General features: G+C 32.6%; 4 protein-coding genes and 1 pseudogene across 4 annotated transcripts; 4 read left to right on the forward strand and 1 right to left on the reverse strand.

The window, feature by feature from the left end:
* The first annotated feature begins 6,908 nt into the window (after positions 1–6,908).
* LOC136276143 (plasminogen-like) lies at positions 6,909–25,630 on the forward strand. The gene is made up of 5 exons (XM_066087241.1): positions 6,909–7,048; positions 23,109–23,360; positions 23,948–24,199; positions 24,320–24,577; positions 25,299–25,630. Exons 1-5 carry the CDS (start codon positions 6,973–6,975, stop codon positions 25,628–25,630), a joined length of 1,170 nt encoding a protein of 389 aa, XP_065943313.1. The 5' UTR covers positions 6,909–6,972.
* A 13,120-nt stretch (positions 25,631–38,750) lies between these two features.
* Positions 38,751–44,798, forward strand: LOC136276144 (plasminogen-like). The gene is made up of 4 exons (XM_066087243.1): positions 38,751–38,992; positions 39,667–39,918; positions 40,045–40,302; positions 44,524–44,798. The coding sequence occupies exons 1-4, from the start codon at positions 38,764–38,766 to the stop codon at positions 44,796–44,798; spliced, it is 1,014 nt and encodes a 337-aa protein (XP_065943315.1). The 5' UTR covers positions 38,751–38,763.
* Positions 44,799–45,059: 261 nt separating this feature from the next.
* Positions 45,060–81,609, forward strand: LOC105324304 (relaxin receptor 2). Its single transcript, XM_020065530.3, has 10 exons — positions 45,060–45,141; positions 45,256–45,494; positions 47,457–47,538; positions 47,632–47,730; positions 54,348–54,515; positions 70,438–70,536; positions 75,860–76,134; positions 76,288–76,372; positions 76,523–78,760; positions 79,061–81,609. Exons 2-10 carry the CDS (start codon positions 45,333–45,335, stop codon positions 79,213–79,215), a joined length of 3,363 nt encoding a protein of 1,120 aa, XP_019921089.3. The 5' UTR covers positions 45,060–45,141; positions 45,256–45,332; the 3' UTR covers positions 79,216–81,609.
* A 6,269-nt stretch (positions 81,610–87,878) lies between these two features.
* On the forward strand, positions 87,879–88,565 carry LOC136276145 (uncharacterized protein DDB_G0280579-like). The gene has a single exon (XM_066087244.1). The coding sequence runs from the start codon at positions 87,879–87,881 to the stop codon at positions 88,563–88,565; it is 687 nt and encodes a 228-aa protein (XP_065943316.1).
* Positions 88,566–94,142: 5,577 nt separating this feature from the next.
* On the reverse strand, positions 94,143–95,637 carry LOC136276571 (uncharacterized; annotated as a pseudogene).
* Between the last annotated feature and the right edge of the window lie 19,300 nt (positions 95,638–114,937).

Below are 114,937 nucleotides of genomic sequence, written 5' to 3' on the forward strand. Positions count from 1 at the left end.
GGCATATGTATCACACCCAAGTTGAGTGTCTCTGTAGTTTCCTACCCCCCCCCCCCCTCAACGCATCAAAATTGACAATAATTGCATATAAATCATACAAAAGTTTACTATGTATGTAAGTAACTCTCTAAAGATGTAAATAAGCACTGCAAAGATGTGTGTACTTAATATACTACTACATTACACTTAGCCAGATAAAATGTTATCAGGGTGATAGCTACAAGGGGCGAGAAGTGCAAATTTACCAATTTGTCGCAATACACACAGAACACCAAATAAAGAAACTGTGTGTGGTGTGGGGAATGCATAGAAGATGGCGGCAAATTATCTCAAATAACCAGTGCGAAAATCAACAAATAGGCTGTTATTTGTTACCTATCCTGCAAATACATTGATAAAAAATGTTATCGTCACATAACATAGCCGATTAAGTTAATGTTTACATATTATGGTCAACGTACATGTAATTCTAATGTATATGGAGGCGGACGTATCAGGCGGGGATCCAGAATTTTTTTTCTCCAAAAATGATCGGTTGAATTACATTAAATGCTTTGAAAATTGTCTTAAAGTATCGCGCGGGTCAAAATGCATGATAGAAGCTATGTACAGTGTAATTGGAAACTTTCATTTTATATCAATATGTAGTAATACCTATTATAACAAATGAGAGTGTAGCCCAACTGCCACAAACAATACATGTCTTTTACCGGCACCACCCCCTCCCCATAAAAAAATGAAACAATTGTCGTTTTATTTGCTAAACATGTGTGTGGTTCAAGATTTTTCTAAAGGACATACCCGATTAGAATTGAAAAATGAGTCGTTTAAAACTAATTTTGTCAAATTTTTTAGATTCATTTAGTTATATTTTGGTCCATTTGGGTAAAAAGATGCACCAGCGCAGCTCTAATTTATATATAATCAGGCCATAAATTCGAAATATTTTCAAAAATTAATAGCTTTAAAACCAGTGGATAAAGAAATGAAAGTCGAACTCGATGAGTGCTAATACCTGTGTTGAATGAATGGTACAGTAGGATATGCGCAAAAAAGTCCCGTCTACTCTTTCCTACCCTATATTTATTGGAACATTAAATCCGATTATAAGAGTCAAATTTAATTAAGTACGGATATATTTTGCCGAGCCAAATAAAAAAAAAGCCTGGAAAACGAAGAAAGAATGAAGTGGGGACAGAATAACTGACAGACTATATAGCCCCCCCCCCCCGAAATTTATATACTGAAAACAGATTATTGAGTACAACATCCGCACACAATTTAAAGAAAATTCCATGGTTTTTTTTTATCATTTTTGCTAGCTAATGTAAGAAATCACAATTACCCCAAACCCCTCCACGGAAAAGGAAATGTTAGGTGATGAGAGAGAGAGAAAGAGAGAGAGAGAGAGAGAGAGAGTCGATGTAAATCACACGTGCGTTAACACCGTTCAAATTAAAGCTTGCTAGTTGGTCTGTCCTATCCTAGCTACCTCCTCTCTTTCTCCTTTGAGTGGCTTAACTGTCTGTGTATGCTTGTATCAAATCAAACAATTTCAAATTCTAAATCAAAATTGAATATGACACTACAAAACTCTCTCTCTCTCTCTCTCTCTCTCTCTCTCTCTCTCTCTCTCTCTCTCTCTCTCTCTCTCTCATATCGACAATGACATTGATACCCTACAATACACTATTCCTATCTGGATTGTTGTCGTTGAGGTTGTAAATCATTATATCTCCTATGGTTTAAAACTTTATCATAACCTATATTTTGACATGTCGATTATTTCATTGAATTTCGTTTCATAGCTAAAACCACACTCAGTTTTAATTATTTACACAGTTGGGGCGAATACACTACGGGTTAAAATGGTTCGGGGGAAAAATACATACAGGACAAACAAAATCACATAGATTCGCAAAGCCAACAGTGTTATCACTCATTTAATTGTTTATATTGTGTGGGGTTAATTCATTAATGTTAATTTAACCATTTTATAACCATTACATAAGAGCTATTAAGACATTTATTTGTAGGAATGATCTTTATTTAGAACAGTTTGATGTTGCTAGGATACAGGTTTCAGATCCATGATTTGATTGGTTAATTTAGATATTGAATCTCGAATTTCGAATCTCGAATCTCGTATTTCGAATCTCGTATTTTGAATCTCGAATCTCGAATGATCCTTCTCGGCTTTCGTACATAACTGCAGCGGTGTGTGCATACAAATTGAGTAACGCGCTAGCATGCGTTACTCAATTTGTATGCACACACCGCTGCAGTTATGAGACTATATCGTTCAAAAAATAATGATTCAATGCTTAAATAAGAACCACTGTGTTAGCAACTGAGTAAATTCAACAATAATTTTAACAATAGTAGATGGGAATAAATTTTATTATACAAATCACTTTTATTTTTATTTTTTCCAACAGGTTGTGGATGTATTTCAATTTGCGAATGATAATTCAACAATAGCGAGCGCAGCTCGCCGGCGCGAAGTGCCGGGCCGTAGCGAGCTTTACCGGCAAGCCGTGTGTGAATAGAAAATTCGGATTAGTTGCATATTAATTCAACATAATTTTTTGGCTTCAGTAAATCGGACCACTAATGCATTGTTTTAATCGCCCAGTAGTTCCCTGTAACCATGGTAATTCCGATCACTTCACACTCTCGCGAGAATTAGCAAGGCAATCAAAATAATACTGTAACGATTTATACGACAAACATCAATGTTACCTCTAAAGTTTACCTCAGTACACTCTCAATCAAAAATAATCTAGTGACGTCACAAAGGATTACACATTGATCAGATAGATTTTTTCGGCGTCAGTAAATTTTGACCCACAATTCATAGTACCAATGGTTTCTAACCTCACGTTCTCGCGTAAAACTTTGAGAAGCATATAAGGTGTGTTATTTTAAGAACATCATTCTTTTTAAGTAATTTAAACAGTATACTTTGCGAACTTTTATTTCTCAGGGGTTTTAAAGAGTTAGACGACACTTACCCAACGTAAACTTTGACATCACAATAAGGGGAAATTACTCTAACTGAAGTCATTTTAAATCTGCTGAAATTACCAAAATCCTCTCAAAATCTTGTAAAGCTAAAAAATGAGAACATTTCTTCAGACACAGGAAACAGTTGTAACTTGCACTCATTTGGACAAATGCTCACATTTATTTTATTCACTATAATTACGGTAATTTACTGGAACGTACATGTAGCATAGCCTTTTTTAAAAAGGGGGTGGGAGGGTGAATGGCAGTGTCAACCAAAAAAATTTACCAGCAAAGAGAAAAGAAAATCATGAAAATTCTAATCCTTCACTTCTTTAGCAGTTCAATGGTTTCTTAATTTTTACTTCCATTTATTACAAGCTCCAAATCCGGGTTGGGGTGGGGGCACCCCATGTTCTTTTAATGTGATAAGCAAATATTTTTAAGCGTAAATTACCAAAGAAAAAATTTTTTTTCTAAAAAAGTGGAGGGGGCATATCCATGATATGTCGATTTTCTATTTGTAAATTAACACAAATTTAAATATTTTTTTTTAACATGGGGGAGCTCTATGATGAGTCATTTGTTATATGCACGTTTAAGAAAAAATGTCTACTGCAAAAAAGGGGATGAAATGACGTTACAATCACTTTAAAGGAGGAGATACAGTGCAATAAACATTTATATTAAAATCTTTATTATTCAACAACATTGTATCTGAGATTAAACTATTGTTCTACTTATAAATAAATAAATTATAACAAATCTTATAAACTATGAATAATGAGAATTTACTGAAAAATATGTATGTTTAATTTTTTTTTTTTATTTATCATAATTCATTGATTGATCACATTATGTGCTCGCCCCAACGGTCGCACCGTAAAACATTTTTTATCCAAAAATTCTATTATAAATATCAGTATTGCAATTAATTTTTTCCTGGCGCTTAAGGACGTATTTCATTATTAGAATTACTTCGCAAAAAATTATTTCAATAGGAGTTGTATTTCAAAACTAGTGCAAAGTGTTTCTTGTAATGAATAATTGCTCTACTATATATTGAAATGATGTGTCTTAATTAATAGTGGTAAAAGAAGTGTTACACACAGACAGAATTATAGAGAGACTAACAGTCAGATGGACTGACAGACCCATTCAATACCTACCACTTACCTACCATTGAAATTGGAAATTTAGCGGATATCTAACACTTTTGACTATTTTTTTTTCACTTGGTTGTATCATCATTTTGTTAATATAATAAATATATTGCAAGTAGAGAAAAAATTCGCTAAGATAGATGAAAGAGTAAAATTCTGCATCAGATACCTCAACTACCATAATTTGATTTCATTCTTCATTCACAACACCTTTCCCGAGGGACATGAAATTTACATTTATACTAGAGGGCTTTATAGTCATACAAACACATACATTAATTATATGCATCCAATTTTTTTCCTAATATTTATCACTGCTAATGTATTGCAACAATTGGTAGCCGAAGTCTTCAACAAATATACCCGGTGTACAAATGTATTTACAAATGATGGTGACGATGGTTTTTTGTTTTAAATGTAAATGATAAACATGGTTTAAAAAATATGAATCTATAAAGTTGCATTTTCAGAGAATTGAAATACCTTTTGACTTAAGATAGAAAAAAAATGATTTTTAGTGGGATTTTGCAAATATTGGATTAATATATTAACTGATGCTTAAGGTAGTCCTATACTCGGCACTTAATGGGCTCAATCATTAAAAGCTTAGCTTTAAATGATAAATATACATTATAGCAATACATATACAAAAGAAAATATGTATGTTTACATGCTAGTTTGTTTGTTATCACCTCTCAGACGGGTGTACCCCCTTGCGAAAATTATTGACAATTATGAAATTTGCCAGACGTCCGTTTTTCATAAAAATAATTACAAATTTTGGGAAAATTAGAACTGAACATACAAAATAGAGTATAAATATTTATTTAAGCCATATCTCATCAATAATTTTGCGCAAATTTTTGTAAGTAAGTACGCTTTATAGACCTGATGTATCAATATAGAATACAAAAAATGCAATGCTAGTATCACGTTTGGTAATTGTTTTACTATTTTATGGACTCAAACTTAAATTTATGGTGTTTATTCTATAGATTGACATCTTAGAAAAAAGATATGGTAAAATAAATTATATGTTGACGGATTACTTTTCACGCTATAAGCTCTAAACCAAGAAGATCCTGACGAAAAAATCCGTAAAAGTCACATTTTGCTACAGTTTTCTGCCTAGATCTGTCAACAATGTTAGATATCATTTAAACATTAATTAATTGACGATTGATTAAATTCGAAATAGCTTCTGTCTCTAAATTTAAACCGGTTTTAGTAAAAGAAAAAGAAAAATTCGGGGGGGGGGGGGGTCAAAACAAAGAAGATATAAGTATACCTGAGATTCTGGTTAATCAGAAACTTCGTTTTTCATTTTACTTTCACAGAATAGAGTTTTTCAACATTAATCATTTCTATCTCTCATAGAATACATATATTACCGTTCTAATTGCTGATTATTGCCATTGTTTACAACAGCGATGTACAGCAAAATCAATACCGGGTATCAAAAACGCTGTGTAAAAGTCGAACCAATATTGTAAAATCCGTATTATGACGTAGTGCGATACTAGGACTACTTTTTAAATTGAATATAAATGGAATGTGTACCAGAATGTGCAACAGAGTTTGATGTTAATATATTTTCCTTACAAACGATGCAATAAGTACATATCTCACAATCGTTTAGTTAATATTACTTGCTTTTTATAAACCTAATAAGTGTTTTGTTTTGTCAATGACCTACAGTTTGATGTATAAACAAACAAAAGATAATATATAACGATTAAATTCATAGCTTAATTCTCTAATTCTTTACCTTCCTCGTCAGTTGTTTGTGCAAACCTCGATGCTATCATAATATTAAAAATTAAAGGTATGGTTGAACGTTTGTGTAAAAAATCAGCTCAAATAACGTTACGTCCGCCATGTTGCCGTATCACTTTCGACGCTTGCCCTGTAAAGAAATTTATGAGGCAACCACGTGACGCGATTCATCCAATGACGTCGAGACATTCTAGTCCGAGGCAAAACAAACTCACTTAACCCCCTTCCCCCCAAAAAGCTAGCGCAGACACCAACGTCATGAGTTATTTCATGAACTACAGTGTGTGTAATTTACACCTACAAAAGGGTAATGCAAACTTACAGGGTTACAGATAAGTAAAAAAATGTTGCTAATACGTTGGATATCTACGTAACTTCTACGAAGGTCAGGAATATCTACCTACGATAGAGGAAAGCCTGTGGACTACTTAAACTCGTGATCTGTCCGAGGCTACCGTTTCCGTTACTTCTTAATAAATATACATACCTATCAGCAAACAACAGTTGAAACTGATATGTGGCAAAAATTTCACTTGTTTCTAATTTATATCTCAAGTTCAATTCACAGGAAGGAAAAAAACTTACAGCGATTTATAAAAAAGATTGTCTGACATCGGAAGTTTTCGAAACATCTCGCACAACATTTCAAAATTTGTTATCAAAATACATTCATGTCGTTCACAAAGCTAAATGTTTAGTTTTAGTCCTGTTTTGTAACATTAAGCAAAATAGCCCTTAAACATAACTCGCACTTTAACCTTTGAATGAAATAAATACATTTATGGGTATCATGATTTTAAGCAAAAGTTGTAGAAACAGTAATTCATTTGGGAACCAACTATTTAATCATGTATTCTGAACCTCAGACAGTACGTTAACAAGAATCGATAGAAACACCCCATTAGATGAATATGCGAAAACCCCGATCATTTTGTGAGATACGGATAAACATTAAGAAGACTACTACTCGAACAGATCACGAAGATAGGAAGAACGTGAGCGCCTCTAAAAAGATTTACTCCTCAGAATGAGTGATCACAGCATGTGGAAAACGTTATTCACCATTCTACTTATGTACCTTCTAAAGAAGACAGGTGCTTCAAGTAAGTCAAGACTATATTATATTCATAAACGATCAAATTACATTAATATTTCCTTGCTCACGTTTTTATATACGATTTTCACAAGTTGCCTAAAGTGTTTATTCAAATACAATTTATTTAAAGGGTAAAGAAACTGCAATCGCAGTAAAAGTACATAAATAAAAAAATATAAAGATATCTCACTGTTTTGATTTCATTGCGCAGATGGTCATTATTTTAAATATAAATACTGTGAAATAATTCAAATTCGTGAGGACCAATTTTCGTTGATTGATGGGTTTTATTTTTTTGCTTATTTGTAAGGATGTAAATTCGCAGATGCGTCGGTTTTCAGTTTTAGTCATAAAAATAACTCTATGAAATTATTTTTGTGGAGTAAGTAAAGGGCTACCCATAAATAATTTAAAAATTGAGCCACCATAAATAATAATGATTCCACAACATTCTTAAAGACCAAAATGACAAGCAATTTATGATTTTCAATATACTTGTCTTTTTATTATACTTTATTCATAAATAACATATTTAACATTTAATAATTTTGTACAATACTGTATATAGGGAAATATTCGCCCCGATTTATTTTCGTCCCTTTCACCCTTGTTGTCAGCAGGTGAATTTAAGACTGGGCAAATTCCAATGTTCCACTTTACCTCTTTAGTACACAAGCGTGTCTAGGCGAAATTAAGACGGGACAAAACAATTTGCAAGTGTTGAAGGGCAATAATAACACGGTGCAAAAATAAACCTGTATACAGTATTCGGTAGGTTTTGTGTGACATGTACAGAAGCAAATCTTGAGAGTAATAACTATTTAGCATAAACTATTATAATATAAAAAATGTCTGAATTTTTTCAGCCAAATTTTGCGAGAATTTAACCGTTAAAGCCCTTTATCTAAAATTTGACATAACTAAACCCCATGTTTTATTATGACAAAATGATACTGAATACCTATCTAGACAAACTGGATTAATCTAACTGATAAAATTCTTGATTGTAACTTTTATGGGAATTGTCATATTAAAATCAATATTAAGCAGCTTCATGCATAATATTTTTGTATTCCCTCTATTCAATGTGACCATTGTGCATAATTAAAAACAAAATTTGAAAAAATAAGTTTGCCTAATCACAAACACTGACAACAAATCCTTATCAGGTTGAAATTGCATTTTAGGTGCAAAAAGGTCAAATTAAATGCTCTTCGTATAAACAGTTTCTGAGGCGAAGCAAGCTACTGACAAACAAGTTGATAAAACAGGACTGTCAACAGTTGCATTTTAGGTGCAAAAAGGTCAAATTAAATGCTCTTCGTATAAACAGTTTCTAAGGCGAAGCAAGCTACTGACAAACAAGTTGATAAAACAGGACTGTCAACAGTCTCGTATGAAGTCATCTTTTCGTAAGTTCTATGGTCGATACAACGACCTTGTCAGCAAATTCAATCTTTCACTGGGTAGCATGCTTACTGACGTTTTTCATACTAATTGATAAACAATAATTAATCACCTAATTGTCCATAGGCGTCGGAACCGGGGGGGGGGGGGCTAGGGGGGCTTAGCCCCCCCCCCCCCCCCACTTTTTTTGCAAAGTTATACCTAACTATTAGAAACATAGCATGATAGAGGGATCAGCCCCCCACTTTTTGTCGCAGGAAAGAATATTGTTCCGAAATTTACCTTGAAAGATTGAGAACTTGGATTCAAAAGCCTACTAGCCCCCCACCCCACCTCACGGATTAGGAATTTCATGATTTTGGGAAAGTATAGGTATACTCCCCCCCCCCCCCCCCCCCCCTGGTTAGGATTTCCATGATTTTGGGAATTACTTTTTTCTCAATATTTCTGAGGATTTGTCTAGCCTCCCCCCACTTTCAATTTGCTTCCGACGCCAGTGTTGTCTACTGACTTTTCCGTCTTTTCCCGATTACGACAAAGAGCACATGGCGGGTGAGACCGGTCAGCAGAGGATGCTCACTCCTCCTAGGCACCTGATCCTACATCTATCTTTTTAGAGTTCCGTGTTGCTCTGCTTTGAGTTTGTATTACGTTTTGTAGATGGTTGGTGTAAAATTGGCGTTTTAGGTGCAGAGGTTCTTGATAAAAAAGAAATTTGAACTTTTTTCCTACATTTTCCTTAGTTAAACTTTTAACCCCGCCGTGGGTCATATTTTTTATGTGTTGGTCACGAATTTTAAGAATAATGACTTTATAAACAAGCTTTGGTGTAAATATTGGCATTTCTGGTGCAGTGGTTCTCGAGAAGATTTTAAAAAAAAACTTCCTACGTATTTCTATGTTTAACTTTGAACACCACCATGGGCCCTTAGTTTAGACCCATTGTCACGAATTTTACAAATAAGAATAGTCACTATATTATATTAGCAAGCTTTTGTGTATATATTGGCATTTCTGGTGCAGTGGTTTTTGAGAAAAAGATTTTTAAAGACACGCATCTTATACTTACTATTTCGCAATTATCCCCCTTTCAAAAAAAGGTAACGCCCTTTATTTTTACAATTTAGAATCCTCTTCCAATGAGGATGCTGTGTACTCAAGTTTAGTTGAATATGGCCCTGTGGTTTTAGATAAGAAGTGTAAAAAATGTGAAACGTTTACAGACGGACAGACGCCGGACAACAGGTAACCAGAAAAGTTCACTTGAACCTCCGATTCAGGTGAGCTTAAAACCAATTAATTAGAATAATATCTACATCTGTAGTAGCATTCACATGATTGAAAAGGGTACATGCATTGCCAATTGTACATATCTGTGAAATGTGGAGATTTTATTCGCATGAACTTTATCAATTTCTTCATTCAGTTGACTTAACTTTTGCATTTGAGTATACATATATGCGGAGCACGCGCACTCAAATGGTGTTTTTTCTTAAACAAATATTGAACTTTTTTCTGTTTGCGTTGTCTATATTTTGTCTAATCAGCGCTATTACTTCTTTCGCAAAATAAGCGTAGAACGGAAAATGCAAAATAAATGAATGAAGTACAACACGTAGAAGATCTACATGTTTACAATTTTTAAATCTTCTATTACTTTTAACTAGATAAAAGCGCGTATATCACAAAGTTACGTGATGACTAGGGCATGGAAATCACGACGCCACCCGCTGTTTCAGAATTATCCATCCGAGAGGTCAAGGTGTGAATGTAGGGAGGGGGTCCGAGGTATACTAATAATGGCGTTTGTCAAAATGGGTGTCCAATGCCAGTTATTTAACTAGATCATTTTTATGATTTTGTTTGAATTTTCTAGTCATCTACCAATCCTGCTCCCTGTAAATAAACCAGTTCTATAAACATCGCAGAAAATTTGAAAATGTTTAAGTAGGTCCAGAATCAGTTTACAAATCCAGAGTTACTCATGCTGGCCAGATGTCAGTTTCAAAGTCAAAACAGGAGTTCGTCAAGGGTGTTTGCTGTCACCATTTCTCTTTCTCCTTCTTATCGATTGGATTCTGAAGACTGCCACATCAGACAGAGTAAATGGAATACAGTGGACACAACTTGACTATCTAGATTTTGCTGATGACCTGGCTCTCCTTTCACGCAACCGCAATCAGATACAGGACAAGACACCTCGCCTGGCAACTACATTATAATTAGCAGCAATTAAAAAAACAGAACTGATGAAGATAAACACCACTGTCCAGATACCAGTTACAGTTGGTCCAAGTTCATCAAAGGAGTCCTTCATCTATCTTGGAAGTATTGTAGACAAACTGGGTGGCACAGACCCTGACATCAAGTCAAAAATTGGCAAGGCAAGAACTGCATTGTTTATGCTTAAAAACATATGGACCTCTAAAAACATACGCATTACTACCAAGCTGTGGATCGTTTACTCCAACGTTAAGTCCTGCCTATTGTATGGAGCAGAGACCTGGATGACAATAAAAACATCCCTGCAGAGTATCCAGACCTTTTACAACAAAGGCGCATCTTCAACATCAGATAGCCTGAGAAGATCTCAAATGAAGACCTGTGGAGGAAAGCAGGACGTACAAGAATTAATTGAAATCCAAATAAGACATCGGAAATGGGGCTGGATAGGACACACCTTGACAAAACCACCATCCAGCATTACACGTCAAGCCCTTATCCAGCACACACTGGGATAGGGGAAAAGGGATCGCCCAAGGGGTCGTCCAAGAAACTCCTGGAGGCGGGATGCAAAGGCAGAGCTTTAGGCATTAGATATGACCTCTGTAACAGTGCCGCCAGAGCAGCCCAGAACCGTATTCGATGGAAGACTGTTGTTGATGGCCATGTTTCTCACGGAACGACAGGTCTAAGTAAGTAAGTAGAATCAGTCTGCAAACTATGTTTATGGATAACTCATCAATGAACACAAGGTTTTGGTAATGCCGCACGAGTGTTGCTAATTAAGACGCGGAACGGAACATAGCGAAAATGGAAATTCTTATATATTGTTATTAAATAAAGGAGTTGAACAAGCCGGAAAGGATACGCAGTGTATTAAATGAAACGAGTTTATATCTTTCATAAAAGATTATCAATAGAAGTTAATATATTCAGAAATTGTATGATTAAATAATTACCTAAAACTAAACTTCACATACAAAAATCACATGCGGAAAATGAAACTAGACGACGTTCAAAAATATTTATTCACATTGTATACATTTAGTATACATATTCTTTTATAAAAGTGAACAAAAAAAATTATATTCTAAAACTAAGTGTGGAGATGATGGGGTTAAATATTAGACAAGGAATGGCGATATTACCAAAAAAAAATAAGAAAACAACAACGGTGGTGAAGATCCAATCAATGCTGCTTTCAAAATAAAAAAAAGTGTACAGATATGTCTATAATAACATAACATTTTGATAGTATACATCTATCAATTACCTGAATTACAAACATCACGATGTCAATTGTAGTTCACAAACACATCATCATGAAACAAACGTATATAAAAAGTTGTCTCAAGGCGAGGTTAAATGTTTAATAGAGAAATACTTAGAAAAAATGTTAATAATTTTTTGATCAAGAACTACTGCACTTAAGAAGTCAATATTTACACCAAAACTTGTTTCTCTAGTGAACATTCTTAAATGTTAAAAGCGTGACTATAAGACCAAAACTGGGGCATAAGGCGGAATTCAAAGTTTAACAATGCAACATGTATGAAAAATATTCAAAAGCTTCATCTTTTGAAAAGAACTACTCCATATTTATATAAAAGCTTGTTTATATTGTGAATATTCTTAATTGTCAAGATCGTGACTCTCGGACCAAAACTAAGGCCCCAGGCAGGGCTTAAAGTTATACATAGAAATACATAGGAACATGTTTTTTTTTAAGTTTTCTTCTCAAAAACAATTGCATCAGAAATGACAATATTTACACAAAAGTTTTTTTTATCAAGTAAAAACTTTAAATTGTAAAAACGGGGTTCAGAGTTTAACATAGAAATACGTATGAAAATGTTTAAAAAATCTTCTTCTCCATAACCACTGCACCAGAAATGCCAATATATATATACAAAAGTTTTTTTATATAGCGAATATTCTTAACAGTGAAAATTGTGACCCTCGGACCAAACCTGGGTCCCCAGGCTGCACTCTAAGTTAAACAAAGAAATACGTAGGAAAAATGTTTTAAAAATTTCTACTCAAGAACTACTGCATCAGGAATGCCTATATGTACAAAAAAGCTTGCTTAATTAGTACAAAAATTGTGGCCTTAGGTTGAATGTAAAGTTTTCTAGATAAAAATGTTTAAAAATCTTCTTTTCAAGAACATCCAAACTTCAGTTTGTGAGATTACTAATCAATAATTGCGTGACGACTAGACTAATGCCGGGGCCCCAAGACAGGTTCAACGTTTAACATACTAGAAATATATATTATGAAAAATGTTTTAAAAGTTTTCGTTTTAAGAGCTACAAAGCTACAGTTTTTTACTAAGCAAGCATCTTACAAAATGTATGATATGTTAGATTCTAAATTGTTAAAGCCAACCCAAAACAACGGAACAATCCTGGGGCTTTAGAAGGTGTTCAAAGTTTAAAATAGAAATGACATATGATACGAAATAGAATGTGACAATGAATTTTTGTGCAGGTGAGCGATATGGCCCATGGGCATCTTGTTTTAACAATTTTCTACTCTTTGAACAGAAACAAAACATGTTAAAACTTCACATGTATTGCTATAGAACAACAAAAAGCAGAGATGAATTACCTTTTACAATGATTCAACGACCATAAGGAAGAACTATTAAAGCGAGTATGTGACCGCTTTTGAAATCCAAACAAAAATTGTAAAAAAAAATTCACGTAGGTATTCCTAGCTGCAGGTCTGTAGCACCCATTCTGTAAAAACGTTTTTTTTCAGACCAAAAGGTAAAGCCCTGCAGCTAGATACTCTTAAAAATAATCACTGAATCATCTCATTATCAGCGTCATTTTTTTAAATTTTACTGTGCCAGCACTTACAGCCTGTATGTAATTATATTGTATACTTTCGAAATAGTATTACCGTGTGAAATGTTCCCCTTGGACATGACACCTTTTCCCCTGTCACTAACGTTGAGTGACTTCGATCGGACACTTTAAATTGACACTCAATTTATCTAAATAATCCATTTATTGTGAAATAACTGATGAAGCTCAAAGTTGCCGATTTCAATGGGAATTGTAGTTTGACCATTTATTTTGAAATAAGTGCCAGTTACACCTCGTGCAAAAGTAACTGAATTTGAAGTGGATAATTTCTCTGCAATTTCACCTTTTTGTACAGTTTTTCAAATATGATAGAAATGCCTGTCCTAATGTCAACTAAAGCCGAAACATCATGGCCGGTGTAATGAAGAATAATGACTCCCGTAGAATAATGACCGGGGGTCATTTTTCGACGTAGAATAATGACCCCCCGGTCATTATTCTACGCCGAAAAATGACCCCCCGGTCATTATTCTACGTAGAAAAATGACCCCTTTGCCTGAAGAATAAGTGTCATTTTCATAAAAATGAGCACACTCCACATGAAGAAAAGTGACCCCTGTAGAATACTGACCCCCCTTGTAGATTAAAGTTTTTTCAGTATATTTTTTTATTATTTGTGAAATAGTCTGCACACTATTGTAATTCAACGCTGCAGTTTACAGAAAGTGACAGAAATTATAATTCATATTTAAATAAACTTAAAGTAAAAAAAAAAGGGGTATATCTTAGAAAATAAAAATCCTTCCGTTATAACAAGACATTGACGTGTTGCATCGGGGTATGGTTGTCATCTTAAACGGGCATGGTCACGATTTTAGTCAAAACTTATTTTTCCGATTTTAATGTTCACAATACTGCAGTAAGGCATTTTTAATAGGCAACCAAAATTTGAGTGTCATTCGTTGAGTTATAAGCAAGTTACAGAGCTTGCCATTCTTTGCTATGTAAATGAAGCTTTTGTTTACTTTTTGAATATTGAAGTAAACATTCCAATTTTAGACCTAATGAATGTGTTAAACATAAGGAAATGTTTATTTATGCTTAAAATGAATAAGAAGATAGACAAATCAGCTTGAAAAAGATTTTTTACTGGTATATTGAACCTATGTAAACAAAAGCAGGGCACAAACCTTGTTTACATGACACAGATTTGTGAGCCCTGTATCTTGCCTATAACTTTACAACTGACCCTCAAATTCCATTTGATCAGTAGAAATGCTTTCCTTAAGCATTGTAAATAATGAAAACAGAAAAATAGAATTTGACCAAAATCGTGACCATGCCCCTTTAACAATTACATTTACATATATATCGATAGGGCCACTTCGACCTTAGGGCGAAGATGCGAAGTTGCAAAGGCGATTGTGTGAAGGCGAAGGAGCAAAAGTGCGAAGATGCGACGACGAAGCGCGAATATGTGATGCCTAAAGTGCAAAGGTGCGAAGGCGAAGGAGCGATACTAGCTACTATCACTCCTTCCCAACTTCGCAGTTTGGCCTTCGCATCTTCGCACTTTCGCCTTCGCCTTTTTTTATTGCATTCAGCAAGTATCGGTCGATTACATAGAATTTAATGCAGACACCGTACTTGCCAAGGTTTTACGATCAATCCAGGCTATTATTGGTACGCATCCGCTAGGCCATCGCGCTTAAAATGAATGTTTATAAATATTTTGATGTGTACATGTGACATATACATGTATGTTTACCAGTGCTGGCTATGCCTAATCATTATATAGTCCACATAAAATTTAATGTTCACAATAATGTGTACATTTGCACTTCCAGACTCATGTCACTTACCAGCTGTCTGTTTACCGTGGACCAAACACAGTAACATTCTAATTTCATTATGCGACACTCCTTGCTCATGCATGGATCTAGAGGGGGAGTGGGGGTCCGCGGAAAATTTAATATTAATAATTTCACGCAGTAAAAGGGGAGAGGGGGTCCTGACCCTTTCCCCCTGGATAATTTAAGTTTATCAATTTTATAAAATTCAAATTTCTAAAATATGCCTCTGAACCCGAAAACGATAGAGAGCTCCGCAATTATAAAACATAGGTAATCACAGATTACAAAGCTCACCAAGACGAGGCATTATCTTTATGAGGCATCAACTAAATGAGACCACATTTATCATATTATATGAAAACCATCCTTTATAATCTTGGATATTCATGGATTCTTCGCCTCGCCATCTATGAGATTGATCAACCCAATATATTTCCGTAGTAAGTCAGTAACTAACCTAATAAGTAATAATATTGTATAATATAGTATGATATTGTATTGTATGATATTGTATCATGTTTTATAAATAATATGACATTGTATTATACATGTATGATACAATATAATTTGATACAATATTGTATCATATCGAATGATACAATATCATGGGATAAAATAGAATATTATATAATATCATATCAAATGATGCAATATCATGGGATAAAATAAAATATATATAATACAATTATATTATACATATTGTATCATATGATACAATAATTTATATAACAACATCATAAAATACAATTTCATGTGATATGATAACATATCATATAAACCAATATCATATTATACAATATCGTAGGATACAATATTTTATAATACTACAATATCATATATACAATTTCATTTTATATAATTCTATATTACAGAAACCAATATCATATTATACAATACTGTATGATACAATATCATAGAATATACAATATTATATCATAGGATGCAATATTATATATTGCAATATCATATATAATAGTATCATGTGATTAAATAATTAATTAATAATACAATATAATATTATACATTATTATGTCATAATATACAAAACTATACATAACAATATCATGATACAATATCATATCATAAAATATAAAAAAGTAATACAATATAATACCGTATCATATAACGTTTTACAATATAACATATGGTATTATATTTTCTCCTATGAAACAATAGTGTTTCATGTCATACAATACTATATCATAGGAATCATGTTATATCATTTAACAACAACCTCATCAATCTATCAAGCAGGTTTGACTGAGGTAGGAGATTTCTATAGCATCCTTGATAATGGAGATCAGACTCTGCATCTGAAGCAACCTCTGCCTTTCATTTATAATATAGTTAAATCAACTATGCAAGCTATCATCTATAAAACATGTGACCTGTTCCAAAAAATAAAACCTAATCAAGCATCATCAACCTATGGTTCAGATTCAGCATTCAAGCCTGTCAGGTGCATCAGTATCATAAGACGCACCATCCATGCAAATTTGGTGAGGTTAGGACCAGTAATAACTACGATATCATCATCAGAGGACACCAGGAATTAAAACCTTTACCTCCTCCAGCATCCCCAACCTATTGCTCTGATTCAGCTTCAATGCCTGTCAGGTGCATCAGTATCATAAGACACACCATCCATTCAGGTTAGGTGAATTTAGCAAGTTTGATGAAGATGAGACAAGTAATAGCTTGGATACAGGAGCTGCAACAAAAACTTTAACCAGCTCCAGACGCCGACGCCGGGGGTATAGCATTAGCTCCTCTTGATTTCGTCTCTGTGAGCTAAAAAGGCGAAAGCGCGAAGATTCGAACGCGAGAGTGCGAAATTCCAAAGGCGTAGCGGTAGTAGTATCACTTCTTCGCCTTCGCAACTTAGCTGTTTCATCTTCGCGCTTCGCCGTCGCATCTTCTATATTCTTCATAATTTATTGTTCATGAATTATACTTGCATTGAGGATTTTCACTATTACTTTGGACACAATAAAGATCGTGTGATCAAAATCAAGGGGGATATAAACCCCTAACATGGGCCCTAACCTCTTATCAACGTTTTTAGAAACAATCTTTTCTTATTATAATCGATCAGTGTTTATCATCTATTAAGATTTACTATAGTCAAGTACTCTTCACACATTTGCTATAAAAGAATAAAGTCTATTCATGATCACAAATACAACATTACAACAAATGTTTAGAATATTGATGTCCATGTATTATGTAGAAGAAAACAAAACTAACGCAAAATGATTTTTTAAAAATCACTTTCCTCAAGAAATGTAAATAAGAAGTATTCATATTCATACGTTACATGTATCTGCCCCCTTAGTTTTTTTTCCATAAAGATATATACATGTATCATTCTAAGATTGACAATGAATATTGCTTAATATATTATTACAACAATTATTCTTTCATGATTATTGTTCGTAAATTATCACACAATACCCTCATTGTGTATGAATCTTTCTTTATTTGTGTCATTTCGTGTGCTTGCTACGGATATGAAAAACTATATACAGCGATTTATTTACGGGACAGCCTATTTCTTTTCATGTTTACAGGGGGGTCATTTTTCTATGGGGGTCATTTTTCTTCATGTTTAACATGAAGAAAAATAACCCCTGGGTCTTTTTTCTTCAGAAAAATCCAATTATTCTTCAGCTAGGGGGGTCATTATTCTACGTTGAAAAATGACCCCCGGTCATTATTTTACGGGGGTCATTATTCTTCATTACACCGGCAACCGTAGCGTTGATCTTGTTTTGATGCTCATAGTTAGAAACGAACCCAACAATGTTTTGTGGCTTCAAACGTTTGAATTTGGATGGGAACATAATTGCAATATGCCCGATTTTCTTGCATTATCTATACATTCTAGTAATACTGCGACATTGTGAAGGAAAATGGTCACACTACCCACAACGAAAGCAGGGGGTTCTCTAATGTTTCAATGGTTTTCTCTTTTGATTTGCACAATGGGGCACATTTGTGTAAGAAGACACAGATTTGCAATTTTGATAAGGAAGCTCATTTTGAAGGGCTTGATTAACACACACATTTTCAATACATTCATAGGATGGCACTATTTGATTTTCTTGATCACAAACTCAATTCACACACTTTGTATCACAAAGCACTTTATTTGAAATTTTGTCGACCTTTTCCTGTAGATTTTCAAATACTGAATTGATCGCTTCCACTTCATTCGCCTCCGCTCTCTTCTTTATTCTCTTTGCAACCTTAGCAACTCGGAGACGCTTCTCTATTTCCTGTGATGTCTTCCCGTCGTCTTGTCCAACAGCGTGCAGGATGTACTCTGGACTGTAAAGAAACATGAATTACTGTAAATTCCTAATTAAACGCGAGGAATTAATATCCGCGTAAAATCGCGAGAAGCCCGTCTCGCGAATTCTAGAATCTCGCTTTTAATTTTGGGACACATGAAAACTACATGAAACTACGATAAAATTTCGGCATTCGCGATTTTATGTTCTCGCGATTTGTTGGTAAATTATTGAATCGCAGAAATTAAGTACTCGCGTAAAATAAGGAATCTACAGTAATCCATCATGAATCGGTCGGGCAATTGGCTTCTTCTTGCTATTTCTTGACGTCATTTATGTAGTTTGTAACATTTTCGTACTTACGTTGCTTGCGTTCATTGTAGGCTAGTAATCAGTCCGCATTTGTAGTTCCATAATTTTAAATAATGTACTTGTTAAAGTGTCCTTATTCGCTTTCATTTCTTCGGGTAGGTACTGGTACCATACTAACGCATGTTCATCGAATAATAATAAAGGTTCTTCCTCGTTAAGTTGTGTCGCTTTTGCAAACAAGTTAAACTGAAAAATCCATTTCTTTAAAGTTTCCTTTAAACTTGGTTGGCGTGAATTTCAAAACATCCATACTAAACTTCGTCTTCACTGCGTTTCAGGCATTGTCCGCTCAGCTGTCCGTAACTTCTCGTCATACCGTTCTGACACGTTTCCCCATGTCTAGGTTAAATGTCTATTTTTCCTGTGAGATATACATCTTTGGAAAAACAGGATACTACACCAGTTATAACTGCCTGGTTTGTACCGTATGTGGTATTTTTCCGTATCGGGCGACTACTAGGGATTTAGCTCAACACCCGATTTATTTTCCACATTCCACATTTACTCCGGTTAATTACACAATTATACAAACAGTTACTCTCCACTCCGTACACATTAAAAGGGGAAACTCGCTTATTTTCAATAATTCTAACTTGATGTTAACCATCATATGACAAGGAGAGAAAACGTAACGGATTAGACGGACGACTTTTATCTTGACTCTTAACCTCTAACTATCGGACTCTGACCCTTACTAACTTAGACTCATATAATTATATAAAGCATATAATAATATTTTACTGGCATGACCCTCTTAATAATTGACATGTATAAATCATCTAATCAGAGAATATTTCTGTATCCCTAAACTGACCATCGTTCTGATCATATAATTACATCTACCGAGTATGATACCCTCTATTTCTTACAGAAACTCATGGTTCATTCATAGCTCTATAGAAACCGCCATACTGAAATCTACACGCCCCGTTTATCGATTGGTCGAAATCTACAGCGGCTAAAACTGGCTAGATACTGACAGGACTAAAATCTACACACCCATTTTATCGATTTGTGGAAACCCACAGCAACCTAATAACAAGTATTCCTTTTAAAGGAATGATCAATACTAAGATATATTGATAGCTAGAAGCAATCAACATGATCAGTTTGATGTAAAATAATTTAAAAGGAACTGTATTTTTACAAAATATAGAATATTTTGATTCTGTACACCATATTCATCATTATAAACCGTCAACAAATATAATTTTGAGATAAAATTTGGAGAAAGCCGTTCGTAAACTCCTTGTCTAGTTTTATATTTTTAACGTAATTATTAAATGTTGATGTATCTTCTTCTTCTTCAGAATACTGAGTAGGGCTCTTCAAAGAGCATTAACACGTATACAAAGAAACTTCAAAGAGTTGTATTAAAATAATTTTAATGTTATGACGGCATTCAATGTTTTTCAGTAATCTCTAGGGTACATTTTCTCCAGGAGAAAACGTACCCTATGAAAATCATAATTATACTACTTAATAGTTTTTAATACTTTTAAATACTATTTTGCATAATAAATATACAGAAATGTAAGAATTTCATAGATAAATGAATTTAATACTTTATAATTTGGACATTTTCAATAATTTTCAAATGCTACTTTAATGCGTATTTCAATGCATAGATGTATAGAAATATATTCATGTTATGAATGATATCATTATAATAATTGTAGCAACTTTTTTTTTAGTACAAAATAATGACCTGTCATAAAGTGTTATCAGTCTACTTCTTCTAATTATCTATTTATCGGTAGCCTTATCGATTTGAGTTTCTCTATGCGAGATCCCCTGATTTTAATTATAGTGATGATAAATTAAATACCTGAGGAGTTAATATTATGTAATATTATGTACTGCCTCCCCGCGCAGGAGGTAGAAATATTCACTCTCCACACATTATACATGTCAATGGCGTCGGAAGCAAATTCACTGTTCAATGTTACATCTCGTAGTAGTTTCCATATATATGAATCAAACAAATATTTAAAAGACTTTGACTTGGTTTTATTAAGCAACTTTGTTTTATAGATAATTTTCAAAAAAATGTTTTAAAAAACGCGATATCGACTTCTTGACATACTCATCATTTAGTTCTCCAAATGAGATTGCAATAAAAACTAATTATTTAACGGTTTCGTTAATGGTGGATTAATTGTCGACTAATTAAACTGCTCAGGCCACGTTCGTGTATGTGTATGTTACAAATTATTGTCTTAATAATTTAAGCACGTGACCAAGGTGACTATGCATTTTAAAACTACAGCAACAAATGATACAAATGTTCATTGTATATTTTATTTTATTTCATTTAAGAATATCTATGAAAACCATTATTGGAGAAAACGTACCCTTTAAATTAGGTTTGTTTTCTCCTGGGTACGTTTTCTCCTGGGTACGTTTTCTCCAGCATTCATCATAACTTGCTATTGAGGTCGCATAATATAACGTAACCTTGTTTATAAATCAAGCCGTCTTCCTAGCTACTATTATGCAACATCAATAGATCGAGGACAGTTCATGGAGCATCTTCTTATGATTGAGGTCAGTTCATCGAGGTCATCATTACATTACTGAATGAATCTTTCGATTGAAATTCTTACGCGTGAGACAAATTGTGCATTCTTGAATTAACAGGTCGAACTGTTTTTTATGTATGTTTGCATCGCTTAAGGTAAATGAATTGAAATAAAACTGAGTAAAATGTTATATAAATACTAAACCAAACTTCAAGTTTTTATAAGAACTACTTATGCAAGCGGAATGTGTGCGCACGTGGGAGCATTTGCCGGATGCCTCATATGGACACAACAGTGATCGGCCGAAGCCGATCACAAAAATCATTGGCAGCACGAAATAATCATGATGATGTCGGACTCAAATTTCGATTGGAGACGATTTGCCTGTTACGTTTAGCTAGCGTACTGATGTACATTAAAGGGGCATGGTCACGATTTTGGTCAAATTCCATTGTGCCATTTGTTATTATTTACAATGCTTTATGAATGTATTTCTAATGATCAAGTGAATTTTGAGAGGCAGTCGTAGAGTTATAAACAAGGTATAAAGCTGACAACTTTTTGACACGTAAACAAGGCCCGTGCCTTGTTTTTGTTTACAGAGGTTCATTATACCAGGACAAAAAAATCAAGCTGATTTATCTATCTTCTCATTCATTTTAAGCATAAATAAACAGTTTCTAACGTTTAACACATTTATATTAGGTCTAAAAATAAAATGGAATTTTCACTTCAACATTCAAAATGCAAACAAAAGCTTTGTGTACATAGCAAAGAATTGTAAGCTCTGTAACACGCTTAAAACTCAACAAATGATACCCACAATTTGGTTGCCTATTAAAAATGCCTTACAGAAGCATTGTAAACATTAAAATCGGAAAAATAATTTTTGACCAAAATCGTGACCATGCCCCTTTATCAATTTAGCAAATTTTATTAACTTTTTATAATCATTTTAATACTATAGTTAAAAGAAAGATATAAGTATATAAGCAATAAAATATTTTCTATATTGATTCATGCGGTTTATGAAGGTGGCGGCCATTGCTGAAATATTTTTACATAACCCGCGCCTTTAATTTTATTTAAAACAACAAAACTATTTCATGACTTAGGCAAAATCACAAAGAATACTAAATCTAATGCGTTAAAAGATAAATTGTTTCGATTTCGAGTAATCGATCAAGAAAATTTAATCGATGGTCATCCCTAGTTTATTCCTAAATACTAGTAAACGATAGTAAACGAAGGCATTTTAAAATATCTCTAAAACCACACCGTGAAGGGTTTTAAAATCTTGCTAATTTTTGGAAAGTTGTGAACTTAAAAAAAATCCGTCGGGGGATAATTCATAATTTTGTTTGATAGGAGAGGGGAGGTCATGTGCGTATTTTAAGTAATTTTACTGTGTAAATTCCATTTTTTTCTAGGGCGGAGGGATGTCTGGATCCCAACCCCTCTAGACCCGCGTTAACATTATATTCATTATTATATTACTTTTGCTATTTCATTCAAAATAACAAAGTATAAAAATATAGATATCAAATATCCATTTTTTTTTATGATAAACACATTTTTTTTTAGCTGTCGACTTTTCAAAATGTAAAATGACCACAAAGGGATTGGACTACAATGGAAACGTTTCAACAACAGCTTCCGGATATACATGTCAACGCTGGGAGAGTCAGTACCCGCGTCCGCATTTTTACTATCCAGTGCAAGAACAAGCTCGTTTACACGAAAACCACTGTAGAAATCCGGATAACGATGATGACTTATGGTGTTACACAACAGATAGTTACAGAGAATGGGAATTTTGTAATGTTCCAATCTGTGGTAAACGGATACTACATGTAGTTTTTTTTAATGTTTTTATCACATTCAATTAGAGACACTTGGTTATACAGAAAGAAAAGAAAAATTTAGAATGTTATTCAAAATATACTTTAAAATTGAATTTACCATAGATAGAATCACATTTAAACTTTAGAACTACAGGCCTATTTCATATTTTCAAAAATATCATGATTATTCATTTATGTCGGATTTATTGTTGATACATATGAATCATTAAAGATTTCAATTAAATATCATTGTTTGAAAATCAACGGTAATCAACGGTAAACAAACTATTATTTGTAAAAACAAAAGACGCAGTACATAGTACATATAAGAGTGTTGACATGCCGTAGAACTACAGTTTCTCCCATACAAAAAACGTGCAACTTTCGGCTCACAAAATCTTGTTGGGTAAAATTAGGGATAAGTCAAAGAGGATATTATGGCATTTGCCTTTCATTGATTTCAAGTTAAATTTCCATTAGCTGCTTATTGGTCTCCTGAATAATACTAGTACTGCATTATGATAATATCATATATGAGATATTTAATACCTTAATTAAAGACATTATTTCTGCCATCAGAATGTAGAGACACTCCAAAAGGAGAAGCATACATCGGATTAATCTCACACACAGTCAATGGACGTCAATGTGTGAGATGGGATAGCGTAAACATTTCAAAACACGAATATTTCAACAACAGCGATTTTACAGAGAAACTAAGTGTTCAAGAAAATTATTGCAGAAATCCCGACCAACGCCAATCGCCATGGTGCTTTACGGAAACATCTGGCGGTTTATGGGATTATTGTAACATTCCATTTTGTATACGTAGTGAGTAAAATTTGTTCTAATTAATTAATAGGTTTTTGTGATATCAAAAAATGTCAATTTATTATACATAATATTATATCTAACGCGTTAGGTGGGTGTTTTAAAATACTTGTTTTGCAGATACTGCAGAATGCCTTAATAGTCCCAAAGGCTTAGATTATTTTGGAACCGAGAATAAAACGGTGGACAAAGAAGAATGTCAACGCTGGGATTCACTGGAACCACATCAGCATAATTTCTCTGTAGGATTCATGGGACTCTCTGCCTCTGAACACGAAAATTATTGTAGAAACCCTAATGATGACATAATGCCGTGGTGTTTTACCGTAAATAGCAGAGTTAGGTTTCAGTATTGCAACATTCAAGAATGTAAAAAAGGTAAGTGTGATATATAAACACATAATGTATTTTTGAAATAAATAATTACTGACGTAACATTCGATATTTTTACTACATAACAAAATCGGACTTTTAGAGAAAAAAGTCGGATTTTTCTTATTTTGTTTTTCTCTGAAATATTCTTTGCAGTACTATTTTTATTAAAAGTTATTATTTTTGATAGTCAAATAATTGTGCATATTTTGTGTTGGTTTTATCTCACTTTTTCATTTAGATAATCGTATAGCACGCACTACTAAAATATTGAAAAACTCTACAAAACTATAAAATACACAATATCTCAAATAAAGTCTTGATCATTGACCTCATATAGTTTTTATTCCAGCAGAACAAGGTCAATATTATAAGTTTGATACTTTAAATGTTTTAGTATTATGATCATTAATTTTTTTTTATTGAATAAAAATGTACATGTATAAGATTTTAAAACTGATAGAGGAAATTTGGACTAAAATCTTTTAAAAATACCAATCAAAACTTCATACTTTGTATTTTTTAGTGTCACTGCCAGTCATAAACTGTATTTCATTTTTAAAAGACTTTAGCTATTTGTATTACTTTTCAATATTTTACTCAATTGTTCGTTTCGTTGATTATTTTGAATGCTTTTATATATGTATATCTTGAGTTTGATTGTTCGCGTTATTGATTATTGTTTGATTTAGTGATTTATAAATTGGGGTACTTTGAACTGAAATAGGCAATGATTGTAAGATCACAAAAACTGGATCAGAGTACAGAGGAAAACAAAACAGAACTCGAGGAGGAATTCCTTGTCAACGTTGGGACACAAATACCCCCCACAAGCCGGATCCAGATATCGGATTTCCCGGAGCCACCCTATCCGCACAGGAAAACTTTTGTAGAAACCCAAACAAATTTAAGTCAGCTCCCTGGTGCTACACAGTTGATCCCAATGTGCGCTGGCAGACCTGTGACATCCCGCTCTGTTTTAACGGCAAGAACGCTCAATATCTTGTTGAAATGTCTTTTAAAATATATTTGGAACTTTCGGAACTTGTGTCAAATTAAGCAAAGCGCATGATGTTGATTCATACGAAATAAATTTTAAAATGTTAGAACTTGAACTCATTTTTAAAGCAATACACTTGAAAAGTTGTCAACTCTTTGATCTTTGTTAATAGTGTTTATAACATACTTGTACATCGCCCGTTGTTTAAGTATATATGCTTCAAACTTAATTATTATTTGATATGGTATGCATGTTTATTTAATAGATTATGTATGTGACTTCTCCGAAGGCAACTGTTCATTGGATCAGTTAAACGATGAAACAATCAAATGGGTTACTAGATTAGAAGGTACATGTAAGTTAAAACATACAATTGTATAACATTGACAGTGATAGTGCATTTTTTAGGATTAATATCAAGTTACAAACATCCTTTACGAAATGGAAAATGGTTAATTTTGTAAAATAATCCCCTAAGTTTTTCTGTTACTTGTAGACAAAACACTAGCGTTAACACTCTCAGCTAACTCGACGGCTCTACAGTCAGTGTTACCTTCACTGATATTACCTAAAGTGCGATTCACAAACACTGGAAATTGTTTAGAAATGGAATACCGGGGCGATGGCATACGTTTAGATATAAAAACTGCCAAACTAAACCTGACAAGTCTCCAGAACAGCCCCCAGTGGATGCCCATAAAAGTTAACCTAGATAACTCTGAAGATGGCTACCAGGTTTGAGAAATCAAGTTATCGTATTGTTATAACAAGTATTCCTTTTAAAGGAAAGATCGGCAATAATGATATATTGATAGCTAGATGCAATCAACATGATCAGTTTGATATAAAATAATTTAAAAAGTACTGTATTTTTACAAAATATAGAATATTTTGAATCTGTGCACCATAATTTCATCATTATAAACCGTCAACAAATTTAATTTTGAAATAAATTTGGGGAAAGCCGTTCGTGAACTCCTTGTCTAGTTTTATATTTTTAACGTAATTATTAAATGTTGATGTATCTTCTTCTTCTTCTTCAGAATACTGAGTAGGGCTCTTCAACGAGCATTAACACGTATACAAAGAAAGAGTTGTTTTAAAATACCGGTAATTTCATGCGACTGAAAAACATTGAATGCCATCATAACTTGCTATTGAGGTCGCATTATAACGTAACTCAAGCCGTCTTCTTAGCTACTATTATGCAACATCAATAGATCGAGGTTACTTCATGAAGCGTCCTTTTATGACTGAGTTCAGTTCATCGAGGTCAACTGCATTGCTGAATGAATCTTTCGATTGAAATTCTTACGCGTGAGACAAAATGTGCATTCTTGATTTAACAGGTCGAACTGTATTTTATGTATGTTTGCATCTCTTAAGGTAAATGAATTGAAATAAAACTGAGTAAATTGTTATATAAATACTAAACCATACTTCAAGTTTTTATAAGAAGCCGATCACAAAAATTGCAGATGAATTTAGATATGGAAAAATTATTACGAAGCAAACCCTAGTAGATCTTCTGTAGAGTTACTATAAGTTAAAGAGAGTGTAAGGTTGTTTCGAATCTACAAATCTATTACGGTTAGAAAATGCATCCTTATCTCAGATGGGGGGGGGGGGGGGTGAGGAAACAAGACATAAGATTGTAAATTTGGTAGGAAATGACTTCAATTTACGTGTATTGAAAACAAATTGCAGAAAATTGTGCTACATCCTTCGTAGCATTAAAATATTCTTCGTTTAACAATAACAATCATATAAAGTTTATGCATTGTGTTTTATTGCACACATCTAGCTCTACTGCGACAAATTTTAAAATTTCTTGTTGCAAAACTGTCGATCAGGTAATTATAGGTTACATGGACCTGCCTGAATCTATGCTTTGTTTACTACCATTTTAGAAATAGGATATTTATTTTAGCCCTTCATAAAGGCTTTATGGAAGATTTAATCACGTGATTAACCAGTATTTAATATACTTTATTTTTTATTACATTTATTGCAAATTCTGCAGAACATTTTAACGTTTTTGTGTGCTGACCTAAAAAGTTAACGTAACAACAATAATTCGACAACATTACAAGTATTGATTTACAGTATAAATTGATAAAGCACTATTTTCAACAAAACATTTTTTGTTTAAATAGGTAAAATATAAGAGGAAATTTAATTAACTTCTACAAATTATTTTAAAAAACGATCGAAGTTCCACGGATATTCACTGCTTCAGTTGAATTTAATCACGGATCGGTTGGAAATTTGAAAAATAGCAATTAAGGAGGAAATCATATCACAGACAAAAAAGTAGATTTTGGAGCATGTTGTTTTTCTCCGAAATTTTAAAGACAAGCTGTTTTATACGATACGGACAGAATAGCAAAATGTTTTTGGTTTGACATGGTTTACATGCATTGTAAAAGGACAATACATTAAAGGTTGGTAATAACGAATTGCAATTTGATCGAGCAAAGATAAGTGATAAGACAGACTTTTGCTACCTTGGCATATTGCTATTATATAATTTTCAGTGACGTATGTTTGTGATTTCGACTTAAACATAATAAATTTTATTGTGAAAAAAATGAAGAAAAAGTTTTACTACAAAAACAAGGTTTTTTAACGGAGTTTGACATTTATGCCTCAACATACATGTTTTCATTACGATGTCGGCTAAATTTAATAGGAGTCGGTTAGTTTGTCTACATTAAAATAGTATTTACCGAGATTTTTTAAGCATTATCGTGACCTCTTGACTAAGATTCGCAAGGAAAACAACATTTAGATTAAATATTGTTATATAAGGGAAAGGATTTGCAAGCGTAAATAGCAACACTTTCTCTTGTGCAGTTGCTTTTGAAGTAATGAGTTTTTTGGTGACACCAATAGTTTCACATTTTTCAAGAATATACCCATTTTTATATTTTATTTTATATCTCTTCACCTTGTTAAGTTTTGGTTGAACATGACTAAATGAAACTAGTAATAACACGGGTTGTTGACAGAAAAACGGATAAACACAACGAAACTTACAGTGTAGGTAAACTATAAATGAAAAGTTTTAGGACGTGTAAAAAAAACCCACATTAGATTAAGTCAAATTTAAATATTTATCATACACATATATATAATTCAAATTTGTGGGGCCTTATTGCATTCTTAGATTGAAATGCTTTTTTGATTTTAGGTAATCATGACACCAGTTCTCATTTCATCTTCAGTGAATTTTAAAATAAAGTTCATACGCATACAAACCACTCCATGCAAAGGTAACTACTGATTTTTTGTAAAAGAAGTTTACTTATACTTTGCTTTAATAGTTTTTTTAAAATGTATGTTCAAATCACTACATTTCTGTCATTTAAGATTGCTTTGCTTGCATGGAGGACCGCGTGTGCATTCAAAATGAGAAGTTTTGTGATATGATTGTGGATTGTCCCGATAACAGTGACGAAAAGAACTGTGGTAGGTAGATCTGTACACAGCATTGTCCTTAAACGGAGTTCTGATACTCTTGATTTAGCTTATGTTTTTCTTAAGATTGTCGTTCTCTTTCTTTTAAGTGACTATTCAATATCTTATAAAGTAATGAAACTAATCTTAGGTGGCTCGACCCACCAATATTTTATTAGGTCTTTCCACCTTCAGGTGAAAGACCTCTTGATTTTATGGTTTTTATTCTTCTTCTTTTTTTCTTTTTACCTTGGGGTCACGTTTTTGTTATTAGAATTATCCAAACAATTTAAACGTTATGTAATACTCATTAAAAGTTATAGTACCAATTGACCTTGTGTCAAAAACTCCCAGAACTTACAGAGTTATTGATCTTTGAGAAGGAAATGCTTGTTGTCGCTTCTCCTCTGAAACCATAAGAGGTAGAGACTTCGAACTTTTACCAATGTCTTTAGAACAATTAGAGGATTGTCCAATTCATTCATACCAAAAGGTTCTCAGGCCCCTTCTAGTAGTAATTGCCCCTGAAAACAGTTTTATTTCCATTATATCACTTTCAACATCTTATTATTTATCGTTGAGACTTTAGACCACTTTGAAATAGAAACATTTTAACCATGGCCGAACAAAATGACGTCAAGATCATTTGGAAATCCGTTAATGAGTGTTTACATCTCTTTTGTATAGGGTGGTAGAGAAACACGTTTTCAAGCGGTAAGATTTATATTTTTGTTTTATTTTACTGATGGAGCCCAATAAAGTACTTATATTGGGTCATTCTATTGTACGCCGCTTTCAACAATTCCTAGTAAGTAATGGGGATGTTAGGTATTGTGAGGATCTTGGTCTAAGAGCAAATCATAGGATATTTTATAGAGGAGTGGGAGGTCGCACTATTTCGGGCATTCTCCGCAAGGATGCGAGTTTCATTGAAAAAGTAAAACCTCGTAACATAATTCTAATTGTTGGGGGCAATGATATTCGACGTGCGACGTCTTCCGAAGAATTGGCAGCAAATAATGAATCTCTTGTATCGGTACTGCACTATAGATTTGGAGTCGCTCAGATACATGTGTGTAAATTGTTGCCACGATTTAAGCAATGTTTTGATTACAACAGTACTGTGGATGAAGTAAATATCCTTCTCAAATCTTCTCTGCACAGATTTGAATTCGCTTCATTTTGGGAGCATAATGACCTCTTCCCTTCGCCTAAGTTCAAGGCGTGTGACCATAAATTTCTTTTTGACGGCGTCCACCTCAATAAACAAGACAACGCTCATCTCTATAGAAGTTTGCGCGGACTTATTTTGTCTAGAATGCGTTAAAGTTTCGGGCGATTATCTCTTGTAATTTCAAACTAATCATATATATCTATAACGTTATATATGTAGATCTACAAACATATTTAGTATTATTTTATTTCTTTGTAATAAGCAAGGAATGGAATTCCGTATTTGATATCCATCACATAGTTTTATCATAATTTACTTGTGTTTTCCTGTAAATTTTCAAATTTTTATTGCCTCACTGAGGCAGATCTCATTGCACTGGAATAAGCATAATTTACAAGTGTTTTCATTATAATTTTCATATGTATTTTTTGCCTTTCCGAGGCGGATCTCATTGCACTGGAATCATCACAATTTTTTGCTGTTTTCTCTGGAAAACACCAATTTATTGGTGTTTTCCAGAGATAGTTCATATTTGTATAGCCTCCCTGAGGCGGATCTCATTGCACTGGAATCAACACAATTTACATTGTGTTTTCCTGAGATTTTAGTAGTTCTGATATTGAAAACTACTCACCAAATAGTAATATCATTCGTTTATCTGAAAATGTACAAAATACATGTGATCAATTTCCAGAAAAGTGTAGAGATACCGTAATGAACATGAAACATAATAAATCAGCAGGGCTAGACGGATTAACAGTTGAATTCTATCAATGTTTCTGGGATAAAATATCAATACTCTTTCATAATATGCTTAAAGAAATATTTAGTTTAGACGAAATGACATTTTCACAACGACTTGCTGTATTATCTTTAATTCACAAAAAAGGAGAACGGTCACAGCTTACAAACTATAGACCAATTAGTCTTACTAATATTGATTACAAAATAATTGCCTTTATATTTGCTCGCCGTCTGCAAAAATGTATTGAACACTATATAGGAAATTAACAAACAGCACATATAAAAGGAAGATATATTGGAAGCAACGCAAGGCTTATACTTGAGATTTTCGAATATTATGAAAATAATAATCAAAACGGTATATTACTATTCCTAGACATTGAAAAAGCTTTTGACTTAGTTGAATGGAATTTTCTTTTTAAAACTTTGAAAAAAATTAATTTTGGACTAGATTTTATAAAATGGATAAAAATCCTAAATAAAAACACCGTTTTCCGTTTAAAAAACAATGGATGGATTTCAAAAACATGCACAATGAATAGAGGTATAAGACAGGGGAGTCCGATTTCTGCTGTATTATATTTATTTGTTGCGGAAATTTTATCAAGTAAAATTAAAGAAAATAATTTAATGCATGGATTTACCTCGAAAAATTTACAAAATGAAAAAAAAAATGTACAGCACGCGGACGATATGACGGTTACTTTAAAAGATATAGAATCCATGAAACATGCTATTTACACCATAGATAAATTTTGCAAATTAGCTGGATCAAAGATAAACCTATCAAAAACTGAATGCATATTGTTAGGAAATTGAAAAGACCGGTTCAAAATCCAGAAGGTATTAAAGTAGCTAAACAGGTTGTAAAATGCTTTGGTATTTTTGTAGGACACGACAAAATCGAGTGTTATAATAGAAACTGGATGAAGATTGACCATGATATTGAAATTTTGTTTTAATCATGGAAAAAGAGAAAATTAACATTATTCGGTAAAGTTACTGTAGTTGATTCTGTTGCCTTACCTAAGCTTATATATGTTTCCAGTAATTTAGAACTTCCCGACAGAAATTATGTGAATGATATAAATAGAATAATATACAATTTTATATGGAATAAAACAGACATAATCAAACGAAATACGATGATAGGTGATAATATGGATGGGGGTATAGGCATTACCGACATAGGCTCTAAATTAAAGGCTACATGTATAAAGGCAACGTGGATTGCCCACCCGCCTACATACAGTACAACAAATCATGTTGTAAAAAAAATATATATATAGTCTCTTTAAAGCGCTGAATATCAATATAAACTATTTAATGAGCACAACAAAAATATCGACTGAAAATTATGGTATACTAAAAAACTTTCCAGAATTTTATAAGCAAGTTTTTACCTGTTTTTATCTATGTAAAGATTTTAAGCAAAATAATGACAGATCAATAAATACCGAATCGTGTTTTATTACAACCAATTTGGTCGAATACTTCATTTACTTTTAAAGATAAAACGATATGTTTTGATGAATGGATTAAAAGCGGAATACTGTATGTTAAAGACATCTTTAAAGAAAACGGTAAATTAAAAAGTACAAGAGATATATATGATAGGTTAAATAAAAAAAGCAATTGAGTATGCGAGTATAGAATAATACAAAAAGTGTTCAAGAAATTTGAATTCATGTATGATTATTCTAAAATCCCCTATATTAAAATGCAACAGAATGACGAAGAATACAAAATTAAATGTTTTTATTCAAGTTTGTAAAGCTCAAATTTCAAAGTATAATTTCACAAGGAAAGCTAGGTAGGGATTTCCAAATCCCAGATAAGGAAGTTTGGAAATCAATATATTCCAACAAAATTAAAAATGTCAAAAATAAAAGTATTGCGGAATTAAATTATAAACTTCTAAATAATTTACTATCTAATTTTTGATTGTGTAAATGTAAAACATGTTTAGCATATGGCAAGCCAATGCTTTAATTTTACAATTGTTTGGAAAAATGTCATTAGGGTCTTCCGTCTTCAGCGGAAGACCCTACTATTATTCTATTGTTTCTTTTTCACTTTTCTTATTATTCTTTTTATTCTTTTTTTGTCTTACAAATTTTGTGCACGCGATTTCTCGAAGATGGCTCACTCGATTTTCTTCAAATTTTGAGGGTTGATGTGTCGGCATATGAAGTTTGTACCGCCGTTTCAATTTCTTGATAACCACTTCCGGTCGGAAGTTATCGTCCGTTTACAATTTTTAAAAGTCAATTTTGTCGGCTAGAGATCCAAACAACGAATAAAGATATAGGGCTGAAATTTTCAGTGAGGATAGACATTAACTTAACCTGTTGCATCATGGTCATAAAAACGTCCGCCGTCAGGAAAGATAAAAAATCGGCTTTTTCAACTTTTTGCTTTTTATATATTTTTCTAACGGGTTGATAGAGACTCTTTTTTCTGATTCAGAATATGTAATTTGTTTTGAAATCGATTGATGTGTTCCCGAAATATTAAGCATCAAAGTCCTGAAGCGAGAGTCCGAGTAGCACAGTCGCTAGAGTCGAGGACATGTGCCCAGGCGACCCGGGTTCAAGCTTCGGGTGCCGAAATTTTTTCCCCTAATGTTTTGCGTTGATTAACAATTTAGTTTTAAAAGTGAAGGATTTTATCTCATTTACTCATAAATCGGAGGGAAGACCCACTCGTTGCTCGCAACGAGAACGATCTAGTTGTTGGGTTTTTTTTGGTTGTTGATGAAAACGAAAGAACAAGGCTTTATAATATCTTCCTCTCATTTATTGCATTCAGAATTTACAAATATAAAATGTTCTGTAGAGTTGAAAACTTAGAAGAAAAAAGTAAATCGTTAAGAATGTATATTAAAGAGAATACTTTATCATATTGTTCAGTTCTATCTTTTTTTTTACATCAAATGAAAGAAAAGATTTTTTTTTCAAAATTTTGCATTTTTACTATGAATATGCATTTATGCTATGAATATGTATTTAAGCTTATATCTATTATGTATGTATATTTATATACGCCCACCCTCCGAGGGAGACAGTCCCTCCATTGTATACAAGAGTTTATAACATGGACACAAACTTTGACTGATGGTAGTAAAATCCTTTGTTATGTGTGGGCCAAACAATTCACATGTGAATTTTCAATGAAAGGATTTTTTTTTCTGATTAACACATACATGTATAAATACATGTAGCATCTTTATTTCATAAAAACTTGACATATATCGTATATGTTTTTTCAACATATGTTGATTTTATTCCTTTTTTCTGATTAACTCATATACATATACAGTGTACATTTTTAGTTTATAAAAACCTGATATATATATTGTAAATCTGTTTTCACCATATGCTATTTTCTGATGTGTTATTATATTCTTGGTTATAAGGAATCAATAAATTGTATAAAAAAAATGACATAAAGGTCGAAGGCTAAGGTCATTTTGAAATCTGTTAATTAATGAATTTTCATATCTTTTAAAAAACAGAATTATAGTAAGGGTTTCAATAGCTTGATGTATTGCGCAATAAGGTATTCAATTGGGTCAGCCAGGTATCACATCAAGTCTTGTGGTTACTCAAATGGAACTTGTTTTTACAGTCAACCCATTCAATTCTTTCAAAGACAGCTAGCCTCTAGAAGACTCTTCTATTCACCCCTGCGAATGTTATTGTCATTTAAATTTTAGACCACGTGGTTTTATTTGACCCTTTCAGTTTCGCAGTAAAAAATCGTGCCTCGTGTTTATAGTCTATTTTATAGAATCTAGGTACTTGTTATTAAATATAAATTCTAGACGTATATTGATTTTAAACTTTATTTTCATTAATTGGTGGATAAAATGTGCTTTAGAAATAAATGTGACAATACAAAAAAATAGTTTTTTTTCTGCTGTAGCAACGATTAACATGCGTAGTAGAGATCCCCCAAAGGAATTAATTTTCGATCCGCGCCTGACCTAGTAATAACATCAATAGTGAAAGAGACTATACTATTTTATGCAATATGTTCGTTGAAAATGGCTCGATATACTAAGTTTTTATTCAAAACATTCACCCATTATTTTTTTTAAAACATAGTATTGCACACCACAAGCATCAAACATGGCTATGATTTTATTTAGCAACCCAATGTTTATATTTTCAGCCACTCTACACGTGGTTGAACACGAACGATAACTCTGTTCTGAATATCATCGTTAAATTTAAATAACCGCTAGATGGTGAAATAAGACAAACATCTTATAAGATTTTGATGTTTTAACATAAATCAAAGTAGGATATGATATGAAAATTGACCAGTACTTACGTATTTTGAGAATATTATCCGAACACCTATACTTCCGCTCGAAATTTGACAGGAACTGAAAAAATCTCGGTGAAGTCTCGTGAACTTTCATTCGAGCACCTCTGGATTTATTACATACTTAGCAACGATAAAGAAAACATCCCGAACACATTCGCAGAGGTGTATTGTTAGGTTTTCAGTTGATATGCTTGTGTAAAGAATATTCACTTGGCTCAGTTTTGTTTAGAGTAAGTGGAAAAAAATTCAGAAAAGTAATTCAATAGATATTTACGATATACAACATAGAATTCTTAAAAAAAGATTGAAATAGATCTGTATTGTATTTTTGGCATTATTTCATAAACAAACGGACACAATGTCTTGTCTGCTTATTAAATTTTAGAGCCTTAAATTGGTCTTAATTAGTACAGTATATATTGTATACATGCATGTCAAGAACAATAAGGATAATGTTTTAAAAAGAAAATGATCATAAAAATTTAAATTGTTATTTGATATTATTTTTTAAAATTCGATAGAACCCGATATCATCTATTTCAATCTAAACAAAAAACAAAGCTACACACTATGATAATGCATTATGAATTCAACTAAACAACCCAATGTTTAGTTGAACAATCTCGATAATTTTAGAAGTATAATAACTTTTTCCTTCTTTTTTTTTTTTTTAATAAAATTTGATCTTCGCCCGCAAATGTTTTCGGTCCACTTCGTTCCCCATAAACCCTTGGCAGATCACATTACGAAACCTCGATGGCAAACTCCGTTTTAGGATTGGCTGCAGTTACGAGTAGCTGATCCAATCGCAGCGTTTTTAACAAGCGCTTATTAATAAACTTTAAAAGAAACACACGTGTGATCTGATGCTTTTCACATGTGGAGGCACAAGTACTCGAGTACAGAAGCTCCCTAAGAATGGTCTAACCTAATCACTTACAAAAAGATATATTTTACTGCATGGGATTGAACAGATTTACAAACTTGTCGAGGCTTGCGTGGTCATAGTATGGAAAAGAATCATAGTAAATATTGCATATCCCGTTTATCTATACCTCTCTGCTTATGATTATTGCTTAGAAAGATTCAATGAGTTGTGTGTTGTCAAATTTCTATTGTCCACAATAAATACGACAGCGATACCTGGTTTTATGGCTTGCATGCTTTCATATATCAGCGACTTTTTTACTCTCGGTACAGGTCCCTACACACATTATCAATAAAACATTCCTTGTTTTTTCTAGGTTATATCTTCATTCCTATTTAACGAGGCCGGGTCTAATTTTTTTCTGCCCTAGATTTTTTTAATGAAATTTTTTACATAAATTTCTACTGATATACTTATTATTTTAAGATAGACTAATAAGACTTTTACCACACCGTTTGTTCAAGGAGTCATCTCGAAGTTTATTAATTTTTAACATAGGACCCTATGGGATTTTGTTTGAAATGTATCAATTTTGCACATTTTTTTTAACTTCTGCCCTAAGGATTTCTTTTTCTGTTCTACATATTAAAGTAATTGCTAAAAAGCATCAAATGGTCAAATAAAAAAACCCTTTTACCTCCTTGTTTGTTCCAGGGGTCTTATCAAAGTTGTTTTTTGCATGCCCAATTTCCCAGTTTGTCAGATAATGCCTATTTTTTATTTGACAAAGACAGAAATGGTGATCTTTATAGTATTATTAAAACATTAAGACACATTTAAGTAATAAATAAATATATAACATTACATATTAAGGGTCATTATAATAAAATACATGGTTAGTGTCTTGAAATATATTAATTAAACTATACTAAGGCGGGTAAAGAAAACGTGACAGAGGGCTAGGCTTGCTAAACCCTCTTCATGTTTTTGACCCGAACCCAAAAATAGATTATACTTCGAGACATTTATGTTTATTCCACAATATAATATCAATTTTACACATCAAACGAGCTATTTTCAACAAATTTCACTGAATATCTGCAGTTGAAACTATCACGCCATGGCGTCAACCAAGCAAAAAGATATATATATATATATATATATATATATATATATATATATATATATATATATATATATATATATATATATATATATATATATATATAATCCAGTGTCTTTGTCTGTGATAACACTACGTATCGATTTTGTACTATATAACCCATAATGCAAATGACGCCAAATTGAGGCGCCGGCGGGATTTGCTTATTTATAGTTAAAGATTTAATTGTACGATGGCTTAAAATTATAAAAATATAAGTAATAAAGAATCTTTCTCTGAATCTATGAGATGATAATAATTTCGGTCGAGGCGTGATCAAATATATCATAAAGCCCTTCGGGCTTTATTGGATTTGATCACGCCCCGACCAAAATAATCACCTTATAATACCCAAAGAATGATTCCTTATTCCTTTATATATAAATTGTGCCCTTAAGATTTATATATAAAACTTAAGGGCACAATTCAAGTTATTCGCTAATTAGCGCCACAGCATTACCGAGTTTTCTTAATAAGATCTGCAAAGGGTTTTTGAGGACTTGGCTTAAATTTCTTATTTTTGCAGTTTATTTCTATTACCTGCTTGATATATTTTATACTAAGGTCTAAAGAAAAATCAACAATTCTAAGTTCTCAAATAATTGTTTTGTAAAGTCAAAAATGTATTATGTATCGGGCTTCATTGGATTTGACCACGCCCACTGAAATTATCACCTCATAATACTCAAAAAATAATTCATTATTCCTTATTTTTATATTATTTCCTATTTACACTATTTAAAACAATATTTTTAAACCACTTTTTTTAATGTAGCACATGCTATGTATTACTACGCAGCGCAGTCAATACCTTTTTTAAGTTATGCTATAAGACACGCCCATATTGTGTCACTCATGTTATTGGGTTTAAGGGTTAAAAAATGATCCTTATGGGTATCACAGAAAAAGACATCTGAAAATATGAATATTAAAGGTAAAGTAAAAGTGCAGTCGCAGAAAAAATATTTTAATTTTGATTGGTCGGTTATCTCAATATTTGCACTAATAAACTTTCTTACACAATGAAAAAAACTTTTAGTAAAACACATTTTATGAAACAAAATTTTATTAGTAATGTTTAAGCATTTTCCAATTCTAAGATTGGTTTTAAAAATTTATTACTATTCCAAAATAATCGTACTTAATAGGTTCTTGAACTCTTCTTTTTAAACTTCTTATATTGAGTGAATCTTCATAAGTTTTTAGTGATTTAAAATTAAATGCAAAGAACACTTTCTATTATGATATAATTTCTTTACGACCCTCAAAAGGTATGGATGATTGATCAATTTAGTATTTATGTGAAATGACGTTCTTAGTGTTTAGATTATTTATGTCATTCCACTTAAAACCACAACCATATAGTATCATATTTTATAATATATACCAACTGCAAATGTATTTAAATAAAAAAATATTTTTTTTAGCTATCGACTATTCAAAATGTAAAATGACTTCAAAGGGATTAGACTACAATGGAGACGTTTCAATAACCATTTCCGGAAAAACTTGTCAACGCTGGGACAGTCAGCATCCTCATAGGCATACTTTCTTCCGACTGCAAGAACAAGCTCATTTAAACAAAAACTACTGTAGAAATCCAAGTTATTATAGCGACCTGTGGTGCTACACAACAGACAGGAACACAAGATGGGAATGGTGTAATGTTCCAGTCTGTGGTAATCAGATGCCAGTTTTTCATGTTTTTTTTTTATAACATTTGATTGAAAACACTTGATTAAACAGAAGGAAAAAATTAGAATGTTATTTGATATATCTATATATTTTAATTTGAAATTACCATAAATAAATCAAATTTGAATTTAGTACTACAGACCTGTTTCATTGTTCAAGAACATAATAATTATTAAATCTTTTATAAGTCGGATTTGTTAAAGATAAATCAGAATCATTAAATTCAAGAATCTCAATCGAATATCATTTGTTGAAATCAAACGGTAAATGTTAATCAGTATTAAGAATATGATATGTAAGTAATAGAAGACGCTGTACGTTCATGTAGTAACAGTAATTTTAGCTGCAGGTCTTTAGATTTACCTGAAAAATGCAGGTTGATATGCCGAACGGTTACAGTTTCTCCCATAGAAACGACTTGCAATTTACGGCTCACAAAATTATGCTGGATAAAATAAGGGATATGTCAAAGAAGAAATTGTAGAATTTCCAATCATTGATTTCATATTATCAGGAGAATCATTAAAAAGAGACATATCTTATAACAAAAAACCTTACGTATACATACATAAGGGATTCTTACAGTGTATATTCTACAAGTTGCCGTTTGTTCTAATAATCTCATTATTTTTTGATAAAACATTTTTTCTGCTAACAGAATGTAGAGACACTCCCAAAGGAGAAGCATACATCGGGAAAATCTCACGCACAGTCAATGGGCGTCAATGCGTGAGATGGGATAGCGTAAACATTTCAAAACACGAATATTTCAACAACAGCGATTTTACAGAAAAACTAAGTGATCATGAAAATTATTGCAGAAATCCCGACCAACGCCAATCGCCATGGTGCTTTACGGAACCATCTGGTGGATTTTGGGATTATTGCAACATTCCATTTTGTAAACGTAGTGAGTATAATTTGTTCTAATTATTTAATAGGTTTTATTCTGATATAAAAACTTGATATATTATAAATTAATAATGTTATTGAACACATCTTAGTCCGAGTTTTTTTGGAAACACTTGTTTTTCAGATGATACAGAATGTGTTAATAGTCCCAAAGGCTTAGACTATTTTGGGACCGAGAATAAAACGGTTGACAAAGAAGAATGTCAACGCTGGGATTCAATGGAACCACATCAACATAATTTCTCAGTAGGATTCATGGGACTCTCTGCCTCCGAACACGAAAATTATTGTAGAAATCCTAATGACGACACGATGCCATGGTGTTTTACTGTAAATAGCAGAGTTAGGTTTCAGTACTGCAAGATTCCAGAATGTAAAAAAAGTAAGTGTGACACCACCAGCTCTCTCTCTCTCTCTCTCTCTCTCTCTCTCTCTCTCTCTCTCTCTCTCTCTCTCTCTCTCTCTGATTTTTGGTGTTACGTAAACACACCGATATTTTGCATTCGGTTGATGTATGATATAAAAAAAAACAATTATTGTACATACTTCTTTATTGAAAATGTTGTTATATTATAATGAAGTAGTCTTTTCTGCTTTTCGACTTCAACTCACTGTCAAACGTAAATTGGATTTTATTGTTATTTAGATAAAGATGAAAGGAAATTAAAATAGTATATTTTCTTTCTTTTCTACTATCATACATTTTGGCATATAAATAGTAATTAATGTTTAGAATCTAACAAGGACTTTATTTTTGGTGGAATATTGGCGTAGGATGCTGATGCTTGGGTTTCAGAATTTGTTTTTAAAATAAAATTTGCCTATCAAATTACATTTTTATAAGCTTTTTAAAGCGCCCATTCTATACATTGATTTGTGTAAAAAAAAAAAAAACTAAAATCAGTTGGTCAATATATTAGCTTTTTTCGTCAATTCATATCTATATATAAAGTTTTCATAATACATAAAAATAGGAATATTTTAATATTGGAAGCATAAAAAGGTATATCTTAAAAATTTAAGAAATTAGAGGAAATGCGGGCTAAGCCATATCAATTTTAATTCCATTATTTATTCCAACTTAGTAGCTATAGTATAAGCTGATTTTCTATTATTTCATTGAAGAATAAAATCTTCATATCTCAAACAGATGTCTGCATAACTGCAAAGAACTTTTTTTTCATCTGTTAAGTTGAGAAAAAAAGGTAGTGACCTTGACCTGACCTATATGCGAAAACAAAAGAGGTACAATTTGATCAAACTGATGGATTTATTTTGTTATATAATCTGTTTTAGTGTCAAAATTTCATGAGTTTCTTATTATAAGAAGTATGTTTGATAACGAGAAGACTCCTTCCTTAAAACGATGGAAGCTACTGATAAACAAGTTGAAACAATATTATCAACAGTTTCGATTGAAGTCTCGATAGTCGATAAAACGAACTTGTGAACAAATACGATCTTCTGTTTGGTCGAATGCTGACTGACGATTTTCATGTTTATTGTAAGGCAATTATTAATCATCGATTTGTTTACGGATTTTCTCGTTTTCCCGATTACGACAAAGAGCACACGGTGGATATTACTATTCAGCAGAGACTGCTCACACCCCCCCCCCCCCAGGACACCTGATCCTACGCTTATTATTGTAGATGTCCGTATTTGCTCTGCTCATGTTTTGTATTTTAACTCTAGACTTTTGATTTTGAAATCTGTTTGTTAGTACACTGTTTTGAACACTATTGACCGTATAAATGGGTATAGTCCACGAATGCATTTTCCATAGGCGGTAATGTTAACGTTATGGTTCATAGCTTCGGCCCTATTTTTCGTTCAGCAACGAGGGACCTCTTGAATGAAAGCTCATCAAATTGTCTCTTCCCTGTTAAAATTTCGTGGTGTGAAGTCAGATTCGTTTTCCGGCAAAATGCGTCTGTATTGAACAACTCTGAAAATGAAAGTAAAAGTAGGGAATTTCTCAGTTTTGGAAAGGGTGTACATCAAACAATTTCAATTCTTTTCTTCAAATGATAATTCAATTTTGATACTTGTTTTTGAAATTGCAAATCCTCTTTTCTGACATGTGTCAAGCATTCTGATTTAAAATGTCCAAATAAATGTATATACCCTCTGCAAGTATAGGGACTATTTTGCTTAAAGGCACTACTTTGTTGTCCTACCGATTCTAAAAATAGTTAGAGGGATATACCCAAATAGTTTTCGAACGAGTAATATCTAGAGATAGAGATTCTAGAGATTCCTCTATTTCAATTCTTTACTTATGATTCGTTGATTTGTAATCGGTGACGTAAACAAGTCTTCGCAACTCCAATAAATGGTCACGTAATTATAAGCAATCAGTCAAGGGAAGCAAACAACGGAGGCGCAATGCAATGGTATGCTATCGTAAGAGATAACAAGAGATCCATGGGCCACGTCGCTTACCTGAACAACAGTTCCTTGTGACTTTCTATGTAGTAGAATATGCTATTTCTAACTATTTAGAATCTACACTGTCTGAGGGTTCTTGCATGATAATTTCCTAATATGTAGCATTGTTTTTCTTTGGCAGACAATGTTTAAACTTTTTCAACATATATTTCTATGTTTAACTTTGAACCCCTTTTTTGGGCCCCAGTATTAGTTCGGTGGTCACAACTTTATAAATTTGAGAATCTACATTTTTAAGGATGCTTGCAAAGTAATCTCACAGATTGAAGCATTGTTGTTCTCCAGAAGAAGGGTTTTTTTAACATTTCACTCTATATTTCCAGTTAAACTTTAAACACTTTCTGGGGTCATAGTATTAATCCGGGGGTCACAATTTTCCCAATTTAGAAACTACAATAGCCACGGAGGCTTGCAAAGTAATCCTTCAACCACTTTAAACGCTACCTCCTTTACATTCAAAATATTTCTTGTACTCGTTTAAAAAATATTTTGGCGCGTAGCTTATTCCAAAGGACTATCGCAAGTATATGTACCGATTAAAAAGGGTATTAAATGTCAATAGCTTAGACATTGTGCTCGTCAAGTTTGATGTGCCAAAATCTATGAGTTGCGTCAAACTTCAAAAACACTTTGACTTGCGGAGGGTTTTCAATCATTTCGTCGACTGTTTTTAAATGATAATGCTCTCAAAATCGCAAGATTCATTTCTTTTGGCTAATGAAAAGTCTTATATTGTTAGATTTACGCACTGTAATTAGACTGTGAACTCAATCGGTGGGTTGATCTTGCTTCGCGATAACCCCTAACTGTTCCATTCTCAAACGTGATGTTTTCACTTTATTACGTAGTGCGACAGGGATCTTTCTCGATGGATATTTGGCCGGAGTAACAGTTTCGTCAAGGTTGAGGTGACTTTTCAGGAATTTGATCGATTTTTTGAAAACATCTTGATACGATTTTACTAGGTTTTCCATCGACAAGTGAAACTTTCCAAAGTCTTGATATCCTTCTGTGTTGTTTTAAGTTACGCAGTATGTTACCACTTTGACCTGTGTTTTTTAAGCTGCTGATCGTTGATATCTAACTTGTTAAAGACTTGTTTATAAATATTGTTGGCTTTGGCACCTGTGTCCAGCATGATTTCTACATGATTGTAATTAAATGTCAAGATTTCAATCCAGTCATTCTGATCTTGATCTACTGTATTAATCTGTATGGTTCCAATGAAAAGTTCTGTATCTTCGTTAGATTCTTCATCGGCTTGTAAGATGTAAGATACAAATGTAGTTCTGTCAAACAGTATTTGGCAAATCGATTCTTATTGTGACAACGGTGACAAGTTTTTTTTTCAAATGCAGGTTATGCATCTTTCATGTGTCTTCTTCCACAATTACGACATAACCTCCCATTAGAACTGTCAAGCCTTTGATTTCCAGATATGTCTCTGTTTCTTCAACCTTTTGACTGACTTACCGCCGGTTGTTCTTTACTACCTTTCAGACGTTTTATCTGTCTCTTAATCGTTTCCTGAGCCCTACACACATATCTTTTGCGAATGTCAAATCAGATTCTCTGAGTAAACACGCACGATGTGCTTTATCCTAAATTTCACACACTATTTTGTCTCTAATTAATCCGTTAGATAAATTTCCGAATTCACAAGGCTGCACTCTAGTTTTAAAATTTGTCACAGAATTGTCTATGTCCCCATCCGGACCATAGTTACCCCTGAAAAACACATGCCTAATGTATGTTAAAATCATACGTGGTTCACAGTACATGTATTTTTATTGTTTTTCAAACCATCAAGTTATTAGCATCGTTGGCCGATATCCCAAAAGTGTTATAGACCAAGCGTGCACATACTTTAATACCGGCTACGTTCAAAATGTAGCTACCAGTAATTTAATGTCTTTCACCCACTCTATCCAATTTTTAGCCAGGAGGCTTCAGTTGCCCCATTATCCTTAGTTGCAGCTTCGAACTTCTGACACCATGTTAAGTTTCTACACACAATATGTTGTTCAAAAATAATAGACAAGACGCTTACCTTATAGATGTAAACTGCATTGCTTATAACAATAAACAAACTTCAATGCAATACATAACAAATGCTTTGTAAATTCAACAAATGTTACTTAAACTGAAATAGGCAACGACTGTAAGACTACAGAAACTGGATCAGAGTACAGAGGAAAACAAAACAGCACTAGTGAAGGAATACTTTGTCAACGTTGGGATAGAACTACCCCTCACCAACCAGACCCAAGAATCAGCTTTCCTGGAGCTACTCTCGCTGCGCAAGAAAATTTTTGTCGAAATCCAAACAAATTTAAGTCAGCTCCCTGGTGCTACACAGTTGATCCCAATGTGCGCTGGCAGACCTGTGGTATCCCGCTCTGTTTTAATGGCAAGAAAGCATATTAGCTTGTTGTACTTGTTGTAATGTCTTTTTAAACTCACCTGGACCTTTTTGTATCTAAATTAAATAAAGCGAGGTATTTGATGCGATGATACGTTTAAAATGGTAGATATTAAATTCAGTTTTAAATTATTACACTTGAAAAGGTAACACACCTTCGATTTTTGTGATTGGTATTTATAGCATCCCCCGCCTTTCGTTTGGGTATATATACGTCAAACGAAATTAACATTTAATATCATTTACATGTATATGTTTTAGATTATATTTGTGACTTCTTCAAAAGCAACTGTACATTGGACCAAATAAACGATGAAACAACCAAATGGGTTCTTAATGAAATTGAAAGTAAGTTGTATAGTCCAATTTTTTATATTGACTGTATGTTTATTTTTAAGGCTTATATCAAGTTACAAACATCGTTTATGTAATGTTATAATTATTTTTACTACTTGCTTGTAGACAAAACACTAGCTTTAACACTCTCAGCTAATTTGACGGCTCAACAACCAGTTTTACCCACACTGAGATTACCAAATATGCGATTCACAAACACTGGAAGTTGTTTAGAAATGGAATACCGTAGCAAAGGCATACGTTTAGATATAAGTACTGCCAAACAAAACTTGACGAGTCTCAAGAATAGCATCAAGTGGATGCCTACAAAAGTTAACATAGACTATTCATCCGATGGCTACCAGGTTTGAGAATTTTAAGAAATCTTCTTGGATTGTAAATGGAAGATAGTATATATATATATATATATATATATATATATATATATATATATATATATATATATATATATATATATATATATATATATATATATATATACAGTTAAACTTCGAGATATCCGAGGGTTCGAGATATCGAAGTTCATGAAAGTCGGTCTTAAATGTTTCTAGACACGCAAATGCACATATTTTTTCTATACATGTATACACACATGTATATAGTCATGTATGTTATCGTAATTCATAGTGTATGATAAAACACTCAAAGAATTAATGTGTTTTATTTCATTTGTATAAACCTGAAATGTTCTTAAATTATCTTGAAAAGCAATACTTTTTAAAAGAAGACTTGCGGTAGTCTTTGTTTGTCAGCAATTCTCATAACCGGATATACATTACTCTAGGTAAATTGATAAACCAATTACGGTAAAAAGAACAAAAACGGAAAACTAAAATCGACATTACTTATGCCTTCTCGACTTCTGTTATAGCCTTGAATTTTTAAATTTTGTTTTAATGGCAAGCACTATTGCCAGATCATCTTACTGTCTCCCGGGATTAAGACCGGGTCCTTCGTTAGATTGTTTATCAGAGATGATGGGTACCGAGGATTTAGTCTCTAGTGTAAATTCATATAACTCAAGAAGTATTTAATTAATTTCTTGATTTCTTTTTCACTTTTATGTCTTTACAAAAAAATCATTTCAAGTTATGTTTAATTATCATGTCATCCGATGTCACTATGTAAGCATCGTCGATAACCTGGCTTGCGTAATTATGAAGAAAGGGTTTCAACAGCGCGGGGCTGTTAAGGCGTGAAAATCACAGGTGACCTCAGTAATAGCCCGTGCTATACTAACGGATCTGTTCAATAGACCAGAAAATCGGCGTAAAAGAGAGACAGTGCACTGAAGGTGTGAAATTACTGAGGCGGTTAATTGACTTGACTTCGAAATAACGCATGTCTTTTAGTGACTGGGGCCGTAAGTTTACTTCGAGATAAGCGGGGTATTCGAGATTACCGTGTTCGACATACCGGTTTTTTTTATAATCATTTATATAGTTAAACTGGTCGCGACCAGATATATACCTCGAGATATCCGTGGTATTCGATATATCGGTGTTCGAGATACCGAAGTTTAACTGTATATATATATATATATATATATATATATATATATATATATATATATATATATATATATATATATATATATATATATATATATATTCGCATTTTTTAGCTTAAAATGAAGTTTTACCGGTAAATCATAGCATGATGTTTGCATAACAAAGGATTGAGAGATATGTATCTTGCATATAGCTCTGCGACTGAAAATAAAGGGTACAGTTATACACCCCATTATAATAAAGGGTGAGCATATACATGCTTTACCGCATGCGGGTAATTTTTCACCCAAACGCGTTATTTGAACTGAAAGGTTTGAAAAAAGTCGATGTACACTAAAATAATATGGCAACCTCTGCACTGGTAAGGAATATACTATGAAAAACGAAACAAAACAAACCGAAATTCAGGCACACGTACATAAATCCTTGTAAAACGTTTTCGTGCATCGTTCTATTATAATATCGTATTGTAGATACATTGAACATTCTTTCGAAGAGTACAGCACCGATTATTTATGTTTTATTGATTGAAGTTTCTTTTATTATTTCTTTGTTCAAAAATATTACGACAATGTTTGGTTTTAACATTTATAAGTCAGTGCATTTGAATGCCATGATTGTAAAGCAATCGACAGTAACTTTTCTTCGGTCGGTAAATATACCCTTGTAGTTTAGGAGTGATCGAAACTATTTGGCGACATTTGCTTTTATGAATTTATGTCAGCTTTTAAAAGTTTAAGAGCCTTGTTTCATACTCTGTTTGAAATATTAAGATGTTTTTATTTATTTTACTAGATAATCATGACACCAGTTCCCATTGCATCTTTAGTAAATTTTGAGATAAAGTACATACACATACAAAACACACCATGCAAAGGTAACAGTTGAGTTTTAAGACAAAATCTTACACAAATACTTTTCTCCATTATTTTTAAAGTATATTGCATTCACTAAATTTTTGTTATTGAAGATTGCTTTGCTTGCCTGGAGGACCGCGTGTGCATTCAAAATGAGAAATTTTGTGATATGGTTGAGGATTGTCCCGATAAAAGTGACGAAGAGAATTGTGGTAAGTAGTTCTTAGATCTATATAATTGTCATAATTTTTTCTTCTGAAGTTTGCAAATCTCATAAAGTAAAGATTTGTCATAATATACACCATACGAATCAGACAGATTTCTGCCTTATTTTGTTCTGTTTGAGATCAGTTTAATTACAATCGGAATTTGTTCGAATTTAACAATTTTTTAAATTTTTTCCTAAATTCTGCAACTGTTTTAATTTCTTTTTCGTTTATATAAATGATAATTTTTCTTATATTTTAGATTTGAAAAAAAAATTTACTTTTCACGATTCTAATTTCCTAATTATTGAAAATTGAGAAAAAATAGTTCATTCGAAATGGTATCTACGCTTTTATGATATTTGAGGTTTCAATGCCTTGCAAAATGTGGGTGCAATGTAAGTCCCCAAGGAATCAACCCGACCTACTGAGATACGAAACAATAGAAAAATCCTATTTAAGTATTTAGCTCACCTGAACCGAAGGTTCAAGTGAGCTTTTCTGATCACCTCTTGTCCGTCATCCGTCCGTCTGTCTGTCTGTCTGTCCGTCTGTAAACTTTTCACATTTTCGACTTCTTCTCAAAAACCACTGGGCCAAATTTAACCAAATTTGGTACGAAGCATCCTTATGGGAAGGGAATTATAAATTGTCAAAAACAAAGGTACAGCCCTTTTTAATAGGGAGATAATTGCGAAACAGTGAGTATAGGGTGCGTGTCTTTAAATATCTTCTTCTCAAGAACCACTGCACCAGAAATGCCAATTTTTACACAAAAGCTTGTATATATAGTTAAGATTCTAAATTGTAAAAATCGTGACCCTCGGATTAAAACCGGGGCCTCAGGCGGGGTTCAAAGTTTAACATAGAAATACATAGAAAAATGTTTAAAACATCTTCTTCTCAAGAACCACTGCACCAGAAATGCCAATATAAACACAAAAGCTTGTATATATAGTAAGGATTCTAAATTGTAAAAATCGTGACCCAGGACCAAAATTGGGGCCCCAGGCGGGGTTCAAAGTTTAACATACAAATACATAGGAAAAATGTTTACATGACTTTTGTTCCATTTATTCAACTAAATTGTGCACCAAAAAACCCAACTGTGTCTCCCGGATTATTGCCACATTGCATACGTAAATAAGGTTGTTTAAATAAGAAATGACGGATGAATACGATAAGGTGTAAACATTCACTAAATATTATTTTAGTTCATAGCTTACATTTTATTTGGATACCGTGCCCGATAAAAATAAAAATTAATATAAAGGTTTATTATTTATCGGGCACGGTCTCCAAGATAATTTTATCTTTTGATTTTGTTGCAAGATTGCAGCTAGTTTGGTTGAGCATTATAGATACGGCAGATCAACGCACGTGGATTTATTTGTAAACAACGATACTATAGATAATTTTGTTTTACACGGGAATTCAATTTAAAAACAAGTTCGTCTTATTATAATTAGGGAAACACTGTTTATGTGTTACCCTCGTATACAAATGATGAACCCGTAAAATTTGTTCAAAGAGTGTTTAAAGCAGAAAGAAGATAATTTATTTATATTATGAACTTTGAAATATCTTCGATTTTTGTAACCATGACGAGTTATGATTCATTGTATAACAAATGCATCACTACGTATTTTATAAGGAAATGTACTGAGTATACAGTCACATGGTGATGTTAAAATTGCATATAAAAAAAGTTGCATATTGTGGTATTTATGGACTTATTGTACGTACGACCTAACTCAGACAGCGCGTGCAGGTGTCAAAACAGTATTCCACTGACGTGGCCGAGGCAAAATAATTCCCGAATTTTCCTTTGAATTCGGGGCGTTTCCGCACGCAACAGAAGCTGATTTTTTTTACAAGATGAAAAACAATGTGTAAGAGGTCTAACTATCCCAGTTTTGTAATAATGCGAGGACATTTAAATTTTTGATGCGTGTTGTTTCCGGTGGGGGGGGGGGGTTAAAGACCCGGGCTTGATTTTCAAACACATGTGTAACTTGGAGGTAAACAAAGTCTCACGCCTTGCTGGATGCACGTGTGTATTTTGCTAGAAACGCGGGGGTGTTAAGGAAGCATATGGGCAAAATGCCGTCTCATTTTGACTGTTGTATTCAAAATCGTGAAATTAAATAATTATTTTGAATGAGATCAAAAACTTAGTATCATCCTTTAAAATAGATGTCAGTGCAATAAAATCGGGTAGTACATCACTGCCACATTGGTGCATTATCACGTGACAACTATAAATAGCTTACGTATATTCCTTAACATAAAATGAGATAGAACAACACTACCCCGCGGTTTCCAAAATAAAATAAACATACCAAGTGAAGGCAAAATATCTCAGTTTAATTAAAACCGCTGCTAGAATCCTATGTTTTTCCTTATTAAAAAGTTATTCATCAGATTCTCGTAAAACCTTTCCAACTTTTATAAAGTTTGCACGGAAAACGGCAAATTGCATTAAAACAACACACATAATGGGATTCTAGCAGCACTTTCCAAGTTAAGCATTGATTAAACTAACAATACGTATAAAATTTCAAGTTCAATATACACGGGGTAGTGTTGTTCTAGTCGGATTTTTATATCGTAAACATCGACAGAGGAAAGCCTGGCCGAGAAATAAAAGCAAATTTACATACCTTTTAGCGAATGATTGATAAAACTAACATCTCCCCAAGTATTCTTATGTTCAATTCTCAATAAATCACACCACAATACTTTATTAGAGTTCTTATATTACTTATATTTTGAATATGTTTACAATGCTTTCCGATCAAATTCACACGACATTCAACTTTTAGTCATGACGTCATCAATGTGTAAATCTACGTAATAGAAACTAATTTCTGGCAAAAATGGTCTTCAGTATTTTTTATTTGTTTTTGGTCTACATTTCGTTGCTTATATATTTGAATATGTACATAACAACTAAGATTTGTGATTTCGCGGAATTACATGTAACTCAGATTCCATATGCTTCCTTAACACCCCCGCGAAATTGTAAATGAAGCGTTGTTTAAAAATATGTCAAGAGGATTTTTTCGTTTTGTTTTGAATTTTTTATATGTATGTTAAGTTGTGCAACTTTGGTGAGAATATATAATAAAATTTAATACTGTAGTGACACCTGCACGGATCTCCGCGGGCTTCCTGGTCGAGGACGGATGTGTCCCGGTGCACGGTGAGGGCTATTGTGAACTCTTGTTGATGAGCCCATGTTTTTTGTGTATTTGTATGTTGTCTGCTTGGAAAAAAATACTATAATATGTACGAATATAGTTACACAAAATATTTTTATTCTGATATTAATTGATATACGACTATTGGTACAGAAATTTAAATTAATGATACCTATCTTTAGGAAAATGTCAGCTCGAGGCCTTTGTGGGCGATCCGGCCTTTGATATGTATAGTGAAGACTCTAAATTGTAGAAATCGTGACCCTCGGACCAAAACTGGAGCCCCAGGTGTGATTCAAAATTTAACATAGAACTACATAGGAAAAATGTTTAAAAATTGTATTCTCAAGAACTACTGCACCAAAAATGCCAATATTCACACAAAAGGTTGTATATATAGTGAAGATTCTAAATTGTATAAATCGTGACCCCCGGACAAAAAGTGGGGCCCCAGGAGGGGTTTAAATTTTAACATTTATGGGAAAATGTTTTAAAATCTTCTTCTCAAGAACTATAATGCAACAGTTTGGGATATTACTATGCATACATGTACTGAGTATATCCTTAAATAAAGTAGATTCTAATTTGTACAAATCGTGACTCCTGGACAAATAATGGGGCAACAGGAGGGGTTCAAAATTTAAACTTTTTAAAAAATATAAAGGAAACGTTTAAAAATGTTCTCAACAAGAACTACAATGTTATAGTTTGTGGAATTACTATGCATGCATCCCTGGCTTATGTAGATTCTTAATTGGTAAAATCATGACTCCCGGACCGATGCTGGGGCCCCAAGAGGGGGTCAAAGTTTATTCTAGAAATATAAAGGTAACATGTTAAAAAATCTTCTTCTCAAGAATTACAATGCTTAAATTTGTGAGATTACTGGCATGCATAACACCTTGGATAATGTAGGTTTGATAGTTTTAAAATAGTGACCCCTGGACTAATATTGGGGACCCAAGCTGGATTAAGAGTTAAATGTAGAAGTATAAATGGAAAATGTTTTAAAATCTTCTTCTCAAGAACTACAATGCTTCAATTTGTCAGATAACTACGTAAGCATTCTCAAATAGTGTAGATTCTAAATTAAAAAAGCTGTGACCCTCGATTTAATACTGGGCCCCCAGTGGTGTTCAAAGTTTAGCATAGAAATATAGAAAAAATAGGGAAAATGTTTATAAATCTTTTTCTTGGGAACTATAATGCTTCAGCTTGTGAGATTACTATGCAAGCATCCTTAAATAATGTAGATTCCAAATAGATAAAGCTTTAGCACTGGACTAATACTGGGGCCCAAAGGTTAACCTAGAAAGATATACTAGTATTGAAAATGTTTTTAAAAGTTTTTTCTCGAGAACTACAATGCTACAATTTGTGAGATTACTATGCAAGGATCCTCAAATTGTGTAAACTCTAATGTAGTGGAGCAAAAAGTTATCTTTCTTTATGTTGTTCTGTACAGTCTGAGGGTTATTCCTCTTGATGTGGAACTCATCTACGTTCATTTTTTAGACTTTGTACGTGCGGTCCCGCCACAGTGCTACACATTTTCATTCCTATGTAAATATTTATGTTGTTAAAGCCAACTATAAACCTCGGACCAATACTTGGGCCCCATAAAGGGGTTCAATGTTTTAAAATAGAAAAAAGCATATGCTACGAAATAGAATTTCACAAGGAACTGCTGTCCAGGTGAGCGATGCGGCCCATGGCCTCTTGTTTCACAAAATACGAACCGCTTCGGTTTTTCTCAAAATGAGTGCAGTGATTTAAATGTTTTCAAACAAGTCATTTAAATACAATTTTCCTAATGATATACTCCTTGCCATGTTTACATTAAAACGTTATCATTCATAGTTTACGAAAATACAGATTGTACTATATTAACCATCCATTTGCTAAAAAGAATTGAAAATTTTCCGTTATTTTTTAAGGTAATCCTGTACTGTCAATTTTAAGTTTTTTTTTTTTAGTTTTTAAGGTTTAGTTCACATAAGCTGAAAGCTCAAGTAAGCTATTCAAATTTTTTTTCGTGCGTCAGTCAGTCTGACTGTCTGCCTGCCCGTCTGTCTATGAACTTTCTACATTTATTACTTCTTTTCCAGAACCACTAAGCTAATTTCAGTCAAACTTGGCACAAAGCATCATTAGTCGAAGAGATTAAAATTTAATAAAATGAAATGTCGCAACCTTTTCACTATAGAATAAATGGAATATCGGAATTTTTGTTGGTAATTCTAAAAACAAAAGACTTCTGGGCTAGAAAAGCTGAAATTTTTGTGAAAGCATCCTTCCTTAAGTATAGATTAAACTCTGTTCTAATCATTATCCATAAGGGTAGAGTAGTGGTACAATTTGGGTAGAATATTTACAAAGAATTATAGAAAAATAACTCCTCTTCTTAAAAAAAACAATTGGCCGGAAATGCTTTAACTTCTGTGGAAATATCCTAAGGTAGTGTAGATTTTAGTTTGATCAAGTCATGATCCCCAGAAGTAGGGTGGGGTCACAGTTGGGGTCAATTTTTTTTTTACAAACGGATATGTCGGGGAAAATCTTTTTAAAAAACGTTTCCGAAGCTGTAGTTTGTGGTGAAGAAACCCAGATAGTGTTGAATTAAGTTTGCTCTATAGATATGTGGGGCCACAATAAGAGGGGGAGGGGGGGGGGTGTACAAAGTTTTACCCAGCAATTACATGTAATAGAAAAAACACTTTAAAAATTTTCTTCACCAACCAATTGGAGAGAAAAACCATTTTCGTAACATACTCAGGTACTGAAGATTTTTTGAATGATTCTAAAAAAAATTCAAATGTTATTATTTATGGTTTTTATTTTCACGGATGCAGGCATTGTGACATACTGCTGATTTTCAAGATCTTTAGAACTGCAATGCTCAATATGTGATATGACTACATGTAATCATATAACACTGTTGAAAATAAGAATATCCTATCTTAAGAACATCCTCTTAAATAATCAACTTTTCTATTATATTTTCCTTTTTTTTTCGTGTATGACTCCATAAAGCTGATTGTATTATGACTATTGTTTCTGTGAGTGATGTGGCCACAGGCCCTTTTGTTTTGATAACGTTGTGTAAAGCATAGTTTATTTTCCATTTTTGAAACAATATACAGGACATAAATGTTTACACTACAGAAAACTCATGACTTGTGGGTATCAAAACATTAAATGAGTATGTAGATCCTTTTTATACTACATTTAGATTTTGTTGTCATTAAAATTACAATATGGTTCAATATGATTGACCCATTTCGTTTAGAAGATTTAACAATCAACTCCATGATGATTACGTTTTGTTATTTTTTCATTAATTTAACATGTATATTATTATTGAATTTTTACATAAGTTTACCATGTAAATTATTATTGAATATTTTCATATTTATTTAGCTTTGGAATGTTATCATGAAAATGTGTATAAAGGATTTAGAAAACAAACAGAGTCTCTTCACCAGTGCCGTTCTGGAACCACCTGTAACTTTGATCTTAGCAAAGAAAAACCGGGCTGCCATATAGAAGGGACACAGGAATGGAATGAATGCAGCATATCAAAATGTGGTAAGGATTATGATTATTTTGAAAAGTCATCTACAATCTATACTAAAGTTTTAAGAAAAAACACACTTTTAACTTGTTATGGTTTTTTTTCAATTAGGAATAGAAATGGGCTACATTCATGTATGACTTATATTTAGCACCGCTATGGGTCACCACAACAAAAAAATCGGTCCAACGTAAACTTAAAACACTTTATTGTATTTTTGATGAGTTACACTTATTAACGGTCGGGAGTAAAACATACACATTGGCAAAAAACTATGGAATAATGACGATTCCGAAGCTGAAATCTGAATTAGAAAAGTCTGAAGCAAAGAAATTATAGAAATATAGAAACTGTTGATTATATATTCATATACATACTTTGTTTTGATTTTGCGTGTTTGCTGTGGAGATTTTGAAAGCTTGTTTTTCCTAGTTTGCTCACTCTCGTGCGTGCTCAAGGTAAGCAAAAAAAAAACCCACCGTTTTTATTGTCTCTTTTACAAACAAATAATTAAAAAGCCTGTAAATAAAGAAACTCTTAATAGTTTCTCTGTTTTTAATTATTATTATAATCACATACATATATGTGCAATGTACCATCATATCTATAAAAAAAAGGTATGAAAATAAATGAATAAGAGGTTTATTGTTAAAGTGTATCGTAGCTAATCAATTTTCGGTTTATCTTTTTTTTGGCCTATCAATATGTACTGCCAAAAAATAAAATCTTTACGGATGTATTTCCAACATGACAACAAGAGTGCTTACTGTTTTCCAGTGCTTTCCGTACTTCGATTTTTCATGATGCATGGTGTATCAGTTTTGGGTACTGTATAGTTCCTAAACAAGTCTCAACATAAACGTTTAAGCTTGAAGATAATATCTTGATCGAGTCGTGGTAAGCCCGGTGGGATGCGCCTCGGCTAAATTACTACAAATGTTACCCAAAATATTCTAACGTATCTGTTATTTGATTGATATTGTAAATCGTAATGTAAAGTTTCTTTAAATCCATATGGTGAATTCATGGGAAAGCTCAATACGTTATTGCTATTTAAAAACTTCTAAACAAAACAAAAGTTTAACAAGTTGTACTTTAGTTGGTGAAATGGGAACATGATATTCCATTGTTGACCGAGACCTGGAGTTCCGAGTAATTAACGGGCAAAAAGTCAACAGTCCGATGTGAATCTGTTCATAAAACCGACACCAATGTTTGGAAATCCAACACAGTAAGACCGACATCCCACACTTCACTATTCTGCGGGGTTCCATCACAGTTAGCCGAAAATAACAACCTTACTAACGTGCGGGTTCAAGCACAGGCTGCTCAACCGTACTCTTTCATGTCTTCAATCACTCCTCAATCATTTTTGACAGGCATTGCTGTTTCTAATAACAAAGAGATGGTTATTACAGGTCAGGGGCTCGTTTCGTAAAGGGTCGTGCGTCCAGAGTTAGCGCTGCGTCGGTGTAAATACGGGACTTATTTACGAAAGCCGAGAAGGATCATTCGAGATTCGAGATTCGAGATTCAAAATACGAGATTCGAAATACGAGATTCAAGATTCGAAATTCAAGATTCAATATCTAAATTAACCAATCAAATCAAGGATCTGAAAATATGTATCCTAGCGACATTAAACTGTTCTAAATAAAAATCATACGTACATGCTCTTATATACAAATAAATGCTATGTTCACTTCTCCCTAGCTAACTAAATAATTATTTGTATTAACTTTTACACAGAATATCTAAGTAGACTAGTAATAATGCAGTGTGCTTTGCGGATCTAAGTGATTTTGTTTGCCCTTGTGCATTTCCACCTGATGCGTTTGAACCCTGGGGTATTTCACCACCAGTAATAGTTTAAAACCCGGGTTTATTCACCCCTTTTGTGTAAAAATGCGGTTATGGCAGAGAACTTCATAAGATTTACAGTCAAGTCGTACACAGACAAACTCGTATACAGGTCAACTCGTATACAAAATTTTCCGCATAAAAAAACAAAAGTCAACTCGTATACAAAAATGTCCGCATAAAAAACTAAAAGTCAACTCGTATACAAAATTTATTAGTGGATTTGTTACATTCATATACAATTAAATATTGATATGAAAAATTCAAGTTCAAATTCAGCTCCAATATTAATTAGTTTAATTAACCAGTATGTCTTTTTAAGTAGGCAATAGCTAGATTGCTAGCCGTATATCTGTCTATGTAATGTCGCCATACACACAGAACACCAAATAAAGAAACTGTGAGTGGTGTGTGGAATGCATAAAAGATGGCGGCAAATTATCTCAAATAATCAGTGCAAAAACCCACAAATAGGCTGTTATTTGTTACATATCATGCAAAAACATTGATAAAAAATGTTATCGTCCCATAACATAGCCGATTAAGTTAATGTGTACATATGGTCAACGTACATATAATTCTCATATACAAGAAGGCGGACGTATCAGGCGGGGATCCAGAAAATTAAAGTATAAAAATGATCGGTTGAATTTCATTAAATGCTTTGAAAATTGTTTTAAACTACCGCACGGGTCAAAATGTGTACAGTGTAATTGGAAACTTTCATTTTATATCAATATGTAGTATTACCTATTATAACAAATGAGAGTATAGCACAACTGCCACAAGCAATACATGTCCTTTACCGGCACCACCTCCCTCCCCATAAAAAAATGAAACAAATGTCGTTTTATTTGCTAAAATGTGTGTTGTTCAAGATTTTCTAAAGGACATACCCGATTAGAATTGAAAAAGAGTCGAACGTTTAAAACTAATTTTGTCAAAATGTTTAGATTCATTTGATTATATTTTGGTCCATTTGGGTAAATAGATGCACCAGCGCAGCTCTAATTTATATATAATCAGGCCATAAATTCAAAATATTTTCAAAAATTAATAGCTTTAAATCCAGTGGATGAAAAAAAGGAAAGCAAGTCGAACTCGATGAGTGCTAATACCTGTGTTGAATGAATGGTACATGTACAGTAGGATATGCGCAAAAAAGTCCCGTCTACTCTTTCCTACCCTATATTTATTGGAATATTAAATCCGATTATAAGAGTCAAATTAAAAATCAAGTACGGATATGCACCTGTTTATCAAAAGTAAAACTACTCATAATCTATCTACAGTGCATCGTTATGGAGCTACACAGAAAGTTTTATATTAATTTGCCGAGCCAAATAAAAAAACCTGGAAAACGAAGAGAAAACAAAGTGGGGACAGAATAACTGGCAAACTAATTAGGACTATATAGCCCCCCCCCCCTCTTGAAATGTATATACTGAAAACAGATTATTGGAGTACAACATCCGCACACAATTTAAAGAAAATATCATGTTTTTTTATCATTTTCGCTAGCTAATGTAAGACATCACAAATACCCCAAACCCCCTCATGGAAAAGGAAATGCTAGGTGATGAGAGAGAGAGAGAGAAAGAGAGAGAGAGAGAGAGAGAGAGAGAGAGAGAGTCGATGTAAATCACAGGTGCGCTAACACTGTTAAAATTAAAGCTTGCTAGTTGGTCTGCCCTACCCTAGCTACCTCCTCTCTTTTCTCCTTTTAGAGGCTTAATTATTGTCTATATATGCTTGTAACAAATCAAATCAATTTCAAATTCTAAATCAAAACTGAATTTGACAATACAAAACTCTCTCTGTGTCTGTCTGTCTGTCTGTCTGTCTGTCTGTCTCTCTCTCTCTCTCTCTCTCTCTCTCATATCGACAATGGCATTGCCATACCCTATATGGCATACATTATTCTTATCTGGATTTTTGTCTTTGAAGTTAGAAATCATTATATCTTCTATGGTTTAAAACTTTATTATAACCTATATTTTAACATGTCGATTATTTTATTGAGTTTCGTTTCATAGCTAAAACATTTAGATTAAACAGATCTTTCTTCGCGAGCCGATTTTTACACAGTTGGGGCGAATACACTTCGGGTTAAAAATGTTCGGGGGGAAATACATACAGGGCAAACAAAACCACTAAGATTCGCAAAGCCAACAGTGTTATTTCTAATTTGATTGTTTATACTGTGTGGGGTTAATTCATCAATGTTAATTTAACAATTTATAACCACTATATAAGAGCTATGAAGACATTTATTTGTAGGAAAGAGCAGGTACGAATGATCTTTATTTAGAACAGTTTGATGTTGCTAGGATACAGGTTTCAGATCCATGATTTGATTGGTTAATTTAGATATTGAATCTCGAATTTTGAATCTCGAATCTCGTATTTCGAATCTCGTATTTTGAATCTCGAATCTCGAATGATCCTTCTCGGCTTTCGTACTTATTCGCATATTTGCGTTTCATTGAAGAGCGCATCTTTACGTCCGACTAAAGTTAACAATAAGCCATAATTTTACTCATCGTCTACTCATAGAGAGGCTTAAGTTCGGACGTAAACATAAGTAAGCATATATATTATGAAACAAGGATTGTATTTTATCACTAATGCAATTTAAGTTACATTTATTGTCACATTCAGATACTGAGAAAGAACAATTTATATACTTTAAATTCTGGAAGAATTTGATTGCCATGGGAGTTTTCTGGAATTAATTGCACACAGGGGTTTCACCCGAAAAAAATGTGCACGAACGAAAGAGATATATATCATAAATTATTTTTAAAAACGTGCCCTTATTTTAATTTTATGTGTTTCATTTTATCAACTGACATTATTTTTTTTTCTAAACCATTTTTTCTACAACATTTACCATGAACAAGTTTACATCACATTAAGTAATAACTTTACCTTTTAAAAAGCTTCTATTAAAATTGCTTTTCGAGAAAATAGCTAACAATTTTTGTAATTGATATATGAACAATATATTTGTATAACCTACGAGATACATGTGTGTACCTGTAGATGCATAAATATTGAATGCAAATAATTAAAATCGAAGCCGATTAAACTCACTCATACTAATGCACAATCACAAACCTAATTTATGATCCCTTTTTAAGGAAGGAGTCTTCTCGTTATCAAACATATTTCTTATAATAAGAAATTCATGAAATTTTGACACAGTCAAACGGATCATATTACCAAATGATTCTATCAGTTTTTTCAAAGTTGACCTTTTCGTTTTTGCATAAAGGTCAGGTCAAGGTCACACCCTTTTCTTCAACGTAAAGGATGATAAAAATAAGTGTGGATCTTTGTAGTTCTGTAGACATTTGTTTAAGATTTGAATATTCTATTCTTCAATGAAATGATAGAATATCAGAATGTCTATCAGCTTATACTACTAAATCAGAATAAATATTTATACTAAAATTGATATTGCTTAGCCCGCATTTCCTCTAATTTTCTTAAATTTTGAAGACATTTTTATTAATTTTTTATGCTTCAAATAATAAAATATTTATGATTTTTATGTAAAATGAAGACTTTTTTTTTTTTTTAATTAAATTTTTATTGTCATTTTCATAATTATTACAAGGAATTCAAAAAGACAAAGCAAATATTTATTGGCACTCACACACCCTTTCATACACTTGCACACATAAATATCAGAAACACATTCTAATTGTTTACAGGAGAATTAAGTTTCAAAAATATTTTTCCAGTTTGACCATTGTTTGTCAAATTTTAACATTTCACATGATTTAATTGATATGTATCTTTCAACCTTATATTTGAAATAGATATGTTGTAATAGTCCCTTTAAGTGAGGGATCTTTTTTTGTTTCAAACAGTTAAAAATATACTGTTTGGTATACAAAATTATAAAGTTTACAACTTTGTTACCCTGATTTAGAGGTATTTCACCAAATATTACATTATTAACATTAAATCCAATTCTATTTGTAGTTTTACAATAGATATGCATGCTGAGTTTATTCCATAATGGCAGTATTTTTAAACATTTAATAAATACATGTTGAATTGTTTCTACATCTTCTTTGCAAAAAGAACAACAATCATCAGTGCTTACATTGATTTTTTTAAGATAGTATTTTGTAGGCAACATTCTGAAAAGAATTCTGGACTGAAGCCATTGTACTGAGGTATCAGCACTTGTTTTAAAACATACTTTAAAGAACTCTTTAACAGAAACATTAATTTCTAGTTGCATGGATAGTTCAGTGTTCCATTTCTGAATGGAACTTGGTATAATATCTTTACTATTAATAAGATTGTACAAGTTTTTCGAACATTTTTCAAACAGTAATACATACTCAAAGTAAAATGGAATGTATAGATAGTAATATTTTCTAACATCAGATCTTTTTATAGACTGAGATCTAAGGAAACTAGATATTGCATTAATAACACTGTTGTATAGCATTGTACATACATTGGACAGTCTATAATTTTGTGCAAAATCATGCTGTTTCAAAAACTGACCATCTTCATTTAGAAAGTCACCTATAGTTTTAATACCATGTTCATACCAATTATAAACAATGATTGGTTTATTACCAACACATATATTTGTATTGTACCAGATTGACATAGCACATACATTTATTGTAGATAATGAATAGTCAATTGTTCTTAAAACTTTTAACCATGAATGTAAAACATCTTTCCAAAAATTATTACTATGATTTATTATGTTTTGTACATATTTGTCACCAAAGTCTAACAAATGCTTTACCACTTTGTTGCCATGAATGTCTAAAAATATATCCGTCCATGGTTTGTTATCTTTTGTTAACCTCTTTATCCATGAACATTTTAATGACACTAAAAAATTGTTAATATCCAACATTTTAATACCACCCTTTAAGTAGTCTTGAGTAATGAGTTGTCTCTTGACTTTATCTATTTTTGAATTCCATATAAATTCATAAAAAAGATTGGTAAGGGAAAAAATAATTTCTTTATCTGGACTTGGTAAGGAAATAAAAAGGTGATTGAGTTTTGGAAGAAGTAATGTTTTAACTACAGTAACTCGACCAAAAGGAGTAAGAATTCTCCTTTTCCACTGTTGTATTAAAGCTTTGATTTTAGGTATTTGAACACTATAGTTTAGACTAACAATTTTTTCTCAACAGAGAATTCTATTCCCAGCAGATTGAATTTTGTACAACCCCACTCCAGTTTCCATCTTGTATGATGGTATACTTGTTTAGAAATTTTTTTTGAACCTATCCACACAATTTTTGTTTTTGAACTATTTATCTGCAATCCTGAAAAAGTTGAAAAAAGATCTATGGTATCCAGAGCAGCAAAAAGGGATTCTGAAGAACCATCAAGCACCAAGGTTGTGTCGTCAGCATATTGGGATATTTTATGTTCTTTTCCATTGGCTACAATGCCTCTAATATTTACATTTTGTTTAATAAGGATAGCTAATATTTCTGCACAAAGAATAAAAAGATATGGGGCAATTGGGTCGCCTTGTCTACAACCTCTATATATAGGAAATTGTTCAGATAGCACACCATACTGTAAAACAGAAGCTGTGATCTTGGTGTTTAGGATTTTTATCCAAGTGATTATATTTTCACCGAAACCAAAATATTTTAAAACTTTGTAAATAAATTTCCAGGATATAGAATCAAAAGCTTTCTCAAAATCTATGAGCACCAGTAAACCAGGTATATTTTTAGACTCAGTGAAGGATAATAAATCATAGACAAACCTAGTATTTTCATAAAATGAAGACTTCATAAAAAGATATAAATTGACAGAAAAGCTAATATATTGACCATTTTATAAGAGAGAAAAACTGATTTTAGTGATTTTTTCACAAAAATCAGTGTATAGAATGGGCGTTTTAAAAAGCCTATAGAAATGTAGTTTGATAGGCAAATCATATTTTAAAAACATATTATAAAACCTAAGTATCATATCATTAGTTTACATTAGTGAATAAAATCCAACAATAATGTTATTGTTTTTAAAATGCTAAATCAGACTCATTAATCTGCAGCAATTCTGAATTGCGCAACATGTGATATTTTCCTACGCCAATATTACACCAAAAATACAGTCCCTGTTAGATTGTAAACTTTGATTACTTTTTCTATGCCAACTTGTATGATGATAAAAAAGAAAGAAAAATATTCTATTTTAATTTCCTTTCATCTTGATTTTATGAACAATTAATCAATTTTACGTTTGACAAGTCGAAAACCAGAAAAGACTCCTTCCTTAAAGTGAAGATTATGATGTTATTGATATATGGTTTTAACTACAAGAATAATGACACATACGAGTTTAGACAAGTCTGCAATTCAAACTAATTTGATAAATACAAATTATTATTTCTAAATACTGGATACAGAAAGTATAACTTATCATAATACATGTACATGTATAATAATACATTATATTGCGCTAAAATACAAAACATCGCGAAATGATTGAAAACAAAAATGCATTATTTTATACATGTAATATAACCCCTTAAATTCATTTAATTTAAATGTGCAATGACAATGAGCGACAAAGTTCAGAAAATTAGATGTAAACATCAATATGACAAATTGTAAATTTTCACCGACCAAGTAAATTCAAAATTTTCAATATGATAAAAGTAATCAAATAACATATGTTTTGGACTACATAATTACTTAAAGTGATATATTGATTATTCTATTGAACACATCACACAAGTCAAATACTTCAACCAATATAATACCAAGTAAGCCTGCTTTTTAATAAACATTATACATGTATTATACGGATAATACATTTAAGATTCCAATGTGTATTTGACACTAAATAATACTCTTTGTGCTGGTGTTACAGGAAATCATATACATTTCACCATATTTTGGTTTCCGTTAAATGTTTTATCTATCTGATTAATTTAATTAACTTTGATATTATGTGTTTTTGTCCGGTAAATTGTTAAAGGAAAAGGAAGATTATACAAGAGTTTTATCCTTTGTGTGAAACAAGAATTTATCAAATCTTAAATATTTTTAAATAAAAATTATTACAATCGCTAGTTCCTCTAAAAATTGATCATATTTTAACATGCTGCATACACCTACACGTATAGATAACATAGTAATAAAAACAATTTTATCTATGTGCAGTGCTGCGTTGTCAAGGACGTGTGCTAAAGCTATAGCCACAAGTTTAAGCCTCTAGTTAAGCCGCCTTATAAATGCAATATACGCCTGACTAAGTTTCGGTGTATGTCCTCGGACTAGACTAAAGTTAGGCCCAAATTTTAGGCCTCTCTATGAAACGAGCCCCAGAAAGATAGCCATTCACGTGCACATGTCTACTAATGTCCATGTATGATTTATGATAACGTGTTTTTACTCCAGTTGTGTCTAGTATATGAATACATTTAAAATCAATATAATGATTTTTCCAGTCAGTTTTACATAAAAGATAGGAAAACCAATCAGCCCACAAGTAACAAGAATATTATGCTTAAAATAATGTGTAAAAAAAACCAACCATTCATTTCATTTATAAAATTGTAAGAGGTAACGGTAATGTCTACAACTGGCATTCAAACATTTGTTTAACAAAGAATTGTATGAAATGTATATACTTCATCGGATATGCATATTTTAATATCATCAATTTTTTCATGATAAACCTAGTTATTTTAATGCACAGAGAACAAGAGGACGATTGCCTTTTTATACACTATGAACATTATTATTTTTACTTTCAAAGTACAATGCTGCTGTCCTGAAAGTTGACAATGATAGGTGGGATAGGATACAGGATGCAGCATACATGTATATGATAGATATAATGAAGTGAAACTCTATTCTATCCTATCCTGCATCCTGTAGCAAATCAGATTCTAGTTTAAATTTCAGAGTGGTTTTGCGAAACGAAAATTAGTTTTAAATACGTTTCAACATCAATTCTGTTTGTAAAACAAAGTCAAACATTTAAAAATTGATAAATATGTTTTGTATTTACAAAGTGATAAAAAAATTGATGCGCGAAACATTTTTGTCTATTCGGAAATGGCGTACATATGTAAGTATGGAGTTTAGGTGACATTTTAGGCTGCAGAATGTAGCGTAAATTTTATATATTAAAAAGTTGTATTGCTTTATTCAAGACTTCAAAAGTATAAAAAGAGAATATTTTTTTCGATATCAAATGACAAGGACGTATGAGACCAAATAATAAACTGAACATATAGAATTAAGGAATGTAATTTAACTATAAATGCGTAAGAATTTATATATTATCAATACATTCAAATGATATAACAACAGATATAATATTTTGATTTATTCAATAACAATGCTTTCCCGAATGATGTTAGCATTCATTGGCCGAATCAGCCGATTGCCAGTAATCTCCGTGGAATTATGTTATATGGAAAGAGGTTTGATTTAAATGTTTGTTTAAGCAATAAATAAAAGTTCTCTATCTCCTTTTTATACATTACATAATATTTAGTAAAAACAAAACTTTAATTGCTTACCAGGTTTTTTTTTGGTAATCGAGTTTTCTCCGTCTACGATTTAATATCATCGATGCACAGGTAAATAATAACCTTTTCTAAAGATTTTTGGTTTCATGTCTTAATTAGACGTTTCGATTACTAAATTTGTCGAAAGATTGTTAATGAAATAATCATTTTCTTCAATTTCGTTTTATTCAACTCTTATTCTTAAAAATGAATGGTATGGGGTAGGATAGGATAGCATAGAATAGAGCTTTTTTGCAGGATAGGATGCAAGACACAGGATGTAGGATAGGATTGCTTTTCAACTCTCACGATAGCATCACTGTACTGATCCAGTAAATGAGTTAATTGTTGTTATAATAGTCCCCTACCGGTTTTACCAAAGGGGACTATAGCTTTCCCCTGCGTTCGTCAGTCCGTCCGTCTGTCTGTCCGTCCGTTTGTCTGTCCCACTTCAGTTTTCCACACTTTTTTTTAGCTCACCTGAGCTAAAAGCTCAAGTGAGCTTTTCTTATCAAAATTTGTCCGTTGTCTGTCGTCGGCGTTGGCGGCGTTGTCGTTGTAAACTTTTCACATTTTCTTCTTCTCCAGAACCACTGGGCAGATTTCAACCAAATTTGGCACAAAGCATCACTTGGTGAAGGGGATTCAAGTTTGTTCAAATGAAGGGTCACGCCCTCTTTAAAAGGGAGATAATTGAGAATTATTGAAAATTGTTGGTATTTTTCAAAAATCTTCTTCTCAAAACCTATTTGGCCAGAAAAGCTTAAACTTGTGTGGAGGCATCCTCAGGTAGTGTAGATTCAAGTTTGTTCAAATCATGATCCCTGTGGGTAGTGTGGGGCCACAATAGGGGGTTCAAGTTTTACATAGGAATATATTATAAAATCTTTCAAAAATCTTCTTCTCAAAAACTATTTGGCAAGAAAAGCTCAAATTAAAATGGAAGCATCCTCAGGTTGTGTAGATTCATGTTTGTTCAAATCATGGTCCCCGGGGATAGGGTGGGGCCACAACAGGAAGATCAAGCTTTACCTAGGAATATATAGAGAAAATCTTTAAAATTCTTCTTCTCAAAAACTATAAGGCCAGATAAGCTCAAATTAAAATGAAAGCATCCTCAGGTAGTGTAGATTCAAGTTTGCTCAAATTATAGTCCCTGGGGGTAGGGCGGGGCCACAATAGGGGGATTAGGTTTTACATAGGAATATATAGAGGAAACCTTAAAAAATCTTCTTCTCAAAAACTATTTGGCCAGAAAAGCTCAAATCAAAATGAAAGCATCCTGAGGTAGTGTAGATTCAAGTTTGTTCAAATCATAGTCCCTGGGGGTATGGCGGGGCCAAAATGGGGGAATGGATTTTTACATAGAAATATAAAGAGAATATCTTTAAAAATCTTCTCAAAAACTAATAGGCCAGAAAAGCTCAAATTTGACTGGAAGCATCCTCAGATAGTGTAGATTCAAGTTTGTTCAAATCATGGTCCCTGGGGGTAGGGTGGGGCCACAATTGGGGTATGAATTTTTATACAGGAATATATAGAGAAAATCTTAAAAAACATTTTTTAAACTATTAGGCCAGGAAAGCTCAAATTGGCGTGTAAGCATCCTTAGATAGTGTGAATGTACATGTAGATTCAAGTTTGTTCAAATCATGGTCCCTGAGGGTAGGGCGGGGACACAATGGGGGATAAATTTTTATTTATTGAGAAAATCTTTTAAAATCTTCTTCTGAGAACTATTAGGCCAAGAAAGCCCAAATTTGAGTGGAAACATCCCCAGATCGTATAGATTCAAGTTTGTATAAATCATAGTCCCGGGGTACAGTGAGGCCACAATTGGGGATAAGTTTTTACATAGGAATATGTAGAGAAAATCTTTAAAAATCTTCTTTTTAAAATTTATTTTGCCAGAAAAGCTTGGCGTGTAAGCATCCGTAGATAGTGCATATTCAAATTTGTTCAAATCATGGTCTCTGGGGGCAGGGCGGGGCCACAATGGGGAATAAATTTTTATATATAGAGAAAATCTTTAAAAATCTTCTTCTGAGAACTATTAGGTCAGGAGAGCCCAAATCTGAGTGGAAGCATCCCCAGATCGTATTGATTCAAGTTTCTTTAAATCATAGTCCCAGGGTATGGTGAGGCCAATGGGGGATGAAATTTTACATAGGTATATATAGGGAAAATCTTTAAAAATCTTCTTTTTAAAAACTATTTGGTCAGAAAAGCTTATACTTGTGTAGAGGCATCCTCGGGTAGTGTAAATTCAAGTTTGCAAAATCATAGTCCCTGGGGGTAGGGCGGGGCGGCAATGGCGGGTTTAATTTTCACATAGGAATATATAGAGAAAATCTTTAAAAATATTCTTGGAAAGTTTTCAGTCCAAAACTCAGTACTTTGTGTGAAAGCTCAGGTTATGCTGATTTAAATTTGATGAAACCATGATTCCCTAGAGAAAAGTGGGGCCACAAAATGGGGGGGGGGGTATATAGGATTAGAGAAAAATGTTCTTAGAGGTACAACAACAAAAGGGGCTTGGTATTTACCAAAAAAAAGATGTGGATAAAAATCTCTGATTAAAGCATAACAACTCGTTTAAAATAATTTTAAAATAGATGTATGCTTCGAAGCTGTCATAGAATAATACAAACCGGTAGGGGACGTGTATTGCTTATGTAATGCTCTCAGAATGCTTGTTAGATTTGTCTTTTCATTGCTGAACTCTGTATCAAAAATCAGTAAAATTCTTGCTTTATTACAAAGTGCAATCGCTGATTTAGATTAAAATAGATAAAACTATTTGTTTTTTAGAAATGTTTTGAATCCGCACTAAAAGAGAAAGGTTATTTCAAGTTATTTAAGAATTGGCATTGTCAAAAATAAAGTTTGTCATCACTTTGACTTCATTGTCCTCCATAGATGTATTTGACATTGATGTAAAAACAACAAATTTTAATTGCATTAGATCAATTTATCTAAGCATATGAGGGAACAATGCAAGTTTGAAATTGATCAGTACATGTATAAAGCAAACGAATGTAGTATGTGAAGACCATTTAATGTATAATCCATTCAACTAAAATCTCGAAAGTTTTGGCAAGTCCAATGTTAAACTTAATGTAGACTCTTTAACTGGATATCTTTCGGTCTTGAATATTAGCTAAACAAGACATTCTGCCGAATTACATGTTTATCTGAATTCAATAATAGTAAAAAAAGTGGCTTGCTAATTTTTTGGAAGTTTTGGGTTTAAAGGTTAACTTCTATCAAATGTCTTCACATAAAAAATAATCCATGTATAGAACACATTTGACACAGGGTTTTTTTCTGAGACATTAAAAAATAATCTAGACAAGTCAAAATTTGTTCTAATTCCAGGTTTTTTTAAAACAAGGTATAATTGATTTTGATCGCAGATATTTGTAAATTTAATACAGATATGAGTGGCGTTCAACAAATAATGCCATCGTTGTTACAAAAATAACACTTAGATATTTTTGCTATATTTTAAATGGCTACCTGCAAAATACTCTCCTTTAACAGACACACATAGTTTTGACCGCTTTATCTAAGCTTTAAATGCATTCATATAATGTTATACATCGAATGGTATTACTGGTGCACTTAAACCATTCTTTGAAGCATATCTTGTTCCTGACAAATGCTTTTGTATATCTTGTTCCTGACAAATGCTTTTGTAATTTAGAGGGAAAAGTCACATGGATACAAGTCAGGTGAATAATAAGAATGGGGCAAAACATGAACCTTTTTTTCAAAAAATGATCTCACAATCTTGGATTTTTTCTGCTGGTGCATTGTCATGTAGAAGTCAAATGTTGCGAATTCCAGACTTAGGCCTCTTCCTTTCGTTGTAATAATAATAAAGTCTTTTAATTAGACAGGATAGCACAATTCGTGACGAAGTACTAGTTTACATTGTGGTCCTGTTTAAAACATATGTACAACAATAAGTATAAGACACATAAATAAATAATGCAGATAAAATACACATACTCATCAATAAATATATATGCACTGATTTGATATCATAATCAATAAAATTTTCTTCGCTAAATAATATTGCTGTAAATATTTGCTTAAAAAGAAGACATTATATTACATTTTTCAAAACATTCTGGCAGTTGATTCCATAATATGGCTGTTGATATTCTAAAAGAGAGCATATAATATTCAGTCGTTGATTTCAGTACATATCACAATCCACTAACACTACTTCTTGTTTCTCTAGAACTTACTTGGTTTGCATATCTAAAACATTTATGTATTCAAAAATATCTGTCTGTCCATATGATACTTTCTTTGTACTTTTGCATCGTTTTGCTATAACAGGGCATTTTGCCCTTTTAGACGTCCACATCTTGTAATCAATTTTCCTTTGAAGTTCAAAAAATGTTTCCATGTTTCATCAAAATAACATGCTACTCTAACCTTTTCGTTTCCGTGCTATCTGTCCATGGTAAATAGTCATCGAAACTATTCACAGGTTATTTGATTTCCCTCGTTTTGAACTCGGAACACCTTTTGTGTAATCTGAGTCCCTAAGTTAAATTCCGATAACTCTAATTAATTTTTCATTAATAAAATCAGCATCATATGGATGGCATTTGGTTGAAATAATGCAATTTTCAATAAAAGTCATTAAATGTTTATTTATATTAATCTTAAAATAAATAAAATTAAATAAATTCAAATAAGTATTGAATTACAGTTAACTGTTTCTGAGAGGTAGTCATTGTCTCTAAAATGCGATTTGCACACTACAGCATGTTCCCAACACTGAAAACAAATTTCCTCAAGTCTACATGTACATGTATTCAGGCACGTAGCATCGGGGGGGGGGGGGGGGGGCTGGCCCCTCCACTTTTTCTCACAGCAACTAATTTTTTAAAATTTACATATAAAAAATGGAATTATCATGGAGTTGGTCCCCCACTTTTTTTGAGGATGTAAGAAATTGATATGAAATGAAGGAAATTAGGATTGAAATTGAAGTTATATACTATACCAGCCCCCCCCCTCCCCCCCCCCCCCACTAGGATTTTGAAGATTTTGGGAAAGTCTTATTTCCCTTTTTTTTTTTGCTTGTCAAGATTTTTTGGATGAGTCTGCCCCCCTACTTTCAAAAACGATGCTACGTGCCTGGTATTTGCACGAATCTACGTTTTTCCTTAGTTTATCAGAAAAAATGAGGTTATCCATATAACTACAATCATGTACGCAGCAACAAGCTCCCTGCATGTTTCAAACGTGTACCGACGATAATTGGTTTACGTGCGCTACGATAAAATCGATACGATTATGCGCGAATTATAGTTTCGAATTAAGGTTCCGTTTTTCTGTGTAGCGCCTTTTAAATTAAAGAACGATGACAGGAGACTGTATCTAATAAGATAATAAAGCGTCGACTAGTATAACAAAATACATTTTAAATAACCGATTCGTAGGTGGGAAAAATCATTTTCATAGAAATTAATACGAAATACATGTACTTACAACATTTTACACATGTTCTTATTCAGGAGTAATGAGTTTGGATTGCGATTTTCAAAAGGATATGTGTAACTGGAAAATTCTACAGCAGGAGATAAATTGGATTCGGCAGAAAGTGGACAATAAAGGTACGTGATATGTATATATATATATATATATATATATATATATATATATATATATATATATATATATATATATATATATATATATATATATATATATATATATATATATATATATATATGTGGAGAGAGAGAGAGAGGTGTAATGTGTATTACTGATGTGAAAAAAAACTAAAACCACTTGGCCAATTTCAACCAAATTTGGCAAAAAGCATCCCTATAGAAAGGTGATTATAAATTTCAGAAATGAAAGATCGATCTTTATTTAAAACAGAGAAAACCTCGAAACAGTAGAGAAAGGGGGATGCATTTTTATAAATCTTCTTCTCAAGAACTACTGAGTCAAGTTCAACGTAATTTTGTCGAAATAATCCTTATGGAAAAGAAAATATAAATTGCAAAAATTATCGGTGAATTATGTTTCAAATTTGAGTAATTTACGTAAATAAAAAAGAAGAAATAATCGCGGTCAATCAGTTTATAACTTCGAGTTTTTAGCTCACCTTAGCTGAAAGCTCAAGTGAGCTTTTCTGATCACCTTTTGTCCGTCGTCCGTCTGTCCTTCTGTCTGTCAGTCATTCCGTCTGTAAACTTTCACATTTAAACTTCTTCTCTAAAACCACTTGGCCAATTTCTACCAAATTTGGCACAAAGCATCCCTATAGAAAGGTGATTATAAATTGCAGAAATGAAAGATCGATCTTTATTTAAAACAGAGAAAACCTCGAAACAGTAGAGAAAGGGGGATGCATTTTTATAAATCTTCTTCTCAAGAACTACTGAGTCAAGTTCAACGTAATTTTGTCGAAATAATCCTTATGGAAAAGAAAATTTAAATTGCAAAAATTATCGGTGAATTCTGTTTCAAATTTGAGTAATTTACGTAAATAAAAAAGAAGAAATAATCGCGGTCAATCAGTTTATAACTTCGAGTTTTTAGCTCACCTTAGCTGAAAGCTCAAGTGAGCTTTTCTGATCACCTTTTGTCCGTCGTCCGTCTGTCCTTCTGTCTGTCAGTCATTCCGTCTGTAAACTTTCACATTTAAACTTCTTCTCTAAAACCACTTGGCCAATTTCTACCAAATTTGGCACAAAGCATCCCTATAGAAAGGTGATTATAAATTTCAGAAATGAAAGCCCATTCTTTACTTAAAACAGAGAAAACCTCGAAACTGTAGAGAAAGGGGGGGTGCATTTTTATAAATCTTCTTCTCAAGAACTACTGAGTCAAGTTCAACGTAATTTTGTCGAAATAATCCTTATGGAAAGGAAAATATAAATTGCAAAAATTATCGGTGAATTCTGTTTCAAATTTGAGTAATTTACGTAAACAAAAATGAAGAAATAATCGCGGTCAATCAGTTTATAACTTCGAGTTCGGTATTCCATATCGAAAACGAAAGTTCTTTGTATAAACTTAAGCAGCCATATTTGAATGTTGACGCATGACAAATAGGTCAAACCGACAAAGATGAATTTGCTTGTTGTGCAACAGTTTACGTGCAAAGTGATACTTGAAACATGCTAAATTTATATGTGCCGATTTCGTGAAATGAATTGAGGTTCAATCTTTCAATGTGTTGACATTTTCACTCGTGACCGTGGTTTTACGTTGTTATGAATTTCGTTTATGCATTTTAACTTTAAGGGAAATATCGCTTGTATTTTGGAATTTTTACGATCGAATCAAATATAGACTTCGGTAAATCAGACATTTAATCGTTTACCTGCGCAAAATGAGCAAAATCTGATGCACCAACAACATATTTTATCATAAATACTAGACATTCAATTGGGAATTCGGTACGATCTCTATGTTATGGTCGATTATAATGCAATGTTTTTGTTAAGATGTTCTGCATTTTCAGTCTAAACGGCGATTGTTTTTGCTGCTAGAAATATATAGGTATATGTATATTATGAAAAAAAATTGTGCTCTTTCTTTGTTTTAGTGCATATTTATTCTGACTTAATTGTTTACAATTTTCTCTTTACTAACCATATTAAGCTGTGTCAAGTTTCGAATTATAAGCAAGATACAGAGCTTTGCTCACACAACTGAGGCAATGCTTTTGTTCATTCCGAATAGGAAATACCAAGTTTTAAAATATTAAGTTGAATGTAATTAACTGTTGTGAACAAAAAATTGCATCAAACCAAGCAGAATTGTGAGTTCAGTTTCTTGCTAAAATTCTACGATTGACGCTGAAATTTTGATTTATCACTAGAAATGTCTCACTAAACGTTAAATACTTGTACAGAACAATTAAAAGGATGATATGCTGTAACAACCTTTTGGGGCCCCCTCCTTATACGATGAATCTACACCACTTTGTTGGTTTTTCAGAAACAATTATATAAAAACAACCTCTTTACATTTAAACATTACTGTTACGCAGATGAAACTAATTTTATTGTAATTAAAATCATTTTGGCTACAACGTTTGTAACAATATACTTGTATGTGTTTTATTAATATCTCTTTGTAATTCAAGCTTGTAAAATAATGTTTGTGTGTTTGTGTGCATGTAAGGGGGATGCTCATTAACAACCATGGTCAAAATACTTTGTCATGTTACAGATGGTAATTTGCATCTGAGCACAGCAGGGTCACTTGGGGGGGGGGGGGGGGTAGGTTTCAAGATTGTTAAACATAATAGATCAATTAAGATGTCCAGCATTCAATCATCTTTTGTACTAAATTATTGTCTTTTCAGAACCTGGCACATGTAAATTCTCTCATTCTTATTTTCTTTGATTTTGCTGCTGGATGTAAATTTTTCCATGAACTTTGTTTTACCCACCTACATCCTTTACATATGCACGCACATTATATCATACTCAAATGTTGTTCTAACTTTCATTGAGTATTTGAATTATTATGAGTAGGCGGTTTTTAACCCGACCTTTGAAAAGTGATTTGTCATTTATTCTGGCTTTCATGGAGTATTTGAATTATTGTGAGTTGGGGTTTTTTAATCCCACCTTTGCAAATTAATTTGTCATTTATTCAATGATTTTTTTTCTTCTTTAATTTATTGTTTTCAATTTAAACAATACAAATTAGGTTCATTGAATAAATATCCTGTAACGCAAACTGTTGGTCTATTTTATTGCAAATAAATTTAGACTCATTGGAAATTTTTTGATTTAGTTACTTGTATTGGGTAAATTACTTGTAGCAACAAAGCTCAAAATTGGGCAAAATTAATAAAGTGCTTCTCTTGGAAATGCTTATGTATTATATTTATGGAAAAATTTGGTTAACAAAAATGTATTATCGCTATTCTTAAGAAAAAATTACAGCGGAAAATCATCTTGATATGTAGCCATTTGTTTACGTTGATTTTGAATTAAGATAAATATAAAGGGTGGGCCTTAGTAAAATAAAGCGATATGCCTGTCAATACATTGCAGTCTCAGGCTTATTCACGATTGAGAGGGGTGGGGGGCCTAGACCTTATCAGAAATCTTGACAAGCAAAAAAAAAGGAGATTTTGAGTACGGCTATTTCTAACTTTGCAAAACAAAAAGTGGGAGGGGGCCCTCCAATCAGTTCGAACGCCTATGCATTGATTATACATGTAATAGCTCTTTAACATATCACATGACAACATTTTTCATTTGACTGACTCATCGATCAAGTGAGTAAGGTTATAAAACGTCGAACGAGTTCATGCCTGGTAAACAACAATCGTTTATAATGCGGAAGACCAATCAAATTTTTGAATGTTCTTAATTTAAGCGCCTTGAGGTACAATTTTCTTCTTTCACATGTAAAGGAATCTTTTAATAAAATACAATAACTAGCTAGTACAATGTAGTTGAAGATGAATATGTACCTATATGCATATTCTCATGTATAATTTGATCGTTTTTTAAAGTGAGAAGGCAAAACTTAAATAAAGGAAATTGGAAGTTAACAGTGTTCCCCTATTAAAAATTTAGTTTTATATCTTACATAGGATCTTATTATTGGTAAAAATGGTATTTCATACGGGTATAATGTCAAAGATTAAGTGTAGGAAAATAAGTGTACTACAGTTTATTTTATGGTATTCTTTTTTGTTTTTCTACCGAGGGGCCATATGGCACAATATCCTTTGAACACCAATATAAAGCCATTGTTGCTCAGGTGAGCGATGTGGCCCCATGGGCGTCTTGTTTGTAGCATATGATGTGACATATTGAACATATCTCAGGGCTGTGTAATTGATTCTTAAATAAACATATCTCAGAACTGTAAAATTGATTCTTTAATAATCTAATTACAGTCCCTGACAATTAAACCCTGATAAGGATAACCATTCATTGACGACTATGTGCATTGTAACAAAATGAATGCCTCGGGCGCGCATAAAACACCCTCGTCAAACCGTTTAAAGTCAAGATCTAGTAAATGAAAGTTGCTACAGGTTTATAAAATTCAAGATATTAATTCTCTTAATGATGCTTTATTACAATATCTTTGTTTCATAGGGTGTACCGGGGCTTTAATTTTGGGTAAACACAATGAAAAATCAAATTTTAAACAATCATTGTCTATGAAATATGAAGGATAAAAGTAACAAATATTGCAGTTTTGTTCATTTTTGAATAATGAAATATATCTAGAATGCCTACAGTCTCTCCAAAAACGACATTGCACAAGCGCTTGATCTCCTCTTTAAAATGATGTCAAATTGAATAAAGGTATCGGGATTACTTTTTTCGTGATTGAATATAGAACGTCAAAATATTGTTTTATTTTCTACCTAATTCCTTTTAAGGCGTAAAATACGGGAAAAGGTTCATCAAATCAATTATGACGTCATAATAGTTAGAGCACCAGAAAGTCATGCTATAGAATCATTTACTAGATCTTGACCTTAAAAACCGTTTCTAATCTGTAATAAATAAAACTTTATTCATTATTGTTTCAAGGGAAGACGGTAAAAACGTATAGCAAACGCAAAATATGTTAATATATCGCACATAAACTCAAAGAGCAGCTCGTTTTTTTCAAACAATATTGAAATTGATAAAGTGATTATTGTAATTTGTATATGATTCTTGGGTAAAATTAAGTGACAAGATGTTTCATATTTAATCAAAACTAACTCTTTCTGAACACTTTAGTAATCCTAAACTCCTTTAATAATCTGCTTTGTCAAGAGTTCCCAAATGCTAATTTTTCAAAAAGCAGTTATACATACATAGCATACATACACTGATTAAACATTTTGTTGTAACGTCTTGATTATTTTTTTTTAGATGTATTTAAACAGATACTTATTTAAACAAAATCAATACTATATGCTTAAAACTATTTCTATATTTATTACAGAAAAAATAGTTCTTTCTGCCAGAGACACTGCCTCGCATAGCGGCTTCTTGTTTCTATACATTGAAAAAAGAGCTGTGTTGTATAGTACTCCGCAACCTCCTTCACCAGATTTCGGGTGTGTAACAATTTCTTACGCAGGAAAGGGTGTCCGTTTACAACTTTATGTAACCCGAGGAACATTATATACAAACAGTATAAACGTTTTCAGAAGCGAACTTGATAACACAATTTTTACCACCACAAGCGTTCAGACACCGATGGATATTCCATACATGGTAAAAATTTTAATTGTGTTAACTTTGATGTGGAAAAACAAAAATATTTTGTTTATCTTAAAGTAACTTTAATTTTTTTTTGTAAATCATTTTTTTAATTTTCATGCCATTGTGGTTGAAATTTTCAAAAATACCGAAAAACATTATTTTCAGGTCATTTTAGTTGGAGTTTTCAAAAGATCCCAATCTGGAGAAATACAAATCGGAAACATAAGTTATGAAAAAGGCATTTGTGCAGGTAGCTAACTAGATTTCGTTTTTGTGTTTTAAATATAAAAAATAATGTGTGAGAACGGAATTTTTCACGACCGATTAATCATTTTCATAAGAGAAGCTAGTATTCAGTCATGAAATGTTATATTTTGAATATGTATATATATTTTTTAAGATAAAGACGATGACCTGTGTAACATTTCACAGTTTAGATGTAATGATGGAAGATGTATTACAGTCGATCAATTATGTAATGGAATTACCAATTGTCCATTTAAAGAGGATGAGGATGAATCTACGTGTATGTTTATCAACAACACAGCGTGCTTAAAGGATACCGATGGCTGTCAATCACCTTGCCCTTCCCACTGCCGATGCGATGGCACCGCTTTCAAATGCAATTCACCGGAAGATCTCAGGAATGAAATCAAAGTTCTTGATTTAAGCTTAAATTCTTTTAACACGAGTAATTTGAGACAATTCAACTTCCTCGTACACTTAAACATATCAAGGTGTTCAATAATTCAATCATCACTTGCAGTTTTATCAAATAAGACCTTCCTTCAAAACTTGGACCTCTCATATAATAATATTATTGATCTAGATTCGGGAACATTTTCTGGGTTGTCAAGCTTGATGTACCTAAATATCTCAAATAATCAAATCAAAAGTCTTCGAATGAATTTTATTTCAAACACCCCAAAGTTAATACATTTGATTATAAATAATAATTGCATAGAGGATATAGTAGCAGATTTAGACCCATACAAACAACAATTGTCAAATCTAAAAGTTTTAGATTTACGAAATAACAATTTAAAAACTATTGATCCAACTTCACTTTATTCGATAATAGATGGGTTGGTAGAATTAGATGTAAGCTACAATGAAATCAAAATGATTCCTTATTATATGTTCCAGAGTTACGATAGATTAAAAATATTAAATTTACAATATAATTTGATATCAAATTTAAATAGATTCTCACTTTTAACATTAAATACACTGCTTGAATTAGATCTAAGTTACAATTCAATCAAGAATATCAGGGAATACATGTTTAAGGGATTGAAGAAATTGAAAGTATTAAATTTACGAAATAATTCAATTTCAATGCTAGATGGGTATACATTTTCAGATTTATTGATGCTGTATGTATTAGATATAAGTTATAATTCAATTTTTGAAATAACTCATAACATTTTCGAAGGTTTAGATGGATTAAGAATATTAAATTTACACAATAACATGCTCACAATATTAAATGAATCAACTTTTTCAAATTTGAAGTCGTTGCATTCACTTGATCTTGCCTGTAATCGGATACAATTAATCCATGAAAAGGCATTTGAAGGTCTCGTGTCACTTAAAAAGTTAAATCTCACAGGAAACAGAATCAAAGCTCTTGCTTCATCAAGATTTGTTGCTTTAGTCAAACTTGAGATTTTTGACTTATCAGAAAACAGTTTGCAAATTTTGGACCACTCAACATTTCAAGGACTTCATGCTGTAAAGTATTTATATGTTCATAACAACAAATTATCAGTTTTCAGAACAATGTTCCACGGTCTTTCGAATCTAGAATGGTTGCGGACAGATTCCTATATTATTTGTTGCGCAAAACCCTCTACTGTATCTTTAAATAACTGCATAGCGCCACGAGATAGTATATCCTCCTGTGAACAACTGATAAGTGTTGGTTTTCTTTCACAGATGATATGGTACATGGCACTGTTTTCCGTGATTGGAAATGCATTTGTTATATGCTATCGCAACTGTGGGGGAATCGAAGGAAGCAATTCGCATTGTGTGTTTGTCTTGCATTTGAGCATTTCTGATTTTCTTATGGGGCTATATTTGTTCATCATAGCAATTGCCAATCTAAAGTATCAAAACATCTATGGATTTAATGATAGTGAATGGCGATATAGCACGACTTGCACCATAGCAGGATTGTTAGCAACAACCTCTAGTGAGGCATCAGTGATGTTTATTTTTCTTATTACCATGGAAAGGTTTATCGTATTAAAATATCCATTTTCTGCGGGAGTTTTCAAAAACAGAATATCAGTCGTTTTAATTACAATAATAGCTTGGTTGATTGCCATCGCGTTTTCAGCTGTCCCTTTGTTAGTCTACCAAGACTTCTATAGCAGATCAACAGTGTGCATATCGCTACCTTTAACAACAGAGAGGGTGTCAGGTTGGGAATATTCAACCCTTTTGTTCATTGGATTCAATTTGCTAATATTTTTAGCTGTAGTGGTTGGACAACTCCTGATTTATATACATGTCAAACGGATGGGGGAAAAGATAAATAACGACAACACAAAGCGGGAGATGAAAGTCTTAAGATCACTGTCGTATGTTGTTGTGTCTGACACTTTCTGCTGGATTCCTATTATCCTCATTGGTAAACACGATTTTTAAACATTTATTAATCAAACACAATTGCTTATTTCGTACTTAAGTTTAAAGACCGAAAAGTAATTGTTACTTTATGTGAACAATAAAATCCATGATTTTTATAAAATAATATCATTTGTTCGCACCATCTTCTGCGCTGAGAAGCTAACATCCATTTTTTCGTTCCCATCCCAGCCTCTCGCCATCATGAATTCGGCGCATTTGTTGCCCTTTAATTATAACTAAAATGATAAAAACATCGAAAAGTGATTAGAAATCTGATTTTTTGTTTTAAATGTTATTTTAGGGCTTATGGCCTATGGAGGAGTTGGGGTTTCCCCGGACATCTACGCCTGGGTTATTGTGGTCGTCCTTCCAATAAACTCGGCACTTAATCCTTTTATATACACATTTAGCATGATATACAGACAGAAAACTAGAAGAAGAAAATCCAAGCTCTAGTTGCCATACAGAATGAGATGTAACTTTATTTATTGTTCCTAGTATAATGCTGATAAAACAATGTATGGAAAACAGCATATGCTTTTCCTAATTGATTAAGTAAACACTACCATCATTTTATACAGTTGGAAAGATCTTCTACTCGCCTTCATTTTGTCACATGTTCACGGCCGATTATGTTTTTTTATCTGCAACATTTTCAAACGATTACATGTATATTTATAAACAGTCTCAATTGCAGATGATTAGATAGCATATCAAATATTATGTTTCATAAGCATACATGTACATCAGAATTTGTCGACGAAAATGAGAGTTCAATTCACTTTTACCTAACATTATGGCACATAGTTATAAATGAACATGTATTGCATCATTAGTAGCAAGAAAATCGATGTTTTATTAATCAAATACACAGAAGTTTACTTCAGAATGGTGGAAGTTTGAAATCCCATCAAAGAAAAAAGGCGAGGGAAATAACCAGATTGCAATTTATTGCTGCAAAAGTAATTGCAGCTTCCAATGGAAGCTATGCTAAAATCTGGTCATCTGTAGTTGTCTTCAAAAAAGAATCTATCGACTATCTAAAGACCAGGTGATTATTGCGATTACAAAGATGGTGTTTCAACAGCCGCCCCAAGCTACACGTTTGAACTTTGGGGTCGTCTATAGACATCGGCTAATGACGTCGACCCATTTTTGATAAGAGAAAAAGACTGTACTTAGAAACAGGACGGCTGCAAAGAATAATTATTTGGAATAATGTTAGAGTTAGGATGAGGATCGTGAAATAACCAGTCTTTGTATTTGAATTTAACAAAATACTTTTCATTGTTGTTGTTGTTATCATTATCATAACGATAAGCTTACCTGAGCCGAAGGTTAATGTGAACTTTTCTGTTTCTTTGTCCTCTTTAAAGTTGTTTTGGTCGTTGTCGTTATAAACTTACAATATTTCCTTCTTCTCCTTCAGAACCACTAAGCCAATTTTAACCAAACGTGAAAAAGTAGCCTAACGAGAAGTCAGGTCCTTGAGAAATAATAATACAATAACATAATTGGGAAAGAGTGAAAATAAGTTGGAGCAGTTTAGAAATATTCTTTCAGAACAACAAAACCTGTCATATCCAAACTTTATTTTTAGCTTTCAGATATATGGTAGATTCACATCATGTCGCTTCTGCTCGTGCGCAAATTGTAAAAGGGTCTTTTTATAACTGTATGACGGTGACTTTATACTGTCGGTGTTCAGCTTTAAAGTGTTTGATGAGTCCAAAAGAATATTTTGTTTTAACAAGTTGGATTTAATGATGTTGTAATTAATTTTTTCTCAAATGAATACAATATAGATCGTTCATTACAAGTTTAGAGCGCAATTTGGATCTGTATAAAGTAAAGACTACATTCAATAAAGTCGAAAGATAGTACAGTTTGTTATTCAGAACTATCATTAAAACATGAAATCTTGTATACAAATAATTGTTTACATATCAAGTAACACGTATTTTCATTAGGAATACTGTCCAATAGTTTTAAGTGCTTATGTGATAAGCATATTTTTTGAAAGATGATCCATACTAGATGTGTTTGAAGGTGCTTTGATTTTAAATGCGAAATCCTTAAAATTAAGTAAATAAATTTCAGACACAACGAAGTGGTCTGTTTAAATAATATGTGTGACTTTGACCAAGAATTTAATACAAACTTGAATTATTTTTCCCAAACGTTCAAATGTTGAGATACAAAATGATAATTTTAATGTGTAGTGGGTCATCTCTCCACGGTTTTGTTTTTGTTTTTTGCTTTTTGTTTTGTTTTTATTATTTTTTTTGTGTTTTTTTTATTCCCATTAGACCTTTTTAATACTATGAGAAAAAATATGAAGCACAGACCCAATCTATAAAAAAGCCTTGGAGTTCTAAAAAATGACACTGCATGTATTTGGAAGTTTTGATACGTATACGTCTGTTTGACTCAACATATTCCAAGTATTGAACATATTTAAAGGTTAAAAAAATAGATGATATGTTCAATAATGTTGTTTTGAATATTTTTTTGTTAAGATTTCAGATTCATTGATATTAGCGTTTTTAGTATCTTATCCGTCCGTGTATATACATTTTACACGCCTTTTCCACCCATCTTACTTATTTTTTAATGTTCAGCGATTTTTAAAGTGATCTTGGCGGTTTTAACATTGTCTAAAATTTAAAAAAAAATTATAATATATTTCAATCTTATTTTTGTCCAAGTATATCTACTTTAGTGTAACTTCAATCCTGGTGTTTTATTATTACCTTTGATGTTGTCATTTTTTCTTAATAGTGTAAAATTCACAGGAGAAGGCTTTTTAATTTTACAAAACTTGTGCCCGATCCTATTGTTTATACAGTAATGATCTTAACAATAAAATGTGTTCCATCCAAACCATGATTCGATTTTTTTGTTAATAAGTGCGATTAATTGTGGTATAAAACAGACACGTAGCATCAGGGGGGGGGGGGATTTCTCTGGTAGCAACTAATTTTGTTAAATTTACATATAAAAATCATCATGGAGTTGCCCCCCTCCCACTTTTATGGGAGTATGTAAACAATTGGTATGAAAAGAAGGAAATTAGGTGATTGAAGTTATAGATATACTACGCAAGCCCTTACTTTGCATAAACCGCTTACTTTGCATAAACAAAAACAATTTAAAAAACATTAAATTCAGGTGTGTGGTAACTAAGCCCTGATTTATTTTAGTGAGGTCATTGTATACATACGTAATGCCATAATCACCCCCAAACTAAAAGGGGTTGGAATGCAGTAATTGTATCTACATTGCATTAGTTTTGTTTTAAAAAAACCTTCACAATTCTTGAAAGCTTATTACATTTCCGATATATTAACTTACAATTTGTTAATTTTCTATAATTATAAAAAAAAAACCTACAGCATAATTGAAGATGACTATTGATAAGTTTCATTTGGTGATGATTTGTACATTGCAAAGCGATATTTGAAATTTCCAAAAAACACAAAACGCAGGGTGATTCGCATTACCCCATATAACTGTATTCATTTGTCCTTGAGAAAAATTCACATTATTAAAATGCAAATATAAATACAAGATTAAAAATAGATAAAATAAATGTCATTGGTATGGGCTTTATTCATATCACCGGTGGACTTTCAAAAAATGTCCCTGCTATCTCACTGGTTCTAAGTTTGAAGGTTACATGCACATGTATATGTACTTTAAACAATGTCTATCAGATCACATTGTTTTATATTTATATATTTACATTTTCCAGTGTCTTTGCCTGTGATAACACTATGTATCGATTTTGTACTATATAACTCATAAAGCCAAATTGAGGCGCCAGCGGGGTTTGCTTATTTATATTTAAATATTTAAATGATGGTTTAAAATTATATAAATATAAGTAATAAGGAATCATTCTTTGAATATTATGAGGTGATAATTTCGGTCGGGGCGTGATCAAATATATCATAAAGCCCTTCTTTATTGGATTTGATCACGCCCCGACCGAAATTATCACCTCATAATACTCAAAGAATGATTCCTTATTCCTTATGTATTTACACCCATTAAGTTTTTCTTACAATAATTATACTACAATTGTAATAGAAACTGAAAAGACCGCAGTCTAACAAGATCCAATTCCAATCAGTTTATTGATCGGTCGAAACGTTCAGCAATTTACAAAATAATCATATTATCTCCAAAACGTTTGACAAAAGCATAGGTTTGATAAGATAATTTTTCGATAAATATTTGAATCGATATTGTGGGCACGGCTATTACTACCAATTACAGGTACAAATCAAATATCAAGTCAAATCAAATGTATCAACATGGGCAATGGGCCGAAAAAAAGAGCATGCCCAAAAATAGATGCATATACAATATTACAGCTACGCATACAAAAATGTAGCCCAAATTCAAAAGTAAAACTTAAAGCAACATACAAGTTCACAGTTCACGTTTTGCACTCAACAAAATGAAGTTCAACATCTAGAGAGCTTTGACCCTTGGAGATGCAGAAGTCAAAGCTTTTTATTACCTAATCAAAGGGATTTTGTTGTTTTATTACAAATTTTAAACCCCGAAAGCTAAAAAAGGAATTAAGTAATGAAACAATTGTTTAATGCTTGAACAGTCAATGGACCAGCATTTGTTCCCTTAGTGCAGGGAACAACTCAGTATGATCTATTGCCCTCGGCCGTTGGCCCCGGGCAATAGATCATACTGATCTGTTCCCTGCACCTCGGGAAAAATATTTTGGTCTATTGACTGCTGAAGCATTAAATAATTGTATAATAATATATACAAGCAGATTGCCGCTTTTATACCAGTATACTATATCCGAGAGAAGCATAACCATACCGTCTATGTTAAGCATTCAACGGATTCAAGCTCAGCCTGTAGAAAGCACTGACCCTGGAGGGTGCAAAGGTCAAAGCTTGGTAATTTGGTAATTGGCCGATTTTATGCCAGTATGCTACATCAGCGTGGAAAGCATCACAGCCTACCTTTTGAGAATGTTGGTACCTAGAACATCAGCTGAAATGGAGAAAAACACAAACAGCCCAAAAAATCCATTATTATCTTGTTAATAGTAAATAATTACGAATTCATTAAACATGCAAGAGGTACAAGTACATATATGCATTTATAATGTCTTTTCGACTTTCATGTTGCTTACAGTGTTGCTTCAGGTAACATTTAATTAAGCACCATCATCATATAATAAAGCACCATCTTCATATGATAAAGCACCATCTTCATATTATAAAGCACCATCATCATATAATAAAGCACCATCTTCATATAATAAATAACAATTTTCATATTATAAAGCACCATCATCATATAATAAAGCACCACCTTCATATAATAAAGCACCATCATCATATAATAGAGCACCATCATCATATAATAAAGCATCATCTTCATATAATAAAGCACCATCTTCATATAATAAAGCATCATCTTTATATCATAAAGCACCATCTTCATATAAAAGAACTAGAGCGTCATATATTTAAGCACCATCTTCTCATGAAATTACTACATAAGACAGCTATGGCGTTCCATATATACCGGTATCTCATAATATTGTGCTTCTACATGTTTTATCGTTACCTGTATTGGTCGACATCATAATGATAATCCAATTAGAGCACACTATGAATTCCTTTAGCTGATCACCACAAAAGAAAAACGTTTATGCATGTTAATTAATCCTATTCTGTATATCGAAAACACATTACACCATGTGAAACTTATTTATAGATATAGCCTAAGAGCTGGGTAAGTCTTATTCCCGATGATGTTGACGTGAAAAAGCAAATCTAGCACCGAGTAATAATTATATAGACCATACATTCTACGACATGAAGATTATTGAGACATTTAAAATTCACATGCAAATTGAATCTAAAAACTTCAATATCAGAGAAAGACAGACAGAGAGAGAGAGAGAGAGAGAGAGAGACAAAGAGAGAGAGAGACAGATAGAGGGAAAGAGGGAGAGATAGAGAGAGAGAGTCCCTGATTGTATATGTTATCCTATTTACTGTGGCAGTTTAGGACACTTAGGTAAAAGTACATAAATAACTTAGAAATAATTACGAAGACGTTTTATCTTAACCAAGGCGATATCAAATGTCTATCAAATATTAGTAAATAACCAATGCAATTGTATTGAGCGTCCCTCGTGAATTATGCACTCGTCCATAGTGTAGCTCAACATAACCAATGGTATTGGGTAACTACATGTACTACGTCGAAGAGACCTTTCTCAGCTTGCTACAAATATTCCTTGTGTGAAAGTATAACAATTATCAGAATCAACTAGTAATTGGCCTAGCATTGCCCTTCTCCAAGAAACAAACCTGCTTGAAGTTGATGCCGTAAAATATTTATTTCAAAGGGAACAAGTATTGTGTTGCAATATACCATAACTCAATTGTAATTGCGAAATATCTATTTGTTGCTGTTTAAAGTTACCTAAAACATTGATGAAATAAATGAACGATGACATATATAGTAATTATAAATTTTATAGATTGCAATTAAGAGTTATTTTGTAAATACATCATAATGTCATGCATGTAAGCATCCCTTTCCACAGACGATGTACATTTTTGTGTTACATGTACGTGTACGCCCAGTTTGCATCCGAGAGTATGAATAGCTAAAATGAACGCGACGTACACGAGATTTCTACATAAGTATTTTTAACTCAAATGAAATTTATACGTCGACTTTGTGAAAATTCACATTCACATATACATGTACATGTGATGTACACAGATCAGATGAATGTGCTATATTTTTATCATAATATACCAAGAAATCCATTTTTTGTTTCTTTTTCTAAGTCATTTACATTTGAAAAAATTCTAAAAGATGAAAATTGTTTGCCAGCTTATACAATGATTTACCAAAATTTAAACACATGAACGCATTGTTACAACGCACTTTGAAAAAATTACGCAGTTTGAAAAAAATTTCAAAGTGCGTAAATTTTGGCACCAAGTAAACGCACTTTGAAAAAAATATATTTTTTTCAAAGTGCGTTGATATCGTCGATATTAACGCACTTTAAAAAAAAAATTCATGGTTTAGTGAAAATTGTTCATAGTTTTATATACAATAAATGATTGTTTTAATCGTGTTTAGCTTAATGTGATATATTTAAAAAAGAACTAATTACATTCTCAGCTAACTTGATAAACAATTTCTAGATGATAATTTTTTCTTGACAATATCGACAATTTACACAGGAAAAAAATCGGGAGGTTTGAATTATCCAAATATGACATAAACTTCATCGCTTAGCAACTACATTTTCTTTTTTTCTCTTTTTTTTTAATATGCAGCAAATTTACCTCTTATCTGTACCTGGTATATCGGGCTATGCCCGAACGAATATGATTTATATATAAATGAATAATGGAGATCGTTGTATAATATATTTCAACTGGCTTATTGCAAATATGATGTGAAAAAGGATACCTTAGTTCTGTTTATCAAAAACAATATAATCTTTTTGAAGATCAGTGCGAGAAAATTAACCCACATCCTAATGCTTGTTTTTAAATTTATAATAATTTAATGTTCGTTAATGTTAATACATGTATTCTTTTATTGAAGTGATTTATTTGATTAGAATACGAAAAGAGGGTTACTATTGAAACACATAGAATCTTTAAAATACCAATGGAGAAATTATTGTTCGGCCAGCTTGTTTTTTCAATAACACTGCATATACTTTTACAGAACACATTTCTTTTTCCGATCTAAATGTATACCCAAAGTTTCTGAAGATCATATGTTTTGGAATCAGTTAAATGATGCATTGCGTCGCTTGAGAACCATAATGTTCTATGTGCCATTTTTGAAAAAAATGAGTTCTATACATCACTGATATCCTTACAATCAGCTCTTTCTTAACACAATACAAAGTTATGGAGAAAATGATCAAATACAAAGGTATAAACAATTCTTTTCTGTTCTATCTCCAAAACCCTTAAATTGATCAGAACCAAAATGTTCTATGTCCATTGACCAATGGCATTGTGTCTTGACCACATGTGGCTATGTGTTTTCAATGCAGATGGACGACAACAAGATTGGGTCAGTATAATTCTATTATTTTTAATGTTTTTTTCATTGTTTATCATAATTCTTATGATATTATGACACAGGAGGAGTATCAGCGTTAAATAATATTCACATAATGTTCAAAATATCAATAAAAAGCAGTTTTAACAGGCAACAAACTTCCAAATGGAGATAGAACATTCTGAATTTAAACATATTTATCTTTTGTTAGAAATTGGAACATTAAACCAATATTGTGATGCTTTTTCATTTTTATTGATTTGAAGCAAATGTGGGATTTTTAAACAATTTCTGATATAACTTAATAAATTTATGTATTTCTGTTATAGGTTAAAGTTGACGGAACTCCCAGACAACATATTAGTGTCTATTTTCAAATTATTTGATCTACAATTTTTACTCCAAGTAGTCAATAGAACATGTAAGCGGCTACATTCACTTATTGAAGAGAATTCAATACTGTGGCGTTTCTTTGAATTTGACATAGAACTTGCTGTAAAATCATCGGATCTTGAAAGAATTTTGCAACATTCGAGCTGCTTCAGAAGATTTTTATTACCACGCTCAAATTTTGAAATCCAGATTCCAAACACAATTATTGAGGGTTCCTTGGAGAGGTGTAGGTACTTATATTGGTTGGATCTATCTGACAGTACAATTACTTCGCTCTCATTCCTTCGGAAGACCCCAGAACTAGATGTGTTAGACTTAACAGGCTGCAAACTTCTGCATGACAGTGAATTTCTTGAAATTCATAACTGCACAAAATTGGACCACCTATTCTTATCATTTACAAATATAACGCCATATACATTTGTTGCAGTAGCATCAAAACAGAATCTTATTACTCTGGATGGGTGTGGAATAGAATTGAATGTGTCACAGTGTAAAAGGATTCTAAAAGAAAATTGCAGATATCTTCAGTACTTTTCTTTATCTCTAGCTGCTTCAGTTAACCATTATTTGTTTGAAAGCGAGATTACATCAGTTTTTTGTGACTGTCAATTTAACATTTACAAAATATGAATGTTGAAGAAGCTTTGATGTTGCTTGATCGCTTATGTGAAAATGACAACTCAAGCAATCAGACCTACGAAGTTGACCCTGTCATAGCGTTGTCTTCTGATGCCACATTATCTCTAAGCAACTTGAATTCAAATCCAGATAAGCAAACAACAGATTTTAATTCTGATAGTCACATAGAAAGTACTATTGATAGCAACAACAATTTGTTTAACATCGAGGAGCCTGAAAACTTATTTGAAAGTCTTGAAGAAGAAAGCTCTATTGAAGATCCCAACGATCCAGACTTTAACATAAATGAGGAGAATGGCGATTCATCAGATGGAGAGGCCAATAATTTGGATGCATTTGAGGCGTCAACAGCCACTGAGGAAGAATTTGAGGCGTCAACAGCCACTGAGGAAGAAAGCCTTTCAGAAAATGTTCAGTCAGAAGACACCACTAGGGATGATACTGAAGAAAATACTCTAATTGGTGATAGCAGTTCAGGAGAGGATATAGATGCAAGAAAAAGCAGAAAGCGGACACGAAATGAAGATCAATGGAAAAAGAATATAAGAAAGAGACAACGTCAATCAGGGAAAGAATACAAGGACTCAAAAGGAAATATCCAGCGAAAAAGAGAAATAAAGAACAGAAAAGATTGTAATGGAAAATGTAAATTTCGATGTACAAATGTAGCTTAAACATTACATCCGAGGAAAGGGATGTTATATTCACCAAGTTTTGGAATTTATCAGTTGATGGAAAGAATGCATTTTATGCCAAAACAACAGAGCGGACGGTGAAAGAACGTGTGAGAACTACAGCTGCTAAATCGAGACGCAAATACTCATATAGATACTTTTTTGTAAAGGGGGAGGAAAAGTTAGAGTTTGTAAGGAATTTTACTTAAGTTCCATTGACATAAGTCAAAGAAGAATTGAGTGGTTTCATGACAAGGCAGCTAGAAATGAGTTCACAGACAAAAGAGGTAAACTCACAAAATCACGAACTACAGATGATGCACGGACCTTTATAAGAGAGCATATTGAGTCCTTCCCTAGGATGCCATCTCATTACTGTAGAGCATCCTCTTCAAAGGAATACCTTGCTTCAGATCTTAATTTGTCTAAAATGTATAATCTCTACGTTGAGAAGTGTGCTGAGAATGATGTTGTACCTGTGAAGTCTCACATGTATCGCAATATCTTTAATACAGAATTTAACCTAGGCTTCCATGTACCAAAAAAAGATAGGTGTGATCAGTGTATGGAGTATCAGGCGGAAACAGATGCAAACAAGGTTACAAGAACATTGCAAGAAAAGTTCGATGCGCATCAAAAAGATAAATCTGAAACTCGTGAAGAACGAGAAAGTGACAGAAAATCAACTAACAAAACAGAGGCCATCCTTTGTTTTGATTTGCAGAATGTCCTGACTTGTCCGAGAGCAAATGTTTCTAATTTTTTCTACAAGCGAAAACTGAATGTTTTCAATTTAACTGCCCATTGTTCATTAGATAAAAAAAGCATATAATGCAATATGGGCAGAATGCATTGCCGGTATAGGCGCAAATGAAATTGCAAGTGCCCTCCAAGTTATCCTTAGTGCTGTCTTGAAGGACCATCCACAAGTCAACTCGATAATTCTGTGGTCTGATTCCTGTGTCCCACAGAATCGTAATTCTGTGATGTCTCTAGCCTTAAAGACCTTTATGTCCCAAAACCCTAACATAAATAAGATAGCTCAAAAGTTCTGTACACCTGGACACTCTTCCATCCAGGAAGTTGACAACATTCACAGTCACCTGGAAAAAGGCCTCCGAATATCTGAAATTTACAGTCCTGTTTCTTTGCTACGAGTTTTAAGAAATATCAGGCCTAAGCACTCAAAGGTCATACAATTACAAAAATCCCACTTCTACAATTTTCAGAGAGTTTCATCAACTTTGAAATTTAGTAACGTGCCATACTCAAAAGTAAAGCATATCCAGTATGTATCAGGGAAACCTTTTCATGTGCAGTTCAAAATGTCCTTTGCAGACATAGAGTTTACAGATGTTTCCATAAGAAGTCAGACTACGAGAAGCAAGGACCCATGTCCAAATATTTATCTTCCTTTGCCAAAGAATATCTCAAAGTCTCCTGTTCTTTCCAAAGAAAAGAAACATGATTTCGAATCTATGTTAAGATTCATGCCCCTTCAAGACCGTGAATTCTTTGAGGTATTTTGCCATTTGAAAAGGAAGTAATAGCTACCTACTTATATTTCAAGCAGAAAAACATTGAATTGTTCCTACGTAGAAATTAGTTATGAGAAAATGTTGCATTTTTGAATTTCTAGCATTTTGAGTTTTGCAATTTTGCATCATTTAGATGTTCAAACTTATGTTTAATGTTGAGAAAAGCAACTCATTGTTCTGAGCATTACTATTAAAGTAGAACAAAACATTTTTGTGGTTCTTTTTCAATTATTTTTGAATCCATATTATCCCCCCCCCCCCGACTTTAAATAAAAAATAGAAAACTAAGCTATATAACCTAACTGCATACCATTCTCCAGTTATGAAAATATATTAGTTTCTTAAAAATAAAAGTATTATTTATTAATTAGTCACTTTTTATTTTCATACAATATTGTGTATCTCCAAATATATTTTTGGGAGTTGATTTTAATCAACTCTCCTATGCAGTCACGCAGACAAACCGAAAGTGAAACGGTGTTTGAACCTCAGCACAAATCATTGCTGCTGACAAGACTTAGTTCTTGAAAACGATTGATGAATTCGATGTAATGTATGCTAAAGCATTGTTTTTCAAGGAATCGTATTCATAAATACCTTGAAAATAGTCAGATTTTAAATGGTACGAACAATTTGAATATTTTTTGTAGTCGTATGTATTCCTACGCCAGAGTTCAATATAGTCTTGTTCAACTCGACGCTCGGCTGTTTTCTTTAAATGCTTGTCGGAGATTTACGGTGTCAGCCGAGCGTTTGGTTGAACGAGACTAGTGTTCAACATTGCTTGGATCCATACAATTTTCGAGAAATATTTTGTATTACTGATACATAGTTTGATTGATTTAATTTTACTCTAAATATTATATTTACCATGATTCATATGGGGGTTTCTCGACATTCTTGTCGAAAAAGTCCAAAAATTCATATTAATATAAAAATGTGCGTAATTCAAATACAAATTAGAAACTACATGTACTTGTCATGCAAAATAACATATTATTGAATTTAAGATAAACAAACATCGACAAAATCAACTCCCGTCAGTTCTTCAGTACTTTGATTTATTTTGATATAATACATAAAACCAATTTGTGCTATTTCCAAATACAATGTAACTATCAATAGATATGCAAAAAGGTTATGTAACAGTGTTCTATCTCCAAATGAACAACGTCGAATTTGATATTTTTGGAACCCTTACAGCCAACTACAGTGTCTATTTTAACAGAAATAACTCCCACAAATATAAATGTTAAAGGTTTAATTCAATTGGACATATGCATTAAAAGATATAGGGTCTCAAACTTTGAGTTCAATTTTCTCAAAATCAACTTTTTGGTGATAGAACAATATGGTTCTCATGCGACGATTGGTATTTGACCTGTATCTTTGGTTAACCACTACCACCTCCCCCATCCCCGTTCTAAATACGGTAAATTAGATTAACGAGCGTTAACAAATCATCTTACTATCAACAAATTAGAAATTCAGTTCCAGAATTTCTGATAAAGGAATAATTTTTCAAAGTGCGTTAATATTGTCGATACTAAAAAATGTTGATGTACCTTCATAACGCACTTCGAAAAACTTTTCAAAGTAGGTTAACATGATCCAAAATTTAACGCACTTTGAAAAAAAATTTCAAAGTGCGTTGTTTTTGTCCAAAATTTAACGCCCTTTGAAAAAAATTTTCAAAGAGCGTAATTTTTTCAAAGTGCGTTGCCACAACGCATTGCAAAATTAAAAATATTTTAAAAAAACAATTAAATATATCTATAATTTATTTTCGTGAGTAAATGGTGACATTGATAACACTAACGACAATTGCATCATTATCTAATTTTATTAGCTTCGATTTCTCCTTGTTTTAGGCGTTTTGCCGAGGCCTTATCATCATTTTCGCTGATTTCAGAGACTTCCACGTGTTTCTCCAGTGGAACCACGAAAACTCCGTGCCATCCTTTTCGGAGGCTTTTATATAAACTCCGTTCAAATTGGCGTATATGCAGCTATTGAACCACCACCCTGCTTTGTGGGTCCCTTCACAGTCTTCTCTGTTATTGTCATTATCTACATCTACAGTACTGAAGTATGCGTTGTTGGAATGAACGAAACTATCTCCTGAATGGAGAGAAAAACAGTGTGCATCACCTGAATCTGATAGTAGATGTAGATCCTAATGTTCCTTTACCTCTTTATTTTCTCAAATTACAATGTACCAAACGACCCATATTTTCAGAACCATTGGTTTTTGTACACTTTTGTATGAAAACTTTTATGAAAACGTTTTGACGGTGGTTCATGTTTATCATGATTCTCACCACTACTTAGTATACTCGAGGTATTATGAAGATATTTTCTTAAACAAAACAATAGCACTATGTTTGAAATCATACATACCTAGACCTTTTGTTCCATTAAACCCCCCAAAGCGACAGTTTGTATTCGTTAGCCTCATTATCCACAAAAAATGAGGAATACGCCAAATGACCTTTCTCCCTCGAAAATGTCTTTAAGTAAGTCATGAGAACCTGTTTTTTATCCTTTGTCAATGCATGACTGGTATCATTTCCTGGCAAAAAAAAATAGTTAAACAATGTTCATGTCGATAGTCTTTCGTTGCTTGAAATCGAGCTACAGTAACTTACCGAGCCAATAATCATCTTCAGCGTGACCAAACCCGTTTTTGTAATCCTTCCACTTCCGGAGAAAGTCTGTGTCTCCATCTTGTCTTCTTTGGATTACCTAACATACCAATTTATTGTGTCCAAAGTATTGGAAACAAACATTGCAATTAAAAATGTTTACTACATCAAATAAGAACAGATCTTATATGAATGGTGTAATTCATTCAATACAAAACGAGTTTTAATGTGTCGTTATAAATCTATATTCACTGTCCACCCCCTTCCATCAGTGGTCATGTCACAGAACACGGTCTTTTTTGTTCCTGCGGTTGGGTAAATTGTGTACATCCTGTCTCTACTCAGAGGACGATGCATCTTAATGTCTGCACAGTCTTCATGTCTGTTGTTATTGATTCCTTTAGTCATTCAGAATAGATGGAAATAATCTTATCTGTTTGCAATTCTTATTACTTATCAATTTTTGTTTTTTGAAACATACTTGATTTTAGAAACAACTGTCCCTTTTTCAGTTTAAAACTTGACTGGACATCAAGAGTCATTGGACCGTGATGGACAGGGCAGTGTTCTGATGGCCCCAGTCAGACTTCTGTAGCACCTCTTTCATCTCATCTATTTAAGCAAAATGAAATTCCGTGTGTGCTTCTTATAAGCCCATTGTGAAATACTCGCATTTTAAGAAGACCTTAATTATATAACCCATAGAATGTTGATGAAATTTCTTTTTCATAGCGCTTTTAAGAAAAAATTATGAATACATTGAAACATTCATTCAATCTTAACAGTGTTTCCTTACTGTTTTGGTCATTCGATTTGTTGAAATTAATTAAGGAGTAAGAAGCAATTCTTTGCGTATTATATATGAGGTGATAACTTCGGTCGGGCGTGATCTAATAAAATAAAAACCAGGGTTGGCCGGGAAATACCAGTGCTGGGAATTACCGGTGGTAAATACCGGTATTTCCCGTTCCGGATTTTCACTAAACTTGGAAATACTGGGAAATACAAATTTTTAATCTAAATTTCTTTAATTTGTTCAATGTAAAACGTATGTCTAGGATATAAGATATTAACAATAAGCATCAAAACACAATTTAGCATACTTTGCTATTTCACTGTCACTTTATGAATCTTAAATTCACCAGATCACCTATTCCCAAAGACTTCTATAGCTGCTAGAGTACAAATTTTAGTCCATCTAGCGCCCTCGGTCGATATCCTCCATGTATCTGAGGTCAATATCTGTCATCCTGGGTCATTATAAATGCATATTGACCGTGCATTGAGTCCATATTTATTGTATTATATAATATCCCAAATTTATGAGTACAATGTATATCTTTTTAATGTTTACAGAGATATTGATTTGCTGTTGTTGTAAAGTACAATTTGAATGAAAATGTTTCAAAGTTTATTGAATATTACTTCCAAACCTAACAATCAGAGTTTCTTTTCATTGAGCAGCAGTCCTCATATTGTAAGACAGAAATCATAATAATCAACAATAACAATAATTGTAAATCTATCACAACATGAATAACAAATTAATAAAGAATAGATATCACATATATGTATCATTTTATCTTGGCAATGAAAAGTGTCAATATTTTCAACATAAAAACAACTTATAAAACAATGTGTAACAATAACAGTAATAAATTTAATAACAGTAACAACACTAAAATAAATATTCCTGAATTATTTCTTTTACTGATTTTACCAATATACTTGGTCTACTGATTACTCTTAAAACTGATATTGTAGGTGATTGTTACATTTGAACAATTGTATATGGTTGGTAAAACGGGTACATTTGGCATGGGAATGTTTGCATAACGATTGTCTAAACCATCATTCAAGGTTGCTTCATCATTACAAGTCGTCAAAGTTGAAGAACAGGGCTTTGGCAGTGGTAACCCAGTATCAAAATTAGCATTGGTAGCCAACGAAGCTTGGGTAATGGTGGATGATGCTTTAGACTTGGAATTTGATGACACAACTCCTGAACGTGCGCTTAAAGTTTCTGACATTAGACATTTTGTACTTTCCGTTGTTTGGCCCGAGTAAGTTTTCAAGGAACTTTTGGATTTGTGCCCTGTAATACTCATGATATGTCTACTCGGCACACGTGCTTTGTCTAGAATGTGGACAGTGGTTGCCCGGAGAGAATGATTGATATAACGCCTCAATAAGGAGGCTGCCTCACTGATGACACTCATCATGTTACCCATCTTGTTGTGGCCTATAACTACATTATTGAAGTGTATCTTATCCTTTGGTACCGCACGTGGCTGCTGAAATAAAAAAGGGCACTGTGGGTTCAATCTTCGGATTAGTTTCACAAAGCTCCTCAAGGGCCAGCGGTCACTATCTAAATTTTTTTAAATAATTACCAGGTTTTTTTTTTCAATTTTAATATAACTTTTGTTAACTTAAATAAAGTATTAGAACATACCTTTTATTTCATACATTCTGCCCTCTGCTTTGCAGCTGTCATCTTGATGATTCTTTGTTTGTTCATCTCGAATTTTCTCCACATTCTGTTCTTCGAAGAGTTCTTAAATTTTCACGGCCCCTTCTGCCAAAGTGCGTCATGATGTCCACAAAGACCTATCATAAAAAAGTATCTATATAATAAATGCTTGTGATCTATAATATGACCATTTGCTGTTATCAGTTTTAAAACTTACCTTGTGTTGCAACACCTGGGCCGAGTCAGAGCTTGAAAGGTTGTCATACATTTTTATCAAGTCAGCATCAGATATTGGAGGGTGATGGTCAATGTTAGCCTGCCCCTGCCTCTTCAACTCCATTGTCATCCCTATATTTGTTGTCAAGAAACAAATACATTTTTAAATCCTCTAAGTATACCTCATAATCAAATATTGAAACGAGTATGCTCAATGACTAGATAATTCGGGAAATTAACATGAGCTGATAGTATTAATTAAATGAAATCGGAAGTCCTACCTTTGAAAAAATTGTTTGTCGCTCGGAATAATGGACCCTTGATAATGTCAACGTCTGGTCGAATAGATTGCAAAAATATCTGTATACCCTGACGATATGATAAGAGAGTGTTTTTTTTGTACATCTCCCCTTTGTTATTTCGAAGTTCAACATAAAATCTCCCCAGCAGACGATCCAGTTCTTCACACTATAGGCCTTCGAATTCTGCACTGAATTGCTTAGAAAGTAAATATTCCCGAAAAACGTTTACAGCTATCCTTTTATTTTTTTTTGGTATTCTCGGCATCAGAGTTGTTTACTATTTCTTTCAAATCTTCCTCACTGAAACTCGCAAACCTGCGAGCTTTCGTATTCGACGCCATATTTGACTGAAGCGTAAGTGAAAACGAGACAGCTCGTGCGAGTCAATATTCGCTTTCAGCGGTCATTATAAAAAATAATGACTTCGTATTGACCAATCAGATTACCGGATTTCACAAAAGTATATAATATATACTATTATTGTGATTAATTGGCTTCTTCTTGGGTGTATTGCATACTGAGGTAGTGACACAGTCACACTTTAATTTTCATAATTTTTTGGCTCATTTTCACATACATCAAATAACTAGAAAACAGGACTTTGGATATCGTGTTTATGATAACTGTATAGATGCACCTATACATGTACCTGACTTAATTCTTAAAAACAAATAACAATGGTGTATGAATGAACCATGTTTGGAGAATTTATAAGAAGATAACCAATGCATTACTGGCCAGTCAAAACTTGTTAAAATCAAAGACAATTATAAAATGTCATTGCTGACAAGGTGTACTATTGTCTACATCCCTACAGATTTGATTTAGACTGAATATGAAGTACTTTGATATGTAGTTATACTTTATTTCCCAGTATGTCCCGGGAAATACCAGTAATTCCCGGGAGTTACCAGTATTTCCCACCGTCCTGGGAAATATGAGTATTTCCCGCTTTTTTGCCAACCCTGATAAAAACCACGGGGCTTAATGATAGATTTTATCACGCCCCGACCGAAGTTATCACCTTATATTATTCAACGAGTGATTCCTTATAACTTATATTTAATGTATAATTTTCAGCGATTGCACGATGAAATATTTAGATATATATGATCAAACTACACTCAATGCGCCCAAATTATGTGTCTTTAAATTTATTGGACTTTATTGTACCAGATCGATATGTATTGATACACAGGCAAAAACACTAACAATTATTGTGAATATTGAGAATGAAAGTACATTATGATTTAAATACTTTCAGCGGTATAAATTTTCAAATTCTTTATGGTATGGGACCTTTCCATTTTGGGACGTATTATTTATTGAAATAAACAATAAAATCAAGCGAAATTTTATAAATACTTTCTCTCCCAGTCTTGTCTCTTGACAGCGTAGCGCAGTGGATTATAGGGATCACTGCAAATCTGTAAGTAATAGGTTCAAATCCCGTTGGGGATTTTGAAATGCTTATCATATTGCGGAGAAAAAAAAAGATATGAAGAAACACGCCTTTACATTTGCACATCTGATTTGTGTTTTTTTAAAGTGCACGATTTCGTTATCCACTTTTTTAATAAAAAAAAAAGAAGATGATGAAAACGTATCAGAACTATGATCGTAACACTGCAAAGCATGATCGTTACAATGCTAGGGCTATTCAAATTGAACTTTACATTACATACATAATATCCCCTGTGTTTCTACAGATACACATGCAGCGTTTGCAGGCGATCCATAGGGGTGCTATTAAATTTTAAGAAGTCAAACCCATAGACTTAAAAAAATGATTCCTTTAATATTGTGCCCGAATGATCTGCCGCACGGCTAAGATTTGAAACTTTTATAACACGAACCCAATCAGTGTGTAGTACAATTTAAACATGTAGTTAATATTTTTTTTTTTTGGTGTAATTTATTGTGCTAGTTTTTCTTTTCAAATAATTTATTGCATACTGAAGAAGGAACGGGTTGTCTCTTCTAAATTGTTATTTTTTGTTTTCGTATTGTTGCCATTTCTAACGAACGCCCAAAAGGTTCAATCTACCGAGGTTTGAAATACGACCAATCAAATCATTGATATAAAAACCGGCCATATCCTATTGACCTCAAACTGTTCAACCTTCGAAATAGAGAATAATTTAGGAATATATTATGTGCTTGGAATACCAAAAGGGCATTTTTCTTAAAATTTCATTTTTTAAATGCCTCTAAATAGCTTTTCACCCACACCAGCCCTGTAAAGTGAAATTGTGTGGGTTTTTTTAACAGGTACAAATGCCGACTCTTGATCCCTACATAAATTTTATATACTTTATCTTCCGAGGTCGGTTATTATTTAAAGGAAAACGTTCGAAGCTAAAAATGAAATATAGGACCCAGTTGTAAAATCTCTCCAAAATATTAATAGGTCTTAAACCGTGCGCAACTGTTCGTGCGCAATATGTATTCAAATTAAGATTAAACTGTAGCTGTACGGTCTTTATACAAAACTTTCCTTACAACTACAGTTTTGCAGTTACAAAATAACCTCTATTTTGTAAGGTTGAAAATAGTATTGAGGTTCGTTTCATAGCCTAATTCATGCTGATAGTTTTCACGATTAAGGTTATATCAGAGTTTTTTGGAAATTATATATTTTCGCCAATAGATTTTTACACAATTGGGGCAAACATACTTAAGGTAAAATAATTTGGGGTAATCTACACAGAGGGCAAGCAAAACTTACTTAGATTTACGGAGCACACGATACTATCACTACATTAACCATTTAAACTGTGTGAGATAATTCATTAAAGATAATTTAAACATGATATAACCATCCTGTGAGTTAATATAAAATTTATTTGTAGGTACATGTAAGAGCATTTACGGATGATCTATGATTAGACCACTAAGATGTCGTTAGGGTTCACGTTTTTAGATCCATGATTTGATTGGTTAGTCTTTAAGATATCGAATCTCGAACTTTGAACCTCGTGTTTTATATCTCGAACGATTCTTTTCTATAAACTGATATACATTTGTACAGGGTAATGTTTTATATAAAATGCAATAGTTCACTTTTCCTTAAAAAAGAACCTTATAAGATTTTAGGAGCTTTAATATTTTTTTTTAATATCTTTGACAGAGAAATAAAAATTTGAAAACGGTTGTAAAATATATCAATAACGTCCTTCTCAAACTGGGAGCAAACGCATCTATACTGTTATATTAAAATAATAGACTCGAATTTTTGGGCATCAATACCGAGAAATCGGAAGAGTACTGTCTTTTGTTTCATATGCTTTAAACAACATTGGTACTTGAAGATTACCAGTTTGTTTTTATTTTTTCTCAATCAAGCTTCGCTGATTAATAATCAACGAAAATTCCCTTATTAATTCCGAAATCAACTTGATTTTTTGGGTTTTACAATCTTGCGCATGCGCATTACATTCACGCTGAATCACAAGAGGCTCTTAAGTTTATGTTTTCCACAATATCACATTTGTATGGATAAACAAAGAAACGATATTACAAATACGTGTAAATCTTAATTGAAAATTTGTCATATTTTCTGTTCATCAAAGGAAATACGGGAGATAAATCTAACTCATGTATATTGCATTAAATATGAAAAATTCCGAGAGTTTCGAATGCCAACATGGTGTGTAAATTCGAAGCGAGTAGAAAACATTGGTGAAAAAGTGTTGAATTCTTCATTAATATGAATTACAATTTTAGATGAGAGGTATTTTCAGCCTCAAAATGGTTTGTTCTGAACAATTTGACTGTTATTTTCAATGCAGCTTCATTAATATTCTCCAAAATCGTTTCGGAGCGATTCTGCAGTTTTCTGCTACATTACGGGTATACGGGAGGCATTTTTACTGTGGTGAAGGCCTGTTCCGAGACACAGATTGTTCTAACTAAGCAGGGTGTAGTGAAATTAATAGCATTATTGTAGGCTTAAAGCTTGGTTATGTAAATGCCAACAATACGGTGTGTCGGTGTATCTATTTCGTAAATGCCCGATATCATATGCAATATGTCAACCCGTGCACGCACGGGTTAAATTCTAGTGTATTATGATAAGGAATACCAAACAAGATCTTCCCATTTATGGATCGTCTCTTAATAAATTCTTCTATCTTTAACATCAATCAACCCTATTACATCCTCATGTGCATAATCACAAACGCCGTCTACTTAATATATTCATAGACAAATATCCACTGTATTCATTTTAATTTACACAAATAAGATTCTTACTGAATTTTTATAAACGCTTTTTAATTGAACTTATTCACCCAAACATGCTTTTAAACATAAGATATTTATATAATTATTCTTACTCCAATACTTCATCTCACTGCACTTATAAAATTATTCATAGAAATTCTGACTAATGAACCTTTCAACTGTTTGCTTGATATATTCATTGTAACTCAGAAATAAACTACTCTATACTGAGTTATTTTAGACACTTACAATGAATGAAGTAAAAATATGACTTTGACTGCAATTGACCTGTTTCTAAACTTGACCATAGAATTTTAATTAAATATTAATTGTCAACTAATTATTTGGAGTGCTTGTCACGGCCATTTATTCACAGCCATCAAATACAAATTATGCGCCGATCATCAAATCTATATAGCAGTAGGTAAACGCAGAAGAAATATTACTTTGATCCAAGGGACCTTGAAAAACACTGCCTCATGAAGATGGCATTCTTTGCAACATTCTGTCAAATGAACAATGATCCATGGTACATCCGCCAACAAATCTAGGCGGTAAATTTTGCAATATAACTATATAAGTACATCAGCTGCAAATATTCAGATACACACACACACAAAGGTGTTTGCACATTTGAGAGTGTCGACTGATTTTGGACACGGTAGCCCCGGGATAAAGTCCAGGCTGTCGCGGAAACATTGTAACCTTTGGCAAGGTTCTTTACTTGCGCACTCTCTCCACTCTCTCCACCCAGGGATTAAATGTATACTTGGCACATGCGACGAGCTGTCTGAAGATGCTATGGGTTGTACATGTTTCATCAAATAGAAACTTGATTCTGCCATAATTACGCTTATTCCGTACGTGCAATTCATATTTTTTCTTAGGTAGTTGAAGGTTTCGACGGATAGATTAACTCGTATAGACTTCAGCTTTCTCGGTTTCTATAGAGCCATGAATGACAATCGGTTTTCTTAGTATAGAGAAGAAATGAAAATTTAAAAGCGTTTCAGTTGATTCCATACGCAAGCACATGCTCTACGTATTGTCATTTTCTAAAACGAGGCATGCTACTACAAATTCAATCTTCCGCTATGCCGAATGCTGACTGACTATTTTCAAAAAAAAATTAGGCCATTATTATTTGCATACTTGTTTACGGATTTTCCCCATTTTTCCCGATTACGACAACGAGCAAACGGTGGGTATGACAGAGGATGCACACTCCTTCAAGGCACCTGATCCTACCTCTATGATCGTGTTTGCTTTGCCCTAATTTGTTTTGTTTTTTAATTTGGACTTTTGATTTTAAACACTGTTCGTTATCACCGCATATCACATATATCTTTGCAACAAGAAAAATTGTACTTTGTTGTTTTACCAAATTTGGCAAAAACAATTAAAAATTTAAGTAAAAGATGAAGTCCTCTTATATGAAGAGAAAAAACATGAATTTACAATTAGAAATACCAACCAAATACGCCTATTTAGACCTTGTCATTATGAATTCTGATTATCATCCATCTACCCGATCTACCCTTTACACCTAGATATATTCCTCATAACTCACAAACGTTATCTGTTAAATTTCTCTCCCGAGAAAAGCCTCCGGTGTATTAATTTCAATTAACATATATATAAAGATTCTTACAGAAGTTTTATATACTGTTAAATTGAAATTGTTTCCCAAACATGATTGTGATTATAAAATATTCATCAAATTATTCCCAGTCCCATTCTTTGTCTCACTTCACTTATAACAATAATGATAGGAATTCTGACTGATGAACTTTTCAACTGTTTGTACCATACATAAAGGGCCACTGTTTATTATTTGCTTTCAAGAATTGTTACCAAAGCAATAATTATAAGTCGTTGTTTAGACACATGAGTACAGGAAAACACAAAGGGAAAGGTTAGTCTCATACGTGAGCATAAAATGAAATCTTTTTTAATAGTCCATCAGCAAAATTAAGGAGATTGATTTTTTATGGTCATTTTTGTATTTGCTTTTTTGGTTTTTTTTTGGTGTTATGTTTTTTTCTTTTTTTTTACATTTTTTTGCGTAAAACCTTCGATAGCAATTATTTTTTCCCCATGTGTACTTTACATTAACTTAAGTGTATTTGATAATCTACCATCTGGTTCTTTTTGGGGGGGCAATCTCAAATTAGACGCACATTTACTACAGAAATTACAATGGAATTGTTAAATATGATGAGTAATATGATTTTCTATCTTAATGTAACAGATACTAACTATAACCGTCTGGTAGTTAGTGAGGGGGGCAACTAAAATATAAAAATGCATCAAATTTTGCTGTATATTTTGGAGCATTACACATGTTGATGGATGCACTGGATTCATTAAAAAAATAAGAAAAATAATCCTGATAATAGCATTGTTGTAACCACTACTGAAATAAAACCACTATCGAAATAAATTATTTCAATAGTGGTAAGAGGTATTTTTCATAAAAAGAGTCACTTTACAGCTTCTATTGAAATACTACTCCTATTGAAATTATCTTTTTTTCAATCTTATTTTGGAATGATTTTTTTTTACAAATACCGAAATTACTCTGTTTTCACCATCGAAACACGATTGGAAAGAAAGATGTTGTATTATATCATTTTTGCAAACTATTTTCAAATGCAAGAAACACTTTATTTGACTAATAATCAGACTTAACTCAATATGAGTTAAGTCCAGTTATTGAGATGAATAGAAAAGTAGCCGATCCAAGAAAGATAACTCTCAATTACTTATCGGTTTCATATGTATAATTTAGAGTTATCGTTCCTAGTTCATCGCGCAATCGTTCATGCGCAACAGTCAGCTTCCTTTTTGGATTTCGCCTTCAAGCGGTAGTCATTCATTCCCTCCCTCCCTCCCCTTTATGAAACATTTATGCATTGTATTATATAGTACTGTGGTGTTGTTGTGTGCTGCTGTTTTTTTCTTATATAATTTCAGGTAATGTTGTGTCGTACTTTTTCCTGTCAAATCCATGCTGCGTCATGGCTTTACACAAATCCCAGGGAGTCGCTGTTTTTCCTGCATCAGCCATCCTTTTAGACTCCGGGTCTCCAAGCGTTCGGACTTGCGTGGTAGCCGAATTTTGCATGAAGCCCCGCCGCAGATTCTGTTTATTTCCAGTGTCTCTGGCCAATAATATGGGCTTCTGTCATTTTGTCATTGTCATTGTTTTTCTACGTCATATACTATTGAAAAAGTCGGCGTAGACCATTGTGCATATTACATTCAACTTTTGTCATTTAACCATATTGAACATTTATCAAAATTCATTGATCATTTTTGTTGTGACCGTTGTTTAACCATTGATACCTCAATTCATTGTTCATTGAAGTCTTATTCTATATATTGTATTCTTTGCCATTTATTATAATACTAAAGTAAAGCCATGACAAAAAACTGCCAACACGTGTTTGTTATTCTATTCTGTTGAAATAATTCCAATTACACAATTTAGGGTGTACAGACTTGCATATTTTACAATAATAATAATCGATGCTATAAAATTATGTACTAATGTAAGGATTTTCACTGCAGTGCAGAAAGAAATAACCCATTCTCGTAAATTTACGTACTTATAAAATTGTTTTTATAATTTTTCTTTACCTTATTCTTTTTATAGATATATTATGTTTTACGAAATTTGAATTTTTTTTGTACAAGGTTAAGTTTCCAGAACTTGTATTCAAACCCCCCGTTTTATAGATATACAATAAAAAAGTTTAAATCATTTAAACTATCATAGAAATAAATATTGTAGTTTACTTTTAATTAGTGTGGGGATATTGAATTGCGTTTGACCATCAGCCTGACCGTCTTCCGATTATTATTCTGTTTTGAGTAACACTTTTGTTAATCACTACAGAAACAAATGATTATATCCGAAAACGAACTTTTGGGGGTATATAGGAATCACCTTGTCCGTCCATCTGTCCGTCTGTCTGTTTAAAATTCGTGTCCGGTCCATATATTTATTATGGAAAACCATTGGAAGTTCTTACTTCACACAAAGAATGTTTATGACATGAGGATGTGTCATGATTTTGATCCAAGGAAGGCCGTTTTGACAAGGTCAAGGTCACGGACAGGAAAAGTGCCAAATTTTGTCCGGTTCACCGCTTATATCTTTTTACGTAAAAACAATTTCACACAAAGATTGCTTATGACCCGAGGATGTCTCATGATTTTGACCAACGGTAATATGCACAGATCAGGGTCATTGTTTTAAAAATGATTTATTCTTGTCTGTGTCATGTCATACATTAATAGAAATGATTAGAAGGTAAAACTTGACACAAAGCTTGATTTTGTGAGGCTACAAAAAATTATTGTTAGATTATCAGCCCCGCGCGCCAATCTGAAAATGGTTCGCCCCGATGTATCTTATCTCCTTTTTTTTTGAAAAAAAAAATGTGTGGAAAACAAATTTTGGGGGAAAAAATCGGGCTCGGTCTACCAAAAATTCAAAGAATTTAATGGCTGCTTGAGATACGGATTGTCGTTTGATTGGAGTCATGATTGTTATCATAAGGATACAAATGTCTTCATTCATTAACAGTTCAGTTGAAATAAAATCGAATTTAAAAAATAACAATTGGTTTGTGTACTCATATTAGCATTAACAACTTAAAAAAGAATACAACAGTTGTTATTATTAGAACATGGACGGTTAAATAGAAAGCATCCATCTTTTTTTATAATACGAAAATATTTAAGTTATGATTTTCTTAGCGGGGGGGGGGGGGTATCATTTGTGAGCTCGCTCACAGTACCCCTAGTTTTAATAGTAGTTGGGGTGTTTTTCCTAATGAGAATCGCTTTGCAACCACTATTGAAATACAAACGCAATTGAAATAAGTTATTTCAAAAGTTGTAGAGGATGCGTTTTATTACAATCACTATTGAAATAAATTATTTCAATAGTGGGGAAGGATGCGTTTCATTACAACCTCTATTGAAATTATAGGTATTTCAATAGTGGTGAGGATGTATGTTGCATTCACTATTGAAATAAAACCACGATTAAAATGAATTATTTTAATAATGTTAATAGTGGCTGGGAATGTATTTCATTAGCAGATTAATTTTGGAACCACTATTGAAAAAACACTATTGAAATAATTAAAATAATTCATTTGATAGTGTTTAGGGATGTATTTCATAATAAGAATCGCTTTTTTGTCTATCCCAAGATATTCATGCAGCACATTTGGACGATTTTATTAAAAATATCCATACCTGTGAAAGAAGGGCAATTAAAATCGACGAAAGGGAAAATTTTCAAGATATCTTCATTGACACATTAACAGTTTACACTCGAACAAATTTACAGAAACGAAAACAGATTTCCTACGGAGATTTAAAATGGGGAATGTTTACATCTTTTTTCCATTCGGGAGTCACTCGGTAGATATTGAATTAGGTCTGCCAGTCCGCTTGACCATTTTTCCTTCTATAGTTCTGCAAGTATGTAACTTCGTCAACCACTATTAAAACACTTCATTTTAAAATGTTAGGTGCTTATTTCATTATAAGAATCACTTTGCATCAGTATTGAAATAAAACCACTATTGAAATAAATTAATTCAATGGTGGTTGGGATGCGTTTCATTAAAACCACTATTGAAATAAAAAAAAAATTATTTATTTTTTTCAAAGTTGTTTAATTGGGAATGAATTTCATAATAAATTTCAAATTATTACCATTATTGAAACACAATCACCGTTAAAATAAATATTGTCCCATGAATGCATGGGATGTTTCAATAACTACCACTTTGAGTGAAAATGGAGGACAATATATATATTTAAAAAGTAGTTGCTTTGCATGGCTTGAAGATGTTTTATTGTATATATAATATACAGTGGGTTTGAACAAAAGTTCTAGCTACTTACTAGGTTCTCACCATAATACAAATAATTTACAGTTGTCATAAAACATGATTTATCTATAGAAATCAATATTTTAAAATAAAAACTGAAAAAGTCTGCAAAATATATTTAAATTAAGTTTATTTTAGGGTATAGTTATTACATTTGCTTATTTTTTTTCATTTGATTGTATCATCATATTGTTAAATATTAAATATATTGCAAGTAGAAAAGAAAGATGGATGAAAAAGTAAAATTCTGCATCATATACATCAAATGACATGGCAAGTTTTATTTCATTCTTTATTCAAAACACCTTTCCCGAGGGACATGAAATTTACATTTATGCTAGAATGCTTCAAATATAGTCATACATTAATTATATGCATCCAATTTTCGTCATTAATATTTATCACTGCTGATGTATTGCAACAAATGGTAGCTGCAGTCTGCAACAAATGTATCCGGTGTACAAAATTATTTACAACTGATGGTGACGATATCCACGCAAATTCTCTAAACATAATCTGTAAATCAATGTCCTAGTGTTAATTACTACCAATTTCAATGAAGATCTAGTAACGTATTATCAATGTTCTTCTGAATTCATCTATTACAATAAGGCCATGTTTCATCACATCAAAGCAACTTATTTGATTTACAATATCCTGGAAGCATATTCTTGGAATGGCTGTTATAAGGCCCTGTCACAGCAAGTTGCATTCCCACGGCGTGTTCACGGTGATTTAAAATTCATGGCATCGCCGAAAGATCGCAAGGACAATTCAGAAAAAATAAATAATTTAAAAAAAATTACAAGTAGAGATGTCAAGGCGTCCTGACGATGAGCGAGGCGTTCTTACGGAGCTTCCACGGCGGTTTACTTCGTTTTCACAAAGTTGTACTTGGCGATTGACTGCGCTCTCACAAAGTATCCGCCGAGCGCTCATGACGTGCGAGGAGTTTTACTGCGCGTCCACGGCGTGCTCTGCGCGCTGACTGCGTACACAAGACGTTCTTTACTTCTTGGTAGGTTAATGTTAATTTGTACAATTGTATGGGAAAGAAACAAGAAAATACAACTAGTGAATAAATGATCAAAAAATTGTTTTGTTTTGATGAATAGGTACATTGAAATTGAAACGTAACTGCTTCTAAATAATTTGTGAAGGACTATGACAAAACTCTTAGTAGTCCACAAAAAAGATCTGTTATTAGTTGTTAGAAAACATAGAAAAGATGTAAACACATCAGAACCAAATGGCGTGAATTCCATCTACGTCCTTTGATAGGTCCTGGGATATAAGCAAATGCTACTTTTTACATAGTCATATACACCCAGTTTGATAATTACTACATCGCTTGCTATTGTACAACAGCCACTGTTCAAGTTTTCGTGGTTTTGATGACAACGCACAAGAAACGCCGTGGGAGCGCGGTACCATCGCTAATAAACGCAGAAGAAACGCCAAGAGAGCGCGATGAACGCAGCATCAACTATTTTGGGTTGCTGTGTTAACGCAACCAAATGAAAATCAACTTGTTCAAACGCTGTGGATGCGCAGTGATAGCGCGATAGAGACGCAGTGAGATCCCAAAGGACTTCGAGAGGTCTCCGTATTTTAAGCCTCATATAGCAGAAATTAAGGTCTGGTGAAAGAAAACATGTATATAGTGAATTCGTTATAGTAATTTATATGAATTCGTTATGCGGATATAACGAATTACGGATATAACGAAGTAAATCCACTGGTCCCTAGGACTTCGCTATAACCGAGTTTTACTGTACAATTGAAATATTTTTTTTCCAATAGTGGTTGGGTGTGTATTTCATTACGACCAATATTGAAATAAATTAATTCAAAAGTGGTTTGTGATGAATTTCATTATAAAAAATAATTTGCAAATACTGTTTAAATACAACCACTATTAAAACATTTTACTGCATTTCATTACAATTATCATTATTTAAGTAGATTTTTGCAATAGTGTTAGATATGTATTTCATTATAAGAATCACTGTGTTAGCAACTGTTAAAATTCAACAATAATTTTCACAGTAGTAGATGGGAATAAATTTCATTATACATATCACTTTTATTATAATATTTTCCATGCAGGTTGTGGGTGTATTTCAATTTAAATTTCAATTTCCAAATAATTATTCAATAATAGCGAGCGCAGCTCGCCGGTGTAATGAGGAATATTGACACGGGTTGAAAATTGACCCGGGGGTCATTTTTCAACGTTGAATTTTGACCCAGGGGATCATTTTTCAACGTTGAAAATTGAGACCAAAATCGTGAAATGTATACCCGGGGTCATTTTTCAACGGTACGAGAAAGATTTTTCTAAACCCTGATGACCTCGACACGTTGAAAATTGATCCTGTTGAGAATTGACCCCAACCCCAGAGTTTTGATCTGAACTGGAACTTACTCTACACGGTTTAAATGTACATTCATGCACATATTTGAAAGATTCAGTTTTAAAATTTTTATACTGTCCGATACATATGCGGACATTGCTGATTTCGTTTAGGTTTATATGTCCGATTAATCATTTAATTTTGAGACTGAAAATATGATATCTATTTATTATTACAATACTATGTAAATAAAGATGACTGGATGGCCGTTTGCTTCGGGGAAAGGAACAGGCAAGTCGGGCTAGAATACTTTTTGACAAAGAATTGATTTTCATTCCCTCGTTTGACAGAATTTAAAGTTTAAACTTGTCATAATCTCTGAAAAACATATCGAACAAACATTCTGCCCATTATCGTTACTTTTCAAGCAGTTCAACAGAGCTCTATTCGACAGGCACCTGACGATGTATATTTTTCTAATAATTGGAAATATGTAACCTCTATACAATTGGGTAAAGGGTATATATATTTATATTTTAAAAGACAAAAATATATAACGTCAGGTACTTGTATTTAATTTGAAGAAGTCAGACTATTTCCCTGACAAAATAATAAATGAATGGTTGTCATATTTTTATCCTTTTTTATCAGACCTAGATTGGAATATGATGATATTGTGTGGAGCAGCTGTATCAAGGAAAACTCCGAATTGCTTAAACATGTACAAATAGAAGCAACCAGGACAGTAGCAGGGATGAGAATTAATTCTTCTAAAATCATTTTTTACAGTGAACTCGGTTTGGAAACCTTACAATCTCGAAGGGTTAAACATAAACTTATCATATTCTACAAGATTATAAATGGTTTAGCACCACAAGATAGGCTAGATTTAATTCAATCATATTTTCCAACTGAACATGCATATAATCTTAGGTCGAATGAGCTTTTTTTACTGTCTACCACTATATCGGACTACTTATTACAATAGCTTTGCACGGTCTACATGTAAATTATGGAATAATCTTCATGCAGAAAAGAAAAATTCATCAACTTTATCTATCTTTAGGTCAAAACTTAAAAAACAAATATACCTAGAGCTTACAAACACTTCAGTTACGGCAATAGTTTTTAATTGATGAGAGTCGATGTTTATACTGTAGACATGAATCTAAAGGAAATGTGATTTTTCCACACTCAACAAAAAGACGAACTTTTTAAATAACTTATTGACATTATTGTACCTTTTCATATGAACTGTATACTTTATGGTAGTTCTGATTTTTTATACATATGAAATCATTTCCCATGTTTATCGTTATAGTAGTGCTCCCAAGCGTTTTTGATTCTCTTAAGTTACACTTTAAACCTATTTAAGTATTATACATGTATATTTACTTATTATATACAGGAAGTTCCCTTTCATTAACTCTTCTTTTCAAATGGGCTGGATCATGAAAATCTCATTCTTATGTTTGTATCCCTGCAGGTGATAGGTTAGTTGATGTAAGTGTGAGTGAACATGTCTACCAACAATATGTCTTGCAATCATATATGGTAAATGTTCAGGCAATTATTTAATATTCAAGTGTCCCTTGTCTTGTGTACACAATATCAATGATATTTTGTATACTATTAATATTATATTCTTATGACCATAGATAATTTCTTCTTGACTTTTTATGTTTGAAAGGGTTTACATAGGCTATGTCTGTTATCCAATCTATTCAATAATTTGAACATTCCGTTCAGTAAAACACGTTTAAATCAAATTAATAATGTAGGTGCCTTTGATAGGAAGGTCAACCATCTACTCCATACTAAATATTTCTATTCCAAAACCGGAATTTACCAATTTATTGACGAAAACAATTACTGTAAGTAAATTTATGTTAGATTTTTTGTGATCAAAGCAATTTAGAAACTATTAAAGCAAAATTATTTTATTGTCATTCTGTACAAAACTAGGTTGCTAACTTGCTACAGATTCCATGAAGTAGAATTGTTTATGCCTAGAAAACTTAGCGATTAAATGATATTTAGTTACATTAGAAGTTATCCAATAACGGAACAAATAAAACACCATAACATATCGGCTTTCAAGATATATAGTTACCAGTTACTAAAACATTGTTAATGAAAGAGTACATGTTAGCGTATCATCATTTTGTACACTGTTATTGGCTGGATAGGTGTGAATACAAAATTCAGATAGTCAAAGTTTTTAACAAACTCAGTGGGTGCAAACACAAAAATCTCAATATGACATACTGTAAATTTTGTATTTACACCCATCCAGAAAATTTACAGTGAAAAATATCAGAGTTTCAATTTACTGGGTGAATGTAAAACCAAAATTAAAAAATATGACGTATTGTAATTTTTTAAAAATTATTTATATTTGTACACTTCTCCAGCGAATGTGAAAAAAGAGTTTTACTGAATTGAATAGTTTAACGTGTAACCATGCATACAACTATTCTTAAAAACTTTTTTTTTTTTAAAATACATGTATAGATATCACACAAAACAGCAATTATACGCAAAAAGTTTATTATGAATGAAATAGTTAGTACAAATTTCAAGGAATAATATGTAAATTCAAAAAATAATCATTTAAGTCTCATTTTAAACCCCCCCCCCCCCTCCCGTTGAAACATGTAAATATGTAAATCTAAAGATTAAATATGTAAAAACTGATAATTTTAAGTTTAAAAAACTCAAGTGATAAATATTGATTCGTTAATTTGTGCTTCTTTGCTGTTGAATTTTGAACCGGTTTCATGATCAAAATTCCACGATACGGGTCAATTCTCAACAGATAAGGGTCTCTATTCAACACCTTTGGTCTCAATATTCAACGTGGAAAAACGACCCCAGGGTCAATTTTCAATCCGGGGCATAATTCTTCATTACACCGGCGCGCAGCGCCGGGGCGTAGTGAGCTCTACCGGCAAGGCGTGTGTGAATAGAAAATTCGGATTATGGTTGCATATTCAGTCAACGGATTTTTTTGGCGTCAGTAAATTGGACCAGTAATGCATTGTTTTAATCGTCCCAGCAGTTCCCTGTAATCATGGTAATTCTTATCACTTCACACTCTCACGAGAATCAGCAAGACAATCAAAATAATACTGTAACGATGTATACGACATACAGTCAATGTTACCTCTAAAGTTCACCTCAGTACACTCTCAATCAAAAATAATCGAGTGACGTCACAAAGGTTTACACAATGATCCGATAGATTTTTTCGGCGTCAGTAAATTTTGACCCACAATTCATAGTACCAATGATTTCCAACCTCACGTTCTCGCGAGAATCAAACTAAAACTTTTGAGAAGCGTAGTCGTTAAAATAAGTGAAAGAGTAAAATTCTGCACCAGATACCTCAACTATCATTGTAAGTTTGATTTCATTCTTTATTCACGACACCTTTCCCGAGGCACAAGAAATTTACATTTGTGCTAAAGGCTTCATAGTCATACAAACACATACATTAATTATATGCATCCAATTTTCATCCCTAATATTACTCACTGATAATGTATTGCAACAATTGGTAGCTGCAGTCTGCAACGAAAGTATCCGGTGTACAAATGTATTTACAACTATGGTGATGATGGTTTTTTGTTTTAAATGTAAATGATAAACATGGTTTAAAAAAAAAATGAATCTATAAAGTTGCATTTTTAGAGAATTGAAATACCTTTTGACTTGAGATAGAATAAAAGTTGATTTTTAGTGGGATTGTGCAAATATTGGATTAATAAATTAACTGATGCTTATTTTGAATATAAATGAAAAGATACAGGCAACAGAGTTTGATGTTAATATATTTTGCTTACAAACGATGTAATAAGTACATATCTCACAGTAGTTTAGTTAATATTACTTGCTTTTAACAATCAATTTGTTAATTTGTTAAAAGAAAGATGTACTAAATTTTAATTTGATTATGGATATAAATAATTTTTTTCCAAAGTCCATCAATATGTGTAAAACAGCTATTTGGTGCTGACAACATGATCTTTGGAAACATCTGATTTCATATTTCTATCAAGTATAAATACACTTAACCCCCCTTACCCCAAAAAAGCTAGCGCATACACTAACGTCATGAGTTATTTCAGAAAGTACAGTGTGTGTATTTTATATCTACGAAAGGGTAACACAAACGTACTGGGTTACAGATAAGTAAGAAAAATGTTGCTAATATGTTGGACATCTACGAAACTTCTCCGAAGATCGGGAATATCTACCTACGAATGAGGAAAGCTTGTGGACTACTTATTCATGTAATCTGTCCGAGGCTACCGTTTCTGTTACTTCTTAATAAATATACACACCTCTTAGCAAACGACAGTTGAAACCGATATGTGGCAAAATTTACACTTGTTCCTAATTTATATCAAGATCAATTCACACGAATGAAAATAAGCTTGCAGCGATTTATAAAAAAGATAATCTTACATCGTAGGTATTCAAAACATCTCGCACAACATTTCAAAATTTGCCATCAAGGTACAGTCATGTCATTCACAATGCTAAATGTTTAGTTTTGGCCCTGTATTGTTACATTAAACAAAATAGCCCTTAAAACATAACTCGCACTTTAACGTATGAATGAAGTAAATACATTTATGAGTATCATAATTTTAAGCAAAAGCTGATGGAAACAGCAATTCATTTGGGAACCATCTATTTAATTATGTATTCTTAACCTCAGAAAGTACGTCAACAAGAATCGATAGAAACACTCCATTAGATGAATATGCAAAAACCCCGATCATTTTTTGAGAGACGGATGAACATCAAGAAGACTACCCCTCTAACAGATCACAAAGCTAGGTAGAAAGTGAACGCCTCAACAAAGATTTACTCCTCAGACTGAGTGATCACAGCATGTGGAAAACGTTATTCACCATTCTACTTATGTACCATCTAAAGAAGACAGGTACTTCAAGTAAGTCAAGACTATATTATATTCATAAACGATCAAATTACATTAATATTTCTTTGCTCACGTTTTTATATACGATTTTTACAAATTGCGTAAAGTGTTCATTCAAATACACTTTATCTGAAGGGTCAAGAAACTGCGATCGTAGTGAAAGTACCCGAAAAAATATTAATATATGTCACTCCTCACGTTTTTATTTTATTGCGCAGATGGTCATTATATTAAAAATGAATACTGTGGAATCATTTTAATGCGAGAGGGCCAATGTTCGTGGATTGACGGTGGGTTTTTTTTGTGAGGATGCGTCGATTTTCAGTTTTAGTCCTAAAGATAACTTTATAAAATCATTTTTGTGGAGTAAGTATATTCGTGGGTGAGGGATACCCACGAAAACTTTGAAAGTTGAGCCACCATGAATAATAATGATTCCACAGTATGATTTTATTTATTTGATCATCACAGGAAGATTCTTATTTCATAATTACACAACATTCATACAGAAAATCTTTTTGAGATTAAAAAAAACAAACAAGTTTTTTGGGGGAAAATTTTTAGGACTGGGCAAATTCTAATTTTCCATTTGATATCTTTAATACACAAGCGTTTCTGGGCGACGGACCAAAACCGTTTGCAGGTGTTGATGGGCAAAAATTAAATAACACGGTGCAAAAATAACCCTGTATACAGTATTCTGTAGGTTCTATATGACATGTACAGACGCAAATATTGAGAGTGATAGACATTTAGCATAAATAATGCAAATATATAGAAAATGTCTGATTTTATTCAGCCAAATTTTGCGAAAATTTAACCGTTGTAGCCCTTTATCTAAAATTTGACATCACTAAACCCCATGTGTTATTATGTCAAAATGATACTGAATACATATCTAGACAAGCTGGATTAATCTAACGGATAAAATTTTTGATATTTAATTTTTATTTCAAATCAAATTGTAACTATTATAGGAATCGTCATATTAAAATCAATATTAAGCAGCTTCATGCAAAATATTTATATACTAATTGATATTATTTTTTCGATTTGAATGTTTGTAATGCTTCAGTAAGGCATTTTTGATAGGCAACCAAAATTTGAGTGTCACTTGTTGAGTTATAAGCGAGTTACAGAGCGTACTATTCCTAGCTATGTAAACAAAGCTTTTGTTTACATTTGAACGCTGAAGTGAAAATTCCAGGTTTAGACCTAAAATGAATGTGTTAATCGTTAGGAACTGTTTATTTATGCTCAGAATGAATAAGAATATAGACAAATCATCTTGAAAAAGATTTTTTACTGGTAAATTTAACCTATGTAAACAAAAACAGGGCACGATCCTTGTTTACATGACGAAGATTTGTGAGCCCTGTATCTTGCATAAAACTCATCGACGGGCACCCAAATTTCATTTGATCATTAGAAATGCATTCATAAAGCATTGTAAATAATAAAAACAGAAAAATAAAATTTGACCAAAATCGTGACCATGCCCCTTTAAACATAAAAATACATTTGAAAAGTGTTTTTTAAAATTTTCTTCTCAAAAACAATTGCACCATAAATGCCAATATTTACACCAAAAAAATTTTATATAGTAAAAATTTTAAATTGTAAAAATCGTGACCCTCGAACAAAAACAGGATTCATAGTTTAAAATAGTAATACGTAGGAAAATGTTAAAAAATATTTTTCTCTATAACCACTGCACCAGTTTGCCAATATATATATACAAAAGTTTA

Source organism: Magallana gigas, chromosome 6, assembly GCF_963853765.1.
Source record: "Magallana gigas chromosome 6, xbMagGiga1.1, whole genome shotgun sequence".
Lineage (NCBI taxonomy): Eukaryota > Metazoa > Mollusca > Bivalvia > Ostreida > Ostreidae > Magallana > Magallana gigas.

Excerpts from the sequence above, each read along its gene's own strand:
- LOC136276143 (XM_066087241.1), top strand. The coding sequence starts at position 6,973 with ATGAGTGATCACAGCATGTGGAAAACGTTATTCACCATTCTACTTATG. Across the intron at positions 7,049-23,108 it reads AAAGAAGACAGGTGCTTCAA|CTGTCGACTTTTCAAAATGT; the intron begins GTAAGTCAAGAC and ends ATTTTTTTTTAG. Across the intron at positions 23,361-23,947 it reads TTGTAATGTTCCAATCTGTG|AATGTAGAGACACTCCAAAA; the intron begins GTAAACGGATAC and ends TTCTGCCATCAG.
- LOC136276144 (XM_066087243.1), top strand. The coding sequence starts at position 38,764 with ATGACTTCAAAGGGATTAGACTACAATGGAGACGTTTCAATAACCATT. Across the intron at positions 38,993-39,666 it reads GTGTAATGTTCCAGTCTGTG|AATGTAGAGACACTCCCAAA; the intron begins GTAATCAGATGC and ends TTCTGCTAACAG. Across the intron at positions 39,919-40,044 it reads CATTCCATTTTGTAAACGTA|ATGATACAGAATGTGTTAAT; the intron begins GTGAGTATAATT and ends CTTGTTTTTCAG.
- LOC105324304 (XM_020065530.3), top strand. The coding sequence starts at position 45,333 with ATGCGATTCACAAACACTGGAAGTTGTTTAGAAATGGAATACCGTAGC. Across the intron at positions 47,539-47,631 it reads ACAAAACACACCATGCAAAG|ATTGCTTTGCTTGCCTGGAG; the intron begins GTAACAGTTGAG and ends TTGTTATTGAAG. Across the intron at positions 47,731-54,347 it reads AAGTGACGAAGAGAATTGTG|CTTTGGAATGTTATCATGAA; the intron begins GTAAGTAGTTCT and ends ATATTTATTTAG.
- LOC136276145 (XM_066087244.1), top strand. The coding sequence starts at position 87,879 with ATGAATGTTGAAGAAGCTTTGATGTTGCTTGATCGCTTATGTGAAAAT.